General features: G+C 51.6%; 3 protein-coding genes across 6 annotated transcripts; all 3 read left to right on the forward strand.

The window, feature by feature from the left end:
- The first annotated feature begins 28,333 nt into the window (after window positions 1–28,333).
- CBX6 (chromobox 6) lies at window positions 28,334–39,642 on the forward strand. 2 transcript variants are annotated; one of them, XM_070371557.1, is made up of 5 exons: window positions 28,334–28,473; window positions 29,607–29,650; window positions 29,810–29,875; window positions 30,019–30,085; window positions 34,443–39,642. In XM_070371557.1, exons 1-5 carry the CDS (start codon window positions 28,450–28,452, stop codon window positions 35,439–35,441), a joined length of 1,200 nt encoding a protein of 399 aa, XP_070227658.1. In that variant the 5' UTR covers window positions 28,334–28,449; the 3' UTR covers window positions 35,442–39,642. The 2 variants fall into 2 exon arrangements, with proteins under 2 accessions (XP_070227658.1, XP_070227657.1); XM_070371556.1 differs by lacking the exon at window positions 28,334–28,473 and adding an exon at window positions 29,250–29,427.
- On the forward strand, window positions 35,968–79,552 carry NPTXR (neuronal pentraxin receptor). The gene is made up of 14 exons (XM_070370154.1): window positions 35,968–36,062; window positions 36,159–36,320; window positions 37,925–38,036; window positions 40,152–40,240; window positions 40,371–40,467; window positions 40,705–40,777; window positions 42,082–42,167; window positions 42,909–42,972; window positions 56,194–56,292; window positions 57,458–58,569; window positions 70,752–70,977; window positions 71,890–72,137; window positions 74,793–74,972; window positions 75,330–79,552. Exons 1-14 carry the CDS (start codon window positions 35,968–35,970, stop codon window positions 75,552–75,554), a joined length of 2,868 nt encoding a protein of 955 aa, XP_070226255.1. The 3' UTR covers window positions 75,555–79,552.
- A 9,481-nt stretch (window positions 79,553–89,033) lies between these two features.
- DNAL4 (dynein axonemal light chain 4) lies at window positions 89,034–101,217 on the forward strand. Of its 3 annotated transcripts, none has more exons than XM_070371559.1 (5): window positions 89,034–89,155; window positions 96,609–96,816; window positions 98,377–98,460; window positions 99,753–99,851; window positions 101,074–101,217. In XM_070371559.1, the coding sequence occupies exons 2-5, from the start codon at window positions 96,748–96,750 to the stop codon at window positions 101,200–101,202; spliced, it is 381 nt and encodes a 126-aa protein (XP_070227660.1). In that variant the 5' UTR covers window positions 89,034–89,155; window positions 96,609–96,747; the 3' UTR covers window positions 101,203–101,217. The 3 variants fall into 3 exon arrangements, with proteins under 3 accessions (XP_070227660.1, XP_070227659.1, XP_070227661.1); XM_070371558.1 differs by lacking the exon at window positions 101,074–101,217 and adding an exon at window positions 99,962–100,844; XM_070371560.1 differs by lacking the exon at window positions 101,074–101,217 and having other exon boundaries at window positions 99,753–100,844.
- Window positions 101,218–125,020: the final 23,803 nt, after the last annotated feature.

Genomic DNA, 125,020 nt, shown 5'->3' on the forward strand with positions numbered 1-125,020 from the left:
CCCTACTCTGGATGTAAGCTCCTGACCCCAAACTCTTATTGGCAATAGTTGCCATCCCAAACCAGCTCTCTAACCTTTTAACATGATCTCCAGACATTAAACAAGATCCTTGGACTTCCCTTGCGGCTCACTGGTAAAGAATCTGCCTGTCAATGCAGGAGACACGAGTTCGACCCCTGATCCGGGAAGATCCCACATGCTGGAGAGCAACTAAGCCTGTGTGCCACGACTACTGAGCCTGTGTTCCACAGCCCAGGAGCTGCAACTACTGAAGTCCATTCATCTAGAGCCTGTGCTCTGTAGCGAGAGAAGACACTGCAATGAGAAGCCTGCTCATCACAACTAAAAAGTAGCCCCCACTCACAGAAACTAGAGACATGCCTGCACAACGATGAAGACCCAGCACAGCCAAAAATAAATAAATAAACCAATAAAAATAAAAGCCAGGAACCTTGGATTCCTTGACAAAAAATAAAACACGATCCTTTTACAGACTACAAGCCCATTTTTTTCCCTCGTGGAATTTTCTCTCTCTCTCCTTGCATAAGAAGGAAGTAGCAGTGATGATGAGGAAAACATGGTTTTTGGGGTAAGTAAGACCTGGATTTGAGCCCTTGACCCACACGGGAGCAATGGGATTCCATTCAGGAGGCTTGCCTCTATGAGCCTAATTCTTGACCAGGAAATTTGTGATGAGACTTTCATGAGGATTAAACTAAAGAACCTAATATCAAATGGCTGAAACAGTTGAGTCTCAAATGTTAGACCTTTTGCCCTCCTTTGGGGAAGGGATGAAAGCAAAACCTATTCTAAGTATCTACTCCACACTCTTTCTCTTCCACCCAAAAGCTGATCAATCCCACCAACACTTATTGAACATCTGCCATATACATTGACAAGGTAATAAGAGAATCCAGCATGAACTCTGAACTCCAGGAAATCACATCTCCATATCTCCATCCTCACCTATAAATTTACCATCAGTGGGAAATCGTGGTGTCTACTTCCCAACCTCCCAGAGGTCTTGGTGACCATAAAACTTTGTAAATGACACTCAAAAGAAATAGTCCCAGTTTCTTCTCTCCAGGAATGTCTCAGCAGCAGGATTCTCCAAAGGACTCAGTCTGTTTTTCTCCCTTCTCTCTACCTCTTACATCCTTGCTCACTCGATTCCCAGCCCCTTGGAGGAGCTGAACATGAGTGATCACCGCCCCAGTGGAAAGTGGAATAACAGTGCAAGAAAGACCAGTAGCTGTGGTTCAGGACCATGAACAGCGCCAGATGGACTCCTCCTGGTCCAGACAGGTGAGTCCTCCTAGCCCGGGGCCTCCCTGCATACAAGAACCATTCTGCTGACAGAATGGCTGCCTCGCATAGGTTTGGCTCCTGATGCTCCAGTGTTCTTACCTGGAGAATCCCAGGGACGGGGGAGCCTGGTAGGCTGCCGTCCGTGGAGTCACACAGAGTCGGACACAACTGAAGTGACTTAGCAGCAGCAACTGGAGTCACTGGATCTACAGCAGTGCTCATGTTGTGAATTAGGATGACAGCCCTCCTCTTGAGGCTGGAAGATGGCTCTGAAAACCAAAAATACTGGGAACACTTTCCATTTGGACCTATGCATGGAGAAAGGGGAGCTCCAATTGTCAGCTTTGAGAGTAAGCAGATGTAAAGGGGTGGGGCATCTGTGGATTTGCCTAAGAGCTGTTCATAAGCCAAGTCACAGTGCTTTTCTGCTTTAAGCCTCCTGTTCAAGTTAGTCAATGACTTTCAGGTACAAGAGTTCATGGAGGAGTGTCCCAGCAAGGACCAAGCCCAAAAGAGGTCTGAACCTTTTCTGCTGGTCTTGTCTGTTGCACATGGAAGGTGATCTTTCCCTCCTGGAGACTCCACTTTTAGAGCAATGCCTCTCATAGCAAAACTCCTTGACCAGTGTTGCTTCCTCCTCCTACCCCTCACTGAAGGCCTTGGAGAACATGAAGTCTGTTTACTTCGTCTACTGTCTGTTTACTCTCTCACTGTCCTCCTTTCCTTGTATCTCAAGCCTCAGGTCTCACCTGCCTGTCTTTGCTTACAAAATCTGCTTCACCACCCTGGATGCTAGACTCTCATCCCTGAGGCTAGCAATGTGGAATCACCTTTGATTCTTCCTCTCCCTCCTCCTCTGTTATATCTGCTAGTGAAAACTTTTATCCTTTCTTTAGAAGTCTCTAAATCAACCATTCATCCAAAAGCTTTGTATGAAGGTTTTTAATTATTTTCCAGATTGCCAGTTGAAACTGAGGAGATGACCACACACATTCAGCCTATTCACCCTTGGAGATCCTTCCAAGATGATGGTAAAGAATAAAAAGGGATTAAACCCCAAATTAAGAAGAGAATAAAAGGGTAGTCCTAGAAAAGAAAATAATCTGAAAGACTGAAAATAGATGGAGAAGAAAAAACTGATGATGTTTGGGTATGCATGGAGAGAAACTCAACCTGTGAATGAAATTTGCCCCCAAGGACTGCTCACAAAATGGAGGGCAGGGCCCAGGTTCACTGTTTGAAATCTTGGATCTTGGGTGGATTGTTCCCTGCTTGTGAAAAGAAGATCTAGAGGAAAGGACGGAGGGAGATAGAAACTTTCTGGCCAGGGGCTGTGCTAACCTCCCACTGTTCTGTAATGGGACCAGTCATCACCCAATATCATAGCAGAAAGGTAACCACTTGAGCTACTGCTGTGAAGTGAGATCAAGGTTGGGGCCTCAAGGATCTAGCAACTGAAAGATGCTGACAGGGAGGATGATTAAGAGAAAAGGAGGGGAAGAAAAGAGAAACAAAAACAAACGTTTCAAAAGAAGTCTGCAAACCAAAATCCCCAAAGCCTAGAAAGAAAACTAAAGCTAAAAAAGAAAGTCAACAAAATCAACACATGAGGTCACCATGTGGAAGGTGATCTTTCCTTCCTCGAGACTCCACTTTTAGAGAGATGCCTCTCAGAGCAAAACTCCTTGACCGATGTTGCTAAGCTTTGGTGATGTTGGTCCTTATAAACTCCTTAACCGATTAAGTAACCTCACAGAGCAATGTGACAGTGGCTTTAAAGAAGTACATGGAGAAGATTCAAAGACCTAGATGCCTGCTCTGACTCGAGGTTGGGAGACACTGCCGAGAAGCTTCCTCTGGGGTTTCTGGGAGGTGATGTTACTGACAGAAGCCATCCTTGAACTGGCATGCACAGGGTACGACTTCTCTGCCGTTCATCACTTGCCAGTTCTTGCCTTTGAGAATATTCCAAAAGGTTCTCAAGGAAGGTAACTGAGGCACCCCTGCAACCAGAGGAAGGAAGATCAAGTTGAACAATTAGAACTCTGGTCTAGTGGGGTAGGCTGAATGATGTGCCTCTGAAACATGTCCATGTTGTAATCTCAGAACCTATGAACATGTTACCTAATATAGAAAAAGGGACTTTGCAAACATTATAAAGCTGAGGATTTTAAGATGGGAGAGTACCCTGGATTATCTAGTGGGCCCAATAAAATAACAAGCCTCCTTATAAGTGGGAGGTAAGAGGTCAGAGTCAGAAAAAGATGTGGCAACATCACCAGAGGTTAGAATGGTGTGCTTTGAAGATGGAAGAAGTGGCTGTGAGCCAAGGGTGGCTGCTGAGAAACTGGAAAAAAGCAAAGAAGTAGATCCTACCCTTACAGTCTCCAGAAGGAGCCAGCCTTGCTGACACCTTGATTTTGGCCCAGTTAGACTGATTTTGACTTCTGACCTCCAGAATTAACAACAGTAAGATAATAAATTCATGTTATTGTAATCCACTGAACTTGTAGCCATTTATTACCATAACAATAGGGAACTAATATACCTGATGAAATAGAATCCAAGTGGATTTCATTTTTTTCAATTACACACACACAAAATTTCTCAGGGCATAAAACATAGTTTTCAACTAAAAAAAAATCAGCAGGTAAATTGAAGATTATTCATATCCAGTTAGCAACCCTGAAGATGACATGCAGGAAATATCTCAAGAATATGGAGAAAGATAATCCCCCACAAAATGTAATTTATGAGGGAAGGAAGACTTGGTGAACAAAACCAATGGATGTAATGGACAAATAATAGCTGTTCCAGACGGAGATAAATGCTAACAGATGGGGGAGACGTCATAATCAAATACTAGAAGAAAATTTTTCCTGAACTGGGGAAAATACGCCCACCAACTGATTTAAAGGCTCACTGAATTCTATCTGGGTTGATGAGAAAGTCACACAGGAGGGCACATCTTAGTAAAATGCATGATCTTAGAAGACAAAAAGAAAATCTTCTAGGCTATCAGGCAGAAAGAACAACTTGAAAGGATGGAGTTCTAGCTTATGGGACACAGTTTATTCTTTGGGTTAGAAATCGATATTCTCTCTCATCACCAGAATATATGAGCCCAGGAATTAAGAGATAGAAATAAGAGAAGGTCCTCTCACTATTGGCGCTTCTCAGGTGATGCTAGTGGTAAAGAATCCACCTGCCAATGAAGGAGACGTAAGAGACATGGGCTCCATCCTTGGGTTGGGGAGATCCCCTGGAGGAGAGCGGGGCAACCCACTCCAGTATTCTTGCCTGGAGAATCCCATGGACAGAGGATCCAGGCAGGCTATGGTCCATGGGATCGACTATGGACTGACTATAGCAACTTGGCATGCACCCACACCTCTCACTATTACACTTAATAACCTGCTTACAGAACTTTTTCTTCCCATTCCCACGACTCTGAGTACTGTGGATTTGGGGTTGCTACCAGCCATTTTGGGTCTCCCTGCCACTAAGCCAAGAAAGGGATTACTGCCTGGGATGACTGATATTGATTATGAAGAGAAACTGATTTGCTGCTACACAGTGGAGGCAGGGAGAGCAATATCTGAAACCTAGAGGATGTTGAAGCTGAAACTCCAGTCCTTTGGCCACCTGATGTGAAGAACTGACTCATTGGAAAAGACCCTGATGCTGGGAAAGATTGAAGGCAGGAGAAGAAGGGGTCAACAGAGGATGAGATGGTTGGATGGCATCACCAACTCAATGGACATGAGTTTGAGTAGGCTCCGGGAGTTGGTGATGGATAGGAAGCCTGGCATGCTGCAGTCCATGGGATCGCAAAGAGTCAGACACGACTGAGCTACTGAACTGAACTGAGAGGATGTTCTGGGATTCCCCTGAGTATTGGGTTGGCCAAAAAGTTCATTTGCGTTTTTGACACTACCATGCAAGAAAACCTGAACGAAATTTTTGGCCATCTCAATTCTTCATGTCAAATCATAAAACTTAATGGAAAACTATAACAATCAAAAAGTCAGGACCACTAAGAATTCAGAGACTTTGGGAATGAAGACTTATGTCACCTCATCAGTTTCACCCTAGCCAGTTGAAAGCAAAGGATATGCAGAATGAGGAGTAGAAGAAGAAATGATAAATGTCAACTACAGCCTCATGGCCTGTTATAGAAACAAAGACTGTGTCAACTGTGATTATTTTCTTCCTTGATTGCTTTATGGGATGTGTGTTTGTGTTTCTTCTCTTTCCCCCTTTCCTATTATTATTTTATATAAGTTTCATTGGGAGTTAACTTTCCAATTTTGTATTTAGGTAGCAGAATATTCAGGTGTGACTGTGACCGGATTTAGGAGTTATTAACATTGCCCAGAGAGGGATACATGCCTGTTAGTACTTTGCATCTTCTCATTTGGGGGAGAAACTGGGAATGTCTTTATTTGCGTGAAGGATTGTGGCATCAAGTTAAATGGAAACCGAGAGTTGTTTCCTTGTTGTGTGAAAGTCAAAATACATATATAATGGTGACTATGAATGCTGAAAAGCCTGTGAGGTGGACTTGCCGCTTCTGAATCTATTGCCTCTCAGCTCGAAAGTGAAAGTCACTCAGTCGTGTCCAACTCTTTGTGACCCCATGGACTATACAGTCCGTGGAATTTTCCAGGCTAGAATACTGGAGTGGGTAGCCTTTCTCTTCTCCAGGGGATCTTCTGGACCCAGGAATTGAACCGGGGTCTCCTGCATTGCAGGTGGATTCTTTACCAACTGAGCTACCAGGAAGCCCAGATGCCCTTCTATATTCTGAGTCGTGATGCTGTAGCTGCCAGTCGAAACCTCTTTTCGGCTTGGCCAGTTGGTGCCATGTTAGATTGCCAGTAGGAGACGCTAGAGGAAAAATAGGAATCCAAGGGCGGAAGCTGTGTCTGCCTGTTTTCCATCTACTTCCTATTTGACTCCCTTGAGAATCACCTAGCAATTCACCCTGCAACAGCAACTGATTCCAGTTTGAAGTCTTTCCAACACTTGCAGAACCAGCCTGATCACACCCCACACGCACACCCCAGAGACACTAGCCAGCTTATGCCCCTCCTCACAAGTTGGGTTTCCAAACTCGTGGGGTGCCTCCTCCAAGCTGACCGACACCTGGATCAGTCTGACCTTACCCCTTCCATTAGAGGTCTGAGTTTCATCTTTATGGACCCCCCTCCTCAAAGTCACTAAATTTTAATAAATCCAACACTGTCCCTTTGCTTCCCCAATCATAGGAGTGATAAATGCATTCTAAAGTTGCTAGCAGCAAATCTTAGAGTTATCTTTTTACCCTTTCAGTTACCCAATTAATGCCTTTGTACCTAGTCAACAATTCTTTCCATTAAATTCTCTCTGCTCAAATAACCAGTTTGGTTTTTTTTTTTATTTCCTAAGTAGATCCTGAATGTCATATGATTCACTCAATATATTCAATGGCTATAGGACTATTCATGTTTTCTACATCCTCTTGAGTCAATATTGTAAGTTATATTTTTCTAGGTACTTGTCCATTATAAAATTTCAAATATATTGGTATAAGTTTATAATATCCCACTATTATTTTATGTATATCTGCAATGTATGAAGTTATGTCCTCCTTATTTCATTCTGGATGTTATTATATTATTCATACCTTACTGCTTTCTCTTGATCAATCTTAGCAGAAGGTTACCAAGTTCATTAGTATTTTTAAAATATACTCTCTTTGCTGATCTGCTCTACTATATATTTTCTCTTTCATCAGTTTCTATCCTTTATTATTTTTCTTCTTTCCCTGTTTTGGGGATTTGTTTTGCTACATTAAAAAAAAATACTTCTTGATATGGATGTGTAAATGATAAATTTTTAGTCTTTCTTATTTTCTATTGTGGGCTTCCCGGGTCCCCTTCATGGATCACAGCCTTGTTGTAGTGAAGGGGCTTGTGGGGGGCTCAGTGGTAAAAGAATCCTCTTGCTAAATAAAGCAGGAGACACAGGGAAGATACCCTAGAGTAGGAAATGGCAACCCACTTCAGTGTTCTTGCCTGGAGAATCCCACAGACAGAGGAACCTGGCGGGCTATGGCCATAAGGTTGTAAACAGTTGGACACAACTGAGCACACACACACACCTATTTTCTATTGTATGAAATCAAGGCTTTAAATTACCTTCTAAATACTATTTTAATTGAATGCCACAATTTTTAATATGTAAAATTTTCATATTATCTTTCAGTTTAACATTATACTTCATCTTTGACTAAAGGATTATATAAATCCTTTATATGAGGATTTATAAGATGTGAGCATCTTAACTTCCAGCTACATTAATAATCTATTATTTTTTTATTGATTTATAACTGGTCCACTATAATCATAGGAAGTGATCTGTATAATTTTAATCTTTGATGTTTGTTGAGCCCTGCTTTATAGCATAACATATGGTTAATTTTCACTAATGTTCCAAACCAATGAAAAATAGACACATTGGGCTTTATCTAAATTTAAAACTTTTGTATTTCAAAGGACACTATCAAGAAAGTGAAAAGACAACCCACAGAACAGGAGAAAATATTTGCAAATCATATATCTGAAGCTATTATCTCTCAGCTCTGAAACCGCCGTTCTATACTCTGCTTTGTCCAGTATCAAAAATATGTAGAGTTCTTACAACTCAACAACAGAAAGACAAACAAGATGATTTTTTAAATAACCAAAGGAGTTGAAAAGACATTTTCCCAAATGGTCAATAAGCACTTGAAAAGATGCACAACATCATTAGTCACCATTGCTGTTGTTTAGTCGCTAAGTCATGTCTGACTATTTTGTGACCCCCCTGGACTGTAGTCTACCAGGTTCCTCTGTTCATGGGATTTCCCAAGCAAGAATATTGGTGTGGGTTGCCATTTCCTTCTCCAAGGGATCATCCCGACCCAGGGATTGAATCCACGTCTCCTGCATTCGTAGGCGGATTCTTTCCCTGGATCCACAAAATCAAATCACAATAAGATATTATTTCACACCCACTGAGATGTCTATAATCCAAGACAGACAATAGCAAGTGTCAGGGAGCATACAGAGAAATTGAAATTCTTGTATATTTTTGGTGGGTATGTAAAATGGTTCAGGGATTGTGGAAGATGGCTTTGCAGTTAGTTCCTCAAAAACTTAAATATAGAATTACCACATGACCCAGCAATTCTACTCCAAGGCATATACCCCAAAGAATTGAAAATAGGTATTCAAACAAATACATGTTTGACAAATGTAGTCAAACAAATATGAACTCATGTTCATAGTAGCACTATTCACAATAGCCAAAAGATGGAAATAACTCAAATATCCATAGATAAACAAATTGTAGTATATGCATACAATGGAATATTATTAATATTCTGTCATAAAATGGAATAAAATATCGATACATGCTACAACATGGATGAATCTAAAAACATTATCCTAAGAGAAACAAGCCAAACATAAAAAGTCACATGTTGTGTGATTACATTTATGTAAAATATTCAGAATGGGTAAATCCATGAAAGCAGAAAGCAGATTGATGGTTGCCAGGGGTTGGGGAGAGAGAATGGAGATAAATGGAGAATGGATACGGGGTTTTCTTTTGAGGTGATGAAAATTTTTTGGAACTAGATAGGGGTAGAGGCTGGGCTTCCCAGGTCCCACTCAAGGTAAAGAATCCTCCTGCCCATGCAGGAGACATAAGAGACTTGGGTATGATCTTGGGGGTTGAGACGATCCCCTGGAGGAGGGCATAGCAACTCACTCCAGTATTCTCACCTAGAGAATCCCATGGACAGAGGAGACTGGTGGGCTATAGTCCATAAGGTCATAGAGTCTGACACGGCTGAAGCAACTTAGCATGCAGACAGAGGTGGGGATTGAACAACACTTAGTGAATGTACTCAATGCAACTGAATTGTTCATTTTCAATGATTAACTTAAAATAACTCAATTAAAAAAAGGACAGAAGACCTGAATAGACACTTTTTCAAGATACCTTTTTACTCATACACTGCTGCATTGTCAATTATATCTCAATAAACTGGAAGAAAAAAGATGCAAGTGAGAAAAAATAGATGATGACTTTTATGTATGCAAATTTCACAGCAATAAAAAAGGCAAGGATTAGTCAGGTTTGATATCAAAGCAAAATCCAAGTTGGAAAGTAAACAAATGAAAAATATATACTGGGAAAATACCCAAAGAAAGCAGGTGTATGTATTTTAACATTCAGAGAGGAAAAGAGACTTCAGGGCAAAATAGCTAATGACAAAGTGAGTCACTTTATCTTTGATGCAAGTGACACCATTTTCATCAGGAAGACAGAAAAATTCTAACCTTCATTTCCAACATAGCTTCAAAGTACATAAACAAAAAAAATCACAAATAGAAATTGACAAATCACTGTCAGAGTGAATCATTTTTACACAGTTTTCTCCATCAATCATGAATTAATTCACTCAACAAATACTTTTTTGAGTTACTCCTATGTGCCAGGCACAATTCTTAGCAACTCCTAATACAGAAGAGAGTGATCAAGTCCTCTGTAAATAACAGCAGTTTTGGTCCTTGTATTCCAATTTTATGATTTTTATTCATTTTTTTCTGGCTCTACTGTATTTTAATGCCAAATAAAAATGGTGGAAGCAGGCATCTTTGCCTTGTTCCTGATCTTAACATTTTATCATTTACTAACATGTTAATTGCCAATCTGATCACATGGACCACAGCCTTGTGTAACTCAGTGAAACTAAGCTATGCCATGTGGGGCCACCCAAGACGGACGGGTCACGGTGGAGAGAGGTCTGACAGAATGTGGTCCACTGGAGAAGGAAATGGCAAACCACTTCAGTATTCTTGCCTTGAGAACCCCATGAACAGTATGAAAAGGCAAAATGATAGGATACTGAAAGGGGAACTCCCCGGGTTGGTAGGTGCCCAATATGCTACTGGAGATCAGTGGAGAAATAACTCCAGAAAGAATAAAGGGATGGAGCCAAAGCAAAAACAATACCCAGTTGTTGATGTGACTGGTGAAAGAAGCAAGATCTGATGCTATAAAGAGCAATATTGCATAGGAACCTGGAATGTCAGGTCCATGAATCAAGGCAAATTGGAAGTAGTCAAACAGGAGATGGCAAGAGTGAACGTCAACATTCTAGGAATCAGCGAACTAAAATGGACTGGAATGGGTGAATTTAACTCAGATGACCATTATATCTACTATGTGGGCAAGAATCCCTTAGAAGAAATAGAATAGCCATCATGGTCAACAAAAGAGTCCTAAATGCAGTACTTGGATTCAATCTCAAAAACAACAGAATGATCTCTGTTCGTTTCCAAGGCAAACCATTCAATATCACAGTAATCCAAGCCTATGCCCCAACCAGTAACACTGAAGAAGCTGAAGTTGAATGGTTCTATGAAGACCTACAAGACCTTTTAGAACTAACACCCAAAAAAGATGTTCTTTTCACTATAGAGGACTGGAATGCAAAAGTAGGAAGTCAAGAAACACCTGGAGTAACAGGCAAATTTGGCCTTGGAATACGGAATGAAGCAGGGCAAAGGCTAATAGAATTTTGTCAAGAGAACACACTGGTCATAGCAAACACCCTCTTCCAACAACACAAGAGCAAACTCTACACATGGACATCACCAGATGGTCAACACCAAAATCAGATTGATTATATTCTTTGCAGCCAAAGATGGAGAAGCTCTATGCAGTCAGCAAAAATAAGACCAGGAGCTGACTGTGGCTCAGATCATGAACTCCTTATTGACAAATTCAGACTTAAATTGAAGAAAGTGGGGAAAACCACTAGACCATTCAGGTATGACCTAAATCAAATCCCTTATGATTATACAGTGGAAGTGAGAAATAGATTTAAGGGTCTAGATCTGATAGACAGAGTGCCTGATGGACTATGGATGGAGGTTCGTGACATTGTACAGGAGACAGGGATCAAGACCATCCTCATGGACAAGAAATGCAAAAAAGCAAAATGGCTGTCTGAGGAGGCCTTACAAATAGCTGTGAAAAGAAGAGAAGAGAAAAGCAAAGGAGAAAAGGAAAGATATAAGCATCTGAATGCAGAGTTCCAAAGAATAGCAAGGAGAGATAAGAAAGCCTTCCTCAGAGATCAATGCAAAGAAATAGAGGAAAACAACAGAATGGGAAAGACTAGAGATCTCTTCAAGAAAATTAGAGATACCAAGGGAACATTTCATGCAAAGATGGGCTCGATAAAGGACAGAAATGGTATGGACCTAACAGAAGCAGAAGGTATTAAGAAGAGGTGGCAAGAATACACAGAAGAACTGTACAAAAAAGATCTTCATGACCCAGATAATCACGATGGTGTGACCACTGACCTAGAGCCAGACATCCTGGAATGTGAAGTCAAGTGGGCCTTAGGAAGCATCACTATGAACAAAGCTAGTGGAGGTGATGGAATTCCAGTTGAGCTATTCCAAATCCTGAAAGATGATGCTGTGAAAGTGCTGCACTCAATATGCCAGCAAATTTGGAAAACTCAGCAGTGGCCACAGGACTGGAAAAGGTCAGTTTTCATTCCAATCCCAAAGAAAGGCCATGCCAATGAATGCTCAAACTATCACACAATTGCACTCATCTCACACTCTAGTAAAGTAATGCTCAAAATTCTCCAAGCCAGGCTTCAGCAATACATGAACTGTGAACTTCCTGATGTTCAAGCTGGTTTTAGAAAAGACAGAAGAACCAGAGATCAAATTGCCAACATCCGCTGGATCATGGAAAAAGCAAGAGAGTTCCAGAAAAACATCTATTTCTGCTTTATTGACTATGCCAAAGTCTTTGACTGTGTGGATCACAATAAACTGTGCAAAATTCTGAAAGAGATGGGTATACCAGACCACCTGACCTGCCTCTTGAGGAACCTGTATGCAGGTCAGGAAGCAACAGTTAGAACTGGACATGGAACAACAGACGGTTCCAAATAGGAGAAGGAGTACGTCAAGGTTGTATATTGTCACCCTGCTTATTTAACTTCTATGCAGAGTACATCGTGAGAAATGCTGGACTGGAAGAAACAAAAGCTGGAATCAAGATTTCTGGGAGAAATATCAATAGCCTCAGATATGCAGATGATACCACCCTTATGGCAGAAAGTGAAGAGGAACTAAAAATCCTCTTGATGAAAGTGAAAGAGGAGAGTGAAAAGATTGGCTTTAAGCTCAACATTCAGAAAACGAAGATCATGGCGTCTGGTCCCATCACTTCATGGGAAATAGATGGGGAAACAGTGGAAATAGTGTCAGACTTCATTTTTCTGGGCTCCAAAATCACTGCAGATGGTGACTGCAGCCATGAAATTAAAAGACGCTTACTCCTTGGAAGGAAAGTTATGACCAACCTAGATAGCATATTCAAAAGCAGAGATATTACTTTGCCAACAAAAGTCTTTCTAGTCAAGCCTATGGTTTTTCCAGTGATCACATATGGATGTGAGAGTTGGACTGTAAAGAAAGCTGAGCGCTGAAGAATTGATGCTTTTGAACTGTGGTGTTGGAGAAGACTCTTGAGAGTCCCTTGGACTGCAAGGAGATCCAACCAGTCCATCATAAAGGAGATCAGTCCTGGGTGTTCATTGGAAGGACTGATGCTAAAGCTGAAATTCCAATACTTTGGCCACCTGATGCGAGGAGTTGACTCATTGGAAAAGACTCTGATGCTAGGAGGGATTGGGGTCAGGAGGAGAAGGGGACGACAGAGGATGAGATGGCTGGATGGCATCACCGACTCGATGGACATGAGTTTGAGTGAACTCCGGGAGTCGGTGATGGACAGAGAGGCCTGGTGTGCTGTGATTCATGGGGTCGCAAAGAGTCGGACACGACTGAGCGACTGAACTGAACTGAACATGTTTAATTACATTTTTTTTTAATCTTTGAAATAAGAGAATTTCTTTCTAGTCCTAGTTTGCTTGGAATTTTTAAAAAATCATAAATGGAAGTTGAATTTTATCAGACATCTTTCCTGCATTTGTGGAGATGCTCATGTGGTTTTTCTCCTTTTATCTATTAATGGGATGAATTATACTGCTTGATTTTCCAAAGCATTCCTGGCACAAACCCAGCTTGGTCATGATGCATTATCTTTTGTATGTATTGTTGGATTTGATTTGCTAATATTTTAAGAAAAAGATTGGCCTGTATTTCCTTTTCCAGCCATCTTTGGTTTGGATACCAAGATTCAGCCAACTTCTTAAGAAATGAGTTAGGGAGTATTGGGGATCTTTTTCTGTTCTCTGGAAGAGTTTGTGTTAGATTGAAATTTTTAAGTCTTTAAATATTTGGTGAAGTTCCTGAATTTTTAAGTTCAGTTCTGACACTCTTTTTTAAAGACGTATTTATTCATTCATGTGATTTGATTCTTTGGTTGTAGTGGGTCTCTGTTGCTGCACAGACTTTCTCTGGTTGTGCAGAGCGGGGCCTACACTTCGTTGCGGTGTGCAGGCTTCTCACGGCATTGGCTTCTCCTGTTGCAGATCACAGGCTCTGGGCGTCAGGACTTCAGAAGCTGGGGCACATGGGCTTTGTTGCTCCACAGCATGTAGGATCTTCTCAGACCAAAGATCAAACAGGTGTCCCTTGCATTGCAAGGAGGAGTCTTAACCACTGGACCATGAAGGAAGCTGTCTGATACTCTTTGATATAAAGATGTTTGGTCACCAATTCAATTTTTAAAATGGTTACAACATTGTTCACATTTGAAATTTCTCTGGAGCCAAAGTGTATTACTGGTAAAAAGTTTTGCACACTCAAAATTTTCAACATTTCATTTGATTTAAATTTTCCAAATTATTGGCCAAAAAAATGCTCTTGATAGTCTCTCGATATATTTAAATGCTTTCTCTGTCTGGGGCCATGTTTCCTTTCAATTCCTCTTGATGGTTTTCGGGTGCCACCTCTCCGTTTCCTATTTAGACTGGCCAGAGGCTTGCCTGTTTTCTTACTCTTTTCAAAGAACCAGAATTTGGTGTCATTAGTCACATGTACCTTATGGATGTTTTCTGTTTCATTATGTCTATTCTTATCTTTTACATTTCCTTCTTCGTAATTCCTTTGAGTTGATTCAGCTGTTCTCTTGCTAACTTTTGTGTTGAATGTTTGGCTTATTGATTTTCAGCCTTTTTATCTCACAGAGGCCTCCCACATGTTCTAATGTGTGGAATTTTCCTTATCATTCACTTCTAAGCATATTCAAAATTTTATTATTCCCTTTTTTTATCCATGAATTATTTAAAGAGTGGTTTTTTTATTTCTATATTTTTTGTTACTAACTTCATCCTGAATTATGTGGTGGTCAGAAAGTGTTATTTGTTCAATCCAACTTTTTGTCATTAACCAAACATTCCTTTTTGATGAGCTAAATGGTCAATTCGCATAAATGTTCCAGGTGTGCTTGAGAAGAATGTTACGTCAGCAGTTACTTGGTGAAATGTTCTAGAAATTGCCATGAAGTGACATTTGTAATTCCATAATTCTCATCTTCTCTATCCTCATCAATTTGGGGGATGGAAGGCTGCTTGTTCCATGCAAGTGAGGTGTGTCAGACACAGAGGGAGGGGGGCCAGTGAGAAGGGAAGACAAAAAGCCCAGCTGAATCCACATCACGACAAGGAGCCAATCCGACAAACCCAGAAGGAAGAACATTCTACAGGACAATAGCTTAGTCCCCTCGATTCATGTTAGGAAAATAAGAACTGTTCTTAATTTATAAAGATTTATGGATGTAAGCAGATTGGGCCCTGGGTCCTAATTTAGAAAACCAGCTATAAAGGATATTTGGGGGATAATTGATCTGGGCCTCTCTAAAGCTTGAGGCCCCCCCTTGCCCAGGACCAAGGGCATCCAAGTGTCCTGCCTTTCCAGATGGCCAGTGTATTGATCATGCCAGAGGAAGGTTGACATCATCATCAGCCTATTCCAATGATGATACAAGCTCCAGTTGCCATGATAACAAAATATGGTCCCTAGCACTGGGAGAGTGTCTGGAATATGATAGGAGCTTGAAAATACTGTTTTGAATGATTTACCAGTGGCCTTTAGAAACGGACTGTTCTTGCTGGGTAGGTTCTCTCTTAGGTCTCTTGATTGGGGCAATGGTTTCACAGGTTTATGCAAAACTCACTGACTGTATACTTTAAATATGTAAGTTTATTATAGATTAATAATATCTCAATAAAGCTGCTTTCATTTTTTAAAATATCTATTTTGGCTGCACTGGGTCCTAGTTGTGGCATATAAGATCTAGTTTCCTGACCAGGGATCAAACCCAGGTCCCCTGCATTGGGAATGCCAAGTCTTACCCTCTGGATCAACAAGGAAGCCCCAATAAAGCTGTTTTTAAAAAGAATAAATGAGTATTGTTTTAAACCACTGAGTTTGGGGATGCTTTATTTGATTGCAAAGGCTTACTGATACATCTCCATTGTTTTATGTTTTGCTAAAACATTTCCCATCTCATCAGAATGAGAAGCAAGGGCCATTTCCCAAAACGTAAAGTTCAGTTTATCAAGGCTAACAGAATAGATACGTCTGAATAGCAGACATCAAACCCATGGGGCGCGAGTGTGCCTAAGTGTGGCGTCGTGATGGGATTTTAGGCTCTGAATCCCGAATTACCTTTTAACTGCCCGTGTGCGTGCTCAGTTGTGTCCGACTCTTTGTGACCCCATGGACTGTAGCCCACCAGGCTCCTCTGTCCGTGGAATTTTCCAGGCAAGAATACTGGAGTGGGTTGCCATTTCCTACTCCAGGGGATCTTCCCAAGCCAGGGATCAAACCCCACGTCTTTTACATCTTCTGCCTTGACAGGCAAATTCTTTGCCACTGAGCCACCTGGGAAGCCCAACTGCCTGTATAACCCTGGACAAATGACCTAATCTCTCTGTGTCTCATTTTCTTTACCTGTAAAATGGGGAAGTTAACAGCACCTACTTCAAGAGTTGTTTGAATGGAATGAATTAATAGTGAAAAGCACGTGGAACTATTCCTGGAGCAGAGTTGGCCTTCCATAAACGTTAGCTACTAATCTCACCAAACTCGAAGGACTTTAGGCATTTTTATACATTTTAAGAGGCAGAATCATACAAAATCCAATCAGTGATGTAGAAACTCAGGTCAGAATTACAAATTTCTATGAACAGAGGGAAGAATTAGGTAATGGGATGATTCAAGCTCAAGGAAATGGACCAAGAGCTCTGAGATCACCCCACAAGGGAGATCTCGAGACATAAATACGTTTATAGATGCTTAAATGGCCTGGGAGGATCACAGGCGAGAATCTTGGCTAAACGTCTCAGATCTTTATGTGACTTTGAATGGTTGAGTAGGTATCCTCAGAAATTGCTTAAGTACTTTTTACCCTCAGGAAGAAAGTACATGACTTAAGTACAGAAATGTAAAAAGAACAAAAACTGAAATGTTAATATTTTCATTTGAAGGCAGTTTTGCTATTTTATATCCTTACACTGTTAAAGAGAACTTGGCTTATTAGAATGGATTGCCTTGTGATTCCAATTTAAAATATGTCTGGTAATTGATCTGCACTTGAGATTTTACTCTTTCATACACAGGACTAGATGGTTCATCAAACTTCAAAGTTGCCATAGTTTTAAGCTAAATGTGTTAAGTTTATAATAATTGCTTAATTACTTGAGAAGATTTATCAGCCTATTCTACTTAGGAAGTTAAGCAAACATGTATGCTGGATAATGCAATATGAAATGTTTAAAGGAGTTAAGTTTGTAAACGAGACCAAAATTAACAAAGCCTTCTTAAAAGTGAGAGCTAAACTTTGCTAGATCTCTAATTAAAATAATAAATTATTAATATGGAAGCCAAAATTAAGAGATTAAGGGTGAATTAGGGTTTTTCCTTTTGTGTATAACTTTAATTAATTGAATATTTATTTTTAAAAAGCTAAACAAACCCCTAAATAATCTTTTTGGCACACAAAAACTCCTTTTAAGGGCACCCAAAAACTAATATTAATGTGTATATGTGTGTATGGGTTTGAGTTGTTTGAGACAGTCTCATCACCTCTTGGAGTGTCCCTGGTGGCTCAGTGATAAAGAAGCCACCTGCCAATGCAGGAGACACATGTTCAGTCCTTGGGTCAGGAAGATCCCCTGGAGGAGGAAAGGGCAACCCATTCCAGTATTCTTGCCTGGAAAATCCTATGCAGAGAGGAGCCTGGTGGGTTACAGACCATGAGATCGCAAAGAGTTGGACATGACTGAGCACGCATGCACGCATGCATCACCTCTTACTTCTCTATCTTTGTGGGGCCAACAATAGGACCCATCCCAGCAGGCCCCTCAGCTGACCAACCGGCCCCCTTCAATTCACACAGAAACTGCGCACAGGTCCCGACTTTGCCTGCTGCAAACACCCATCACCTGTTATGGGTCCCCTAGGACCCAGAGCACAAAAGTGTTCCCAGCCCCCATGAGACTAAGGTTGTGGTTCATAGTGTCCCCCAGAGCGATGTCCCACCTCTGAGAGATGGTGGCATGCAGACCTAACCCAGGTGCCCCAGGCCTCCGGCTCCCTCCAGGGCTCAGAACAGGAAGAGCAGGTACAAATTCTCTTTCGCAAAGTCCTCATGGGCCACCCCCTCCAGGTGAAGGCCCGTGCCTGGCAGCAGGATTGCCCGGGTAGAAGAGCTGACCTCACAGATTGGGGTACGCACACAACGCTAGAATGCTCTCAGCCCTGGAGGACGCTGAAGAACTTGGCTGGTGACCAAGGTCAGGGCCAGCCTCCCCTAGCCGGGGATCTCCACCAGTACGACTGCTTCTAAACGACATAATCAGGCTAACACGTTCTTTTGTCCTCTGGCTGTGGTTTACCCGCTCACCTGAGAAATCATGCCCCTGGGAAATCCCTCCCAGCGATGGGTGGGAGGCCCAGGTGTGTCCTCAAGTGCTGGAAATCCCCTTTCCCTCCCACCTTATCTGAGCTGCAGAGCTGGGTACAGTAGCTTTCTCCGCCAGGCATGCAAGTTAGAGGCAGAGCTCAATGAATCCATCAGAGGAATTCTTTCTAATTTAACCCCAAGAAGTTTCTTTTAAAACAGGCCCCAGAACTGCTGTGTCACAGTAAGGTTTGGTCTTTTCTTTTAAAGATTGGTGTGTGTGTGGGGACAATTTTTAAAGTCTTAATTGAATCTGTTACAATATTGCATCTCTTTTAAGTTTTGGGTTTTTTGGCCATGAGACATGTGGGATCTTAGTCCCCCAACCAGGGATCGAACCCACATCCCCTGCGTGGGAAGGCAAAGTCTTAACCACTGGACTGCCAGAGAAGTCCCTGATTTTAGTTTTCATTAGCACCCACCCTGGAGACCCCAGGGCTTCCCTGGTGGCTCAGACCAAAGAATCTGCCTGCAATGCAGGGCTCGATCCCTGGGTTGGGGAGATCCCCTGGAGAAGGAAATGGCAACACATTCCAGTATTCTTGCCTGAAGAATCCCATGGACAGAGGGACCCAGTGAGCTACAGTCCATGGGGTCACAAAGAGTGGGACATGACTGAGCAACTAACACTTCCTTTTACTTTCGAGACCCCCGGGGAAGGAAGGAGGAGGAGAGGTAAAGGTGATGGAACACAGTGAGAAGTTCTCCTTCTCCGACCAGGTTAGTCGGCTCTAGGGTGACACTGGTCCCCACTGTGAGCAGGAATGGAGATGAAGCCAGGATGGTGGGGAGTGCAGGCGGCCAGCAGCAGCCAGCCTCTTCTGGGTCTCTCACTGGCCCACTGCGGTGGGGTGGGGTGGCTGGGTGTGGGAAGGGCAAGCAACTTGGCAGAACTCTCAGGGTGAAACCAACACAAAGAAGCACTCGCCTCTTGCCTCTCTTTCTCCCAGGTGCATCCTCCCAGCACCACCTGTCAGGTTGCCCTCACCCTTCCTTGCAGTGAAAAAGAACTTGGAGAAATTAACATCCCCTCCCAAACAACTGAAAAGTATTTGAAAAGAGAAAAAAAAGTTTCCCAGCAAAACAGGAAGAGCAGGAAGAGGGCAAGTTTGCACAGAGAGGAAAGGGAACTGCTGGGAACTTTGCATTTCTTCCCATCTGTTTTGCATTCACTAGAAGAAGGAAGGTTCACCAGGGCCAGGGGGCCCACAGGAGTGGGAATCGTCCAAGGATTCTGTCATGGCTCAGGAGTCAGCTTCACCCTATCGTAGCCTGGACCACCTCTCCCCTGTTCAGTCCTGCTGATCCTGCTGGGGACCACCAGCAATCAACAAGCCAGACAGTTGTTGAAGAGAGAAACAAATCCTTTTACTTTGGGATGTCTTTGCAGAGAAGCTTAACTAACCAGCAGACCAAGGGAATAGCCTTCTCACCCTTGCTCATCTCTCTATTAGAGGGTGCCCAAGCTTGGAGAGTCTTAACACAGCTCTCCCTTTTTAACCACAGCCTACTGCCTCCCTGGGCTTCCCTGGTGGCTCAGATGGTAAAGAATCTGCCTGCAATACAGGAGACCCGGGTTTGATCCCTAGGTCGGGAAGATGACCTGGAGAAGGCAATAGCACCCCACTCCAATATTCGTGCCTGGAGAATCCCATGGACAGAGGAGCCTAACAGGCTACAGTCCATGGGATTGCAGAGTTGGACATGACTGAGCGACTCACACAAGCTCTGCCTTCCTGGACTTACATCCAGGAGGCTGGACTGGGGTTGATTGGAGAAGCAGTCACTGCTCAGTGCTCAGAACCTCTCCAACCACCTGAGGCTTTGCCGCTACATCAGCCTCGATCTCACTGTGCCATGACCCATCTCCTCTCGCCATGAGCTCTCTCCTGGAGTTTCGTTACAGATATGAAAACAATGCCCAAGCTCTCCTTTGTGGCCTGTAAGACTCTGCACATGGGGCCTGTGCCTTCCTGGAAGACCTCAGTCTCCACTTCAGGCTCACAGATTTCCTTCGGTCCCTCAGATACACCAAGCATGTCCCTGCCTCGGGGCCTTTGCACCTGCTGTTCCTTCTGCTTGAAAAACTCTTCTCCCAGGTCTATGCAGCTGCCTCCTTTTCCTTGTGCAGGGCTCATCTCAGATCCAGCCCCTCAAAAGGCCTGCCCTAACCGCCCTAGCTGAGCACCCCACACAGCTCCCCTGTTCTCCCTACCACACGATCTTAGTCTTACATTGTTGTTCTTGTTGTTCAGTCACTCAATCATGTCTGACTTTGCAACCCCATGGACTGCAGTACACCAGGCTTCCCTGTCCTTCACTATCTCCTGGAGCTTGCTCAAACTCATGTCCATTGAGTCAGTGATGCCATCCAACCATCTCATCCTCTGTCATCTTCTTCTCCTCCTGCCTTCAATATTTCCCAGCATCAGGGTCTTTTCAAATGAGTTGGCTCTTTGCATTAGGTGGCCAAAGTATTGGAGCTGCAGCTTCAGCATCAGTCCTTCCGATGAATATTTAGGGTTGATTTCCTGTAGGATTGACTGACTTGATATCCTTGCTGTCCAATGGACTCTCAAAAATCTTCTCCAGCACCAGTTTGAAAGCATCAATTCTTTGATGCTCAACCTTCTTTATGGTCCAGCTCTCACATCTGTACATGAGTACTGGAAAAACTACAGCTTTGACTATACAGACCTTTGTCAGCAAAGTGATCTCTGCTTTTTAATATGCTGTCTAGATTTGTCATAGCTTTTCTCCCAAGGAGCAAGCATCTTTTAATTTCATGGCTGCAGTCACCATCTGCAGTGATTTTGGAGCCCAAGAAAATAAAGTGTGTCACTGTTTCCATTGTTTCCCCATCTATTTGCCATGAAGTGGTGGGACTGGATGCCATGATCTTAGTTTTTTGAATGTTGAATTTTAAAACAACTTTTTCACTCTCCTCTTTCACCTTCATCAAGAGGCTCTTTAATTCCTCTTCTGCTTTTGGCCATTAAGATGGTGTCATCTGCATATCTGAGGTTATTAATGTTTCTCCCGGCAGTCTGGATTCCAGCTTGGGCTTCAGTCAGCCTGGCGCTTCACAGGCCTGAAAATCATGCCCTTGTCTTGTGTGTTCCACCTCTGCAGCTGCCTTCATAAAAATCTTCCGGAGGGCAGGGATCTATCTGTCTTTTCTCTGTCGCACCTCCAGCACCTAGAATAGTGCTGGGTACATGGGTGGCACTCAGTAATGTGAGTTGGTTGGCTGCCCAGTGTCAGGGAAGGGAGGGGGGTGTGCAGTTTGGCCCTCGGGGAGGTCATGCTTTATAGGAAGTGATAGCAAGTAACCAAACAGAACTCTTCTGTGCTCTGAGAACTCTGCAGGCACTCACATGGGGCCAAGGACGTCTAGCCAGTTCTACCTGGGGGAACAGAGACAGTTTCATACAGGAGGATAAATCAGGATTGTGTTTTGAAAGATATGTAGGTGCTTCCCAGATGAACTGAAGATACGAAAGTGTGAAAAAGCAGGGACCATTCAGAAGACAGCAGGTGGTTTGATGAGATCAAAGGAGGGGGTTGTGCAGGGTGGGGGCAGGGAAGTGAAAACCCTCGGGAGGGGCCCCTTTGCCATGAGAAAGAGTTCTTGCTGACTTCTAGAGACAGCGATGAGCCACTGAGAGGGGGTTCTCCCTGTTGATATTTTAGCTTCTTCCAGTGTTGAAAAGTCTTAAAAGGAGGAACGACTGGGTCAGAGCTGCTTTTCCAAAAGATCCTTCTGCCAAAATTGGCGTTCCCCGTATCCCTTGCCCAATTATGACTCTATTCAGGCATATTTCCAAAAGTCTCTACTGCTCTCCTTCTAAAAATAGTTAGCCTTTCTCTGGGGGCACATAATTTCACAGCACAATATTTCAGAAGGCAATGTACGTGTTTCCATTCTTTGAGACTCATATTGACACCTGACTGCAGATCTTCAGCTTCTTTGTCCGTAGTTTTGTTAAGTCAACTTACATCACATGATGGATCTCACTTGGTACCGGGAAGAGATGCGGGGCATCTGATGAATGTAGAACTTAACGTGTTGTTCATCTCAGCTTCAGCATCTCCCTTGTTTGGATAGAGACCCAGTATTCTCAACAGTGAAATAGAATAATGGTATCCACCTCATAGGATTATTTTGAGGAGTAAATTAGTTAATATCATATGTACAGCACTTGGAAGAGTCCTTGAAACATGACAAATGCTATACAAAGTGTTTGGTGTCCACTGACCAATACAATTTTAGTTTCTAGAACTGAGTTTCAGTGGAAGAAAGGGTTGTAAGTATACACATTGTGTGTGTGTGTGTGTATCTTTCTCTAGTTATGAGCCAGACTGGAGCATCAGTCAGTCAGTTCAGTTCAGTTGCTCAGTCATGTCCGACTCTTTGCGACCCCATGAATCGCAGCACGCCAGGCCTCCCTGTCCATCACCAACTCTCGGGGTTCACCCAGACTCACGTCCATCGAGTCGGTGATGCCATCCAGCCATCTCATCCTCTGTCGTCCCCTTTTCCTCCTGCCCCCAATCCCTCCCAGCATCAGAGTCTTTTCCAATGAGTCAACTCTTCGCATGAGATGGCCAAAGTACTGGAGTTTAGGCTTTAGCATTATTCCTTCCAAAGAAATCCCAGGGCTGATCTCCTTCAGAATGGACTGGTTGGATCTCCTTGCAGTCCAAGGGACTCTCAAGAGTCTTCTCCAACAACACAGTTCAAAAGCATCAATTCTTTGGTGCTCAGCTTTCTTCACAGTCCAACTCTCACACCCATACATGACCACTGGAAAAACCATAGCCTTGACTAGACGAACCTTTGTTGGCAAAGTAATGTCTCTGCTTTTGAATATGCTATCTAGGTTGGTCATAACTTTCCTTCCAAGGAGTAAGCGACTTTTAATTTCATGGCTGCAGTCACCATCTGCAGTGATTTTGGAGCCCAAAAAAATGCCCCATGAACAGTATGAAAAGGCAAAATGATAGGATACTGAAAGAGGAATTCCCCAGGTCGGTAGGTGCCCAAATTGCTACTGGAGATCAGTGGAGAAATAACTCCAGAAACAATGAAGGGATGGAGCCACAACAAAAACAATACCCAGTTGTGGATGTGACTGGTGATAGAAGCAAGGTCTGATGCTGTAAAGAGCAATATTGCATAGGAACCTGGAATGTTAGGTCCATGAATCAAGGCAAATTGGAAGTAGTCAAACAGGAGATGGCAAGAGTGAACGTCGACATTCTGGGAATCAGCGAACTAAAATGGACTGGGATGGGTGAATTTAACTCAGATGACCATTATAACTACTACTATGGGCAGGAATCCCTTAGAAGAAATGGAGTGGCCATCATGGTCAACAGAAGAGTCTGAAATGCAGTACCTGGATGCAATCTCAAAAATGACAGAATGATCTCTGTTCATTTCCAAGGCAAACCATTCAATATCACAGTAATCCAAGTCTATGCCCCAACCAGTAACGCAGAAGAAGCTGAAGTTGAACGGTTCTATGAAGACCTACAAGACCTTTTAGAAATAACACCCAAAAAAAGAAGTCCTTTTCATTATAGGGGACTGGAATGCAAAAGTAGGAAGTCAAGAAACACCTGGGGTAACAGGCAAATTTGGCCTTGGAATGTGGAATGAAGCAGGGCAAAGGCTGATAGAGTTTTGCCAAGAGAACACACTGGTCATAGCAAACACCCTCTTCCAACAACACAAGAGAAGACTCTACACCAGAGTCTTGGACATCACTGGATGGTCAACACCGAAATCAGACTGGAGCATATACATATATAAATCTCCAGTGTCACACACATATTGTGTGCCCCACAGAGTTCCAGGTGCCATATTTGTGTTATCTCATTATCCTTATAATAAAACTACAGGATGTGCTTACTTATCAGCGTGTGTTCTCAGTCGCTCAGTGGTGTCCAACTCTTTGTGACCCCATGGACTGTAGCCCACCAGGCTCCTCTGTCCATGGGATTTTCTAGGCAAGAATACTGGAGTGGGTTGCTGTTTCTTCCTCCAGAGGATCTTTCTGGCCCAGGGATCAAACCCATGTCTCCTGTGTCTCCTGCATTGTAGGTGGCTTCTTTGCCACTGAGCCACCTGGGAAGCCCTACAAGATAGGCATGAAGAAAACTGAAGCTCAGAGAAGTTGAAAACTAAAAGTTGGCACAAATCACATCTGTTTACACCTTCATCCCTCCATGCACCTCAGTTCCTGGAGGGTAGAAATCCCACCTCTTCCATCTTTGAGTTCCCTGAGTCCAACATGGCGAGGGAAGGGGACACCCAGAGAGTGTTTGCTGGGTCTGAATTCACACATATGTTATAGGGTCAAACTTACTCTCAAAAATCCCTTCAATGGCCCACTCATGTGTCCAAAAAATATTTATTGAACACCTTATATGAAGAGTACATCATGAGACACACTGGGCTAGAGGAAGCACAAGCTGGAATCAAGATTGCCAGGAGAAATATCAATAACCTCAGATATGCAGATGACACCACCCTTATGGCAGAAAGTGAAGAAGAACTAAAGAGCCTCTTGATGAAAGTGAAAGAAGAGAGTGAAAAAGTTGGCGTAAAGCTCAACATTCAGAAAACTAAGATCATGGCATCCAGTCCCATCACTTGATGGCAAATAGATGGGGAAACAGTGGAAACAGTGTCAAACTTTATTTTTCTGGGCTCCAAAATCACTGCAGATGGTGATTGCAGCCATGAAATTAAAAGACGCTTACTCCTTGGAAGGAAAGTTACGACCAACCTAGATGGCATATTAAAAAGCAGAGACATCACTTTGTCAACAAAGGTTCGTCTAGTCAAGGCTATGGTTTTTCCAGTGGTCATGTATGGGTGTGAGAGTTGGACTGTGAAGAAAGCTGAGCGCCGAAGAATTGATGCTTTTGAACTGTGTTGTTGGAGAAGACTCTTGAGAGTCCCTTGGACAGCAAGGAGATCCAACCAGCCCATCCTAAAGGAGATCAGCCCTGGGTGTTCATTGGAAGGACTGATGTTGAAGCTGAAACTCCTATACTTTGGCCACCTGATGTGAAGAGCTGACTCATTTGAAAAGACCCTGATGCTGGGAAAGATTGAGGGCAGGAGGAGAAGGGGACGACAGAGGATGAGATGGTTGGATGGCATCACTGACTCAATGGACATGGGTTTGAGTGGACTCCGGGAGTTGGTGATGGACAGGGAGGCCTGGCGTGATGCGGTTCATGGGGTCGCAAAGAGTGGGACACGACTGAGCAACTCAACTGAACTGAACTGAGGTGTCAGACTGTGGAAGAGGTGGGAGGGACTTTCTCTCACAGAAGCTCCTCTCCACTGACCTGAGATGCCTTTCTCATTCTTCACTAGCAGGCAACGCGTCTGCATCTTTCAGGTCCCACGTTAAATGTCCCCACCTCTGAGACTTCCCAGCCTCCCTTCCTCTAGGCAATGGGATGCTCCCTTATCTAGCAGGATGTTTCATTTTATAGGTCAGCCTGCCTGGGCTATGGGACACCCAAATAGCTGGTACACATTATCATTCACTTGTCTGCATTAGATTCAGTATGCCACGTAAAGAAGTCTACTCTTACCGATGTAGAAGGGCACCACGGTATTCACTGTTGTTGTTCAGTAACTCAGTCGTGTCTGACTCTGTGCAACCCCATGCATGAACTGCAGCACGCCAGGCTCCCCTGTCCTTCACTATCTCCCAGAGTTTGCTCAAACTCATGCCCATTGAGTCCATGATGCCATCCAATCATCTCATCCTCTGTCATTCCCTTCTCCTCCTGCCCTCAATCTTTCCCAGCATCGGGGTCTTTTCCAATGAGTCAGCTCTTTGCATCAGGTGGCCAAAAGTATTGGAGCTTCAGTTCCAGCCTTTCAATAAATATTCAGGGTTGATTACCTTTAGGATTGACTGGTTTGATCTCCTTGCAGTCCAAGGGACTCTCAAGAGTCTTATCCAACACCACAGTTCAAAAGCATCAATTCTTCAGCGCTCAGCCTTCTTTACGGTCCAACTCTCACATCCGTACGTGACCACTGGCAGAACCACAGCTTTGATTCTATGAACCTCTGTTGGCAAAGTGATAACAGTACCCATGGAGGACGCAAATAAAACCAAAAGGTGGAGGAATGGCAAATTCCCTTTCTTTTTGAGCTGGGACATCGATCTTCTCCTGCCCTCAGACATTAGAGTTCCTAATTCTCAGACCCTCAGACGTGGGGACTTATCCCAGAAGCCCCCTGGTTCTCGGGCCTTTCACTACTGGCTTTCCTGTTTCTCCAGTTTGCAGACAGCAGACTTCTTGAGTTTCCATAATCATAAAGCCAATTCCTATAAGAAATCTCCTCTTACATATCTCTGAGTGAGTGTGAAGTCTCTTAGTCGTGTCTGACTCTTTGCGACCCCATGTAGGCAGGCGCTTTACTTTCTGAGCCACCAGGGAAGTCTTCTTATGTATCTCTATATACATGCTATTGGTTCTGTTTCTCTGGTGAGCCTTGGCTAATATATCTAGACCCCCAGGGCATCTTAAACATACCTTTTGTAGTAAGTTGAATAAGGCCCCACCCACCAAATAGGTCCCCAGAACCTATGAACATGATACTTTATATACTTTACATAATATGTAACTCTATGGTGAAAAGTACTCAGCAGATACAATTAAGGTAAGATATGTCAAGATGGGAAGATTGTCTTCAATTATTTGGGGGGCCCAATGTCATCACAAAGGTCCTTATTAGAAGGAGGTGGTCAGTCAGTCAAGGGAAGGCAAAAGTAAATATTAGAGTGAGCCAAGGAATGCCAGCAGCTTCTAGAAGCTGGAAGAAGCAAGGAATGGATTGTCTCCCTAGAGCCCAAAGACACAGATCTGGGCCTTCTGACCTCCAGAACTGTAAGATGAAACATTTGTGTTATTTCAAACCACTGGCCTGTAATGTTACATCACTGCTGTAATGTTACAGCAGCCATAAGAAATGAATGCATCTTTATCCCACCATGGGTAGCGGATGCCTTTCTCACCTCAGAGCTCCTCAGGCCTGGGCAACTTTGTTTTTGACAGTTGAACACAAAGCCTGAAAAAGGACTCACCGGAGCTGCTGAAAGAACCAACAAATGGGTTAATGCTTACCGGCTTCATCCAGCTGTCTGTGTTCTGCAGCCTGAGAACACACACACATTCATATCCACGTAGCTCACCTGTCCAACCACCTCCACCACCCCCAGGAGGGCAATTCTTTACTCACACAGAAGCCCACTTTGAGCTGGACAGCAAATAGCTATTTCTCAAGAGCATGTGGACTTTAAGAGGGGAGGGGGATCTCACCCAAGGTAATAATTGGACAAATTAGCAGGCTGGTAGGGATGAGGAACAGAAATTTTGACGTGGTTGACTTGAAACCACAAGAATTGGGGTTGCACCACAGGACATGTAAAAATCTTCTTTTCCAACAAATAAATAATGAAAGCAAGAGACAGCCCTGATCGGAACCACATCCCCAGCCCTCTCCACCTCCGTCTGGGTCCCACCACAGACAAACGATTGGGAAATTGTACTCAATGACGTCAAAAAAGGTCCATTTTATATCATTAAGGGAGAAAAGTGGATTCCAGCTAGTGTGAACAATGCGATCCCATTCTGTGAAAAGAAAGTATTTAAATACACATCTATACTACATATATATAACGTACAAGGGAGCATAGGTACGTGTGTTTATTAGGCATGGGACAGAGGCTAGAAGAAGATCCGTGAAGAGGTTAACGGTTGGATGGAGATTATAGACAGTTGCTTTTTTTTGTCTTACTTAAAAAATTGCAAAGAACAGGGCTGTTGGTGTTCTTTTAAAAAAAATAAAGTTTAAATAATTCAAAATAAAAGATATGGCGCTGTTTGTGTGGCAGGGCCGCTTTGTGCCCCTTCCAGGACAGCCGAAGTCTCCCTTTCCCTCCCCAAATAGGAAGCTGGGCTGTGGTCTCCCCGTTAGCAATGGCGGAACCATTAGAGGAACTGTAGGCGGCAGAAGGATGACGCGGCCAGGGGGCCTGGGAATCAGAAAACAGACAGACCTGACCGCGAAGGCGGCTTTTGCCGAGTGACCCAAGGATGACCCGCTTCGGGCCCAATCTGGTATGTAGGAAGCCTGTAGTCACCCCGCGGCCTCTTCTCCCTAGACCGCCCCCCCACCCCCAACCACCGCCACATCTTGCTCGCTGCGTCTTCACCCGACCTCCCTCCCGGTGAAGGCAGGTGCCCGCCCAAGACCCCGGCCGAAAACAAATCCAAGGGATCACCCCGACCTTCCTCGGCCCCATTCACCGCCTCACCCCACCCTTTCCTGCGGTGGCGTTTTTGTTTTAATTCATCTGAACTGGTTACAAAACCACACTCCCACGAATACATAAATAATGGATAAGGGGAGGGGGGGGGAGAGCAGTGTTTTAAAGAAATTCCCGCAGGGCCTGGCAAGGCAACAGCAAATGCATTTCTGCTGTATCATATTTAACTGTTTGCAAACTTCTTCTGGGAGGCTGAGCAGCGGCTGTAGAAATTCCACCCCCCCTTCACCGCCCAGGGCCCAGGAGTGACTGTAAGGGAGGGTTAAGAGGGAGAGGTAGTCAGCGGTCGGGGGCCAGGAAGATGGAGGGGAGAATGAGAAAGTGTTTGTAGGATTGAAGCCGGGGTGTCCACAACCCGGCTTCCCGCAGGCCAAGCATCTCCTTCCCCAGCTTCGGGGCCGCGGCTCCCCGAGCCAGGCTAGGCCCCTTTAAGAGCCAGCGCGCGCCCTGGTCCCGCGTGCGCTCACTTTCCCTAGCAACCGCCCCGGGGGAGGAGGAGGTCCTGGCAACGGCGCACCAGCCCGGAGGGTCACGTGACGGCCCGCAGCTGGAACGCGAGCGCGCGCCCTGCCGCGCGCCCGCCCGCCGAGCCTGAGCGCTGCGGCGCGTGCGCGAGCGGTGCAGCACCGGCCGCGGGAGCAGGGAGTATTATGGGCTGTGGGTGCCGCTGAGCAAGATGGAGCTGTCTGCAGTGGGCGAGCGGGTCTTCGCGGCCGAATCTATCATCAAACGGCGGATCCGAAAGGTGAGCCGCCTCCCAGGGCGGGACGCCTCGCCCCGCAGCCGAGGCCCGAGTCCGTGGGCCAGCTAGGTGAAGCGGTCCCGCTAACCTGGGCTCTCTCGCCCACCCCCGCGCCGTCGCCTCCTCGCGTCCCCGCATCTTCCCCACCCCCACTCTCCTCTTTTTTTCCTTCTCTTTTTCAGGGACGCATCGAGTACCTGGTGAAATGGAAGGGGTGGGCCATCAAGTGAGTGTCACGGGATCCAGGAGCGAGGGGGGAAGGGAGGCAGCGGACATCGGGGCCTTTTTTTTTTTTTTACCTTGGGGGGTGCGCACATTTGGTCCCTCGCATGTGCCTCTGCCTCTCTGGTTTTGTTTTTTATTTTGTGCATGTGTAACTCGGCAGGTACAGCACTTGGGAGCCCGAAGAGAACATCCTGGACTCGCGGCTCATTGCAGCCTTCGAACAGAAGTGAGTTTGGGAAGCTGGCAGGGGCGGTGGGGCCGAGGCTCGGCTGGGGCGCCGCGCGGGGAAGCGGGAGGGCCGGGGAGGGCAGCGCGGAGTGGGGCCCGGGAAGGGGCTGGGTTTTAACCTCGGGTGTTTCTCGGCCGCAGGGAGCGGGAGCGTGAGCTGTATGGGCCCAAGAAGAGGGGACCCAAACCCAAAACTTTCCTCCTGAAGGTAACCTGGCCCAGCCCCAACAGCCCCCTCTCGGGCCCCTAGCCCGGGCGCAACACGGGGCCTGCAGGGGAGGGACAGATCCGCGGCCGCCCTTGCGGGCGGGCCTTTCAAGAGGGGGGCCCCAGCTGGGCAGGGGGTGGTTTTGAGCCCCCGACGAGCCCCTGGCAGGCGGCCCTGGCCAGTTCCAGCTTCTCTGCAATAGGGGCCTGGGAATGGGGACGAGGAGGGAGGATGATCCTTGCTCACAAAACCAGGGTCTGGGGAGGCCATCAGGAAGAGGGTGGATGAGGCAGGTGGGGGCCTCTGCACGTGAGAGCTCTGCTGTCCCCCAGCCTTGAGCTGGTGGGGCTCTACCTGGAATTCACGTCCAGAGCAGGAGAGAATGTGATCTCCCTCATGGTGCGGAACAGGGAGAGGCTTTTGGGGTGGGGGGCTGCCTCCCTGTCTCTAGCTTGCCTCTCAGGATTTATTCTGCATGCCTTCCCTTCCGACAGGAGGATCGAACTTAAATTTGACCTTAAGTCACTTCACTTTGAGTTTTATCACCCAGACTGGGCCACTGGTTTTCAGTTATCCCCACTTCTGGCTGTGTCTGGAGGTTCTAATGAGGATGGAGGGGGAGAGAGTAAAAGCATGGCACATTGGCCTTGGCAAGGGAGGGAGACCTAGCTCCAGAGGAAGCCATCTTAGAGGTTTTTGGTGTTTATTTATTTATTTTTTTTAATGAGAACAGAGTCTGGGAAAGGAAAGTCGAGATGACCCAAGGTGGCAGGCAAGGCTGCAGGCAGTCTCCGTGGGCAAGCACTGTCTCCCCCCTAGTGCTAAGGTTTTCTCAAGGCCCCATCCCACCCTGACAACCTATGACTTTGTGGCAGTTGGCATGAGCAGGGCAGACGGAACTCTGCAGAAAAAAAGGCTGTGCAGAATGGCAGGTCCTCAGAATCTCCGATCTGTCCGAAAGGCTCAAAGCCCAGTTGGTGAACTCTCCAGCCCCCCACTTCCCTCAAAAGGACTGTACATGTGTATAAAGTTTGCCTCGGACTTAAAGCAGAAGTGAAAGAAATAATGGTTTCCAGAATTACATCCTTCTGTGACCCTTGTCTCCAAATTACACACATCTTAGGAGATTCGTGGAGCAATCTTAACCCTTGATGTTTCTTTTCGGGAGGGATGGGGCAGAGCAGCAGGATGCCAGTGGGCTGTGTGACAGCCTCTCACAGTGCAGCTGGAGTGCCCTCTAGTGGGGAAGCGGGTAACGGCCATAAGCATTGATTCAGAATGCTTTTCTTTTTTAAATAGCTGTAGTTCTGGCTGTGGGCCTCATAGTGTTGAGCCCCGACATGGATTATCTCCTTTCGATTGCTCAAAACCCCCCTACGAAGTAGGGAATGGTATCCCTCTTTTGCAGATGAGAAAATCAAGGCCCAAGGAAGGGACGTGATTTTACCTGAGCTCCCATCACCCAGCTTCCTAGCTTTATCATGTCTCCTTTTCTTAACCCTGTTCCTCAGGGAGTACACATCAGGTCAAGGAGAAAAGATGGACACACACAGGAAACTATGAAGGCTGCAGAGCTGGTGGGGCAGGGGACAGAGAGGCAGATGAGAGGACCTTGATTTGGAGACGAGATGAAATAGATACTCAGCATGAGAGAGAGATTTGCAAGGGGTGATGGAGATCAGCTTGGTCTGAACCCAAGAGGCAGTGTCTAGTAAACAAATCACACTCAGGTAGCACTCACTTGCTGCAGGGAACTATTCTGAAGAGAACAAGAGCCCATGAGGTAGGTTGCATTATCTGCATTTTATACATAGAAAAACTTGAGACCAGAGAGGTTAAATAACTTGCTTGTGATCATGGAGAGGGAGTGGTAGAGTCCAGGGCTTTATCTTCCACGTTATCTAGATGTAGTACATGCCAAGCCCTGGGAGCTATGCCCATCACCCCGTCAGAGTGCAATAAATGCACTGGCTGTGGTTACCATTTTTAATTCACAGGCAGACCCAGGTCTCACTTTCAAAGAATTCTCATCCTGGGGAGGGGAGAGGAGGAGGAGCATAAACTAACCCCCTTTGAAAAAACATTTAGAAATTACAAAGTAAGAAATTTTTTTGTAGAAAGGTTGGAAGCCATACATTAGAAAAAGGTTACTCTCAAAAGCACCACCCCTTGGATAGACAAGTCTAGCATTTCTCGAGTGATTGCTGTGTGCCAGGCGTTTTGCTAAGCAGGTAACATATACTATCTCATGGTCCCAGGAGTCCCACAAGCAGCCAGGGTTTCATCCTGGATCTGACGTTTGCCTTGCCTACATGCTTCACCAGTCCCCAGGGACCATGCATCGCTGCTGGACTCCGGCAGAATCGTAATTACAGAGGTCCTGGAGCCCCAGCAGCGTTCAGAGGGAATAAAGTCTAACCCCCAGGGTATTGGAAAGAGTGGGGAATCCCCTAAGCTCCCTTGGGGATGAAGCTGCAAAAAGCCCTTACTGCCTTGCCAAGGAAGGCTGGCTTTCCCCTGCCTTTGTCTGGGACTTGCTCTGAGCTGGAGGAGCTGGCAGCCCTGGCACAGGGAGGTTGGGCCCACATATGCTGCCACCTACTGGCTGGAGGGATTGTTAACTAAGCCACCCCAGGAGACGAGACAACTTGGAGGACATGTGCCTCTTCCACGTTCTAAATGACATCCTCACTTATTCAGCATTTAAGTCCACAAATAACTTCCTTCTGGGGCTTGTGGTCAGATACACTCTAGTCTTGTCTACCAGGCTACCTCCGGGGTTCTGATTAAGCGTCCAGCACCGTGGGGATGGGTGGTGGAGAGACCCCTAACCACAGATCACACTCTTGGGGACTCCAGAGACTGACCCGTGGGAATGTGCCCTTCCTCTCAGCCACCCCAGCTCTCTTGGCTGGAGACAGTCACTGCCTAACAATCTCCCCCACCAGGAGCAAGGGTATCTGTACAGAACCCAGACTGGTCACCCATCTCTACCCTCTGTCCAGCCATGGCTTTCCGTTCCCTGGGCCCTCTCTGCCTCCACCATTGGTCTTAGCAGTACCCCTTCAGCAGGCCACCTGGGCCTCCACAGACGCTTGGGGCATAGCTCAGGAAAGTCAAGGGTGTTTTTTGTTTGTTTTCCTACTGATGCTTCATCCTCCAAGATAGGGACCTAATCTGTGCTCCTCTGGAACCTGTACTTCCTTGCGTTGAATCACCCTGTACCCTAATTGCCTGTTACCTGTCTTTTCCTTGGATTGCTGCCCCCAGGACGTAGAAGCTGTGTGTGGTCGCAGCGGTAGCCCCAAGCAGCTGGCAGGTGACTCATTAGCACTTTCTTAGTGAGGGAAGGACTGGCCCCCGGAGGATGGCTTACCTAACCTTGTGAGTCTCTTACCCTGGACCTGGGGTCTCTGAGGGCCCTGCCACACACATCCTGCACCTTCCCTGAGGTAGCAGGTGAGCTGCTGCAGAGTCCTGGGGCTTTACACACTTCACACCTGGGACTGTGTGCAGCTGGGCTTAGGAGCCTGGTGCAGTAAATATCACTTGTTCCCCACAGACTTCTGCCCAGCCGTCCTGCCCCCAGGCCATCTTGGCACAGACTGTGGCAAGGTCCATCCCACCTCTTAGCCCATCCCCACCAAACTGATGCCAAGGAGGTTTTAGGTGCTGGCTTTGAAATCCGTTGGCACCAGTTTGCTCAGACCCAGGCCTTGAGCCAGACCCTGGGCAGACAGATGAATCAGACCCAGGAGGGGAAGTGCCAGGGGCTGGGAGTGAAGAGGAGGGCCCAAAGGTCTGCCCCCAGAGTTGAGGAGGTGAGACTGAGCTGGAGGTGCAGCTTGTTCAGAGGCAGAGAAAGGGCTCAGGGCATCTACAGATAGGTCCATTGGGCTGGGGTGTGGGGTGGAGCAGGGAGAGATCACCCTCTGCGTTTGGTCACCAAGAATTAGTCCATGGAGGAGTGCCAGGCTGGGCTGGGATCTTCCCAGGGCAGAAGTGGTCCGGGGCTTCTTTGCATGCAACATCCTGGCAGTTCCACTTCTGTGTGTCAGCAAGGACAGCCAGTGACTAGTTTGTCCCTGTGGCCCACAGCCGAGCTGGGAAAGTCAAGCCTTGCAAGTTGGGCCTGGATGAGGGTCTGCCTTGCTCCCCAGCCTTCTGCACTTTGCATCACCTGTCTGAACCTGTTTCTTTTTATCACTCAGGCAGGGGTAGGAGCACAGGCTGATTTTCTTAAGTGCCCTCAGGATGGTTTCTTGACCCCAGTACTCGTGGGTGGCCGAGGCAGGGGATGTCCAGAGGTCAGCGGGCAGCCCGAGCCCTCAGCCACCTGCCGCCCTCTGTCTCACAGGCGCGGGCCCAGGCCGAGGCCCTCCGCATCAGCGACGTGCATTTCTCCGTCAAGCCGAGCGCCAGCGCCTCCTCGCCCAAGCTGCATTCCAGCGCTGCGGTGCACCGGCTCAAGAAGGACATCCGCCGCTGCCATCGCATGTCCCGCCGCCCCCTGCCCCGCCCAGACCCCCAGGGGGGCAGCCCCGGCCTTCGCCCGCCCATCTCCCCTTTCTCCGAGACGGTGCGCATCATCAATCGCAAGGTCAAGCCGCGGGAGCCCAAGCGGAACCGCATTATCCTGAACCTGAAGGTGATCGACAAGGGCCCAGGCGCAGGCGGCGCCGGGCAGGGGGCTGGGGCTCTTGCCCGCCCCAAAGTCCCGTCCCGGAACCGCGTCATCGGCAAGAGCAAGAAGTTCAGCGAGAGCATCCTGCGCACGCAGGTCCGCCACATGAAGTTCGGCACGTTCGCGCTGTACAACAAGCCCCCGCCCGGCCCTCTGCAGCCCCCGCCTGCCGGCAAGACCGACATCACCGCCTCCCCCGGCCAGGGGCTGCTCCTGGCGCCCCCCAGTGCCCCCTACGACGCGCGCAGCTCCAGCTCCTCCGACTGCCCCTCGCCCGTCCCGCACTCCTCCGAGCCGGAGGACGCGCCCCCCAAGCTACTCCCGGAGACCACGAGCCCGTCGGCCCCCGACTGGCGGGAGCCCGAGGTGCTTGACCTGTCTCTCCCGCCTGAGGCGGCGGCCACCAACAAGCGGGCGCCTCCCGAGGTCCCTGCAGCTGCCAGCCAGGCCCTTCCCACCGCCCCTGAGCCGGCCGGCGCCGCCTCCGAGCCCGAGGCGGGGGACTGGCGCCCTGAGATGTCACCCTGCTCCAACGTGGTCGTCACTGACGTCACCAGCAACCTACTCACGGTCACTATCAAGGAGTTCTGCAACCCAGAGGATTTCGAGAAGGTGGCTGCTGGAGTAGCAGGCGCCGCAGCGGGGGGTGGCAGCAGCGGGGCGAGCAAGTAAGGGGGGCTCCACCAAGGAGGGGGGGCTGGGGGGCGCCCTCCTGCCCAAAGTCATACTCTTGCTCCCGCCCCCCACACTCCCCGCCCTCAGACAACCCCGCCTGTGCTTTGCTTGTTTCAAAAGGCTCGGTGTTGACCCCGGGATGGGGCTGGGTAGTTGGAGACCCCCTGAAGCCCAGTGGGAGGGGCAGGCCTGAAACGGGGTGGGGCTGGGGTGGGGGCGAGGGCACCGGGAAGTCCTCCCTCTTACCTCTTGGCACCTTCCTTGCCCACGCACAGTGGGGCCTGCCGGGTGGCTCCTGGGGAGTTTCAGAACCTGGGGTTCAGCTGCCCTCCCCACATCCCGCCCTGTCTCTCCCCAGCTTGCTTCCAGCTCTGGCGCACAGCATCTGATTTCTCGGTGCTAACCCCCGGCAGCTGCGGGGATCCTTCGGGGACCCCCATCCCAGCATGGGCACCGTCCCTTTCCTTCCTCCAGATAACCCGGGAAGGAGGGGCAGGGATGGGGAAGCCAGGACAGAGTGGAGATGAAGGCGGCCGTGGCCCCTCTCCTCCCCTTCTCCCCACCCGTGCGAGGGCGGCAGGAGCTGGGCCCACGTTTGGACCGCCCAGGCGGGCCCCCGTGGGCCCCGCCCACCCATCTCTTTCCTAATTTCTGTCTTGAAGGTGGGAGGGGCTGGCACGAACCTCGCCTGCCATGGCCTCCGGGCGTCTAAAGGTCCCTCAGTTTCAACCAAAGGTGCTACAAGAACCTGCAGCGCGGACTTCCGGCTGCGCATGCGCCTGCCGTCTCAGGCGCGTCCGCGTGTATCCGTATCTGCGTGGGGCCCCGGACCTTCCCTGGCCATCAGCCGGGCCTGGGACCTGATCCAGGTCCAAGGTGTTTGCTGCGGAGGCCTAGCTTCCCGGCGCGCGTGTGCAGGGGCGGGGCGCCCGACCCCTGCCTTTCTCCTTTGGGGTGGTCGGACCTAGCATGATGGGGACTGAGGCCGAGGGGAGACAGGCCCCCGTCCCAAGCTGCTGCTTCCTCTTGGCTGTTTGCGGGGAGTTGGAAGCCTGGACACCGTTCTTAGGGTCTCCGGCTTCTCCCCTCCCTGCCCCCTCTCTCTTGCTTGTGATCGCCCAGGCTCTGTCACCACCCAGCCTTCTCCAAGCAGCAGGAGGCCTCCACTGCTCTAGGCAGCTTCGTTTGCTGCTGCAGCCTGGAAACGAGTTGTCCACGCCAGTGGCAGAGACCAAAACCCCGGTTTTAGGCCGGGTGTTGGGAGGACAGACTGGCCAAAGCTGGGGATAGACGAGGGGGCCCGGTGTCCTTCAGGATAGCGGGCATGTGCAGGACCCGGGGTCTGGGGCACAGGGAATGCAACCCCGCTGGCCAGCCCTGGGGCACTGCCTGGGCGGTTTGCAACGAGTGGGAGTCCTTACTGGTGGCTCGAGGTGGCTTCCTGGTGTGTCAGCTTAGAACCAGTGATGTTAGAAGGAGGACGCAGAAAGGGAATTCCGGGTGGTTAACAAACGCCTTGGCCCTAAGCATGGGGAGGACTCTGTCTTCCGACTCTCCCTGCCAGATTGTGGCAGGGTCCTCTGACCCTCCCCGAAACATTGATAGAACGAGGGTGGTCACAGGGTTTGGGTGTCTGGAGCTCCTGACCCCTCCCCATCCTGCCCTTCTGTTGGCTCCGTGGCCGTCCAAGTGCCAATTGGCTTCGCCCCAAATAAGGGCTGGTATTTCTCCTCTGTCCTTAGAGGGGATTCCCCCCCCCCCCACACACACACACACCGACCCCCACCCCAGGTGCGTGTCCACCTGGGTGCCAGTTACAGGTGTTTCCAGAGACCATAGAAATGTGTTTTCCTGAGAGTCCTTGTCATTCGTGACCTTTTTTGTAAAGAAGTTGTGTTTTCAGAGGTGATTTTATGACAGGAAAGTGAAAGAATTAGTTTTGCAAAAAACAGAAAAAAAAAGAAAAAAAAAGGGGGGGGAAGAAATAGAAAAAAATATTGTGGGATTCCTATGGGGTTGGGGAGGGTGGGGAGAAAGATATTTAAAGAAAAACTAGTAACGCAGCGATTGCACAGCTGAGGCGGCAATGTTAGGAACGTGGACAGAGGCCTAGGCCCAGTTGGGAGGGCGCCCCCACCCCGGCGACAGCCCCTCTCCTTGGCCCTAGACAAGTTAAGCCCTCCCTCCTGTGCTCTGCCCAGGTTCCACTCTTGTCCCAGCTCAGACGGAAGGATGACCCCTGTTCCCAAAGGAACTTGCCAGAAGCTTCAGGGGCCAGGCAGGTAGAGCTGAGATTGGGGGAGGTAGGGGTCAGCAGGGGTTCCACTGTTGCCGGGACCCAGCGTTGGTGACTCTCCAGGAAGGCTGGTGAGTGGGTACAGTTGGGTTCCTTGCCCCCCTGGGAGAGCCTTCGGTGGTGATCATGGTGGGTTGGGGGTAACCCTAGGGAGAGGGTGTGTCCGCCCCGTCTCTTTCCACAGGCAAGTCGCTGCCCTGGACCCCCAGCTGTGCAGCCCTGCCCCAGCAGAGGCACGCATGCGCATGGCTGTCTCCCAGGCTGGCAGCTCCCCTGGGGGCCCAAGTGGGCACCAGGTCAAGAGCAAGCGGAGCCCTCCTTACCTCTCTCCCAGGGTGGCTCTGAGCCAGGCCCAGTAGCCCCCACCACACTTGCACAGACCAGCCTCCCATGGGCCCTCCCTCCCCTGCTGCTGCTTTTCCGTTTGCCTAATTACCAAGCAGAAGTTGCAGTTTGGTTGGCTTTATTTTTTGTATGTGAAAGACCCCTCAAGACCCGGTCTTCTTCCTTGTTCAATATTGGTTGGGGTCATCTCCCCTTAATGCCACCCTCTCCTCGCCCCCATGACATAGGAAACAGATGAGGTCTGGTGTCTGGTTTGAGGGGGGAACTTGGAACCCGTCCCTGTCTCATTCCCCTCCCAGATACTCAGTTTGCCCGTCTGTGAAATGTGTGTATTGGGCAGCATGGCCTTTTCCTAAAGCATGGCCTTTTCACCTGTTGGTGTCCAGGCAGCTGCTGAGGATTAGGTGGTGGTGGAGGTTGCTGGCACTGGGGCCTCTACTCCCACAGCTGCTTTTCATTCTCACCCTGCAAGGGGGTCAGGATCAAAATGGGCTCCAGCAGAGCCCAGTGAGGCAGGCAGAGTGGGAAGGGTCACCCCACTTCCAAGGCCAGGAAACTGGGCCTCTGAGAGGCAAAGCTGCTTCATTGGAATGAAGAGCCCAGCTGCTCTGGCCTTTCGGGGACAACCTTTGAAAGGTGGAGTCCAGGGCCCTGGAGCTACCACAAAGCCAGGGGCTTTCCCTGAGCCAGGCAGTCTTGGGTGAGAGGTCAGCCCAAAGGAGGAAGCTGTTGGCTCGGGGAACTGGGCCACCACCAGCCTTTCTAGTCTCCGGGTGGACCCAAGTGGACACACTGCCTTTTGTGTCTTTAGGGGTTTTGTTGGTGGTTGTTAGTTTTGTGTTTTGGGAGGTTTTTTTCTTTTCTGGTTTTTTTTTTTTTTTTTTTTTTGCACTTGGCCCATGCCGGACAGTGGGACCCGCCTGGTCAGTTCCACTTTCAGGCTCCCATGCACTAGCCCAAGGCAGCCTCTTGGGGGCTTGTATGGTTTAAGGAATCACTTTTGAAAAAAAAAAAAAAAAGGAAAGTGTTTAAAGGTTTTTTTTTTTTTTTTTTTTTTTCTGTCTGCATCTCCTCTCAGATTGAGAAAGCCCAGAATTAGGGGCTACCACTCCAGGAGAGAGGGAGGGTGTCCCCATCCTGGCCCTGTCTTACTGATAGTTGCCAAGACACCAAGATGGGGACAGGCTGGGTGGAGACCTAGGTACCCATTTCCCAGGCCTGTGGGGTCACCCCATCCTGCCTTGAAGGAGTCAGCACCCCACTCCAGCAGTGGGTGAGTGCCTGTTGTATGCAGAGCTTCAGTTAGGCAAAGAGGGGCTGGTGGTCTAATTGAGGGACCCCTTGCAAGAGGCCACAGTACAAGGAACCAAGGGTTCTGGGGCCTCCCCTTGCTATTGGGTGGAGTAGAGATGGAGACTTCTTGTTGGTTTTAATTTAAAAACGCAAAAGCCTAAAGAAATGTATCTTATAATTTTTTTTTAATTTTTGAAAAGCTCATTTAATGAATTGTGCACGAATGAATTCTATATATATAAAATATACATATATAGCTCTATATTTGGGGAGGGGTGCTATCTCTTTTTTCTCTCATTTTAAAAATGAAGTGTTGTTGCCTTTGTCTGTGGTTCAACCATCCAGCTCCCAGCTGGCTAAACTTTGCCTCCAGTGGTTCAAGACAGGAAACTAGTGGGGGGAGCGGGAGACCGGAGACGCGGGGCGGGGGTGCCACCCCAGCACGGGGCTGGGCCTCCGGGCCACCTGCTCCTCTGCCAGAGGTCACGGGTGGAGAAATGCCTTGTGTGGGCTGTGGGTTTCGGTTCTGTTGTTCGGGAATTGGTTGTTTCTGGGCCGGGGGAGGGGGGTCTGTGCTACTCTCGTCTTGTATGTTTTGTTCTGCTGCTCTTCAATATCGTATCAATGCCAGGAAGGGGGCGCGGAAAGCCTCTTTGGCCCCCCCCCAAATAAATTGTCACATTCCGAAGCTAAGCTCTAGCCCCTGGTCTGTCTTGTTTCTTCTGGCTGGGACTGTGATCTAGAAAGCTCAGGCCGTGCCTCCCCCATTGCAGCGAGGAGAGGGGGTCCTGGCCCTCAGCAGTGGTGGGCCAGTGCTCCAGCCCATTTCCAAGCTCTCCCTCTCCTACCCCGCCTCCACCTTGTAAGTAAGCTAAACTTGAAGGGAGTGCCCCCTACACAGGTAAAGCGACGTGTGTGCCACATCTTGGAACCTGGAGACTACCTGGTCGGCGGGCACGTGGGGGGGTGGTGAGGGTCCCACCATTGCCCAGTCCCCAGGTCCTCACAGCACCTGCAGAGAGGGCACCCCCCGGGGGCTGGATCCCTAGCCAGCGGGTCACCACAGAGCCTGGGAGGGAGCAGGCTAGGGTAGGGGGCACTGAGCTAGACCCTTGCCAGCGGTGGTGGTGGTTCAGTCAAGTTGTACCCGAGTCTGTGACCCCATGGACTGCAGCACGCCAGGCTTCCCTGTCCTTCACCATCTCCCAGAGCTTGCCCAGACTCGTGTAATTCCTTTGCCAGTAAAAACCAGTGTTAACAAGAAGCTGCTTCAGTTCAGAGAAACCTGTTTGCTGGGTGTTTGTGCGCCTTCTCTAATGAGAATAGTGGACTGAGGAGCGTGTCGGACGCCGCGAAAGCATCAACCCCCTGCAGACGCTGGAGCCCTCACGGGTCTGCTGTGAGCAGCACCTCTGTCCATCTGTAGCCACTCATTTGTCAGGCCTGAAACAGGTGTTGCCTTCCAGCCCTCCCCTTCCCCACCGCCCCCACCCCCTTGTTGTGTAAGCCCCAAGGCTGGCCTCTCCAAGGTGTCCCCACCCTGCGCCCCCACCCCACCTGTCCTGACCCCAGCTCCTCTGACAAAACCTCCATGATCTGCTGTGCCCTCCCGGCACCTCACCTCAGGGGGCTGGCAGCCCTGCTGAGAATCTTCAGGAAGCCCACTGCCCTCGGGATCATGTCCCAAGTGTCCCCCACCCCCCCGGCCACACACACACACACACACACACACACACACACATGTTCACACACACACACACACACTGTACCCAGGGAGAGTGCCCTGCCTGAGCCCCCATCCCTGTTCTGGCCTGAGGTCTTGGCCCTCCCGTCCCTCAAGGCGGGCGAGGTCTTCATCCCCAGCCTCACCCCCTAGGATCCATGCCTGACACCTTTTCTACTAAGTGTCACCAAGCTCGGGCCTCCTCCCTTGTTAGCACCGTCAGCGAGGCTTGAGAGTGGCTGAGCGGTCGACGTGGGGCCCCAGTGCCACTCGTCCAGCTGGCCGAGGTCCAACAGGAGTGTGTTTCTGTCTGAGAATGGTCTAGAAACAGAAGTTGGGCAGGGGGGTGGGAAGGTGGGGGGCGGGGGGAGATGGGACCCCGGGTCGAGTCGGGGCTCCGAGACCCGCTCCCACTTTGTCATCTCGCCCAGTTCAGGGTTCCATCCTCCAAAAACCCCCATTTGGTACTTAAACAGCAATAACCTGAGTAGTCAGCACACCGGCTGCCTGTCAGGCCTCTGTGAGCTCTCTGCCTTCCCCTCTCACGCCCTGCCCACCCTCCCCAGTGCCCAGGGTGATGAGCCAGTGTCACAGAGGAGGGCCAAGGATAGAAGAAATTCCTTGGCCCCCTCAGTGGCACAGCAGAGGGGGGCTTCCCCACCCCCACCCTTTTCTCTCTGGGGTTGAGACCATGTGGGCTGCCCTTGTGAGGGGCAAGCATCTCGTTGCAAGCATCATGTTCAGGGCTTAGCATCTCGATTGCCCCTTGTCACAAGTCCTGGGGGCCTTCTCTCAGCAGCCCAGTCCATCTATTAGCTGTGGATAAATGAGTGTGACCTCGGCAGCTTCTTAAGGAGGATGGGAGGGTTTGTGCCAAAGCTTGGGCAAGACCACACAGCTGGGCTCAGGGAGCCCAGCGTGCCCCGCTTGAGGTGAATCAGCACCCTGGCATCCTGCCGAGCTGGTGCCTCGTCCACCAGGCGAGCGGCCCCCTCCCCTCACCCCACCCTATTCCTGGGCGTCACCGGGAGTGAAGGTCAGCCGTGGGGTGCAGCTTAGGAGCCAGGTAAGGCGGAGGGGTTGAGATGCAGTGAGAATGACAACTTTGCAGATTTATTGTCATCCCATAGAAGCTGAAAGTGTGCTGCTATTTCTGTCCTTGTTACGCTGTCACTGAGGTGAAGGGGGTCAGAGTGGCAGCATCTAAATGCCGAGCACCCCCGAGGCTGGAGCCCAAGCCTGTCTGCACCCTCTTTGTTCAGGCTGCTATCCTCTGAGGGCTCACGCTTCAAAAGGTCTCTGCTGGGAGAGGCCAAGCAGGGACAGCTCGCCCGTAGGGCGGAACCCAGAAGGGAGCAGAAGTGAGCGGGGGTCCTGGCCTCTGGGCATTCATGCGCTCTGAGCCTTTGAGAGTCAGAGGAGGGACAGAGGCCAGGACTTGAAATCACTGCGTGAGCTCTAATGAGGCCTGGACGTGGCCCAGGCAGTGGGAGGGGGGTGACAGGAAGTGGGCACAGAGATTTGGAATATTGAGGATTTGGTGATTGGGTTTGAGTGTGGACTGCCCTGGTGGCTCAGACAGTAAAGGTCTGCCTACTATGTGGGAGACCCGGGTTCGACCCCTGGATTGGGAAGATCCCCTGGAGAAGGAAATGGCAACCCACTCCAGTGCTCTTGTCTGGAAAATTCCATGGACGGAGGAGCCTGGTAGGCAACAGTCCATGCGGTCACAAAGAGTTGGACACGACTTCACTTTCAAGTGCTGTGAGAGGGACCCTCTGAAATACCTCCTTGGTATCTGGTGCAGGTAAAGGAGTGGGTGTTGTCATCATGGGCTGGGGGGCCGGCGAAGGAGTCAGCCTGGGAGGGAGGTGAGTGTAGTTTGGGACACCTTGGATGGATATCAGGCAGAGGAGCCAGGAGGAATTTTCATGCAGAGGTTTGAGACGTGGAGTGAGTTCCTTCTCAGGCTTTCCCCGTAGCTCCAGCAGGTTAAAAATCCGCCTGCAATGCAGGAGATGTGGGTTCAATTTGTGATGCAGGTTGGGAAAGCTCTCCTGGAGGAGGAAATGACAATTCACTCCAGTATTCTTGCCTGGGAATTCTCTTGGACAGAAGAGCAGTGGACTATAGTCCATAATGTCAAAAAGAGCTGGACACAACTTAGGGACTGAGCACGCACACCTACCTCCCAGGTGCTGCTGGAGAAATCGGTCCCTTTGCTGAAGAGCCTTTGCCCCCAGGTGGCCCTCAGCTCTGAGATGACTGGTCACCAGACATTCTGGAAGGACCACTGGGGACTTAGGTGCTTAGCTGCTGAAGCCATTGGGATATACAGCCCCTGCCTGCCACCCCTACCCTCCCAACTTTATGCCTTTCATCTGAGTGAGGTTATAAAGTAGGTGGCTGGGGGATGATGAACCCCATCAGATAGGCGAGGAGGTGGAGCAAGGGACTTCCCAGGGTCACTCAGAAGCAGAAGAATGGGAGCTGGATCTTGGGTATGATGGATGGAACCTTTAAGAGCCAACTGCTGCGCAGTACTGGAGACACCAAAGAAACTAGAACATTCTTTTAAATACCCAACTGAGCTTCCAAGAGAGTAAAGAAATCCCCAGGGACTAAAAACAAACAAAGAGGAAGCCAAAATCGGGGTGACGAGCGGTTGCCAATCCTTCGGGGGGGTCTGTGGTGGCTTGGGGACAAGGGTGGAGAGGTTGTTGACCTTTGCTGATCTTGGTAACTGAGGAGCTTGGATTTTACATCTATGTTGGGATGGGAGACAAGGCCTTGGGTCCCTGCCGAGAGAGTTTTGGAACTAAGACACCTGAGTAAAGCTGGATCCATATCCTCAGTGAAAGAGCAAACGGAAAAGAAATAATCCTTTTGCAAAAAAGCAGAAGAAGTTGTCAAAGAAGTTGGCTCATTTTGGGCTCTGTTGGAAAAATAGAAATCGAGTCTCTCTCGAGAAATTCTAACTCTAGGCGTTCCCTCACACAAAATGTGAGGTTTGAATTTGCATTGCCCACACGGTCCCAGAACTCCTAAGTCTGGAAATTAATATAAAAAGCAAACACGGGGTGGTTTACACCCACAGAGCAGGTGGCAACAGCAAAGGCAAGCCTCTCTGGAGAGACATTCCCACAGCAAAGGCCACGTGGGCTACTCACAGATAAAGCCTTGCTAACACGAGCTCTCAATTCCAAATTACAAAACATACAAAGAGGCAAGCCACAAACCGCAGAACAACAAACAGCACATATAGAATCCTGCATCTGATGTGTTATTTTCAAGCACACACCGAAGGTTTCCAAAAAAGATCGTGAATACAGGATGTAGTAGGACATGAAGCCAGTCCCAATAAATTTCAAGAAATTGGTGTCACAGATCACATTTAATTTAAAAATCAATAGCAAAAACTTAACTGTTAATTAAAGACAAAACCTCATGTATTTAGACAGAAGCCCAGATCTCTCATTCCTGTGCATTTTTGTCCCTTCCCAAACTTCTGAAGTCTCTTTGGAACAGTGAGATTCCAGGATGGATGTGAAAGTGTTGGTCAGATGGCAGGCACACAGGAGGGTCACAGCCAGTCTGAGTTGAAGCTGGATATGGGAACAGGTCCCCCTCTGATCTCTAGACAGGATGTGATCATTAGAGCCAAAGACCAAAGTCCTCTCTGTCTTTTCCAAAAAATGGGCTCAGTGGGTGACAAAGACACGAGCCTGCATTTAAAAGACAGCCATCAGCCTTTATGAGCCAGAGGGTCTGGGAAACATTCTTGCAGAGCCAGGGTGGGCTGCTAGGAATGGGACAGAGCAGGTGGTGGGGGTTCTTAGCCCCGCTGCCAACAAGCCCCATGCTCTTTTGGGATGGATTTGGAGGTCCCAGGGGTTCTCTGTGAAGGCTTGGATACTCCCATCTGTGAGCAACAAAATAGGACACACTTTGGAAGAGGCACACGTGGCCTCTGTCCCCGACGGGGACTCATTACAGTGATCATCATCTCACTGGCTCCCCGGGCCATCCGTGCGAGTGCTCACAGCTCAGTTTCCACGCAGTGGTGTCCTAATGGAGGCTTGCTGTTCTCACCATCCCTGGCTCCCTCCCGTGCTCATCTGCCTGCCTGCCTTTGACAACTCAGGCACTGTAAAGAGACCCTTGTCCAGGTTCAGGTGGCCAGGTCACTCCCTTCTCAAGGTCTCCATGCTCCTCAGCAGTAAAAGAGGCCAGGACTCCTTGCTTGGCACGGTTCCTTGGGAGGACTGAATGGAGTGAGTGTGAAAAGCATTTGCTCAAGCACCACATGGCTAAGAAGGGACGCAGATCTTCCTGACCTGTCTGGCCAGGATTGACCACTCCTCTGACTTCCCATCCTGGCGTTCCAGCCTCCCGCTTGCCAATTCTTGATGCCTTCCTCCCGGGGAACAGCTTGTCAGTGGTGGAAGAGCAGTGGAGGGGTCTGAGCTCTGCCAGCTGTGTGATCTCAGGCTGGTCGCTCATGCTCTCTGAGCCCCTGTAACCTCTTCTGTAAAGTGGAGGGGAGCGCTTCCTCTCATTATCTTTTCCAACTCAGAATGACTCTAAGGGTAACTAACGAGTACGGAGTGGACCTTTGGAGGACTGACTCATTAAATCCTCAGCTTCCAGAGAGCACAGTGAGAACAACACACAGATGAGGGAGGAACTGAGGACTCAGAAAGGCAAAGTAACTTGCTCAAAAATTCCTACGTGGTAGAGCTGGGGTGTGAACCCATGCAGTCATACTTACCCACCAGGCTAGCATCCTCCCTGTGTAGCCTGGTGAGGGCTCAGTCACTGGGCCTGGACTGCCTGTCTGAGTGGGACCCTGGGCACATTGCTATCTCTTCTGTGCCTCTATCTCCCCATCTATAAAATGGGGGGTGAGAGTAATCCTCCCTTCCTCCTGGGACTGCAGGGAACTCTGCTGAGGACTCCAGGGGCCAGGCTCTGAGCTGCACACTCGGGTTTCAGTCCAGTCTGAACCCTCCCACAGTGCAGCCAAGGCAGCTGGAGAGAGAGGTTGAGTCACTTGCTCCAAATGGTACAAACTTGCGAAGCTGGACTTCAATCCCAAAGCCCCAGCTTCAAAGTCTGTGCTATTAACTACCCTGCTCTACCTCCTATGAGGCCCTCAGACTCCAGGTTCAAAACCAAATTCCAGACTGCAAATTGGCAGCCCCCCCACGGTCTGCCTGACTCACCACCCTCCTTGATGGGGGCCTGAACCCTGCATCTCTTCTTTGACTCATCCCTTCCCAGCTAGTCCTCAGCATCATGACTAATTGACCCCTGAATGGAAAAAACCATTCTGATCCCTCCCTTCCTCCTCAACTCTGCTGCCCAGCTCAGTCCAGACCCCAAAGGTGAGGATGATGGATACCAAGAACGCCCATTCTAGAGTGTAGACTTGCAACGGAGCTAGACAAAAATGCTCTTGGTCCCTCAGCTCGCCCAGGCTATGGGGCTACCAAGCCACGTGGAGGTGGGGTTTAGAGACAGCTGGGAAAGGGAGTTGTCTTTAGAGACAGTTGACATCACTCACCAACTTAAGCCAGGTGAGGGGGCTTCAGAGAGTGGGAGAGCACAGTGGCAGGTGTCCACCGGGTTTTGGGAGGTGGGTGACTGGGGAAAGGTGAGAGGCTGGCTGAGTCCCCTGTTTCTGCGAGGCAGGAAGAGACTGAACTGCTTTGGGGATGGTCTTTACCCCCAGCACTTGGGGGCCAGGATGCAAGCATATCTCCTGGGGTCCATGCCTGGAACTTTGCAGAAGGTGGCTGGTTTGAGGTCACTGGATTAGGATCTAACCCCAAGAGGATTGGGGGTGGGGAGAAAAAGGAAGGGATGGATACATGATCTTATCAAAAGACTTCATGTTGGGTGGGTGGACCTCGATGATAGGCGCTGAAGAGGGGTTGTGCAAGCCAAGGAATGCTGTGCCCAGGTGGGAACTGCAGGTGGGACATTCCTAGTGATGGAGGGACCCATGAAGAACCCACAAAAGTGCCCCTAATAGAAAAAGCACCAGCTTTCAGGTGATCATCTGACCCACCTGAAAACACTGATCTCCTGAGAACATCTGAACCAGACAAGCCAGACTTACCTTGTTACCTCTCTCTCCTCCCTGCCCCAATCTCCCACCCTGGAGAAACCAGAGGCAACTAGTAGGGGAAAGGGCAAGGGGAGAGCAGACCAAATTGGGGTCTTAGAGCAGAATCCCACCGTGCCTCCTTCCGCATTATATAGGTCTTTGAGTTTAAGGCAGACTTGAGCTGGGGGAGAGGAGAAGCTTTGGCTAGAGCTTAGAGCTTTGCCATTAGACCCAACTGTTTCAACATCTAAAAGTAGGATAAAGCCCCGAAGCGACTGAACAAGCTATGAAATATGCCCAAGACCTCATCCAGAGGTAGGGAAGTTTGGGTCAACAGAACAGGTTAACAGGGCAGCCACTGAGAGTAAAATTCTTTCTGCTGCTTCCCTCGAAGCACAACTCATTCTGTGTGTCCCGTCACTGCCTCAGCCTCCTGCTGCTGCTGCTGCTGCTAAGTCGCTTCAGTCGTGTCCGACTCTGTGGGACCCCACAGATGGCAGCCCACTAGGCTCCGCCGTCCCTGGGATTCTCCAGGCAAGAACACTGGAGTGGGTTGCCATTTCCTTCTCCAATGCATGAAAGTGAAAGTGAAGTCGCTCAGTAAGTGTCCGACTCTTCGTGACCCCATGGACTACAGCCTACCAGGCTCCTCCGTCCATGGCATTTTTCCAGGCAAGAGTACTGGAGTGGGTTGCCATTGCCTTCTCCCCTCAGCCTCCTAACAGGCCCTTTTACTTTCTTCTCCTGTTCCTACCCTGGGCTTCCCAGATGGCTCAGCGGTAGAGAACATGCCTGCCAATGCAGGAGATGTGGGTTCAATCCCTGGATTGGAAAGATCCCCTGGAGAAGGAAATGGCCACCCACTCCAGTATTCTTGCCTGGGAAATTCCATGGACAGAGGTGCCTGGTGGACTACAGTCCATGGGGTGGCAAAAGAGTCAGACATAACTTCCCGTTTAAACAATACGATACAATACAATCGTACCATACCCTGACCCCATCCCAGTCTACCAGGGCTTCCCTGCTCAGCCAGGGAGACAGTCCATCCTAGTGATCATGAGGTTGGATGTCTGAGTTAGGACCCTAGCTCCTTGACTTGCAGCTGTGTGATCTGAAATAAGTTGCCTAATCTCTCTGTGCTCAGTATCACTGCTGCAACAGGGGGATCGTGATAGCCACACGCCTGTTCCACCGAGGCCTTGTGAGGCTCTTAATGATTACTTACAAAGGCCTTAGGAACATTGTAAGAAGGATCCCAGTGTTAGAGATCAACACTGTTCTCAAATGCTTCCTCCTTGCTGTGCAATCTTGGCAAAGTCCCTTTTCTCCCTGTTTCTCAGTTTCTGAAAAATAAACCGTGTGTGGGTACAATTTTTTTGTGGCTGCAGCTAGTGCTGGTGGCTGACAAACTTCAGTGAGGAGAGAGATCCAAGCCTGGACCCACCCCACGATGGGCCGAGAAGAGAGCTAGCAGGCTCTGCAGGCAGGAGCATGGGAGGGTCGAGCAGGCAGGACTGCCCACTCTACCCTGGTCTCATGCCTTCTGCCTTCTTCTAGCCTCTGGGAGAGTCTCCCCAACCTGCCCCCTCTTCCCATAGGGATCACCTTGGGTACCCTGGGCTAGATCAGGAAACAGATGGCATTTGAGGGGTAGCTGCCAGGTACCCTTGGCTCCTCGCTGGATACAAGTGAAGAGCCATCCAGGTGAGGTCCCAGGTACACACCCCCTTGGTCTTGAGCCCCATCACACACCTCTGTCTGGCCCTGCAGTGTTCACCTGCCCTCCTTCAGCAGCTGGCCTTTTGTCTTTCACCATGTCTGTAGGCAGCACAGGACTGCTCCTACCCATTTTACAGACTAAGGAAAGAATGTTCCCTAAAACTCAGCTTTCCTGCCTCCATGTGCTATAGCTACAGAGTCAGGGATCATCAGAAAAGTGCCCTTTGGGGACTGCGCTGGCAGTCCAGTGGTTAAGATTCCACACTTCCAATGCAGGGGGCGAGGGTTTGATCCCTGGTCGGGGAAACTAAGATCCCACCCACATGCCATGCGGTGCCGCCAAAAAAAAAGGAAAATAGCCTTTTCTAGAGGAGCTGGAGTCACAGCCACCAGCCCTGAGGTTCCATCGTGCTTGGATGGAAATACACCCTGAACACAGGCAGGGAGCCAGTGACCCAGATACGAAGCAGACGTGGTACCAGACCTCAAGAAGTTCTTGAGCTGGGGAATGCAAGTTACAGGCGAATGCAGTGAAAACTGGTGCTGGGGCCGCTGGTGAGGGCAGGAGGGGCGCTGCGGATCTAGGTGGGCTCCTGGGCTCTGCCTGGGAACTGCCTGGAGAAGAGGGTAGAAGGGGATGGGACTAAGCCAAGGGCGGAAGGAAGCTCCCAGGACATACTGCTTCCTCACTGGGTGGGGCTGATTGGCCCAGTGGAACAGGCGACATGGTTCAACTCCCAGATGGACACCCACTGACTAGGGGACCCTGGGGAAATGAACGAATCCCTCTGATTTCAACTTTCTTATTGTTAAATGGGGACGGTTACAGTATGGAGCTCCTAGGTTGCCACCGGTCAGGGTTAGGCAGAGTAAAAAGTTCAGGGGAGGAGGAACCGGGGGCTGTTGGGATGCTGATGAAACAGTGAGAGCCCCGGCCCTTACGTCCTCAGAGAGAGGACGCAGCCTTATTAGGCAGCCGCTCCTTCTGGTCCTTCTTGGCTGGACCTGGACTCAAGCTTACACGCTCCAGCCAACTCCCAGGCCCCCCACAAGGAGGACACCCGTTTCCTCCTTGATTCTCAGCTCCTCCCAAGCTGAGAACAGATGTCCTCGCTTCCTGCTTGAGCCTGAGAGGTGAGTTGGCTCCTTTTCCCGCTTCCAAGGAAGTAAACACCCTGGATGGAAATCTCTGGGCTTCCCCAGAGAGGAAAGCTCCCTCTTCCCTGGCTGCTGCCCCTCCTCTCTGGTCTGGCTCCTCATCCCAACATCTGATGCTCAGACCTAAGCTTTTCGGGCCCTACCTGAGCCCTGCTTCCCCCTAGAAGGCCCCAGATTGGGGTGTGTTGATGGAACACATACACGAACCTCAGTCTGAAGGATTCCCCAACGCTGCTCAGAAAGAGGGTGAGAGGGGAACGAAGAAAGGACAGAGCAACTATGGAGGAAGGCAGTGTAGGCTCCTGGGGAGTCAAGGAAAAGAAGTAGAAAGGGAAATTAACATTTACTGAGCATCTAATATACACTAGGAATAAATAAGGAAGAGGGTAGCATGTATTGGAGGGGCTTCCCAGGTGGCTCAGTGGTAAAGAATCCACCTGCCAAGGCAGGAGATGTGGGTTCGATCTTTGATTTGGGGAGATCCCCTGGAGAAGGAAATGGCAACCTACTCCAGTATTCTTGCCTGGGAAATCCTGTGGACAGAGGAGCCTGGTAGGCTACAATCCATGGAGTTGCAAAGAGTCAGACACGACTGAGCATGCATGCAGCAGGTATCAGGCATCTACTGAGTGCCAGGCATACTGAGTGCCCTGGGAATACAAAGCAGCATGGTAAGAACTGATCCCTACCTCCGAGTTTGTGGGAGGTTTCACATGCAACATTTCATCTGGTCTTCTCATTCTCATTATAATCCTATGAGGTAGGTACCACAGCCCCATTTTATAGATGAGGAGACCGAGGCAGCTCTGGTCCAGGGACAGCCCATCCGTGGGTGGAGACCAGCCCCTTGGGATGGGGATGTCTGCAATGGATGCAGGCAGCTCTCTTTGACCCCAGTCCCCACCTCTCCACCCTCTGGGGAAAGGAAGTTCTTTGGTTCACGAGCACAGCCCCGGTGATGTCTCCAGTCACTGGGAGTTTGAGTATCCACAGGGGCTGGCCCTGGAGACCCAGAGATGAGGACGACACAGCTGGTTCCTGCCTTCGAGGAGTTCACAGTCTTCTGATAAACAGGTAAAGGGGGAGAGGCTGTAGAGGAGGGAAACCCGGGGGCTGAGGAAGGCAGGAAGAAAGAGAGTCGTGTGTTATTCAGTGTCCATTAGGTACCAGCACTGAGGGAGTGTAGTTTAGGGACAGTTCGGTTGACCAGCCAGCCGGATCTGCCCAGGACTGAGAGGCTTCCTGGGACACAGGACCTGCCGTGCTGAAACTGGGTGAATCAGGTCACCTTAAGCCCTAATTTCAAAGTCTGGTTCTGCCACAGGCCTGTAACAGAAACTAGTTGCCTGACTAGCGCCCACTCCCCTGTTCTTTTAGAAATGACTTTCTTATAGTCTGAAGTTCTCCCTGCACAATCCTGCCTCCTCCCTCCCCGCCTGCAGATATGTTGTGCATGGACTTTACTAGGCTGGGGGAGGAAAAAATATTCTCCAGCCCTTCCTCGCCGCCGTTTGCTCAGCAAGAGGTACTAACAGAAGGCAGAGGGAATTTAGACTGGGTGGCAGAGATAAGAGGCCGTGAATTCCTCTTGGGGCCCTGAGACCAGCTGTGATGGGGACTGTGGTTCATCATACCAACCCCTACTTCTCAACGTACCCTCAGGAAGAGGGGCCCAGGGGACCTCAGAGGGGCTGCTCCCGGGTTGTGTATGGAGAAGTGAATGTTCATGGAGCAAGGGGTGGGATGTGGCAGCCTTGGAGGGCGCCTGTAGGTGCAGCTTTTGCTGGTTGGGTGGTTAGAGCAGTTTTCAGTTCGCAGTATACTGAGCAGAAGGTATAGATGTTTCCCATATCCCCTCCCACCCCTACGTATGCAGAGCCTCCCCCATTATCCACATCCTACACCAGAGTGGGACATTTTGTATGACTGATGAGCTGATTTTTATGACTGATTCTACATCATTACACCCAGTGTCCATAGTCTACATTAGGGTTCCCTCTTGGTGGTGTACATTCTGTGGGTTTTGATAAATGATACCATCACAGTATCATAGAGAGTAGTTTCACTGCCCTAAAAATCCTCTGTGCTCCTCCTATTCATCCTCCCCTCCCCCGTAACCCCTGGAAGCCCTGATCTTTTCACCATCTCCATAGTTTTGCCTCTTCATATGCTGGAGTCATACAGTATGCCGCTTGTCAGACTGACTTCTTTCACTTAGTAATATGCATTTAGGGTACCTCCTTGTTTTCTCATGATTTGACAGCTCCTGTCTTTTTATTGCTGAATAATATTCCATCATCTGGATATATCTGTTTAGTTATTCATTCACTTATCGAAGGGCATCTTGGGTGCTTCCAAGTCTTGGCAATCATAAAGAGAGCTGCTGTAAACGTCCCCATGCAGGTTTCTGTGTGGACATCACCCTAGCTTTTGAGCCAAAGCCACCCTCTTCTGGGGAAGTACTCAATTAATGACTGGGCATGAAAAAGTTATTGGGGAATGGGCATTTCTGCCAAATGCCAAACTTCCCTGATGGACACTGTTGGCCACAGAGTGCATGCGTGCTCAGTCATGTCCGACTCTGCGACCCCATGGACTGTAGCCTGCCAGGGTCCTCTGTCCATTGGATTCTCCAGGCAAGAATGCGGGAGTGAGTTGCCATTTCATCCTCCAGGGGATCTTCCCAACCCAGGGATGGAACCATTGTCTCCTTCACTGGCAGGTGGATTCTTTTACCGTTGAGCCACTGGGGAAGCCCATTGGATCCAGAATACCCTGTTAAGATGGCCAAGGGTTTGTCAGATCTGCATGGAGGTCTGAGGTTCAACCTGCCCAATTCTTCTTTCTCCTCTTTATCTTTCACAGGACTTAATCTCCTATCAACCACTTGCATATCTAATGCTATCTTAGTGTCTGCTTCCTGAAGGACCCAACTAAGAGACTCTACCTCTAAAATCAATCCATGATCCATCCAATTTTCTCCATTATCATGACCTCCAAACCACTCAGTCCTCTCACCTAGATGGTTGCATGGCCCCTACCTGGTCTCCATGTTTCCTCTCCTATCCCTTAATGACCCAGCCCCCATACAACTGCCATTGATCTTTTACAAACACAAACCACATGATGTTACTTCCTTGTTTAAAGCTGACCAATGGAGCTTAACATCAAACCCATTCCCTCCCCTTGGCCTGTAAAGGCCCAAATGACCTTGCCCTGCCTTCCCCTCCAGTTTCCTCTCTCTCCAAGTGTTCACTGTGCTCCAGCCCCACTGGCCTTCTTTCTGTTCCTGGAATCTATCAAACTCATTTCTGCCTCAGGGCCTTTGCAATAGCTGTTCCCTCTGTCTGGAACACTCAGTCCTTCCCCAAGTTTCTCCATGGCTGGTTTCTCAGGTCATTCAACTCTCAGCTAAATGCAGGCCTTTTCTGATAACCTTATAAGCAATCCCCATCTCCCAACACCCCTCCCACACTCCCCACACACCTCCTATAACTTTCTATCATGTTACTTTAAAAATTTCCTTATAGTTCTCAGTACTATTGCTTATTTAATTATTCAGTTATTTACTGCTTGCCTCCCCACTAGAATATAAAACTGTAATTGTGTCCTGTTTCCAGCTCTCCCTGGTGCCTGGCACTATGCCTGGACCAAGTTCAGTTCAGTTCAGTCTCTCAGGAGTGTTCAACTCTTTGCGACCCCATGGACTGCAGCACACCAGGCTTCCCTGTTCATCACCAACTCCCAGAGCTTGCTTAAATTCATGTCCATTGAGTCGGTGATGCCATCCAACCATCTTATCCTCTGTTGTCCCCTTCTCCTCCTGTCTTCAATCTTTCCCAGTACCAAGGTCTTTTCAAATGAGTCAGTTCTTTGTATCAGGTGGCCAAAGTACTGGAATTTCGACTTCAGCATCAGTCCTTCCAATAAAGATTCAGGACTGATTTCCTTTAACATTGACTGGTTGGATCTCCTTGCAGACCAAGGTACTCTCAAGAGTCTTCTCCAACACCACAGTTCAAAAGCATCATAAGGGTGGTGTCATATCTGAGGTTATTGATATTTCTCCCGGCAATCTCAATTCCAGCTTGAGCTTCATCAAGCCTGCATTTTGCATGATGTACTTTGCATATAAGTTAAAAAAGCAAGGTGACAGTATACAGCCTTGACGTACTCCTTCCCCAGTATGGAACTCCTTCCCTATATTCCCCAATATGTCCAGTTCTAACTGTTGCTTCTTGACCTGAATACAGATTTCTCAGGAGGCAGGTAAGGTGGCCTGGTATTTTCATCTTTTGAAGAATTTTCCAGTTTGTTGTGATCCACACAGTCAAAGGCTTTGGAGTAGTCAATAAAGCAGAAGTAGATGTTTTCCTGGAACTCCCTCTTCTTTTTTAGATGATCCAGCAGATGTTGGCAATTTGATCTCTGGTTCTTCTGCCCTTTCTAAATCCAGCTTGAACATCTGGAAGTTCTCAGTTCATGAACTGTTGGAGCCTCACTTGGAGAATTTTGAGCATTACTTTGCTAGTGTGTGGGATGAGTGTAATGTGCGATAGTTTGAACATTCTTTGGCATTGCCTTTCCTTGGGATTGGAATGAAAACTGACCTTTTCCAGTCCTGTGGCCACTGCTGAGTTTTCCAAATTTGCTGGCATATTGAGTGCAGTACTTTAACGGCATCCAAAGTCAGGGTCAAAACATATATTTTGAATGAATGACTATATTTGTTCATTTAGGGCAGAATTCCCTTTCCCTAAGGATGGAATGAAAGTGAAGGAATTTAAAAAAAAAGGAAAGTGAAGGAATAAAGAACCTCAGAGATGTGAGCTTCAGAAGGAAAATGTGAAGACTGTTGTAGTCTTATGAAAGTTCCCCTGTGAATCCTATTCTGGCCATCTCTTGAGGAATTCTGTGCTGGGATCAGGAGGGCCTCTCGCCAGAGCTCCAGAGAGATGGGTTTCAAGTCCTCTCTGTCCTAACTTCTCCCCTCTGCCTCCAGCAGCAGCCAGTGCTATCTGTGGGGGGAACTAGTACTGCAAACATTCACCCAGAGGCTGCCCGGGGTGTGGCCTCCTGCTGGATGCTGAGGATAGAGATGAATCAAGGAAGAAGGCGGGGTGGCATTCCAGGCAGGGGACAGCATGAGCAAAGGGAGAGACGGGAGACAGTCTGGTGTGTGGGGAAAGTTAGGCACAGTTTAATGCTGCTCCAAGAGTGAAGATGGGAAATGAGGCTGGGAGGGTGAGCCCTGCCAAGTCTTGTAAACCAAGAAAAGCTAACATCATAAGGCCCAACATTTATTAAAGCTTTCCATGTGCTAGTACTCTTCTCCCATTTTACAGATTGTGGAACTAAGGCACAGAAAGGGTGGTGTCAGGCGCTGTCAAAGACCTGCTACTTTACCCTCTTTGCAAACTAGGTCACACCACTGGTAACAGGTAGAGGCAGGTTTGAACTAGGCCTTCTGGCTTCAGAATCCCTGCCTTAACCACTAGGTACTAGCGCCTTAAGGAATTTGGACTTTCTTCCATAAAGGGATGGGGATGCGTGCATGCTCAGCCCCTTCAGTTGTGTCCAACTCTTTACGACCCCATAGACTACAGCCCTCCAGGCTCCCCTGTCCTTGGGGTTCTCCAGGTAAAAATACTGGAGAGGGTTGCCATTTCCTTCCTTCTCCAGGGGACCTTCTCGACCCAGGGTTCTACCCTGCATTTCCTGCATTGCAGGCAGATTCTTTTACTGCTGAGCCACCAGGGAAGCCCCAAAGCGATGGCAACGGGGAGTCACTAATAGGTTTGTAAGCAGGAGAGTGACATGTTCATATCATAGGTTTAAAAAGTCATTCTAGGGGATAAACAGATCACTTTGAGCAAAATTCAACTCCAGCCTCTGGACCCATATATCCAACTATTCCATCGCTCACGGAGCAGCTCACATAAAGGGGGCACCATTTGGTGCCCAAGCCACAGAGGCCTGCTGCTCTGGGCAGTAGGCCCCTCTCTTGGCCTTCTCTGCCCTTCCGAGATAGAATGTCAGTGCTTCTGTCTTCATAGAACACACGTAGATGTACCAGGAGTCCCAACGCCTCTCGTGTCTGCAGGACTTCAGGCCGCCTACTGCCTGTCTGCCTTCACCTTCAGAGAGCCTGGCCCACCTCTCTGTCGGGGAGATGCTTCCTCCAAGCTGTGCTGCTTGGCAGGTTTCCAGGTCACTGCTCCAATGAGTATTAACTCACATCCATGCACATACAGCTCTGGGGGTTCATCGTGTACAGAGCTGGCATTTGATTTGCTCCTACTTTACAAGTTAGGTAACCCTCGACTCCCAGAGATCAGGTAAGCAGGGCAGACATGATCCTGAGGCTGGGGTTGGGGTGAAGTGTGTGGAACATGTGCCCAGGGACCCCTGGGCAGGATCTCAGCAGCCACACAGGGCCTCCCTGGGCTGTTGATCCTGAGAAATGTTCTGGTCTCTCCCCACCACTTTGCTGAGACCACACTGCATCCCTGGTGGTCCAGAGCCCCACCATGGGCCTTCCCTTCAAGTCAAGAATGCAGGCTTGGCAGGGAGACAGGCCTGGGTGTGGCCTTGGCTCAGGACTGAACTGGGTGTGGCCTTGGCCAGTCCTCCAGTGAACCACAGCCCCTCTCCTCTACCCCAGCCTTCTGAACACTCTCCAAGTCCTGGAAACCCACGGCCAGGAAATGCTTCATGGAAAATTGGAGATGGAGCTGGATTCTGAATGATGGTAGAATTTTTTAAAACATTTTTCATTGAGAGTTAATTTGCAACAAAATGTGTATATACATTTTCAACAGGAGACAGTAAAAGTTTCCTGCATCACCCTGGCACTACAGCCCGCTCCCATGCCTGCTTGTTTGTTCCAGTGCCCAGTCCACCTGCCCACTGGGCTTTTGCCATGCCAGTGTAGACTGCAGTGGGAGAGGGGTCTTCTCAGTGACCCTTGATGTTCTGTGCTCCTAAGATTCAGAGATGCTACCTTCTGAGATCACAGGGAAAAAAAAAAATTTTTTTTTTTGTATGGGGAGAAGGGGAGTCACCTCTGCTTTTTCAAGGGGTTGGGGTGGGAAAGGACGGTTGGGTGGCCATAGTATAACTAGAGGTTGGGTCAAAATCTCCAGTCCCCTCCCCTCTAACACTAGCCTCTTTCCTAGCTCTCCCTAGGCCCACCCCAGCTCCATTGCATAGTCTGGGTCCACTCAGATGCATCTGAGCTCAAATGCTGCTCCAGCGCATACTAGCCTCGTGACCTTGGACAGCGACCTGACCTCTGTGGGTCTCATTTGTACTGGGAACGTGTCCACGGTGAGGCTTAATTGTGATCAAGCCCCTGGCTCTCTCAGCACAGAGCCCGGCGTGGAGAAAAGCTCCCCACAAGCTAGCAGACGGCCTGGTGGGCTCGGAGAGGGGGCCAGAGAGTCGTGGTGGGGTGGGGCAGGGGTCGCCCAGGAGTCCCGCCGCCCGGCCACCAGGTCGCCGCCCTCTGCGAGGCGACGGCTGCGGGCTGAGGCTCCCGGCGCCGCCCCCGGCCCTCGCCGCATCCCGGGCGGCGCCCCCACTCGGCGCCCGGCACGGAACGGGTGCGGGGCTGGGCCAGGGCCGGCCCGGGGGAGCCGGCGGGGCGGGGCCGCCGCGCCCCGCTCCCCCTCCCCGCCGCCCGCCGCTTTCTCCTCCTCGCGCTGCCGGGGCTCAGAACGGCGGCAGCAGCGGCCGCGGCCACAGCTCCGGCTCCGGCTCCGGCTCCTCCTGCGCCCGGGCCCCGCTCGGCCCTGCGCGCCCGGGCCCCGCGCCCCGACCCTGCCGCCGCGCCTGCCGGGGGCCCTCGGGCGCCCCCGCCGCCCGCCTCACGCTGAAGTTCCTGGCCGTGCTGCTGGCCGCGGGCATGCTGGCGTTCCTCGGTGCCGTCATCTGCATCATCGCCAGCGTGCCCCTGGCGGCCAGCCCCGCGCGGGCGCTGCCCGGCGGCGCCGACAACGCCTCGGCCGCCGCCGCGTCCCCGGGCCCGCAGCGCAGCCTGAGCGCGCTGCACGGCGCGGGCGGCTCGGCCGGGCCCCCGGCTCTGCCTGGGGCGCCGGCGGCCAGCGCGCACCCGCTGCCGCCAGTACCCCTCTTCAGCCGCTTCCTGTGCACGCCGCTGGCGGCCGCCTGCCCGTCGGGGGCCGAGCCAGGGGACGCGGCGCCGGGCGAGCGCGAGGAGCTGCTGCTGCTGCAGAGCACGGCGGAGCAGCTGCGCCAGACGGCGCTGCAGCAGGAGGCGCGCATCCGCGCCGACCAGGACACCATCCGCGAGCTCACCGGCAAGCTGGGCCGCTGCGAGAGCGGCCTGCCGCGCGGTCTCCAGGAAGCCGGGCCCCGCCGCGACACCATGGCCGACGGGCCCTGGGACTCGCCCGCGCTCATCCTCGAGCTAGAGGATGCGGTGCGCGCCCTCCGGGACCGCATCGACCGCATAGAGGTGAGCGCCGCGCCGCGCGCCGTCGGGAACCCGGCCGGGGGTGGGAGGGACCGCCCTCGGGAGTCGAGGCCATCCCCGGTCCCGCGGCCACCGCCGGCTCAGGGACCCTGGGGGCGCGGGGCCGCTGTCGAGTCTCTGAATCTTGGGTTTCCGTCTGTGCAAAGGGGATGGTTGGACCTTCCTCCCAGGGGAGAAGGGAGGAGTCAGGTAGGACCGGAAACTCACACTGCGGCTCAGGGAGCACGCGGGAAAAGCTCGCTCCCGATCCTTTTTCCTCCAGGCGCCTCTGTAAGCCTCAGTTTCTGAGTCTGTAAAATGGGTATAACGGTGCCCACTTGTAGTGTGGATTGATTAAAATGTAGATACGTGAAAATGCTCGGCACGTACCAGGACCTCTTTAAATGTCCGTTTCATTTCCTTCTTTCGGACATCCCCAAAGCAGCACCAGCCACACACTCAGCCCCCTGTGGTCAGGAGATAGGAGGGCTGTCTGAGGGACTCGGGGTCGTCCTCTCCTGCAGATTCGCAGGGAACAGTGTCTCATAAACCAAACCCGGACGCGCCTCACCTTCTGCACCCCTAAGGCCCCCAGCTGGGCTCGGACCGTGGACATGGACAGCAGAAGCTCAGATGGCTCTAGCCCTGCCAAGATGCCTGAAAGCCGGCCACTCTGGGCTGGGGGCTGAGTGGAGAGTAGGTCCCATCTGGGTTTCTCCCCCTCCAGTCACCTTTTTCAGATGTTCCTGTCTCAGGCTTGGAGTCAGACATGAGGGACCCAATAGGGGCAGTCCACCCTTGGCTGTCCTGTGATCCTGGACCAGCCATTTCTCCTTTGAAGCTGCCAGACCCCTGCCTCCCTCTGAGAACCTATTTGGAGCCACCTGGAGGGGGAGCTGGACAAATTAGTCAGGACAGACATCCAGGAGACCCTGACCACTCCCAGCATCCATGACTTCCAGACTGCAGGGAAGGGGTTTCACAGCAGAATAGGATCCTTGGAAGGAGCGGGCAGAATGAGGCCCAAGCACTGGCTGCCCCCTTTATTACCTCCCCCTAAACCGAGTGCAGCTGGTGAAGGGGGGAGAGTGGCTGGAAGAAAGGAAAGGCAGGGACTCTTCCCTCTCCATGGCTCTCGCAGTTAAATCCCCGGCGGAGCAGCACAGGAGATGCTGGTGTGGAAGCCTGGCCTTACTCATGGCCCAGTGGCCCTCCAGAAAGTCTGTGTGGTGTCTGCACCCACCCCGCAGGGTGTCAGAGCACAGCCAGGCAGCTATCACAGCCATCTCCAAACCTGGAGTTCAGAGACCTCCTCACAGAGAAGACCTCCTCTAACAGACTTCTCACAGAGGTCTCAATTTGAGTGACTGCTGTTTTTATCATTAAGTTCTAATATTACTAATTTTTTTAAATAGCCAAAATTTAAAATGAGAACAAATCCTCCATTTAGGAAATAGAGTTTATTAATGTAAAAATAAAAAAATTTGGTCGTCGATCAATTTCCTCTTGCCTGCCCTAGCCCCTGCCCCCACACCCAGATGGCTCCCGTGGTTCCTCCCACGTCTGGGGCTGGCAGGGCTGGGCTTGCCCTGGACCTGTTCCCCCAGCATCTGTGCATTTGGCAGGGTGGGCTCCCCTCCAGTTAGCCCGCTGAGGTTGAGGGGATCCTAGTGGCTGGGGTTCAGCACCAGGTCAGCCTCCTGGGTGGAAGAAGTCCTGCTTCCCTGTACGCATGCCTGCTTTCTGAGTGCAGGGGACATGGAGGGGGTGCCTGCCCACCAGGACTGTCTTCTGAGCCTGACAGCAGCCAGAGCCGGTCTCTTTGGGGTGTTTGACAGTGGCTGGGACTTGGAGCCCAACGGACTCGGGATCAGACTACTGGTCTCAATTCATGCACCTTTCAGCCACTGACTAGCTTCCCTCTTCCCTTCTCATCCAGAAACCTCAAAAGGATGCCCTTCAGGGTCTACTTTATCACCACTAGTGTCTCTCCCACCTTGATTTGCCGGAAATACTATGGTATTGAGTTGGTAAATTGAGCAGGAACATTTCAGTCCTTCTCTTGCTGGTCCCCTCTCTGACATCTGACCTCATAGATCATTCCCTCCTACAAATCTCCATGCCCTGGGCTTCTAGGTACCTCTCAGCTGCCCCTCCTGTCTCCCTGCTTCTCTGTCCCCTCTTGGGTCCTCCTCCTTTAACATGTGCACCCCTCCAGACCCTCCTCTTGCTCTCCCTAGCAGAACTCAACCACACCCTGAAGCTTCCAACACCATTCCACTAAAGTGCCCCCAAACCAACTTTGTCCCCAGCCCAGGTTTCTCTCCAAGCTTCAGATCAAGAGATCCAATTGCTTCTTGAGCACCTCCCCGTGGGCATCCCACCAGCCCCCTCCCTTCATCATGTCCCAACCTGAACTCAGGTCCTCTGCCAACTTGCTTCTCAGGTGTACCCTGAGAAGCCATGCTTGGCTCCTTTCTCTCCCTCCTCCTCCCCGTCAGCCTCATTTTTCTATGGATGTTTGCAGCAGCCCCCTTGCTGGTCTCCCACCTGATCAGGCACACCCCTCCATCCATCCTCCTCCAGGCCACCCCAGGGATCTTCCTTAAGCCCACCATTGGGCTCTCCTGTGATAGCAGACTCCTGCCTGCTCCCAGCCTGCCATTTCATTTCCAACGTGTCTCCCAGTTCCTCCTTCTTCTGCCTAGATTACCCCCAGCTCATCTATACTCATCATTTAAGTCTGCTCTGAGGACACCTCCTCCCAGGGGTCCTCCCTGATTACACTCTGTCCCTTTCCTGTCCCCACCTCTGCTCCTCCCACCTCTCTGCATCACCCCCTTCCCCACCCCACTGGACTGACTGCTAAAAAGGAGGAAAGGTCTCTCTGGCCCACCCTCTGCCTGCAGACCTCAAGTTGGAGTCACATTTGAGGGCTTAGGAGAAATCGTTTGTCTTGTGTTTTTCTTTGTTGTTGTCGTTAATTGAAAAAATGTCAAAAGATTTGAGGGGGAAATTACATTTAGTTCCACCATTTTATTCATTTTTGAAGCCCTCCCCCTTTTGGTCCTTTATCAGAATGTGGACATTGTTTCCGAGTTGCTGGGGTTGCTGGTAATTACCATTTTAATGATGACTGTAAGATCCTGGATCCAGCTCAGCTTCCTGCATGCATCAATCCTTCGGCTGTCTCCTGTTGCTGGAGATGTAGGTTGTTTCTAATTATTTTTTCTTCTGGATGCTCATTGCAGGATCGATTTCATGTAGATAGTTGTTTTTTGTTTTTTTCTTTTTAAGTCAATTGAGTTATTTCTTTAGGCTGAATTCCCAGGAGTGGTGTTACTGGGTCAGATGATATTGACTTTTATGGCTGTGGCCAAAAACCACTTTCCAAAAGGGCCATTTATGTGGCAACCAGCCATGTATGTATGTTGCAGTGTTATGTTTTTGCACTAATTTATGTGTAAAACGGAATTTCTAAATTGATTTAAGTAGCAATTCTTTGACATAAACCACATTCTTAACCCTATGTGGCAAGCTAGTGGCCTCTCCTCATCTTGGGGTGGAAGTGATGAAAAGGAGCACCCTGATGATAGTCACAGAGGTTCCTGGACTATTATAACAGTTAGAGCTCACATTTACTGAGAGCTTACCGTGTGTCAGGTGCTGAGCATTATCTCATTTAATCCTGAGAAAATTTCCATGAGGGAGGTACGATTCTATCCGCCTTTAACAAATGAAGAAACCAAGGTTCAGAGAGGTTAAGAAACTGGCACAAGGGGACACAGCATTGGAGCCTGGATTTGCCTCTGTCAGTGTCTGGCTCCAGAGTCCTTGTTCTTCATCATTAACTCTAGGTCCATCTGAGGGATCAGGCCTCAACTTCCTCCAAGAGAGTGAGGAAGACGGGGGAGGAAGTGCCTCTTGTGTAGTAGCCTGGACCATTTCTGAATCAGAGCATCTGGAGCAAGAGTGATGAGGACCAGTCCTCAAAGGTTTGTCCTAATGGCTGGCAAGATAATCTGGAGGCCAGAAGCGATAAATAACAACAAGTAACATGTATTAGGCACTTAGTGCATATTAGCTTATTCAGTCTTCAGCCCTATGAAGCAGCCTGTACATATTCCCATCTTACAGATAAAGAAATGGAGGCTCATAGACTCTGGAGAAACCAGAGTGAGCTAAATCACCACCTGCCCTCCCTACCCCCAGCTTCTGTTTCCCCTCCGTAAAATGATACAGTGAGTAGATGCTCCCTAACCACCTTGCAGCTCTAAATATTCTCTGAAATGGGAAGACCGTATGGCATAAAGTTGAGTTCTTCTTGCTTGTGACTTTAATCACTTTCTCTCTCTGGGCCTCAGTCTTCTCATCTGTAAAATGGGTAGAAGGAGGGGCTGGGTGTGGTTCAAGCCCTTTGGGCTCCAAATTCTGAATTCTTGGGCAGATGTTTCCTGATTAGGAATTGTCATCTGTGCCCTGGAGGCCTCTCCTCCCTGGCAGGACTCCCCCTGAGAAAGGAGACCCCTCCTGCCTGTTCCAAGCCTGGCAGGAGCCACTTGGGCAGAAGACAGGAGGGGCTTACGTGTGACCCTTTTTTTTAAGGTGTATCTTACATTCAAGATATTTAAGAACTCACATATCATACTTTAAAAAGACACAAAATTTTTTAATGTATTTATTTTAACTGGAGGATAATTACTTTACCATATTCTCTTGGTCTCTGGCATACATCAACATGTATCAGCCATAAGTATACATATGTCGCCTCCATCTTGAACTTCCCTCCCACCTTCCCCCCCACCCCACCCCTCTAGGTTGTCACAGAGCACCAGTTTGAGCTCCCTGAGTCACACAGTAAATCCCCACTGGCTATCCATTTTACACATGGTAGTATATATATTTCCATGCTACTCTCTCAGTTCATCCCACCCTCTCCTTCCCCCACCGTGTCCACAAGTCAGTTCTCTCTGTCTGTGAAAAAGACGCAGATCTTAAATGTACAGCTGCATGAAAATCTATGTATGGGCACACCGATGAAGCACCATCCAAATAAGAATCAGGACATTGCCAGCACCCTAGAAGGCTCCTTTGTGACCCCAAAGTCCAGGCTTCCCCAGAGGTAGCACGATTCCAGTTTTCATCGCTGTAGATCAGTCTTCTCTGTGTGTGAACTTCCCTCAGGTCGACTCAGACAAGCTGCAGCCCTTCATGTCCGGTGTCCTCGCTGCACGTTGACCTTCAGTCATGGTGTATGTGTGTCAGTGGTTTACTTTTCACTGCTGTGTAGTGTGTCAGCGTGTGGAAACACCTTACTTACCCATTCTCTGATGGAAGGACGTTTGGGTTGTTTCTGGCTTGGGATTATTACAAATCAAGCTCCTGTGAATGTCCTTGTGATATCCCTGGTTGGCTAAAAGTCCTCATTTCTCCTGGATGTATCCCCAGGAGTGGGATGCTTGGGTTCCAGGAGAGGCATATATTTAGCTCTAGGAGGCTCTGCCAAACGCTTTTCCAAAGTGGCATCTAAGCGTTCGCACGCCCACCTGGTGTGAAACTTGTCAACCTTGCTGTGGTCATTTTAAAGACACTCCCCATTCTGGTGGGTGTGTAGTGGACTCATCGTGGTTTCAATTTGTATTTCTCTGGTGACTCATGATGTTGAGCACCTTTTCTTATGTTTATTGGCCATTTTGTGAAGTCCTTGCCTGTGGGAGGTGGACCGAGGTCAGGGGCTGGTGCACCCCACCCCCCGAGTGACAAGGCCATTGGGTTTCCCCAGGACAGTCAGACACTTGATCCCCACAGAACTTGAGACAGGGATTGAGGCAGCCAACCCGAAGTGGAAGCTCTTAGGTGCCCCCGCCCACCCCACATTTGATTCCAGGGGAAGCTGAGGCTCAGAGAGGCTGAGTGACTTGCCCAAGGCCACACAGCATGTTGAATGCTGAGCCAAGATGACAGCTAGGATTTTCCATGAAAATGGGCTGAGAGTGGGGTCCTCAGTCTCTGCTGCAGATTTTGGCCCAGGGCCCAGAAGGTATGTGGGCAGGCAGGGCCAGGAAGGGATTTTGTGGCAGCTTGATGGGGAGTATGTGAAGGGAGAGGAAAGGGGCCTGGGGTTGGCGTGTCTAGTCGCTTGCTCTGAGGCCTCAGAGGAGGCTGTATGGACAGACCCTCACAGAACTGCTCCCCCTTCTCCCGACCTCCCCTCCTGCATGCCGACTGCCATGACTTGCACCCTCAGTGTACAGAGGTCCATTTATCTGTTTTCCATTCCAACTGCAAAGTGGCAGTGGGGACCAGGACAAAGATTGGTCTGGCCCCTGCCACCTGCTCTCCTGCCCCTCCCCTGCCAGGGTGAGATGGAGACAGAGAAGCCTGCCAGGCGGGCTCCTGGGGAGGAAGTGGGGAGCAGGACGCCCCCTCTGAAAGACCTTCCCTCGACTCACCTCACCCTCTCTGCCAGCCTGTTCTGAGAGCCTTACAATTTAGTCCCACAAGAACCAGGGGATTGTTACTCTCCCCATTTCACAGATGAGGAAACCAAGGCTCATAGAGGTTAAGAACCTTGGCCAGGTCACTCAGCTGGGATTTCAGTCCTAAGCAGTCTGGCTCCCTGGCCCACATCCCACTCAGTTACTACTCACTATGCTCTTCTTGGTGGCTTAGATGGTAAAGAATCTGCCTGCAATGTGGGAGACTCGGGTTCGATCCCTAGGCTGGGAAGATCCCTTGCAGAAGGAAGTGGCAACCCATTCCAGTATTCTTGCCTGGAAAATTCCATGGACGGAGGAGCCCAGCCAGCCTAGGTCCATGTGATCGCAGAGAGTCGGACATGACTGAACGACTGACACTTTTTTCACTTTCATGCTCTCCTGCCTCTCAATAATAGGAAGTAATAATAATGGTTATGACTCTCTATCAGCCATTTTTATATACCAGGCTTTACATATTTTGTCATTTTTGTCATTACATATATCCTAAGATGTAGATATTAGTATTCCCATTTTACAGTTGAGGAAACTGAGGATCAGAGGAGTTGAACAGCTTGCCCAGGGCCACAGATCCAGTCAGTGGGGAGGCTTGTCTGACCTGAGAGTCATGCTGGTGCCTGTGCATCGTGTTGCCACAGCACATGGGTACAGATGAATGAATGAATGAACAGAGTGAGGACTTGCAGTCCCTCCAGAGATACCCTCGTTCCCTCTCCCTCTGGAGCATCTTGGCTGAGGCGTCAGGAAGCTGCCATCTGGTGAGGGTGAGGAGGCACTGGCCAGAGGAGGTGGAATGGGGGCGGGAAGAGTGTTCTTGGCAGAAGGAACAGCATGTGCGGAGGCCCAGGGGTGAGAGGGAGTTAGGGACAGCTGGGCTTTTCAGTTGAAGTGAAGGGTAGCCTCTAGGGGTGTGTAGTAAGGGCTGAGAGTAGAGGGGCAGGGTATCGAGGGTGGGAGAGGAGGACTACCGAAGGGTGTAAGCAGCGTGGTTGGATTTGCATTGAGCTGCCTGCCTTTTTGGCTGCTGTGTGGAGAAAGGCCAGAGTAGGAGCCTGGGGACGGTGGCCTGGACTGGGGTTGTGGGGGAGGATGAAGGAGCCGAGTGAGGCTGTGGTTAAGATTCTACCCTCAAAACTCTGCTTTTGGATCTCCCCCCCCGCCATTTTTTAAAAGAAAATTACTGGGGACTTCTCTGGCAGTCCAGTGGTTGAGACTCTGCCTTCCAAGGCAGGGGGTGTGGGTTCAATCCCTGGTCGGGGAATTAAGGTACAACCACACCATACACAGCACAGCCAAAACAACTTTTTAAAACAAGACATGCACTAAAGTGTAAAGACGACCATCCAAGTCCCCACTGACGCTCAAGACCCAGGACAGTTGCAACTGGCTGATGCCCCTGAGGGCCTCTCCTGTCCCAGCCCCAAGAGAGGGTCACCGCTGTCCTGAATTTGTATTTATCACTCCATGCATTTCTTTATGCTTTTATAAATACATGAGCTGGCTTTGAATCTTTGTACCTTTGTATGAATGATATCCAACTGTTCTTCTGTAACTTGCTTTTTTCCCTCAATATAATGATTAAACAAAAACATCAATGGTTGAAGGTGGAGGAGGATGGGCTCCTTTAAGAGATGTTTAAGGAGTGTTAGTAAGAATCATAATAATAGCTGACACATACCTGTCATTTGCCAACTCTAAGGGCATTATATCTGTTAACATTTCTCACTGCAGTGCTATGAGCTATTATTTTTGTACCCTTTTTGCTGATGAGGAAACTGAGGCAGGGAGGCTTTCCACAACAAGGTCACTGGGCTGATGGAGCCTGGGTGTGAGCTGGGGCAGACTCACACAGGACTTAGGGGATGAGCCCGTATGGGAGATAGGTGGCCTGACCCACACCACAGCCACCAAGCCTGCTCTCTGCCCTCCTGTACCTGGAGCTGGGCCCTGTGCTCTCTGCGCGGAGGGGAACTGTGCAGAGGGTGGAGCCTTGACCATGAAAACCGGCACCTTCCCGCTGCCCCTCATAGGAAAGGAGTAGACCCCACCTGGGAACAAGGTGGCAGGGTCTTCCCCACGCCCTCCCAGCACCAGAGCTCCCCCACTTAGGCAGGTCCCTCTATCCAAGCCCCTCTACAAAGCTGCCCCACACCAGGATCTGGCACCACCTGCCAGATCGTCCCAGCCTTCTCACGGCCACTGAAACCTCTTCTGCTGGTCCTCGAGGCAGGCAGGACAGCTGGCAATGTGCCCATTTGGCAGACCGACAAACTGAGACCCAGACTTTCAGGCAGGACCGAAGAAGGAGAAGGGGCTCTGGAGTCAGAAGGGACTGAACTGAGGTCCTGGCTCTGTGACTTGGCAGTGTGTGCCCTCAGGCAGATGACTTCACCTCTCTGAGCCTCTGCTCTCTCCTCTGAAAAGCAGCCCTCCTTAATTCCCCAGATAGTTGAGAGGGCTTGTGGAATGTTTGCACAGTACTTCCGGAGTGCAGGACTTGGCACGCGGCGCGCGGCAGTGAGGACAGCTGCCTCCGTTAGCATCTTGTTACCAAGTGCTAATGAGCCCAGCACGTTAGCTGAGTTGGACCGGAACCCTGGGCTCTGGCTCCAGGCCCCACGTACTTCCACCAAACCCCACCCCGGACTCCCAGCACGACAAGTGTGGGTTCCGAGCCCCCATCAGGACCCGCGTGGGGTGATGGCGTTGTCTCCCCACCATCTTGGGCTGGGGGCCCACTTGGCATCAGGCCCAGAGCCCACGCGTCACAGCCTGTGCCCGCAACAGATGGGTAAGTTGGGGGAGTCATGTTCTTCTGATGCAGACATCAGGGTGGGGAGGGGGCCACATGGGATCCGGTGAGCCCACCTCCTCCCTGGCCTTCCTGCCGGTGGCAGAGCTGGCGGCTCTGACAAAAGAACAGCTTGTGTGCCCACCTCCCTCGGCCTGTGCCGTGTCTCCTCGCAACGGCATCTGTGTAAATAGCACTTGACGTCCTGTTCCTTCCTGGCAAGTCTTTCTCCCTCTGAAGGAGGAGGACGCTTTGCGGGAGAGAGAGAAGGCTTTGGCTCCAGAGGGGTCAGCTTTGCTCAGCCCCTCAGAAGGACGTCTCAGTTTCCCCATCTGTGAAATGGGGACACTAAGAGTACCAACCAAAATGAGTTGGCTGTGAGGATTCATGAAAAATTACCTGTAAAGTACCGAGGGGAGACCTCCTTCAGAGGTGTGCCCCTCATGCCCAAGGAGGCCCAGTGGATGTAGGGACAGTGAGGCTAGAAGGGGGCCCATTCCAGGAGACCCGGCCCCGGCCCTTCCAGTGCTGATGTAGATGGCACTTCATGAGCTAATTGCCTCAGCCTAAGGTTTCCCGGAAGTCCCACTGCCTCAGATACAGTGGGTGGCTGGCCCTGTCACTCCATGAGCTGTCTGTGGTCAAGGAAAGATTCTGGAGGTAGCAAGCTCCCCGTCAGCTGATGTATTCAAGCCTCACAGTTTGCATTGTTTTTTCTTCTTTGGCCACACCACACAGTGTGCAGGCTCTTCATCCCCTGACCAGGGGTCGAACCCAGGGCCCCTGAAGTGGAAGCATGGGGTCTTAAACCACTGGACTGCCAGGGAAGTCCCATGCATCCTGCTTTTACAGTCCACAAGGATCTGTTACTTCCACTGTTTCCTCCTTACATCTGTCTTGCGGATGGGCAGAGTGGGGCCGGTTGTCCCTATTTTATAGAAGGGGAAACTGAGGCTTTGTGTTTAGTCAGCACCAGAGTCAGGATTCATGGGCACCTGGGGAGTTCCAAGGAGCCCTCCAGAGGGTGGACAGTGAAGATTCGTGTAATAGAGCGGGCCATGTGTACTGAGCAGTTCATCCATCCGTGCCCCGCCCCCCTCACCTGGGCTCCCCACCTGGTGGGCCAAGCAGGCGTCTGCATAGGTGGATGGCTGTGCCCTCCGACGTGGGACACTGCAGGGCATACAGGTGGCCACGCCGAGTCAAGCTGGAGCTCCCACTATGCGCCGTCTTTTAATCCTGACCACAGGCCTGCAAGTCCAACATTCCAAGTCCCCACTTTACAGAGGAGGAAAAATGACCCCAGAGAGATTAACCCACCTGCCCTCCGTCTCAGGGTGGAGTGGCGGAACCAAGTGCGTGGTCCCGTCACTGTCTGTGGTGGCAGCTCCCTCCTCTCTGGTGCTGAGTGTGGCAGTGACGCTTTGCCTGCACTGCCCTCCCCACCCCCAGCACTTTGAAGCAGGGGACACATTTATCCTCTCATCACAGGGCTAGGGAAAAAAAAGAGCTCAGAGAGGTTAAGGGACTTACCCAGTGTCACACAGCAAATGACTGACAAGGTCAGAGCTGGGCCAGTGAATCTGACCGGGGTCTCTTGTGCTTGCCCCTGAGCTGTGGGGCCGTCCCTGTAGGCACAGGGTGCTCAGGGAATGCTTGGTTGTGCTCCTGGTTTTCTGTTTGGCCCACAGTAGGGGCTCAGGGAATATCTGCCCGGTGAAGGAATCATGAGAATTCAGTGAGCTCAGGTCTGGGGCTAAGCCTGTGGTCGGGGCCCAGGGCAGGTGAACTGGGAGCCAGCAGGGCCCCTGGACAGTGAGGAAGCATCGGGCTGTCAGTAGGGAGCATGGAGGAGGGGAGAGCAGACAAAGCTTGTCTAATTTGGCTCCTAGAAGCTCAATGAATTATTCATTTCCTACTCGTCTTCCCATGACGTGTCTACCAGAGACTGTCCCTTCCCAGCATCAGGACTTGTGGCCTCAGCTGCCTTCCTCCACCCCAGAAGGGGTTTCCTCCAGCAGGGGAGGGGAAAGGAAAGACACCCTGGCTTCTGTCCCAATTCTCCTTCCCACGGGGGTCTTAAGGTGGGCCAAAGGAGGACCCTAAGACACTTTGTCCTCATCCTGGGTGGGATGGGGGTGTCTTAGACCACCCTCGAACACCCTGCTCTAGACAGCAGAGTAAACAGCCTCTGCTCACAGGCATTTACCACCTAATCATCCCCACAACCCTTCTAAATAGTCACAGTTGTGCCACATTGCCTGAGAGGAAGCAAGGGTTCAGAGAGATGGAGGCATTTGCCTCAGGCTGCACAGCAGGTTGGTTCTCGAGCTGGATTTGAGCCCTGGGCTGCCTGCCTCTGGAGTCTGTGACCTTAACCACCCATCACAGCAGCACTGGAGCCCTATTCCAGAAGCCCCCTGGTTTGTGCCCCTGGGTCTGCCCAGCACCCACACAGAGTCTTGAACCATCTTGGAGAAGTTTGGCATGTGAGTAAGTGAGGATCAGGATAGCCCACCTCTTCAAGGACCCATCAAGGTGCTGCCTTCCAGTGATGAAGTGCTCGGCAGTGGCTTTCAACCCCAATTGCATGTCGGACCCTCTGGGGGACTTTTGCAGCTCTCCACTGCTGAGCCCCATAGGCTGAGATGTCCCGAGGACAGGAGCCAGCCTGCTGTCCACTCCCGTCACACACCAGCACTGGAGACAGCCTGCTGCTGCACACCCAGTGCACATTCACTGCCTCAAAGCAGGCATTGCCATCCCATTCTACGTATGGGGAAGCTGAGGCTCAACAGGGGTCACTCAAGCAGGGCTAGTGGACATCTCTGGGACTTTGTCTCTTTCCATCCTCCCTCTGACTGACTTCGAATGTCCCTTTCTCTGTCCGTGAGCAGCAGGAGCTTCCAGCCCGAGTGAACTTCTCAGCTGCCCCAGCCCCCGCGCCCGTGGTGCCCACTGCCCTGCACTCCAAGATGGACGAGCTGGAGGGGCAGTTGCTGGCCAAGGTGCTGGCGCTGGAGAAGGAACGCATGGCCCTTGGTCACAGCAGCCAGCAGCAGCAGCAGGAGGTAGAGAAGGAGCTGGACGCCCTGCAGGACCGTGTAGCCGAACTGGAGCATGGTGGGTCCTGGGCCCCACAGAGGGCATGGTGGGCGAGGGTATCCTTGGTCCTCGGATGGTCCTCAGGGTGGCAGATTCACTCAGAAAACGTTTCCCAGAGGTTAAAGCTAGATAGGTTGGTGGGAAGAGTCTGAGGGAGAATGATTGGGATGTTTTGTCAGCATTACCAGTTAGCATTTTCCGGCTCATTTTCACCCACTGTATTCTGGGGGTGGGCTAAGTACTTGATACGCCAGCTGGTTTAACCTTCACAGACCATACAGGGGTGGCTCTGTTTATTATCCCCTAATAATAAATAAGGCTATAAATAAATAAATAAATTTTATAATATTTATTTTATTATAATTATTAAATTATTATATTTATAAATGAGTATAAGCAAATATTTATAAATAAATAAGGAAAATAAGGCTCAGAGAGGTCAAGTGACTTGCCCAAGGTCACACAGCGAGTAAGTGGTGAAGCTAGACCTTAAATCAGGTCTGACTCTAAAGCCCCTGCACTTAACCACCCCCCACAGGAGTACCTTTGCCATCAAAATGTTGTCATTTTATAACACCTGGGCCTGGCAGCACAAGGGTCATAAAATCATGGCATGTGGACATTGTACAGGTGTGAGCGTGAGGAACCCTGGCTCCGCGGTCCTCTGCTGTCACCGGCTTGCTCCGTGACCTTCAAAGTTCACTTCCTCTCACCAGGCCTCATTTTCCTCATCTGCAAAATAGGAATTTAGGACTTGTGAACTCTCAGGGAGCTTTCATCTTTTAAACTTGGTGAGGACCACCCTTGAGGCTTATAGACAAGTTGAGGTTACCAGGGGGCTAGTAGCCCTTATTCTGGAGTGTGCCCTGCCCACCTCCCCAGTCCGTGTCCACTGACCCCCACCATGTTCGCCTTGCTCACCCCGCTCAGGGTCCTCAGCCTACAGTCCCCCAGATGCCTTCAAGATCAGCATTCCCATCTGCAACAACTACATGTACGCCCGCGTGCGGAAGGCGCTGCCGGAGCTCTACGCCTTCACCGTCTGCATGTGGCTGCGCTCCAGGTCTGGCGGCACTGGCCAGGGCACCCCCTTCTCCTACTCGGTGCCTGGACAGGCCAACGAGATTGTGCTGCTGGAGGCGGGCCACGACCCCATGGAGCTGCTGATCAATGACAAGGTGAGTGAGGGCTGGGCAGAGCCGGAGGGATGGGGGTGAGGCAGGGGGGACCCTTCCAGGAGCATTTGCACTGCGCTGGTCCCAGACGGGCAGGGCCTTTCCATTCTCCTGCTCAGCAGAATCAGCACACATGAAACGCCTCCAAGGTGGATGAACCCATTCCAGGCTGGGTTCTGGGAATTCAAGATAAGCCAGACCTGGGGCTGATAGGATGAGAGCTCCTGTCTAAGAGAGGCTGTCAGTGGTGGTGTGCCATTTACAGAGGAGCGTGTGAGGATCGTGGAGATTAAGAGACTTCCCCAGCAACCCGGCTGTGGGAGCAGGACTGGAAGTGCTTCCTACAGCAGGGCATCTCAAGGGCCCCCAGGGCCCTGCTCATTCTCCTGAACAAAGAGAGAAGCAAATGAGGTCCCAGGACCTCTCTGGGGAGGGAGGTGGAAGGAAGGGCAGAAGAGCTGCTGGATTCCTTGTCCCCCTCCCCCTGGCAGTCAGCCCCATGCCCCTCCCCTCACGTGGCGAGGAGGCTGGTGCCATGGTCAAGCTCTGGCCTGAATGCTGGATTTGAATCCTAGTTCTGCCGCTGTCCCTCTGTGTGACCTTCGACTAGTCACTTACCCTCCCTGTGCCTCAGTTTCCTCATCTGTAAAGCAGGAATAACAATAACCTCAACTGTACATGGTTGTGGTGAGAATTAAATGGCTTAAATACATGTAAACGGCTTTGAGCAGAACCTGGAGTTTAACAAACTTGGATAAACGTGCCCCATTTTTATCATTCAGAGTCCCGTGCTAGTACTTTACCCATATCATCATCCTTGACCCAACAGCCCCAGGAAGTAGACACCCTATTATCTCCATTTTGCAGATGGAAAAGCTGAGGTTCAGTGGAGGCAAATAACGCACCCTGGCCACAAAGCTGGTGAAGGGGTGATGATGTGATGTGGGGGTCTTGGGCTCCACTGTTCTGCCCTTGGGTCACCAATCTTCCCTATGCCCAGGCTCCCACCCTGTCACCACTCTCCCAGGAGTGGACAGGGCAGGACAAGCTGGGGAGACAGGGGGAGTGATGTAGCAGGGGCATGGTGATTAAGGGGGAAGCAAGGTGAGCATCTTATCATGCCATTCCCCACAGATATCTTCCCCAGCCTGACATGTTGCTTTGGGTCTTGATGGCATGCTGGTCTTTTGAGATGCCCTTGGAAATGCAGAGAACATATATTGCACCCACTTGTGACCAGCCCACAGGCACACAGAGCTGCTGGGAGTGGCTGACAGCAGAACCCTGCTCAGCAGGAGGTGCCTTTCATGGTGTCCTGGAGGAGGAGGAAAGAGATAGGCCCAGGGGACAATGAATTTCCCTTGTGGCCCAGTACACACTTACCCTCTAAGTCCATCAGAGAGTAGCTGGATGACATCTAGATCGTGCTACCCAGTTCACCTTCATAACCCCCCTGATGCCATCCTTGGCTCTGCCCATGGTAGTAGTCACTTCTAGTATAATAGAAGGAATTCAGCACCCTGGACAGGGCACAAGGCAGCCCAATTTCCTGACATTCTGGTGCCTTTTGATTACCCTCCTCACAAACTACTCACAGTTCTCATTTTATTCCAGCCTCTAATCCCTTGCCGCTGCTGTGCAAACCGACCCCTCCCCCAACCTTGGTTTGCCTTACAGTGGAATTTCCAGAGTTCATTATACTTCCAGATGTGTTTAGATTTCACATCTTCTGTTCCCACACTCCTCTCTGCCTCTGGGCCTTCACGGCTTCTGTGTCTCCCACATGGCCCCTGTGTTACTCTGGCTTGTGATATTGTCCCTGAAGTCCTCCCCTCCTGTGCAGACTCAGCTCATTTTAGGACCGGATCCATATCCCCCGGTGTCCAGAACAAGGCCTGGCATCAAGTAGGCCTCAGAGAACATTGTAATAAATTGTGATCTCAGAGAACCTAGGAGATGAAAGAGCCCTTTGGGAGCCCCAAATCCACAAGCAGCAAGTACCTTTCATCTCACAGGCCAACTCCAATCAATCAGCAGTGCCTTCCAAAAGCACTGCGATGAGAAAGATTCCGAGGGTGAGTCTAGGCTCATGATTGATTAGCCATGTCTGCCTTGGGTGGAGTAGGAGGCAGAGGTGGCTGCATATTTGCCATCCTTTGCCCAAGCCCCTGACTTTATGGATGAGGAGACTGAGGCACAGGGAGGAAAGACCAACCTCCCCAGGGTCCCACAGGGCGTTGTGGTTGACAATGCTCGGCCTCCAAGTACAAGGCTTGTTCCATCATTCCCAGCACTTCTTGAGCCCAGCTGTGTGCTGGGCACTATGTGAGATATTCAGGGAAGGGAGGCTTGTGAGATACAACTCCCACCCAGCGTGACCTTACAGGCCTGTCAGAGAGTGAATAAACTACCTAGAAACAACCAAAACCCAACACTGAGTAGTCCCTTGTGATCTGAGTGAAGTGCCTGATGATATTGCTACATTGTGGGGAAAGAGGAAAGAGTGGCTGGAAAGACACTGGGCAGGGAGGACAGGCAGGGTCAGATCTTGGGTCAGACCCTGGAAGGAGGGTCACTGGTCTCCCCATCCCCCATCCCACTGCTTCAGCCTTGGGGCTTGTGGCAGCTCTGACCCGGGGCTGGGGGACCTGTTTCCAGGTGGCCCAGTTGCCCCTGAGCCTGAAGGACAATGGCTGGCACCACATCTGCATCGCCTGGACTACAAGGGATGGCCTGTGGTCTGCCTACCAGGATGGAGAGCTGCGGGGCTCTGGTGAGAACCTGGCTGCCTGGCACCCCATCAAGCCTCATGGGATCCTTATCCTGGGCCAGGAGCAGGTAAGGGTCAGGGTGGGATGCAACTAGATATCCCACCCACTCCAGGCGCCTCAGGAGGAGGGGTAGGCGGAGGGTCCCTGAGAGCACAGAAGTGAGCACTCAGTCTGACCCAGCCATTCTGCAGATGGGCAGACTGAGCGAGACCGGCCCAAGGGGCAGGGCCAGAACCTTGGGGCGGGACTAGGACCTTGGGGCGGGGCTAGAACCTTGGGGCGGGACCAGGACCTTGGGGCGGGGCTAGAACCTAGAGGGGGCGGGGCTTCAGCAAGGAAGGAGTTTTGACTCACTGAGCACCTGCGTATCTTTTCTCTCCCTCACTCCATGTCTTTCTTGTTTCTTTCTGCTCTTTTGGTCCAGGATACCCTAGGCGGCCGGTTTGATGCCACCCAGGCCTTCGTGGGTGACATTGCCCAGTTTAACCTCTGGGACCACGCCCTGACACCAGCCCAGGTCCTGGGCATTGCCAACTGTACGGGGCCACTGCTGGGCAACATCCTCCCATGGGAGGACAAGCTAGTGGAGGCCTTTGGGGGTGCAACGAAGGCCGCCTTTGATGTCTGTAAAGGCAGGGCCAAGGCATGAGGGGCCACCTCGTCCAGGGACCCCTCCCTTGCCTGCAAATTCGGGGACCTTCCGGGCGGGAGCACATTCCCTCCTTAGCCTACCCACACATGCACTGGTCTCCTTCTTTGCCCCACTCCTGGCCATGCCTCCCGTTTCCCCCACCTGTACCCACACCTCCAGAACGCCCTGCCCTTGATGGCTGTCCCCTGATCCCACTTGAATGGGGACAAGCAGCTTGAGTCAAAAGGTCAAGCCTGGGCTGAGTCCAGGGCCTGGCAGGGGGTGCATCGCAGTACCCATGACTCTTGCCCCACTGCTGGCATTAGAGTGGAGCCGTATCTCACCCCATGTCCCCTTACCCATCAACCACAGCTGATTCCACTGATCTCACAGCACCATCCATGGGGCTGTGTACAGGCGAAGGGCCCACTGTCTCAGTGGCAGGGATGGTTATCTGTCCCCTTTCCTCCGTGAGGCAGGCGTGCCCCCCTTCCTCTTCAGGGCCATCTTGGGCTGTGAAGCTGTCCCCCAGCTGAGAGGGAATGACAAACCACACTGGAGACTCAGACTCACCCCCTTCCATCTTTCCACCAGCTGCCAGTCACGGGCAGGGGAATCTTGGTGAAGCTTCTCCCCCCCAACCCCTGCCCCCACCTGCACCCTTTCTTCCTCCTCTTTCCTTGTTTCTTTGTGTGCTGAATGGTTGCTTTGAATGTTGGTTCCCTGCCTGGCCCAGCCCCACCTCAATTTCCAGGACATTCCCTTCCCAGCTCCAGCCTGGAGGGTTGGGGACCAAGATCTCAGGAGGCCCATCATGGCTGCGTCCACTGGCATGGTCACCTTGCCCCTTCTGTGACCAGAACAGGGCATGGAGCACTTCAGCCTGGGCTGGGGACAGCGTGGGACAGAGGCATGTGCCCCAGGAGACCCAGGCTCTGGCAGAGCCACAGTACTGATCTGCTCTGCATGGCCCTGCAGCCTTTGGGGAAGGAAAGAAGCAGAGAGGGCAAGGAGAAGCACGGAGTGGCGTGCAGAGCTCTGGATGAGAAGAAGGAGCCCCTGGTTCCTGGTCTCTGCTGCCAGCCTGCTGTGTAGTCTGCTGTCAGTCCCTACTCTCCCCTGGCTGGCGATCCTCATTTGTGAGCTTTGGTCATTTCTGAGAGGTCTCCAGATCAAAAGTAGGATGGTCTGTGATTCCAGGTGGATAGGGTGGGACAAGCCTGAGAACCTACCTAGATGTCAAGGTGCATAGCAGGGGCAGGCCCTGGGACTGGGCAGCAGATGGGATCTGGCTAGGCATGGGTCAGGGTCAGCAGCTGGCTCCAGAGAGTCAAGGGCAAGGGGAAGGGTCAAGGCAGACCAAACTCATACACAGATTAAGGTCAGCTCTTCTGGATCACCCCCAGCCTGGCACCCTTGCCCATCTGAGTGTTTCAAAGGGCTGGTGGCTAACCTGGGCCCTACCCTTGAGTCCCCACCGGCTCCCCCAAGACAATGGAAGAATATCAGAGCTGAGAAAAGCCACCCCAGTCTGACCTCTTGTTGCTCATATGAGGAGGAGCTCAGAGAGGGCAAGTGACTTGCACAGGATCACACAGCTCAATGGAGCTGAGCCAGGACTAGAAGCCAGTGCTCTTTCCCCCACACCATACTTCTTGCCTGTGAGAGTCTTTTGAGTCCAGCCTAAACCTAACAGGATGGACATTTGAGGGGTCAGAATGCTTTCCAACATTCCAACAATGCTTTCCAACACTGGACCACTTTCCTGTATGAAACATACAGACATCCCACCCCCGATCCCTGGAAGGTAGGGTGGGAGAAGTGTGATCTCCTGGCACTCTGGCAGGAATGGAGCTGAGAACACTGGGGTCCCTCCCCAGTTACCTACCAGGTGTCTGGACAGATGTTGGCTACTTAAGTCAGATGGGCACTGGTGGCGTTTTGTTCCTTTAGTTCCCTGTCTCTGCTCCCCACATCCACTTAGCCTGAGGCACGATGCCCGAGCTACAGACTGTGGGGCGCAGGGCCATGGAGGCTTTTCCAAGACTTGTTGCTTCCAGCCCCCAGATCCTCGTTTCCATTTCAAGAGCGCAAATAGACCATTCACCACTTCCAGCCCAACTCCCCCTAGAAGGAGGGATGGCGCGCTTTAGCGAGAACGTGCGGAGATCTAGTTGCCCTGGTAACAGCCAATGACATCAGCCCCGCTGCTGGGTCAAGCATCTCATGATGACATACGCTGTTGCTGGGGTGACGGTGAAATTTGGAATTTAGATTTCAGAAACACTGGGCTTTATTGGGTTTATGGTATTGTCTTTGAGGGAGCAGCTTTTGTGGAGGCCTTGAGGGGAAAGAAAGAATCTTAGGAAGGAGGTGACAGAACTTGTTTGGTCACTCGAGCCCACCCAGAAACATTATCCCAAGTCCTTTATGCTTTGTCATGGTGATCATGAGACTTCTGACCTGTGCTGAATCACCCTGGTCAGCCCTCCAGAGGGAACAGGAACAAAACCAGAGATGTTGCCATGTAGGCTCTGAGTCTGGGCCATCGGTGAGTGGCCTGGGTACCTATTTACATTCCAGAATGATGAATGTCCCAAGTCCCCACTCCTCCGTCTACTGATTATCCTTCTTTGCTGAATGCCTGTTGTTTGGACTCCAGCTTTGACCTTCAGCTACTTCCAGGCACAGCCAAAAAGATGGGGAGGAGAGAGGTGCTCAGCTGCATCCTCGAGCTACTCCCAGCTGAAAATGAGTCTGGACCCATGTCTGTTACACCCTTGTAACCTTGCCATGCTGGGCACCTCACAGGGATCAACTCATTCACCCTCACAACAGTTCTAAGTAGGACTGTTCTTAGTCCCATTGTACAAGTAGAGAAATGGAGGCCCAGAGAGGTTAAGTAACCTGCCCATGTCAATCAACCCACAAGTGATGGAACCCAGCATTCAAAGCCAGTGACATCCAGGGCCCACCCTTCAGCCTGAGGGGACAGGCGCTACCATTGCCTGTGGAGTGGGGTTTGGCTATCTACTGCTCCTGAGCCTGTTCACCCTGACCCAGAGGAACACAGAGGTGAGGGATGGACTGGCCCCTGGGCCAGAGTCCCCTTGAGTGAGTCCAAGGGAGGGTTCTTAGCCCCTTCAGGGAGCACGTCCCTGTGAGGGGTGCTCACAGCCCAGCCCTTCTCTCACTGGCTGGAGTTTCCAGGACAGCTGAAGGGAGAGGAAGCTGGGTGTCTCCCAAGAGTCCCAGGCTGCAAAGGGGAGAGAGCTGACCCTTCTCAAACCCCTGCTTTGGGCCCAGCCGTGCGCCAGGTGCTTCACAGCTCTTATCTGCCAGACTTTCCCACCTTGTGGCACATGGCGCCCCTAACCAACATCCCAAGAGGCCGATCACCTTGCCACATCTGTGCAAGACCTGGGACCACAGGCGTGGACAGGAAGGGCTCTGAAGCCCTCTTTTTACAGATGAAGATGCCAGGGCCCAGGGAGGATGAGCAGTCTTTGGGGTTACCCAGCCGGAATACTGGGAGACCTGAACCCAGCATTCTGACTCTGCATTCAGTGCTCGCTCCATGATGCAGCGGTCCTAGCCCCCCCCTCAAATGGGTCCCCTCTTCACTGTGTTTCCCAGCATCCTTGCTCTGAGCAAACCGGGGAAGGGACACAACCCACCCCCAAAAGATGGAATCATTCTCTTAACCGTCTTTGTCCCAACTGCCTGCCACTCCAAACCCGTCCCCCTGGCCCCTGACCCTGCTGGGTGGGGAAGAGGCTCACGTGGGCCCAGGCTGAGCAGTGAATGAGCATGTCAAGCTGTCAGACTCTGTGAAATTAGTGCATCCTACTGGCAACCCGCCTCCCTGATCCCGCCTGATTTTGTACATAAAGTGACATGAGATGCAACATGTGTGTGTATGTGTGTGCGCGCGTGTGTGTGTGTATGCTATGTCATGGTTTTTGTTACTTTTTGTTTTTGTAAATTTGAATGTCCAAAATAAACGTGATGTTTACTCTGAGGCTCTTCTTGCAAAGGTGGGGCTACCCTGGGGGTATTGGGCAGGAATGAAGTGGCTACTACTTGGAGCAGGGCAGTAGGTAAAGACAGAGGGGGTGCCACCCCACTATGCCAAAGCCTCACCCAACTCCACCTGTGCCCCCCTAACCTGACAGGCTCTGCCAGGTACCAGGGACAGACACACCCCTGTTTCCAGGATTTCTGCAGGAAGGATGTAAAGAACACGCGTCCCACATGGAGAGTGTCCCAGTTCTGATAACTGGGCTTTGGCCTCATTCCTAACACCTCATCCCCACCTCGTGCCCCAGTTACGGGATCCCAGTTCCTGACTTGTTCCCTGAGACCCAATCTGCCTGAATTACTTGCCTGGGTCCCCAGAGCATCCCTTGGGGTCCTGGGGAGATGGGGTGGTGGAGTGGGAGGAGCCCTGTTGTATTTCAACGGTCTACCTGGACCCCTGTGACTCGCGTCAGAGACTAGACTGACTCTCAGCGTCAGGGTCTGCTACCCCCGCCCACCCCTCCAGGGCTCAACCCATCCCTGAGAGGTCTTGACTTGGTCCCCAGCTCTCCCCGTGCAGACCACCTCAGGGGCACAGCCTCCACCCTCCTGCCCCATCAATATTGTCACTGCTCCTAGTTAGACCTTGTCCTCAGATGATCCCTGGGAAATGCCAGGGGGCCAGTCTGGGGTTACAGGAAGTCACACCAGCAGAACAGCCTTCTCAGGCTTTTCCAAAGTTTCCCAAACTTCCAACAAGAGGAATTCACCCCCATGAAGCAAAGGGTATAGCTGGAAGCAGCACTTCAAACAGGAAAACCATGTTTGAAGTGCACTGAGTAATCTGAAAATCTCCTGCGCTTTCTGCATTCTACTCCAGAACAAATCCAGATTTGTTTTAAAACATTGCTTTTCATTACTTAGCACTGAGCAAAATGAAGCTGCAGGCAGATTTGCTTTGTTTATCCTCTCTTCCACCGGTTTACCTACAACACCCTCTTTCCCTCTGTCCCACTCAACTGGCACCATCCAACCGTGGTTAAATCCCGCTGTCCACCTGCTTCCTGCCAGCACCTGCACATCTGAACACTGATGGGGAAAAGCACAGGGCTCTGATGTGTGCTGACTCTCATTTTACATTCATGGTCAGAGGTCTCCAAGGGGCGTTTCTTCCTTTCCAGCTAGTAAATTCTCTCTGGAGGAAGATAGCATCATCCAAACTCACATATTTTTGCCACATGAGGTTTGGCAGTACATAAGAAATGATCAGACATATCTGGAGACAAACTGAATGACTGAAAATCAAGAGTGAAAAAAACTTTTAAGGGCTAATAGCCCTACACGTGATAGAGTTGCACGGAAGTAAACAAATACACTATATTCAAGACAGGCACATATGAACACATCCACACACATCCACATGAGGACAAGGAAAGCTGTGGAAACTGGAATAATAGTGTATCGATGTATCTTGGCAATACTGTACTATAGCTTTGCAAGATGTTACCACTGATGGTAACTAAAAAGGGAACATAGGCTCTCTCTATCATTTCTTACAATTTAATGTGAATCTATAATTGTCTCAAAATTAAAAGTCTAATTTTAAATAAATCTCTATAGGAGATTCTTATAGTGGAGTTATGAGACCCACGCTTCGAAAATAATCATGGTTAATATATCTAAGAATTCAGATGGCAAATAGAATTTCGAAAGAGAATTGTAAACTAAAAAATAAATGAAAATTCCAGAACTGAAAGATACATTAACTGAACTTATGAGCTTAATAAATAGGTGTAACAGCAGATCAAACACAGCTGAAGAAGGAATTGTGCACTCCATCAGCGATCTCAAAAGAAATCATCCTTAATGAAGACGGAGGGGAAAGAAGAGAAAGTACGGGGCGGGGGAAAGCACAAGATTCATATGGAAAGTAATGAAAAGCTCTAATATGAGGAGCTCCAGAAAGGGAGGGAGCAAATAGGGCAGAAATCAAATCTGAATAGACAATGTTTCCAAGGTACACACTTTCCATGCCTAGTGCAGGAACATTCCACACGATGGGGCAGCTAAGCCTTTGCACCACAATTACTCAAGGCCGTGCGCCCTAGAGCCCGTGATCCCAACGAGAGAAGCCGCAGCAACGATAAACCTGCGCAGCAGCTGGAGAGGGCCTCCCACTCACTGAAACTAGAGAAAGCCCGCACGCAGCAACGAAGACCCAGCAAGCCAAAATAAATAAAGAGAATCTCGGGGAACGTCAAGGATGGGAAACACAAAGAAAACCGTAACTGGGACTTTGATAGTGAAACAGCTGTAAATCAAAGACAAATTCTTAACAGATCCCAGAGAAAAAAGATACATGATCTTCCAAGGAGCAAGGACCAGAGCAACAGCTAACTTCTCAAGAGAAGGGATGGAAAAAGGAAGACAATAAAATGCTGAAAGGAAGTAATTGCCACCCTAGAATTCCACATTCACTGAAGACCCTTCAAAAATGAAGATGATATTGGGGATTCCCTGGCAGTCACTGGTTAGGACTCCACACTGTCACTGCTGGGGCTTGGGTTCAATCAGTGGTCGAGGAACTAAGATCCCACAAGGAAGATGACAAAAAGATGTTTTCAGACAAAAAAAAAAAACCACAGAATATTTATCACCAAGGCTTTTTGTTATCAACAGTTTCTCTTAAAGGACAGACTGCTTTAGGGAGAAGGGGAAAATGGAAAGGAAAAGGAAATATGGAAATTCCAATGAAGAACAAAGGAGAGGGGGGATATGTGGATAAATCTAAGTTAATATTGATAGGGAAAAAATTATGTCTCGTGAGCTTTAAAATTCATGGCAGCAACAGAATTAAAAAGTGGGTAAATGCAACTAAAATATCCTAATGTCTGCATGGTCCTGGAAATAGTTAAAGTATTAATTTTATGTTTGATTTTAACAAGCATAGTATCAATATTGAATTCTCCTAGGGTAATCAGTAAAAGGATTGTAAAAAAAAAAATGTAACTAACAAGTTAACTATAGGAGAATAAAATAGAATAATAAAAATCCAAAGAAGGCCAGAAAAGGAAAAAAAGAAAAAGGAACACAGAAAGGGAGGGATTAGTAGAAAATAGTGAAGTTATTGATTTAAACCTAAATTGAACATCAGTGGTTAATTAAATGTGAAAAGATAAATATTCCAATGAAAATATTAATATTGTCAAATTGGACTTTAAGTCTATAGAAAGGTTGAAATTAAAAGGATAGAAAAATATGTACCATGCAAACACTAATTCAAAGAAATTTTGTCTATGGACTTTCCTGGCGGTCCAGTGGTTAAGACTCTGGGCTTCAATGCAGGTTGTTTGGGTTCCAGCCCTTGTCAGGGGACTTCAGTCCCACATGCCACAGAGCTCAGCCGAAAAACAAATAAATAAACAAAGTACGTTGATGTAGCTATACTCAAAGTAGACTTAAAGCCAAGAAGCACTGCTAGAGATAGAAGGCCCATTTCATGATGGTAAAGAGTCAGTCTCTTAGGAAGAGATAATTATAAATTTGCATGTGTGTGTCAACACAGCTTTATAGTTATATAAAGTAAAAATTGATAGAAACAAAAGGAAAGGTTGACAAATCCATAGTTGTAGTGAGATATTTTAACATACCTATCTAAATGATTTATAGGGCTAGCAGAAAAAAAATTTCAGTATAAGTATGAAGCCCAAGCTGGAATCAAGATTGCCAGGAAAAATATCAATAACCTCAGATAGGCAGATGACACCACCATTACAGCAGAAAGCAAAGAAGAACTAAAGAGCTTCTTGATGAAAGTGAAAGAGGAGAGTGAAAAAGTTGGCTTAAAACTCAACATTAAAAAAACTAAGATCATGGCATCCGGTCCCATCACTTCATGGCAAATAGATGGGTAAACAATGGAAACAGTGACAGACTTTATTATCTTGGGCTCCAAAATCACTGCAGATAGTGACTGCAGTCATGAAATTAAAAGACGCTTGCTCCTTGGAAGAAAAACTATGACTAACCTAGACAGCATATTAAAAAGCAGAGACATTACTTTGCCAACAAAGGTCTGTCTAGTTAAAGCTATGGTTTTTCCAATAGTCATGTATGGATGTGAGTTCAGTTCAGTTCAGTCGCTCAATCATGTCCGACTTTTGCGACCCCATGAACCGCAGCACGCCAGGCCTCCCTGTCCATTACCAACTCCCAGAGTCCACCTAAACCCACGTCCATCGAGTCGGTGATACCATCCAACCGTCTCATCCTCTGTCGTCCCCTTCTCCTCCTGCCCTCAGTCTTTCCCAGCATCAGGGTCTTTTCAAATGAGTCAGCTCTTCACATCAAGTGGCCAAAGTATTGGAGTTTCAGCTTCAACATCAGTCCTTCCAATGGAACACAAAGAAAGCTGAGTGCTGAAGAATTGGTGTTTTTGAACTGTGGTGTTGGAGAAGACTCCTGAGAGTCCCTTGGACAGCAAGGAGAGCAAACCAGTCCATCCTAAAGGAGATCAGTCCTGATGTTGAAGCTGTAGCTCTAATACTTTGGCCACCTGATGCGAAGAACTGACTCATTTGAAAAGACCCTGATGCTGGGAAAGGAGGAGAAGGGGACGACGGAGGATGAGATGGCTGGATGGCATCACTGACTTGATGGACATGAGTCTGAGTAAGCTCCAAGAGTTGGTGATGGACAGGGAAGCCTGGCATGCTGCAGTCCATGGGGTCGCAAAGAGTCGGACACAATTGAGAGACTGAACTGAACTGATAGAACATCTGAACAAAATGGTAAACAGACTTGGCCTAACAGAGCAACTACAGAATAGACATTCTTTCCAATTATGTGTGAAAATTTTACCCATACTGACTATAGGGAGTAAAATAATGCCTCTCCCCCAAAGATGTCCACATCGTGATCCCCAGGACCTGTGACTATGTTCTCATGTGGCAGAGGGAAACAAGTTTGTGGATAGAATTAATGTTGCTAATCAGATGACCGTGAGATAAAGAGATTAATGAGGATTATCTGGTTGGGCGCAAGGTAATCATTGGGGTCCTCAGAAATAAAGAGGCTGAAGAGTCCGTGTCAGAAGAAGACAGGAAGTCTCTAGAAACCGGAAAAGGGAAAGAAATAGCCTTCTGCAGAGACTCAGAAAGGAACACAACTCTGGGGACACCTGATTTTAGCCTACTGAGACCCATTTCAGACTTCTGACTCCAGAACTGTAAGAATAACAAATGTATGTCATCTTAAATCACGATTTTTCCATTATCTATGACTTGCAGCCAATGCAATTGCTGATTCCAGGGTGTCCATCATTAACCATCCTAAACAGCAGGGGCAGTGCATGAAAGGGTACAGCCAGAACATAGGCTGGATCTCGGGGATCAATGTGAGCTGAGTCTGAAGAAGCAGGGTAGGATCCTATCTACCTCATTTATTTATGAAACATTTACTAAGCACCTACTCTCTGCTAGGTCCTGAGTGAAACACAGCAATGTGGAGATGAACAAGACAAAGTCCTTGCTCTCAGGAAGCTCACGGGGAAGGACGGGAAACTAAAGTCAAGTAGAAAACAGTGGAGAAGAGCAGTGACAGGCACGTGCCCTGGATGCGAAGGGAGTACAGAGGACTTTTCTGGTTGCAAGTGATAGAATCCCAACGTGTGCAAGAGAAGACCAAAAATGTATGGGCTACTAGAGTCAAAAGGAGGGATGGCTAGAGGCAGAATGTGGGCAGAGAGGATGCAGGGAGGTGAGCAACGGCATGGAGTGTGTGGAGAGCCATGAGAGCTGGGGTGGCTTGGGCATAAAGCACAGAGGAGACGGAGGTGCCCACAGGCCACACTATGGTGGGGGCCAGCCTCAAATGCCAGGCCATGCGTCTGGATGTCATTTGGTAGGCAATGGGCAACTGTGGAGGGAGGGAAGCAGTTGTTAAAGAGAGGAAGGGAGGGACTTCCCTGGTGGTCCAGTGGCTAAGACTGAGTTCCCAATGCAGGGGACCTGGGTTTAAGCCCTGGTCGGGGAACTAGATTCCACATGCTGCACCTAAGACCTGGTGCAGCCAAAATAAATAAATACTTTAAAAAAGAGAGAGAGAAATGCAAAATGGTGAAATTTGGGTGTTAGAAGTATCACGCTGACTGTGGTATGGAGGGTGGATCAGAGAAGGGCAAGACTGCAGCCAGGCATTCCTTTTAGGAGGTTATTGCAATAATACAGGTGGGATGGTGGTTCTGCGTCTATGAGGAGTGCCATCAGAAGGGGATGTAAGCAGAACACAGGAGTCAGAATCAGAAGGCTCGTGATTGATTTCAGGTGGGTGACGGTCGTGGGAAAGGAGAAGGACCAGATTCCCTGATTTATTTTTTATTCTATTATTTTTTAATATTTATTTATTTTTGGCCATGTCAGGTCTTAGTTGCAGCTCAGGGGCTCCAGAACATGTGAGTTCAGTAATTGTGGCGGGCAGGCTTGGTTGCCTCATGAGGCAAGTGGGATCTTAGTTCCCCCATCAGAGATTGAACCCATGTCCCCTGCACTGGTAGGCAGACAATTCTTGACAACTGGACCACCAGGGAAGTCTCAAATTCCCTGATTTCTGATGGAGGCAACTGGGAGTGGGGTTAATGCCATTGATCAAGATGGGGATGCAGGAGAGGAGTTTGGAGGAAGATGATGGATTCAGATTACACTGAGTATAGAGGGTTTGTGGGACATTCTGGTGGAGACAGTCAAGGGGCAGCTGGATATTTAGGCCTATAACTCCAAGGAGAAGCCTAATCTGGAGAAACACAGGAGCCATCAAAATCTACAGGGACATTGACAATAGAATCATTGTCAGTTCGGTGGCTCTGCAGCCTACTTTGAAGATGAGTTTAGTCAACAGTTTTATCCCAGCAGAGTGGATGGGTCCTGTAAGAAACAAACTACAAGGGTCTATTGTATTCTGCTCTTCAGGAGGTCACTGGTAACCATGGAAGAAAGAATTTTGGTGGCATTGTGGGAGTGTAAGCCAGATTGCAGTGGGCTGCAGAATGAATGGGAGGTGAGAAAGAGAAGACAGAAAACGTGGACCCCTTTGGGGAGAAGTTTGGATGAGAGGCGGAAGCAAGAGCTTCATCCCCCTCAAAGGCCACCTTCCATCTCCTGGAGGAACTTGGCAAAGAGGATTGGGAAAATCTGGAGGCTGAATCAGATGTTCCATGGACCCCAGATCACACCAGGGAGGCAAGCTGGGAGTCGCCAAAGGCCTAGGGAACCTTAAACTTACAAGTCTCAAAACTAAACCTGCTGTACCTGCCTTTATCTACCTATTCCAAATCCAGTCTGCCATCTTCTCCATCCAAGTAATCGTCCATAACTCAAATCTGCCCATGTTTCCGCCCCACCTACAACCCCCCAGCAGCTACTTTCCCCACTCTCACCTCACCTCCCTGAACTGGCATTCAAAACCCTACTTTCCAGAGTTCCCTGGCAGTGCAGTGGTTAGGACTCAGTACTTTTGCTGCTGTGGTCTGAGTTCAATCCCTGGTCGAGGAACAAAGATCTCACAAGCCGTGCAGAACAGCCAAAAACAAACAAACAAAAAACTCTACTTCCCTCTGCATCTTCACCTCCACAGTCTTCACTACCCCCTCTTCCTCTACCCAGGCCTCCTGGAGCCACAGAAGTTCCCAGTGAACTCTGCTCTCCCACCTTCATTAGCCTACTAGTCATCTTAGACTCAGTCTACTCAAACACTACCTCCTTTGAGTTAGCTACTCCCTCCTTGGAGAGAACCAGGACCTTGCCCACACCTCGATCAGAACTCAGGTAGAATGAATTACTCTGTGTCTATTTGTTGACATGGCTTTCCCCACACTGGACCATGCTTGCTATGGGACCAAGGTCCCCATTATTCCTTATTCCTTATCCCCTCATTCCTCTCTGAATCATCAGCACCTGGCAAGGGCTGAGTTCCCAGCAAGTGCCAAAGAATGTGAAGTGGAGATCCACCCAGAGTACCCATCATGAGAGGGTAAATGTTTAAAATATGAAGTACTTCACTGACCCTTTGATCCACCAGTCAAAACCTTGAATCTGCAGGGTTATCTCCCTTCCCCCCTTTCCTTTCTCCCTAATTGTACTAATACATTCAGATTAATTTCTCCTAAGGGAAAGAAAAGGCAGGCTCTGGAAAACTATATCTTTAAGTCATATGCTACAGTGTCTCCTACGGACCAGGTTGAGGCAGCTCTATGAGGGTGTGCCGCAGTGCAAGAGCCCTGGGTTCCTTCTCTAGGAACCTAACCTTGATTTTTTTTTCCTTTTACAAACTATTTAACCTCTCTGAACCTTAGTTCAGATGGATGTGGTTACGAATACTATTACCTAAAAGAACTGTGGAGAGAATCAGGTGCAATACTCATGCAAAAGCCCTACATGATGTTACTTTATATTAGGCTTTTGTTCAGTTCAGTTCAGTCGCTCAGTCGTGTCCAACTCTTTGAAACCCCATGGACTGCAACACACCAGGCTTCCTTGTCCATCACCAACTCCTGGAGCTTACTCAAACTCATGTCCACCAAGTCAGTGATGCCATCCAACCGTCTCATCCTCTGTCACACCCTTCTCCTCCTGCCTTCAATCTTTCCCAGCATCAGGGTCTTTTCAAATGAGTCCTTTGTATCAGCTGGCCAAAGTATTGGAGTTTCAGCTTCAGCATCAGTCCTTCCAATGAATATCCAGGACTGATTTCCTTTAGGATGAACTGGGTGGATCTCCTTGCAGTCCAAGGGACTCTCAAGAGTCTTCTCCAACACCACAGTTCAAAAGCATCAATTCTTCCACGCTCAGCTTTCTTTATAGTCCAACTCTCACATTCACACATGACTACTGGAAAAAACATAGTGTTGACTAGACGGACCTTTGTTGGCAAAGTAATGTCTCTGCTTTTTGATATGCTGTCTAGGTTGGTCATAGCTTTTCTTATAAGGAGCAAGTGTCTTTTAATTTCATGGTTGCAGTCACCATCTACAGTGATTTTGGAGCCCAAGAAAATAAAGTCTGTCACTGTTTCTATTGTTTCCACATCTATTTGCCATGAAGTGATGGGACCAGATGCCATGATCTTAGTTTTCTGAATGTTGAGTTTTAAGCCAACTTTTTCACTCTCCTCTTTCACTTTCATCAAGAGGCTCTTTAGTTCTTCGCTTTCTGCCGTAAGTGTGGCCTATTAGTGTCAGGACACCAACAAGTTGCATTTGCTGTTTCAAATGACTAAAAGACACTCTCCAGATAATACCGCTCTTCCAAATTTCTCTAAAATGAGAACTTCTGTTTATGCCCAACTCCTCAGGCCCATTTAAGACAACTATAAGTGAAGCCCCGCCTCCTCAATCTGTAAGCCACGCCTCTTTTCGTACATTTTACGTTGTAGGGCCCTTCAGTGGTGATTGACATCTTGGTTCACCAATAATAAGTAAAAGTCCCGTAACGTCCGGTGAGGGGCAGGACTTCCTCGCTGTTGCTAAGACACTCTTGTTTCGCTCCTTGACAACCCTGGCGGGGGTGCGCTCGCTGAGGCCTTAGCTCCGGCCCCCTCGGGAGCAGGTGAGGCCACGGGGTGCGGCGGGCAACCGGGCGGGGAGGGCCGGCCCGAAGCGGGACCGGGAGGCATTGCGGGGCGGGCGGGGCCTCGCCCACCGCAGAGGCCCCACCTCAACCTCCTGCCTGTTGGTCCCCAGTTCTAGATCCTCCCAACCCCCATCCTCCCCACGCCCCCACCCCCCGGCGCCGCCACCACACTTCGGGGACCTGCGAGCTCTGTCGAGACAGTTTCGCTGTCGCTACTCTGCAGGCCCTTCTGAGATCCCCTCCAGCTTCACGTTCCCCCGTCCTCTCTAACCCGACTCCCCCTGCACCTTGATCCCCCATCATTCGCAGAGTAACCCCCTCCTCCCATGGGTGGGCGGGTGGTCGCCATCGCCTCCTCTCAGACCGCTTGAGTTGGACACTTGACGACTGTCTGAGAGTCGAGGCTGGTCATTTCCCTCTTTGGGCCTCAGTTTCCCTATTTGTAAATGAGAAGTTAGGTTGAATGATCCCTAAAGTCTCTTTGACTCTGACGTTCCAGGATGTGATTCTTTGACCCAACTGTAGACTTCCCCGAGGACGTGATCTTCATGGGAAGTTTGGAGTATAGTGAAAAGGACTTTGTTGTTGTTCAGTCGCTCAGTCGTGTCCTCCGACTCTTTGCGACCCCATGGACTGCAGCACACCAGGCTTCCCTTCCTTCACCATCTCCTGGAGAAAAGGACTTGGCAAACCTAATTTGGATTCCCAGCTACAGGACCCTAGCAAGTTCTCTAATCTCCCTGGAGTCCAGCCTGAGTATATACAGAATTAGGATACTATAGCATATCTCCTCGGGGGATTCTGAGAATAATATGAACTTCCTTCCTTTGTCTCATATTTCCACGCATTTCCCTCCCTCTGAGAATCACCCTGTTTCTCCGTTTCACCCTCCAATTCACATCTCCAGCTCAGATACTTCTCCTGGGCTTCCATCGTTAGTGAGACTTTGGGGGTGGGGGTTGAAATAGAGATTGCTTTATTGATGTAGTGATTGGACTTGATGGCTCCCCTCCTCCCCCTGGTAATATCCATGATTCTGTGATCCCCTTCTCCTGAGGAGATACCTCCATTTGCATATCTCACCAACAAATTAAACTCAGTAATTCAAACATCAAAGTGTCCCGCATTCTCTGTCTGTCCATCTGTTCTACCTGAATTCTCCTGTCTCTCTCAGTTAGATCACCATCCTCCTGGGGCATCATCTGCCCCTCTGCCGTGCTTATCCCACTTAGGCAGTGTCACATCTTTGTTTCTGCCTTTGCAAGGATCTCATAGTCTCTCCATGTCTGAAGCCATCATCCTGGTTCAAGTTTTTAATGCCTGTCACTCAGGCCATCTCTATAGCTTCCTAACTGGTGTTCCTACCCCCAGTCTCTCCTCCTGTTAACCCAGTCCACCAGAGTAATTGTCAAAACACAGCCATGTCACCAGCCCCCAGGAGACCTCCAAAGGACTTCTCCTTCTCCACTAAAAATATGCATATTTCTTAAGCCTGGGTCTCAGGGCTCTTCTCCACATCCACAACCCTATCCCAGCCTCTTTCCCAGCATGCCTCCTCTCTTCTCATTTGCCAGGTTCTGTCCTCTGGCCAAATTGGACTGTTGGACTTTCCCATAAAACCCTTTGAGCTTTCTGCTTCGACATCACTGTGTTTGCTCATCACTCTGCCTGGACTGTCTTCCTCGCCTCGCGCACCAGTCAGGATTCCCACTCACCGTTTAAGGTCTGACTCAAATGTTGCCCCTGCCACCACACACTCACTGTCCTCTCCCCTGTCCTCCAGAATTCTCCTCTTCCTTCTAGTTCCGTGTCTGTCTGGTGGCACTTCCTGTTCTCTGCCATGAACCATAGTTAGTTCCTTGGGTATGTGTGTTGTTCCCTCATATTAGATTGTATGCTCCTTGAAAGCGGAGACTCTCTCTTGCTTATAGCAGAGCAGTTGAGAAAGCTTAGTCCTAAAGTCATATATGCCGAGTGCATCCTGGCTCATCCATTTATCAGCTGGGTGGGAAGTCGCTTTGCTTTGCTCAGCCTGAATGATCGTCAGGGAAGTAGGGATAATAGTGCTTGTCTGATGGAGTTCTTAGGGGGAGTAAATGAGATCCTCTACATAAAACACCCATCCTGTTGCCTTGCTCAAGGTCGGTGCTCAATAGATGGTATTGAAGGGATTTGATAGGGCCCCCCTTCCCAGGGGGCAAATGAAATACAGTTTAATTAGAGTTTAGATATTTGTTGGGCTTCTGCCACGTGCCAGACACTGGACGCTGCTCTGGGGGCATCTACAGAAGAGCAGAGCAAGTCCTTCATCCCCGGGAGATTGTCTGGACTCACGACACACTGCTGAGTCGTGACTGGCTATGAGACGTCACCAGTGATTAGTGATTATGAATGATTTTTTTAAAAAGTAACTCAGTGCTAACTTCAGTTTATTTTTGTGATAACATCATTCTTAGTCACTTATGTTCAAATCTGTTCCCTTGAGTGGGAGAAGGGGGAGTAGGTGTGAAAGAGGGGGTGGGGAGGAGGCGGGTAAGAGACTTAGTAACCCACTGTCTGTAGTAAGCAGCTGTCCCCTTGTGATGGCTGTGATAGGTAATGCTTTGTATCTTGACTAAAGTGTGCGGATGGCATCCAAACTTGGCCATGTCCATGAGGGAGAACCATATGAGTCAGTATGGTTTATTACATCATCTTATACATAAAGAAAATGTCTTGATCTCTATCTCTCCATCTTTCTTTCCCTCCCTCCCCCTGGTTTAAGGCACATCAGAAGTTTTCACCAGACATCAGTGAAATGAAAAAATATAAGGGGGATGTGAAACAAACCAAAACCCTTTGTGTACATGAAAGGTAATTGTCTTCTCGAGGACTGTTCTTTATCCTGCAATCATCACTTTCTTACTCTTGAAACTTTCTTTTACAGTAGATGATGCATTTCAAACTGATGGTGAAACCTAGATGGTCCGTGTTGTTTCCGGACCTCCCTGATATCTTAGGTGAAAGCCTTCAAGTCCTCTCCTTTCTCCTCACCTTACGAGCCTCACCTTTTGTTTGCCAGAAGGCAGAGGGCGGACTTGTCAGGGGAGGGCGGGAGGATGTCCGAGGTGCCGAGGGTGTGTGTGGCCTCACTACAGCTGGAACCAGCAGGCCTGTGTGGGCAGGAGTCTGGACTGCTGGCTGCCAAGGATGGACACTGTTTGTGTTACTGTCTTGCCTCCTACTTGCTCGGGACAGGAGAGAAAGCACAGAAGGTAGAGAAGAGTAGATAAGGATTCAGATCCTGGCTGTGTCCCTCCAGGCCAGCCCCCAGACCTCTCTGAGGTGCCTTGTCTGAGAACTGTGAGTGGGTGCTGCCCCCACAGGTTGTTCTGGGATGAAATGAGGCAGCAGGTGTGAAAGCAATGTATCACTCACTGCACCAGAGCTCCTCCAGCCCAACTGTGTTTGCAGAATTCACTTGTGACTCCTTCCTGCCTCAGTACTAACGGCACAGAGCGGGAGCTCGATGAGTGTTGGTTTGTTTGCCTGAGCGTTTCGCTGTTTAGTTGGCTGGGATTCAAAGGACACTTCCTCCCGCGCCAGTAACAAAAGCTGACATTGACTGTGAAGTAGAGTCTGTTTTTAGACCCAGTTTCCAGATGAGAAAAATGAGGCCTGGAGAGGTTAAACACTTATCTGAGACAGTCCGAGGTGTGAAGCCAGACCTTCTTGTGGAGCCTGTACTCACAACCATAAAGCTATGCTCCACACATGTCCTCCCATCTCTCCGATGCTGGAAAGAGGTCAAGGCGGCAAGCTGTGGTCTGCGAACCAAGCTTATTCCAGGTGCTGAGTGGCTGGACGGGGTGGTGAGGGGCCTTTGTTTCCCAGAATTCATTCATTTTTCCTTCCTCCTTCCTACATCCCCTAACCCACTTAAGGATTCTTCCCAAACATTTCAGAAGCAAAAGAATAAACAGTGACTGAGGTCAGTGTCCACAAAAGAACAAAGGACACAGGCTTTGACAAGATGATGAGATGAGGAGCCCAGCTCATTGCCGAGGAGAAGCCTCACGTCAGACATGGGCGAGGCTGTGTAAGGCTCCATAAGGGCCCTTGGGTGAGAAGGAGAATAAAGGGCAGAGCGGGAGCAAGGCTGACGCTGGCTCTGTGCGCCCAGACGGACCCCGGGGAGAGTCGAGCTCTGCTACCCAGCAGATTCGCGTGCCCTGGCCGGGAGCACACTTAAATTATTAAAGGGCTCTCTTTTAGACCTGACGCAACTGCTTTCTGGCCTGGACCTGTCAGGCACACACTCGTTTGCATGGAAGATTGATAAGGTTATTAAAACTTGAGTTGTGCTATTTTGGGTAACATTCAGCAGGGTTTTAAAATCGGAGCTGAATGACTATAGCTGTACTATAATGGTACAGTGTCATAAAAAATTCTACCTTTGTACATTTGGAGACACCTTGTCTGTAACTGTTCCTTTTCATTCTGAGTCTCATCCCTTTTGGATCCCCAGAAGTGTGTGTAGAGGTTAGGAAAAGCCACTTGCAGTCATGATCTTTAATAAATGTGGCCGAAAGATGTGGATGAAGTCTCAGCTGATAACGTGGCGGTGGTTAGAGCAGCGCAGTGCTGGGTGCAGAGGGCCCTCCGGTTTCCAAACGCTCGTGTGCATATGTACTTGGTGCTCACGACAGCTCCCTGAGAAGGACAAGGTGGGATCGTCCCATTTCGCAGAGGAGGACACCAAGGCTCAGGAGGTTAAATTACTTGCCTCAGGCTGCAAAGCAGGGAAGAGGGCAGAACTGCTTTCGGTTTTAGAGCTGGTACTCTAGCCTCAATGCCCCACCTCATAGTCTTGTATCTTCTCTATCAGGTGATATCCCACCCACCCCACCCCCCCAAAAAAAACAACTGTCCCAGTGGCTTTCCCACTTTGTTCCTGAAGAATGGGCTTTGATAACACCTCTGAAGTGTGGTTTCATCCAGGATTCCACATGCTGAAGCAGAGTCCGAGCAGTGGTCACGGACCCTGAGGTCCCCGAGGGCAGACGTGTGCACGGTTGCCTCTGAGCTCCCCTCCACGCTGGCTCTTGTTAGCCCAGAGGCCGAATTGAATCGGATTGAAATATTCGGGTGGAAGGGGCCTAAAGCAGCTGCTTCAGCACCATAAGTTGTTCCCACTTGAAAGTCTCAGGAGACAGCAAAGCTTACAAAGGATGTAATCCTTTTACATCAGTGTAGCCCCCACCTTCTGTCACCCCTTGATGATGTGGGGGAGGAGGCAACGAAGTGGCCTTTACCAAATACCGCAAGGAGGACGGGGGATGGGGCCTTAATCGGAACGAGAAAGGACAAGTTGATTCACTGCCTTTTGTGAAATAAAGAAACTTGAGCAGAAAGGACAATGAGATCGTACTTGGTCATTTGCCAGCTTATATGTAGAGACAAACAGACACAGCTAATATCTGGGTGGTACAAATGCCCAGGATGGTGAGATAAGAAGCCGTCTGTCTGCTGGGAAACCAGAGCATACCCGGGCAATGGGGGGGAGGACCCCCCCCTCTGCCGGGCAGAGGGTGATGCCAGGCTTCCAGCTTCGCTCGAGGGAGCCAACCACATGGAGTAGCACTGAGGATTTCTGCAGCACCAGAGAGAGGGATAAACTTGAAAGCACCGCCCAGAAAAAATGTGCCCAGAAAGCTCAAGGCTTGACCAAACAAGGATCAAGTTAGCGCTGGACAGGGAGACACCGAAAGGGACGCTTTAACATTCCTCTCACTGCTGGGATTGTGGGAGCCGGGCTAGTGGTCATGCCTCGGGGCGAGGTGTGTGGGCGCCCACCTCGTGTGCTTGCTGTGTGCAGGCCCTGTAATGTGAGGACGGTGTTAGGATCACCTGTGTCGGAGACCATCCCAGGTCAGCTGCAGCTCTGCCGCTCAGTAGCTGAGTGACCTCCAGGGTGGTGATGCCTCCCTTACATGCAGGACCTAACTCATGGGGTGGTTGGTGGCGCAGGGCCAAGTAAGTGCACGTGGAGTACTTGCAACAGTGTCTGGCCCGCAGGAAACCCAACCGATGTCACCCGTCATTACCTACCCGTTACTACGCTGGGCATCTTCAGGGTTCAGGGGCTGTGCAATGAAAATTAAATTTATTTGGAAATGTGAGCGATGCTGGAATATGATAACATTATTTGGCTGTATTTGCATACCAACTCAGTCCTATCCAACTCTTTTCAACCCCATGGACTATAGCCCGCCAGGCTCCTCTTGTCTGTGGGACTCTCCAGGTAAGAACACTGGAGTGGGTTGCCATTTCCTCCTCCAGGGGATCATCTCAAGTCAGGGATCAAACCTGCGGCTTCTGCATTGCCGGGACATTCTCTACTACTGAGCCATCAGGGACACCCATTTGTCCAGTAAGGATAGTTAAAAGGGGCTTAATGATGTGGTGGTTCGTTTTCATTTATATTAGTTGTACTTCTGAGATTAAAAGTTCTTTGAGTTATAGGATAAACTGACTTGTAGGATAGAGAGAAACACTGAGTTTCAAGCACTGCTTCCAGTCATTTAGGATCCAGGCCCATCTTTTAAGGAAAAGCCCTATCTGTTTTTCCGTAAGATTTGGAAAGAAAAAAGAAATCTACGCATGTGTATTAGGCTTTATAACTTTTCCATCATATCCTTATGTGAATCTCTGGGGAGCCAGAGGGAGGGAAAAACAGTTTGCTGGGTGTTTGCTGAGTGCCTACTACGTGCCTGGCCTACGCCATCTCATTTGATTCTCGTAACAGCCCCACGAGGTAGATGTAACCACCTTCATGTTACTGATGAGAAATCTGAGGCCCTAAACCACATAACTAGTGAGCGGAAGGACCAGTAACTAAGGCCTGAGCCTCCCAACTCCTGGGCCAGCCGGATAGGACAGGGTGGCCGGAGGGAGTGGACGAGAAGAGGCAGGCTGCCTGGCACGCCAAGGAGGGCGCAGAGCGTCACTGGTCACATTTCTCCTCTAGAGCCAGGACCTGCAGAAGGAGGCACTTGCTTGCCCATAAGCCCAGAACTGTTGAACACGACCTGACATTTCACTTCCTGACCACATCTGCCGGGAAGCAAGGATGATGTACATAGTAGCCTAGCAGAGAATCCAAGTTCGTTAATTGCAGGCTGAAGGCTCCACCCTCAGCCTGGCCGGCAGTCAGTATTTGTCTTGATAATGACAGTGTGGGCTTGCAGCGTCGTACCAGCGTGTTCTTAACTGGGTCCCAGCATCTCGTGTTGACTCATCCTCCCGTCTCCAGACTTGCTGGCCATTTGGAAAGGGATGTGGAGGAGTTGAGACGGGGAGGTGTCAGATTGTTACTGAGACATTTCTAATTTGTGATGTATAGTTTTTAAGCCAACTCGTTTCTCCTGGTTTTTCCTGTTTTCTACAGCACCCCTTGGGGAAAGACATTTTCTGCTTCCACCAAGCTGGCAGGGCCTGCTTCCTGAATCTCCTGGGTGTGTCTTAATTACCAGTCCCAGCACCTCCTGAAAGCATCCCTCTCTCCTCCTGGTCACAGTGGAAATATCATGGGAGAAACAGAAGGGAAGAAAGATGAGGCTGATTATAAACGACTGCAGACCTTCCCTCTGGTCAGGGTAAGGCCCGGGGGAGGGAGGCAGTGGCCAGCAGGGCCCAAGCGCCTTAGAGAGAGAGGTGAGGGGGAGCTTATCCCCGCAGGATAGCATTGGGAGGAGATTATGACGGGCTCTGCTGGCCAGTCTAGAGACCGAGGGGGCGCCCACAGTGATTCATTCATTCATTCATCCATTCATTCATTCAACAATTACTTAGGCCACCTACTACATACCGGGCGCTGTTCTGGGAGTGAACAGAGTGAACGGGAGTGAACAAGACAGAAGCCTGGCCCACGTGGAAAAAAGGTTTAAAGAACATAATTTCAGGTCACAAGTGCCCTGAAGAAAAATAAAGCAGAAGGAAGGAGCTGGAGAGTAAATATTGGCTTCTGGAACGAGTTCTCTGATCAGAGACCTAAATAAAGTTAGGGAGCACGCCTTGTGAGAGTCTGGAGAACATTCTCTAGGCAGGGGAAGCAGCAGGCATGGAAAGCCTGAGCAAGCTCAGCATCTGGGAGGCGCAGGAAGGCGGCCAGTGTGGCTGGAATGAGTGCCAAGTGAGGGGGCACAGGACGTGAGTGTCAGTGTGACAGCCAGGCCAGCCTCCCAGGCCTGGGGGCTACAGTGAGAAATGGGGATCCCATCCTGACTTCAAAGGGAAACAGTCAAGAGCCTTCAGCAGAGGAGTAGGAGTCTGGTGATCTGTTTAATGTTTCTGAAAGAGCCCTCCAGCTGTTGGATGGAGAGTGGATTTTAGGGAACCCGAGTGGAAGCGGGGAGACCAACCAGGATGCTACTGCAGAGACCCAGGGAGAGAGAGGGTGGCCAGGTCCAGGTCATGGAACAGAGATGGCAAGACACGGTAGGGCTCTAGACAGAAGCTGAAGGGAGAGCAATGGAATTCAGCAGCGCACTGGATGCTGGGTATGAGGGAAAGCAGGCCACGGGGAACTGCCAGGGCTGGTTTTGTCCTGAGTGTGGGAGAGAGAACAGTGTCAGTTACCAAGAGGGGGAAGACAGAGGACTAGGTTTGTGGGGGAACATCAAGCGTTATCTTTCAGACCTCTGAGGCTGGCAAGTAGGCAGCTGGACATAGGAATCCAGAGCCCCAAAAAGAAGTCAAAGTAAGGATGAACATGTGGGAGCCCTGCCTGCATAGAAGATGTCTGCATCCACAGAGCAGGGCGGGATCCCTGCAGAGCAGGAGCTGGAGAAGAGGCGAGGGTGGAGACGGAGCCCAGGGGAAGAAGGCACCCAGAGAGGGCCGGGCAGAAAAGCAGGGGGCCCCCAGAGCGGCCGCACCATCTCTTCAGGACCTGAGCGAGTCAGCTGTGCTCTGAGGCTGCTGGTAAAGCATCTCCGTGGCCAGCGTGCTCCTGCCTGGCCAGCCACCTTCCCCTGTGTGTCGCTGGTTGCACAGGGACCCTGGGTGTAAGAGCCCACTAGGCCTCGCTCGGTTCCGTCAGCAGATGGGTCATCTCTCTGGGCTCTGCCCGTGCCTTAAGCTTGGGACGAGAGGCCAGCCCAGAAGACGGGTCACAGGCTAAGGCTGTCTCTGTTTGTCTCCCGCCCTGTCTCCAGCACTCGGACATGCCAGAGGAGATGCGAGTGGAGACCATGGAGCTGTGTGTCACGGCCTGTGAGAAATTCTCCAACAACAACGAGGTATTGCCATCAGTGCAGCCCCTCGTGTCTTGGGTGACCCCTGCGGCCCCAGTCCCCGCAGCCAGCTACACAGAGTGCCACTGGGGCCAGGCTAACCCTTCCTGGGAAGCTTTCAGAGCGTGGGGAAGGCCGGTGAGAGCAGAGGCTGGCGCTGTCTCGGGCACTGACCCAGTGCTAGAGGGAGAAGAGCCAGGGCACTTTCTCTGACGCCCCTGTCCACATGCACCGTCTCAGGTGGGCTGCAAAATAGGATACTTACCCCTTGGCTCCATCCCAGTGGAGAACAGAGGCCCGCCCGGGCATTCATTCATGTATCCATTCATCCATTCAGCAAAGATGTTAAACACCATCCCTGTGCCAGGTACTGCCTTAGGTGCTGGCGACACCAGGTAGGCATGGACACAGGCAAAGTCATTCATCAGTCTGCTGGTGAACAAGAAGGAAGCCAGCGTGGTGGCAGCCTGTGGGGGAGGCAGACCCTGGCCACTGCACCCGGCTTCAGGCCAGGCAGGCCCAAGCTCAGATCTCAGTCTCCAGCCCCTTCCTATGTCTTTAGCCTTGGACAGGCCAGTTCTCATCGCGGGGCCCCAGTTTCCCGGTCTGTGCCAGGGGGCGAGGATGCTGCCTCCTCGCTGGGTGGTCCTAAGGACAGACGTCCTGAAATGGTATGGGTGAGGCGCCTGGCATGGCGGCGGGACAGCAAGTGCCGGAGCCTGGGGCTTCACCCCGCGAAGGCCGGGCCTCTGCCCCTCCCGAGACCTCTTGAAAGAGCGAGCTCGGGAAGGACGGCGGGTGCCGCTGCCGCAGCTGACAGAGGCAAGGCCGGCTTCTCTCCCAGAGCCCACCAGATGCGCCAGGGAAGGCCGCTGTGCTCCCTGAAGGTAACCCTGAGCCCTCGCTGTGACGATGGCGATGGCTCCATCCACGGCGATTGCTCCATCCGCGACGATCGCTCCATCCTCAGCATGTGCTCAGGGGTGCTGGCTCATTGAGGGCTGAGAGCAGCCTCCGAGCTCCAGCCGGTGCCCCGTCTCAGGCCCGATGCCCCACCCTGCTGCCTCACCGGTGCTGAGGTAGAAAGTCCGATTCGCCGTAGCTGTGTAGCCGCCCCTGGTAGGAGGGGCCGGAAACCCTGTCTGAAGGTTCCGAGAGCCCAACAGCAGTCGCGAGTCTACAAGGCCTCTCTCTTGCCGAGACTTCTGCTTTCCCCGCGAGGGCACTGACTCACGCCCACTCTCACCCCCAAGCTGCCCCCCACCCGCCCGCCCCCGACGAGCCTGCTCTCGTTGCAGAGTGCTGCCAAGATGATCAAAGAGACCATGGACAAGAAGTTCGGCTCCTCCTGGCATGTGGTGATCGGCGAAGGCTTCGGCTTTGAGATCACACACGAGGTGAAGAACCTCCTCTACCTGTACTTCGGGGGGACCCTGGCTGTGTGTGTCTGGAAGTGCTCCTGACACACCGTCCCCCCGCCCTTCCCCGCCCCACCCCACCCCCGCAGGCCTTTCCCCCAAAAGCTGTCCCCCTGGGAGCGGGGAGCAGCCACGGGCAGGTCCTGACTTCCCAGAGGAAAGCTGGGGTCTTTTCTCCGTTGTCCTGTGTACCGTGTCCTGAGCCGCGCCCCGCGTGTGCATCCGCAGCCATCTCACGCTGAGTCCCCGGGTGTGAGGGGGCAGCAGGGGAGGGCTGGGGGGGTGGGGTGTGTGTGACAGGGTCAAAGGAGGGGCGGGGGGTGGCATTTTTTTCTCACAGGGACCTGCTAAGCCCCCACGCCTTCCCACACCCAGCACTGTGGGCAGGCGTCCGCCCGATTCTCGTCTTGACGGGGCCTGTGTGCAGATGGCCTCGAGGGAGCCTCTCCTCTTAGGGGGTCACTAAGGGCCCTCTCCTCGTCTTCTGGAGAAGCGGTGACCCCACCCCCAGAAGCCCCTTTTCCCGCCTGGCCCCGGCTGAACATGCCACCGCGTCTTGTCCGGCCGGCTCCACAACCCCCTGGCTTTGGCATGAGGACCAAGCAGCCTGCCCCCCGCCCCGTCCCCGGCCCTCCCCCCACCTTGCCTCCACGTGTGCAGTTGGTAACCAGGGGCTGAGGGTGCGGGAACCGCGCCTGCGCGGTTTCTGGAAGTGTCACTGACCTCCGGTGAGACGCCTGGGCCAGGAGCGCCCTCGCCGCGAGGCCTGTTTCAGCAGGGAAACCTGGCCTGCCACTTACTTCTCATCAGGGACCGCATGCCGATTTGTACTTCTTATCTCTGCTGGGTTTTCTATATTCTTTTTGAGTGTGGGAAGAAGGGTTTTAGTAGAAGGGTGAATCCTATTTTACACAGCGGTCTTATTTATATATAAATGTCTTGGTTTTTACAATTAAAGTAACCAAAAACTGACCTTGATCTTATAGTCTCTTGTGGGGGGAACTGGAGCCAGGCTCAGTATTGTCAGGCTGCGCGGGAGTCCCAGGAACCTGGTGAGGCTGCTGGTGTCTCAGCGCCCAGGCCCTGCGCCTCCCTGTTCCGTCACGGTGCAGGCCCTGGGGACACTGACTTGGGCACCCTGGTTGCCAGATTGAGCCACCGTAAAGACGCTTTCAGTCTCACATCATGTTGTTCTGTTCAGAGATGTTTCTTCAAGCATTCCCCCCATGAATGGGGACACCGAGACGGAGAAGCCACAGACCCTGCCCTCAGTGAGTTCGCGGTCTATGGAGGAGGAGCACAGGAACCCAGTTGTTCCAACTGGACATGAAAAGTGATGAAATAAAAGAAGGGTCTTCCCTGCCAGTCCAGCGGTTAAGAATCCATGTGCCAGTGCAGGGGACACGGGTTCAATCCCTGGCCTAGGAAGATCCCACATCCCCTTGAGCAACTGAGCCTGGGCACTGCAGCTACTGAGCCTGGTCCGCAAGGAGAGAAGCCACCTCCACAAGTGGAGAGCAGCCTCCAATCATTGCAACTAGAGAATGCCCGAGCACAGCAAGGAAGAGCTGAAGCAACTAAAAATAAATTAATTCTTTAAAAAAGAGAGCAGAGGGCATGGTGGGGGTGGATGGAAGGCCTCCACATCCAGCCTAGGGAGTGTCAGGGAGCCCCTGGCAGGGTGGGCCCTGAAAGCCAGCTCTCAAAGGAGAGAGGGATTTCCCCTAGGGAGGAGGTACTCCGGGCCAAGTGATGCTGGGAGGAGATGCGTGGCGTGAGGGGCCGCCCTGCAGACCCGAGAAGCCCCCTTCCCCCCAATCTGAGTCTTACCCCTAGAAATGCTGGGTCTGGGCAGACCTGGGCCAGCCTGTCCTGCTCCCCAGCCTACCTTCCCTTCCTGAGGTGGCTCACCAGGACATCCAGGCCTGGCAGCCCTGGGCCCTGGCCCGGTCACAGCCTCCTAAGGCTTCGAGTCCATTTGTCATGGGATCTGTCGACAACTCTGCTGTACGGCATCCCATCCCTCCTCAGTTCTACTCAGAGACTCAGGCAGCTGAGCAGGGAGGGGAGCGCGGCGGACTGCTGGTGAATTTCACAAGTGTTCGCTGAGTTGCTGCTGGTGTGGGGTCCTGAGAAAAAGGAGGAGGTCAGGGTCACTGCCCCAAAGCTGGTTACCTAGACCTAACTGTGGTCATCTAGACCTAACTGGTCATCTGACCCTCTGGGACTTGTGGGTTGGGGGTTCGGTGGGGAGGGCAACTCCTTGACCTTGGACCTGCGCTGACCTGAGCCCTGGGCCACACCAGGTGCTGCAGGGGGCGGTTGGCGAAGCGTGCAGATGGGAATACAAGGAGGTGGGCGCTGAGGCCTGGAATAGCTACAGTTTATTAACTGCTGCCTTGGCAGCTGTTCTCGCCTCTAATCTGCCACACGTAGGTGCCGCAAAGTAAGCCAGGCTCAGCGTGAATCCCAAGTGGTAGGGTGGCAGCCAGGGAGTGTGGGCTCTGAGGTCCACAGACCTGACTCAGGCCCAGCCCTGCTCTTCCTAACCTCGCTAGCCTCAGTGGCTTTGCCTATAAAAATGGGGATAAAACGCACCAGCTCCTGAGGTTGCTAAGAGCCTCAGGTCTGCCCCTGGAGCAGACGGCATGCCCCCCGCCATACACACTGTGCTTGGGGGTGCTGCCGTCTCCCCACCTTGGAGATGGGAACCTGCCTGACACTCAGCTGCTGCAAGACAGGGCGGAAAGTCAGCACGACGCTGCTGACCTCAGTGGCTCTCCTTCTCTCTCCCCGCTGGAACCCATGCCAGCCGTGGTCACCCTAACCATCCTCCCAGGCCCCTCCCTGCTCATGGCCAGAGATTCAACAAGCAGTTGCTGACGGGGACTGAAAAGGAGAGGGTCGTGACCATTGAGCGGTAGGCATGCTGGAACACCCCAGCCTTCGCGGCAGGCAGCTGGCAGTCCACTGAGGAAGGCAGACCCAGAAATGGAAAAGCAGGACGCACTTATAAGTCATCTGCCAGAGGGTGAGGGAGGGTGGGGTTCAGAGGAATGTGGGGTTCAGGGAAAGAGGCACTGTCACTGCCCCCAGGGCGCTGGGGAAGGTGTCACAGAGGAGGTGGCATTGAACTAGGCTGTGGCTTTCCCAGGGGAGGGATGAGATGGGGAGGGGAGAGATACTTGGAGAGGGCAGCCTCAGGTGAGGGGGGCCAGCATGTGCAGAACAGCAGTGCCCGAGGAAGCCACAGAGATGGATGTTGAGAGTGGTGGAGGATGTGCGAGTGGAGTTCCCGAGAGGGCAGAAGGAGGAAGAGGTTGAGGACAAGGAGACTCCAGCTGCTCAGTGTCCCCCACTTGGCAGGCACTTGGGCTTGCTTCCTTATGACGTGATGTTTTGTATCCTCAACAGAACTCCAGCGTGGTCATCACTGTCCCCATTTACAGATGAGGCTGGGTGGATGAGAGATCTTGCCTGGGTCCAGCTAGGAAGTGGCTCCAGCTGGGACCTAGACCCCCCGCCTGCCAGCCTCACCAGTCCTGCTCATCGGGGCACCAGCTGCGTTTGCAGGCCCGTCGCCTAGACACCTCAGTCCCTTCTGCTGGCTCAGCATAGGGGAAGTCGGCAGCCTTTTTTGCACACATGTTGGGGGGCCAAGTCATAGGCCCCCCAACCCTCGGGGCCTTGGCCCTCTGCCTGGGAGAGCAGAGAACCGAACACTGCTCCCCTCCACCAGGACCTGCACAGACACTAGAAGCACAGGCCTCCCCAGGATTGGGGGTGGGAGCGGGGCAAGGGCACCAAGGCTGTCAGTGTGAGAAGATGAAGGGCAGGGGCTGGGTAGCAGGGCCCCATGGCAACCAAGACGGTGGGCACGCTGCCAAGGGGGCGAGAGGGCTGCCCTTGAAGCTGGCGGTGGGCCCGTGGAGAAATCTTCTGGTGAATATTTAATGCTCTCTCGGAAGTGATGCGGAGAAGCTCCAGGGTCCCGCTTAACCTACTTCTGCTTCTCCCGAGAACAGAGCCTTTGGGGCAGGCAGGTGGTGTCCCCTGGGGTGGTGGGGGTCCCTGGCCAGTGTCTCACCCGCCCCAGCTGGACTGACGGAGATGTGAAGCAGGGCTTGTTGGTTCCTTGAGAAGAAGGAGCAGGGAACACCGATACTGTCCTTCAGACCCTCCCCCGAGTCTGGGAGGGGAATTGTTCCATTTTAGCCGCAAGCCCCCACCCTGTTCTAGTTTCCTTTTGTTCTCCTCATCCCGTATTTAAAGTAACCGCCTCCCACCGCCAGCTGCTGCCTTCAGTCCTTAGGAAGGCGGGGCGGGGGCGGGGTAGAAAGGGAGCAAGCTTAGGCGGTGGAGGATCTGAATTAGTACTCGTAATGTTTCCGAACTATTGGGGGTCCCAAGTGTGCCGGGCGCTGCCCTAAGCATTTTCCAAACTGTTTCGCTTAGTTGGTACATCCACCCTGTGAAGAGATACTGTCGTGTGCGTGCCAAGGTGCTCCTCCCGTGTCGAGCTCTTTGCAGCCCTATGGACTGTAACCCGCCAGGCTCCTCTGTCCATGGAATTATCTGGGCAAGAATACCGGAGTGGGTTGCCAATTCCTCCTCCAGGGGATCTTCCCGACCCAGGGATCAAACCCGTGTCCCTCATGTCTCCTGCATGGGCAAGCAGGTTCTTTACCACTAGCACCGCCTGGGAAGCGTTTTCCAAACGGTCTCATGTAGTTCGTACATCCATCCTGTGAGAAGACACCATCAGCCCCCGCTTTTACAGATGAAGCATCGAGGCCCAGAGAGGTTAAGCTCCAGGTCACACAGCCAGGATTCACTGCAGGCCCACAGGGCACTAGAGCCCAGCTCTCCAGAGGTCTGCCCGCCACGGGACAGCCACTCAGCTTCTCGGATCTGTTTTCTCACCTGCAAAATAGGGCTCCCGGCTCCTGCCCTGCCTCGTCTCCTTGGTCACTTCTCCTAGGGCACCAAGGAGATAGTGGTCATGAAGGTGGAAATGCCTGAAGGTGGGAAGTGCTGGTCAGGAATTGGGGTCAGGGCCAGTGTGGGAGCCCCCGCGACCCCTGGGAGATGTGGGAATCTGGAAGCTTGGGCTCAGCAGGCCAGGTAGGTAGTTGCCTCCAAGGCCCTGTTGGCATCTGGGCTCTGCAGGGTCACGGCATGAGACACAGGGTGACCACACACACGTCCAGTGACTGAGGATCCCAAACAGCCGGGACCAGACGCTGTCTTTCCATCCTGAGCTGGGAAGGACTGTCCTGACAGCAGATACTTGTGAGGACTCTGCTGTTGCCAGGCACTCTCCAAGCTGTGTCTGTCCTTCGAGCCTCAGAATGGCCCAGTGAAGTGAGCCAGGCAGATTCTATAAGGGTCTCTGCCCCAACAGTGAGGAAATGGCCTCATAGAGAACTTGGGATGTGTTGGGATGGGGGCCGGCCTGGGGCAGAGGTTTCTCCTCTACACACCAGTAGCCTCAGAGACGTGGGGAGGGTGCTGCCAACCCCTCTAGGACCGCCCCCCACTGCAGTCCCTGGACACTCCAGGTCACTTTGTGTCCCCACTGTGCCTCATCATCATATCTACACCGGCTACGTTTTATTGACTTTGTGGAGATATGTCTTCTCTCTCTAGCATAGGACCTGCTATGTATCAGAGGTGCATTGTGACTAGTGAGCAGGTGAGTAAGGCTGGTTAGAGGGGTGAATAGATGGATGGATGGATGAGGGATGGTTGGATGGATGGATGAGGGATGGTTGGATGGATGGATGGATTATGGATGGATGGATGAAAGATGGATGGATGGATGGATGGATGAGGGATGGTTGGATGGATGGATGGATTATGGATGAAAGATGGATGAACAATGGATGGATGGATGGATGGATAAATGGGTGATAAATTAGAAAATTCTCCAGGAAGCTCAGAGCAACAGGGCACACGAGCCAAACACACCAGTGATGGCTGCACCAGGGGCATCCCTTTATTTCTGATGCCCTCAGCCAAATCTCCAGGCCCCTCAAAGGAGACCTCAAGTTTATTTGGGACTCAGAAAGTCACCCCTCTTTAGCTGATTAATAAGAAAATACAAAGACTCAGAAGCAGCGCGAGTTGATCCCTAAGGCTGGAAGAGCTTGCTAAGGAGCACCAAGAACATTGGGGATGCCATCAGACCTGAGTTCCAACACCAGCTCCACTGCTTGCTGGCCGTGTGGCCTTGAGTGAGTCCCTTCTCCTGAGCCTCATTCTCTTCAGGCGTGAAAAGGAGTGAAGTCCTTGCCCTTCTAGCCCAGAGGTCACAGGGAGGATTAAGCGAATGAGCAGCCCCAGGAAAGGGGTCAGGGCTGAGCTCCTGCTATTAAAGCCTCTGCCAGAGCATCGTCACTGGCTAGCGAGCCATCAGCCAGGACCCTGTGCCCCAGGCTGGCCTTTTGCCTGCTGGCCTGATGCTCTTTCCAGCCATCACTCAGCAAGTATTTAATAAGCTCTGGAGATGCCAGGCCCTGTGCAGAGGAAATAGGCCCCCACCCTGGTCCCTGCCTGTGGGAGCACAGTCTAGGGGAGGTGAGCTCTAAAGGGGCTCCTGGAGAACACTGTGCGGGCCAAGCACAGGGAAGCCGGTGGGCTGTTCAGGAGTGTTCTAGGCAGAGCCCCCGCCAAAGCCCCCAGTTGCCCTGGGCAGGCACAGAACCTCCCCCTTAAACACTGTGTGATCTAGAGCTCTTTTGAGAGCCACAGGGCCTTGCATTATGAAACCTCTTACAGGGCTGAGCACAAGGCTGTGTACACAACCCGTGCTCAATAAATGTTTATCAAGTGAGTGTCCTCATCCTCGTCTACAAAACCTTTCAGCACATTCTTTGTGCTGCTTGCGCTGGGGCCCAGGGACACAGGACAGCGGGGCAAGTCTGCCCGCCCCTCCCCGGGGGAGCTTGCATTAGGCAGACACGGGGGCCAGTGGGACAGCTCCATGTCCACTGTGTGACCATGGCGGGTGGGTGTGCCCAGGAGGGGTGCTGAGACCAGAGGAGGGACACGACGGAAGTGGACGTGGAGTTCAACACAAGGGGAAGGAATTGAGGCTGAAGTCAGGGTGTGGACGCATTTTTCAGAAAACAAGGCCATTGGGTGGAGCGGGGGGTGGGGGAGATGAGCCAAGAAATGGCTCCAGAGAGGCGGGCAGGGCCAGGCCTCTGTGGGCCTCCTTCATGGCAGGAAGGATGGAGGTGGGGGCAGTGAAGGAGGCGACAGCGTCCACGTGGCAGGGGCAGGCTGGGGTCTCAGGGCGAGGCCGGCACCAGGATGGAGGGAGGGTGCTGAATCCGGGGAGGCGACAGTGTGCGGTGGCCCGCTGAGTGCTGGGAGCACAGGGCTGGGTGGAGGGCCTCAAGGCTGCACGCGGAGTGGCTGCTCAGCCCTTCCTTGGCCTAGCTGGTCCTCACACTTTGCCCCACCCCCGGCTCAGAGCCCCTGTGGAGCTGGGAGGGGCAACGCCACCTTGATGATGGACCCACATCTTGGGAGGTTTGCCAAGGGCCAGGAGTAGGGCGCGGTAAGCATTCCGTTCCCGAGGAATCCAGAGCCCAAACCTGCCTTCCCCTTGGTCCCTTGGCCCCTTGACCTGCGGCCCCTTCTCTTGTCAGTGCCCCTAAGCCCAGCCCGCCCCACCCGGCCAGGGCTCCCTCCCTTGGCCACCTCCATGGCATCCCCAGGGCCTTGGGCACCCTCTGGACTCCATCTCTGGACAGCCCTCCAGGAGATGCCCTCCCTCCATGGCTGGGTCCAGGAGGTGCCACTTCTGACGATCCTCACAGTATTAGCATCCCCTTAGAGAATGCCTCGGAGAAGGCGATGGCACCCCACTCTAGTACTCTTGCCTGGAAAATCCCATGGACGGAGGAGCCCAGTAGGCTGCAGTCCATGGGGTCGCTCAGAGTTGGACAAGACTGAACGACTTCACTTTCACTTTTCACCTTCATGCATTGGAGAAGGAAATGGCAACCCACTCCAGTATTCTTGCCTGGAGAATCCCAGGGACAGGGGAGCCTGGTGGGCTGCCGTCTATGGGGTCGCAAAGAGTCGGACACGACTGAAGCGACTTAGCAGCAGCAGCAGCAGAGAATGCCTGTGCGGTCCAGCTTCCTGGCCTTGCAGCTGTTTGAATAGCGGCCACAGTGCCCCCTCCAGCTCCTGGGACTCCTTTCGATGGCCGTGCTGCTACTCTTGGCTTCCCCCTCCTCTTGGGCCCCTTTAGGTGGCCTTGTCACAGCCAGGGAAGCCCATGCCTGACCCCCACCCCCAAAGCTTGGCCAGCAGCCATGGGGGCTTCAGGAGCCATAGGATTTCAAGGGTGGCAAGGGATCCTTGGAGAAAGGGGTGCTGCCCAACACAGCCTGGGGCCACAACCTGGCAGCCGGGCCAGGGCAAACGGGGCAAGTCCTCTGCCCACTTCATGCACACAGTCACGTCAACGCTGGCGCAGAAGGACAAGCTCTTCTGTGTCACACCTAGGAGATGCCCACTCCATGCACACAGCCACGTCAATGCTGGCGCAGAAGGACAAGCTCTTCTGTGTCACACCTAGGAGAAGTTCACTGACCAAAAAGTGAGAGTGTCGAACTCGAGTTCAGGGACTCAAGAGTGGGGCTCAGCCTCCCTGGACCCCTCTGTCCTCTCTCTCCACATCCCTCTTGCTGGATGATGTACCTGCTGCTGGGCCAGTCCCTGCATTCAGGCGGCTCCACCCCCTGGGCCTTGGCCAACAACCCCACTCACATGGTAAGTATGGAACTTCCAAGGGATGGGGGTGCCAGGGAGAGGCTTCACTGCCCAAACTGGCCAGGAGGTCCTCTCAGAGGAGGTGATATTTGAACTAGGCCCAGAAGGGATTTCTGCAGGCCCCAGGGAGATGAGGAGGGGTCAGAGCACCGCAGCTGAAGTTGCTGAAGGTGGGAGTGGGCAGAGCTGAGGACGGGGCTGGGGGGGGGTGTCCACCTGCCATCAGACCAGCTGTGGGGAGCCAGGGAAGGCGTCTGGCAGGATCCTGATGCCAGGCAGCCAGGAGAAAAGCCTCCTCTCCCAGCTTGGAGGGCTGAAGGGAGACAGCCAGACAAAACCAGTCACCTGCCCTGCAAGTCAGTGTGAGCTGGGCTGTGAGCTGTGTCGTGGGTGCAGGTGACCACAGCCTCCTAACCCAGCTCCCCACCCACATCTTGCTAACCCAGACCAACCTAGACAGCATATTAATAAGCAGAGACATTACTTTGCCAACAAAAGTCCGTCTAGTCAAAGCTATGGTTTTTCCAGTAGTCATGTATGGATGTGAGAGTTGGACTATAAACAAAGCTGAGTGCCGAAGAATTGATGCTTTTGAACTGTGGTGTTGGAGAAGACTCTTGAGAGTCCCTTGGACTTCAAGGAGATCCAACCAGTCCATCCTAAAGGAAATCAGTCCTGAATGTTTATTGGAAGGATTGATGCTGAAGCTGAAACTCCAATACTTTGGCTACCAGATGCGTTGGAAAAGACTCTGATGCTGGGAAAGATTGAAGACAGGAGGAGAAGGGGACGACAGAGGATGAGATGGTTGGATGGCATCACCGACTCAATGAGCATGAGTTTGAGCAAGCTCTGGGAGTTGGTGTTGGACAGGGAAGCCTGGTGTCCATGGAAGTTGCAGTCCATGGGGTCGCAAAGAGTTGGACACGACTGAGCTACTGAACTGACCTAGAAGGGCCACGTGCTCCCCAGTTTAACCCCCGCCTGATAGATTCCCCAATGGCCCAGGACAAACCCAGCTCCTCACCTGGCCTGCAGCATGGCCTGGCCTCTCTGCCTCTCAGGAGGACCCACTGGGTGCCCAGGGCCAGGCCTGCCCCTCAGGCATGGGGTTCCAGGGTCAGTGAGGGCCAAGCCAGAGCCCCTGGGGCACCCGCCTCACTTGGTGATGTTTCCACATCAATGGAGACAAGTTGTACCCACAGCATGACTGGTTGAGCCCTCCCTGCAGGAGGAGATGGCTACCAAGAAGGCGGTGGCCTTGGGTAAGCCAAGTGCACCCCGTGGCCCCATCACCATCCTCCCCGCCCACCAGCCCTGCCCTTCCTGACCCCCATCTCCACCTTGCAGTCCAGAAGTCTGGGGGAACCCAGACAAAGCGGCCCCAACAACAGGAGGCCCTCTTCAAAACCATGTGATGAGGACCTCGGAGGGGTCCTCTGGGGGTGGCCGAGGACTAGCCGTGTGTCCCCGGGACCAGCCACCCCTCTCTGGGCCCATTTCCTCCTCTGTGCCCCAAGAGTCCCTTTCACAGTGTCCCTCAGCTGACCCTCCAGATGGTCTTTCTCCAACCCTGCTCCGAACGCATCCTGCTTTCTGCAAGGTGAGTTCCTTTCTCCACCGCTAGGGGTCCTCTGGGAGGCTGGATTCACGGCGGCTGACGGTGCGGGGCGACCTCTCGTGGCCACATGTGCGCATAACAAGGCTCCCTGGAGACTGCCCGCTGGACCGCAGGACTGCGCTGGGGGGACCCGCCCGGCTCTGTCCACACCCCGCCCTCCTCCCAGGCCTGGGGAGGAGGGGGACTACAGCCACTCCTCAGGTTCATCAAGCCCAAGTGGGAAAAATCATGAATCCTTCGGACCTGACTTCCTTTGGCTCTTCACTCACAAACATTTATTGAGCACCTACTGTATGCCTTGCCAGTGTGGGTACGGAGGCAGCCACCTAAGAGCAGGTGGGTCCCCACCGTCACTGAAGTTATGATGCAGCCAGGCCCCAGCGCCTCCACTTCACACTCTGAACCCCACACTCCTCCTGTAACTCAGCTCCACAGTCCCCATCTTGCAAGACTTCCCCTCTACCCCCACCGTCCAGGGAAAGGGTCCCGTTAATGGAATCTGATTGGGGAACTTTTCAAAACAATGAAGATCCTCTCGGAGACTGAGGGAGCACTCTAAAATTTGCCTTTCAGGACTCCTTGGAATTTTCTGTTCAGTGGGTTCGCTTTAAGCAAGGCGATACTGAGCCCCTCCCCACTCCAGTGGCCAAGCCAGGCCAGAGCATGTGGGCCTTGGTGCTGTCACCCCAGGCCCTGGAGGAAAACACAGGCTGGGCCAGCCCCCCTCAGCCACCAGGAAGCCCTCCCAGAAAGCAAGAAGGCAGACCCTCGCACTTCATTCTGTGGCTGGGTTGTCACCTCTGGCACAGAGCCCCGCACCCCAAGACTACAGTCACCCTGGAGAGGGACTCTTACCATGCTCCGCATTTCACCCTAAAAAAGAAAAAAACAAAACAAAAAACCCAGCCACTCACACATCTGTGATTTACCTGGTGAGGACGCTGAAGCACAGAGAGGTTTAGTACCCTGCCCAGAGTCACACAGCCACAGGAACTGTGCAGAGAGCAGAATCCAGAGAAGACTGCAAGTTCAGTGCTCTTCAGAGACCCCAGGCCTGTTTTCCTGGACCATCTGGCTCAACTTCAGATTGACCTGCCTTGCCTGCCTGTGGACCAGTTTGGGAAGGAAGCCAGGGAGCCAGTGAGTTAAGGGCGAGGCTCCATGTCAGTCCTCATTTCATCCTCACCGTGGTTCCTCAAGACAGATGGTGCCATTCCACTTTTTATTTTCTTTTTTAAATTTAATTAATTAATTTTATTTTTGGCTGTGCTAGGTCTTCCTGGCTGTGCACGGGCTGTCTCTGGTTGAAGTGAGTGGAGGCTTCTCTTGTTGCAGAGCCCCAGCTCTCAAGCTCAGTAGTTGTGGAGCACAGTCTTAGTTGTCCAGTGGCAAGTGGGATCTTCCCGGACCAGGGATCGAACCCGTGTCCTCTGCATTGCAAGTCGGACTCTTAACCACTGGGCCACGAGGGAAGCCCCACTATTCCACTTTTGACAAAATGCAGAAACCAAGGCCCAGGGACGCAAGGCCACTCCCACAGTCACACAGCTCTCTCACAGGGGCCGGACTTGGTCCCTGACACTGTGGGCAGGAAGCCGGGACATCCCCTCCACCAGGACAGGGAGGTCTCTGGCCTCCAGTAAGGAGTCCGACCTCTGGGCTCAGGGGTGGAGGGCCAAGTAAGGAGCAGTCAGGGGGCCTTTCCATCTAATGTCAAGCTGGCCCAAGAACAGGAGACCCCTGCCAGGTTCCGACTTTGAGCAACATAATTCAGAACTCACAGCCTTTCTCTTTGCACCTCCACTGGGCAGCTTCCCGGTAGCCCTAGGCCCCTTGAGAGCAGAGACAGGTCTTCCGGTCTCCTCCAGCTTCTCCCAGCCCTGGGGTTCCCTGCCCCACCTCCCCCTCCGGGGGCAGATTCTTCCCCTGACATTTGGCCCAATCCTGGGGGCCACTTGGGGGTGAGAGAGGGCATCACTGTGTGTCAGACACTCTGGGCTCCCCCCCCACCAGATGCTCCCCTTGGACAAGCCCCGCAATTTCTCCAAGCCCAGCTTCCTGTAAAGGTGACGATCACCCTACGTCCCACCTGTCAAAGATTTTAGTGAACTGCTAGGTGGTAAGAAGTGCCAGAGGCCTGACTGAAAGTGAAAGAAAGTGTTAGTCGCTCAGTCGTGTCCAACTCTTTGTGATCCCGTGGGCTGTAGTCCACCAGGCTCCTCTGTCCATGGGATTCTCCAGGCAAGAATACTGGAGTGGGTTGTCATGCCCTTCTCCAGGGGAGCTTCCCAACCCAGGGACAGAACCCAGGTCTCCTGCACTGCATGCAGATTCTTTACCAGCTGAGCCGCCAGGGGAGCCTGACCAACAGGCACTAAGTATAGGCAGTTTCCTCCCCTTCCCTTTATTCTGGGGCCGAATCCTGCATTTCAGGAGGGTCCTCTCGGTCATGAACTGAAAGGTGAACAATGTCAAGGAGATCTGAGATGTCACTGCTGATAAGAGAGCCCTGCAAAACCTTCCTCATGTCCCCCGATGACGGGGCCCACTTCTCCAGAGTCCCAGGCCCGGGGAGGCACTGAATTGAGAGCCCTCCTCACGCTGAGACACCCGCTGAGGCCTTCCCCGCCCCCAGATTGTCTGCCCACATGGGCCACACCCTAGTGATTCTCCCTGGGCACCCTGCGTCCAGCGCAGACCCCAAGGCGGTCCTCTGGACTCCACCCACTCAGTCTATACACTGCTGGCCAGCCCCAGAGATGGAGCTCATACATTGGCCTGTGTCTGGCAGGGAGACAGTGCTAATGACCAAGGCAACAGGATTTATGGGTACAGTGAAGGGACGCATAGACCACCCTGGGGTCCAGGGAGACTTCCTGGAGCAGACGCTATTGTCACTAGGATTTGAAAGATTTGTGAGTGTTTGCGTGTGTGTGTGTCAGTGTGTGCGTGTGAGTTAGTGGAGAGACGAAAGGTGAGATGGACTGCCAGGAGGAGGTCACAGCACCAACAGAGGGGTGGAGCCTGGGAACAGCCTGACAGGTGAGGAAAGCGCTGCCGAGGCTGTTATTAGAATTTTTAAAATATTAATTTGGCTGCGCCAGGTCTTAGTTGCGACAAGTGGGATCCCGTTTCCCGACCAGGGATGAAACCCGGGCTCCCTGCATCGGGAGTGTGGCATCTTAGCCACTGGACCACCAGGGAAGTCCCTGTTAATGGAATTTGGGGAAAGAAAGGAACAGACTGGGGACCGAGGTTCGGGGAAGTGGAGTGCCTGACCGAGCATCTCCGACCGGTGGATCAGCCTGGCTCCCAGGCCCACGCTCTCTCTCCTACCCCGGGCCGGCTACAAGAGGGCACGGTTGTCAGAATCTAGGCACAGGTGTTGCTGGGATCTGGGGAAAGTGGCAGAGATCACATCAACCAAAGCAGAGTCAGAGCCCAAGAGAGTCACCTCTTCCTGGCAGAAAGGGGCAGGGGTCCTTCTGTCCCCTCATCCCACCCCCAGCTTGGGGTGGAGGCCAGGGCCTTGCCTGGGCTGAGCCTGGGGGAGCCTGGTGAGGGACAGGAGCCCCAGACGTGGCCCATACGGCACTGCCTGCAGCCTCCCACCTCCCGCAGCAAACAACTGCGTATACGCCTCCTACTGCTGTAGGGAGCCCACGCTGTGTGATGGCCCCACACGTTGGAGGGCCCTGAAGTCCCCTTTCTGCCCAAAGCCACCCTGGCCAAATGCCACAGCTGGTACAGCCCACAGATGCTCCCACAGCAAGAGCAAGAAGGCCAAGTGAGTCAGGGCAAACCTGTCCTCTAGAACGGCTCCGGTCAAGGCCATGGGCCTTCTTCTCATTGCCTAGCACCGTTCCCCAGGTTCTCCTCTGAGGTCTAAGGCAGTCACTGGTCAAAGGGAAAGAGAAATGTGCTTTAGGAATCAGAAGGCCCTGGCTTTGTTAGGCACTGGCTGTGTGACTTTGGATAAATCACATCTCTGAGCCTCAGTTTTCTTATCTGTAAAATGGAGACAACAGTGGGGATGGTTGTTATTCATTCTACAGATATTTACTGAACACTGACTATGTGCCTGATGTTCGATTAGGGACCGAGGGTATGGCAGTGAACAAAATGGGTCTAATCCCTGCCCTCAGAGTGCTTTCAAGTGGAGAAGTACTAGCAATAAATAACAACCGCAGCTAAGTAAAATGTAGGGTGTGTTCAGCGGTGACCTAGTGGGAAGATGAAGCAGGGAAGAGGGACTGGAGGGAGGAGGTGGTGGCACAGTTCTCAATGGGGTGGTTTGAGAAGAACAGGGCCTCACTGGGAGGATGGAGACTGAGCCAAGTGGCCATGGCAGGAACGGGCTCCAGGCAGGGGAGCCGCAAAGCCAAAGTTGAGGTGGGGTTGAGAGTCACATGGGTGCAGCCGCTGGCGTGGTCCAGGCACTGGCTCTTCTCCCCACCAGGAATCAGGCCCCTGGAGGACAGGCATCGTGGTCCGGCTTACCAGGACCCGCAGGCCTGGCACGTGTCAGATGAATTAATCAGTGGTCACATTGTTTACTAGAGAAAACCGAGGCCCAGAGCAGAATAGCGTCTGAGCCAAGCTCCTTCCCAAGCTAAGGGCACAAGTGGGATTAGGGCCCCGTCTGCCAACAGCCCCCAGGCCCTTCTCAGGACACCCTGTGCTGTCTCAGCCACTGCCCTCCTCCCTTAACCCAGCCTGGCCTGGCTATTCCCCATCACTGGGTCAGCGTGGGCTGCCCAGCGCTGCTGAGCCAAGCTGCACCCCATTTCCGGGCCTCTCAGGCGGGAGGGGAACCTGGACTGCTGTGCCAGGTCCAAGGGCCTCCCACCTGCTCCCTGGCCATCCTGGACTTCCTCCCGAGCGAGATGCGGGCTCTGGGAAGTCGGCCAGGCCAGTTGTCCATTTCGTTTGCTTGGTTTGTTTTCTGGCAGCAGAATTCTTTTTGCAAACTACTTTGCCCAGGGAACCCCGTGTGGTGAACAGACAGCACAGAATGGCTCTGGCTTCCAGAAGCCCCCTGAGCCCCCTCAGATCTGAGGCAACACTGGGTGAGCTGCTGTCTTGGCCACCTGCTCATCCCCCCCTCCATGGGCCAGTGGGCCTCAGAGGTCTGAGCTCTGAGCAGCTGGTCTGTCTGGCTGCTTGGGCCCGCTCCGACCAGGCCTGTCCTCTGGAGCTGGGTGGGCCCTGCGGTCTGCAGCCTCCCCACGCCTGGGGTCCCAGCGGCCTCCCTGCGGCCCCCTCTGGCTCCCCTCACCCGGGTTTAGGTGGCCCTCCCGACCTGAGCATTTCTAGGGTGACAGAACTGTAAGTCATATACATACACACACACAGTCACATATATATTCATATATGTATGACTTATAGCTGCCGTCATATATATATATACACACAGTCATATATATCTATATTGGAGAAGGCAATGGCACCCCACTCCAGTCCTCTTGCCTGGAAAATCCCATGGACGGAGGAGCCTGGTGGGCTGCAATCCATGGGGTGGCGAAGAGTCGGACACAACTGAGTAACTTCACTTTCACTTTTCACTTTCATGCACTGGAGAAGGAAATGGCAACCCAGTCCAGCGTTCTTGCCTGGAGAATCCCAGGGACGGGGGAGCTGGGTGGGCTGCCGTCTATGGGGTCGCACAGAGTCAGACACGACTGAAGTGACTTAGCAGCAGCAGTCATATATATATGTATGTCATATATACGACTTATAGCTGCAGTCATATATGTATACACACCATCATATGTATATATGTCATGTATATGTGACTTATAGCTGCTGTCATATATATATATACACACACACACACACAGTCAGTATCTGATATATATATATGTGTGTGTGTGTGTGTGTGTGTGTGTATAGGGGCTCCCAGGCACTCCTTGGAGTGTGTGTGTACGTGTGTGGGTCTTAGTGTGTCTCTGTGTATCTGTGTGCCTGATGTGTGTGCCTCTGTGTGTCTCCGGTGTTAGCTGCATCAGGTCTTAGTTCAGCATGTGAAACCTTTGGTTGTGGCATGTGGGATCTAGTTCCCTGACCGGGGATTGAACTGGGGACCCCTGCATTGGGAGCACAGAGTCTTAGCCACCAGAAGCCCAGGGAGGTCCCCGCTCTAAGTCTTTAATGGGCAGCCCCCTCACTGTTACCCCAGTGGCCCCGCAGACCCTCCTACCTTTACCTGGGAACGCCCCCAGGGGGAGCCCTTCTAGATTCTCTCTCCCCTTCCTGCCTTACCCCCTCCCGAGGGAACCTGCACCACTACTGTTCCGAGAGATGCCGGAATATCGGCAATGACAACTTCCTGCTACACCTGGACAACAATTGGAGGTTAGGCCAGGACCAGCAGGGGCTCCCTGGGAGTGTGTGTGTGTGTGTTAGTATGTCTCTGTGTATTTGTGTCCCTGATGTGCATGTGCCTGTGTGTGCCTCCTGGGTTGTCTGTATGTGTTTTTGTGTATTTGTGTTTCTGTGTGTGTGTTAGTGTGTGTTTGGAAGCGACCACAAATTTCCCTCTATGCTTCTGAGTGCTAAGAGAGCAAGGGAGGGCTGCCCCAGGGAGGGGGTGATGCTACCCAAGCTCTGAAGACATCCATGAACCACCATAGGTGAGGGTCAGACACGAACACTGCGTTTCAGGCCCAGGGAGACCCAGAGGATATCCTCTTTATCCTGAAATGTGTAACACAGATTCATTCATTTAGTCATAATATTTCCAACAATTTTTGGAAGAAATTCATTTGAGATAAAGATCATTTCATGTAACCCTTACCGCAACCCCATGAAGCACCACTGTCCCCAGAGAGGCAGCTTCGAGGGTTCTGCAGCCCCTGCTCCTGGCCGCTGCCACTAACAGCTGCTCCTGGTTCATCATGGGTTCATCATGACCTTGCCCCCACACCCCCACCCCCCAACCCCATCTGAGGCTGTGGCTGAGTGGGCTGCATTGACAGTCCCCTCCTGGTTCCCTCCTGGGCCTGAAGCTCATTTAGAGACCCTCATGGCCCTTGGTGACCTGACCTCCCTCCTCATGGTTGGGACAACTGTGATGACCCCAGGATGGGCCCTGGAGCCCCAAGGACTAAGGGGATGGAGCATGTCTAACAGCCAAAGCTGGGGTTGATTCTCTCTCCTTCTCGAGCTCTTTCCCTGCTGCCCAGGGTGTGTTTTTTTTTTTTTTGGCTGCACCATGCAGCATGCAAGATGTTAGTTCCCCGACCAACCACGGGGACTGAACTCGCACCTCCTGCAGTGAAAGTGCAGAGTCTTAACCCCTGAACCACCAGGGAAGTCCTCAGCCAGGCATCTTTGCCAGCCACTTCAGACCATGGTAGGAGGGGGCAGCCAGAGCCCCTGCCCGCTGAGGAGTGTTGTTATCAAGACACGAATCAAGTCAGGTGTCCCGCCAACTGTCACAAGCCTGACCCTCAGGCTCACCACGCTTCACAGCCTGGCAGGTCCCCTCAAAAGCTATGTGCAAATAACCAGTCTCATTGATAATGCACGCAAGAGGCTTGTTAGTGACAAAACATTTGAGAAGAGGAGGGACCCTCCTTCACCTCCCCTGGTCAAGCCAAGAAGCTCTTGAGAAAGGAATAACCACCCCCTGACTTCTTAGGGGTCCTCGATTCAGCCAGCACAAGGCCGGGCAGTGCCCACAGCACCGGGTCACGAATGTACAGCAGAGGGCAGGGGGACCTTGGAGGAGGTCACCTGCGTCCTCCTCCAGATGGGACCGCAGATGGGCCCGCCGGGTGAAATGGGGAGATCAGCTTACAAAGCAGGAGCAGTGGGAGCAAAGGCATGGAGGCCAAATACCCACAGAGTATTTGAGAAAGGATCAGTGAGCTGGGGGCCCCCAGGACACCCCAGATCCCATGATTGGCTAGGAAGACTCACAGGGCGTGGCCCAGGGTCATACTCATGGCTATTTCACAAAAGGATATGGAGCTTAACCAGCAAAGGGAGGGACTTCCCAGGTGGTCCAGTGGTTAAGACTCTGCGCTGCCAGTGCAGGGGGCGCAGGTTTGATCCCTAGTCTGGGAACTAAGATCTCATATGTCACATGGCAAAAAAAAAATCAGCAAAGGGAAAGGGCACAAGGGCCATACTGGAGGAAACCAAGCTCAGGCCTCACAAGAGTCCCTCCCAGTGCAGTCACCCATGCTTAACGTCTTCAGCAACGAGCTATGACCACACACGTGAAGAGTCGTCAACTGGGGAAGCTTGTTAGAGACCCAAGGCTCAAGGTTTTCACTGGGGGCTGGTCATGGAGGTACCCTCTGCCTGGCATGTACCCAAATCCAGACTCCCAGAAGGAAAGCAGGGGTTCAGCATAAACCACGCTGGCTTCACCAGCAGTTTACCCCCAGTGGCCTCTCTCGTCAAGGAGTGATGGGAACTTCCTGAAATCCACGTGTCCAGTTGCCAGCCCAGGTCCAGCCTTGCAAGCAGGCCTTTGTCTCAGGCCTGCTGTGCTCCTTCTTTTCTGTATGGTTAGAATGGAGGTGGGGAGGGAGACAGCGGCTGGGTGGGGGGCAGTGGAGGCCACGTCACAGAGGGCCTTTGAGGCCGGGCTGGACTTGATAGTGGGGGTGATGGAGCCACTGACAGGTGATAAGCTGGAAGCAGGTCACAAGGCAACAGCCTGAGCTTAGGGAAGATCCTTCTGGAAGTTTTGTGGAGGCTGGGGTAGGAGTGGGTTGTAGGGGGGCGGGGGCAGAAGGTGGTTCAGGTTCCAAGGAATCTGCCCTGGGAGAGAGACTGGCCGTTAGGGGTGGGACACAGGGTTGGCAGGGACCCAGCTCTGGAGCATCTGGGCTGGGAGCTGGGGACAGGCCGGAAGAGGAAGGCTGAGAAATTGCCTGAATTACAGATAACCTCAGCCTCCTTGGGTCCTAGGGCGAAGCTGTTGAGGATTAAACACAGGAGGATGGAGTAACAGAGAAGCAGGGGGCCGGACATGAGTGCTTGGAGCGCTTCAGACAGAGAACAGAACAGGGGGGCTTCTCTGGTGGTCCGGTGCTTCAGACTCCATACTCCCAACGCAAGATTTCCAGGGTTCGATCCCTGGTCGGGGAACTAGATCCCACATGCTGCAAGTAAGAGTTTGCATACCCCAACTAAAGATCCCACATGCCACAACTACGGAGCCCGAGCTCAACACCAAAGACCCCAAGTGCTGCAGCTAAGACCCGCGGTGGCCAAAAAATTTAAAATAAATAAATAAATATCCCGACTGAGCCGCAGGCACTGTGCTGGGTGTGGAGGCAGATAACTCACTCTCCCACACGTCCTGGGGGCTGGGAAGGTTCTGGCAGGGTGATCAGAGCAAAGATGGGGTAGCCGTGGCCAGTGGGAGGGATGAGGCCTGGGTGGGCTCTGGAAAGGACCCCAGAGGCAGTTCGTTCAACCCCTGGGTGGGCAGACTGAGGCTTGCCCGAGGTCACTTCACTCCCAAGTGGTAGCCCACGTCTACCATCCGTGTTTTGCACACACACAGGCATGCACATAGGCACACACACACCCCAGCTGCTAAAGGCAAGTCCGGTCTTGGAACAGTGGGGTGGAGGGGCAGACCCAGGCCATCCCCTGTTGATCCTGTCCTCCCCTCCCGCCTCATTCTTCAGGATCAAGAAGACAATCTTCTTGAGCCCACGGCTCCTGACCACCAGCTCCTACCACCCGAGGGATGGCACCTGAGAGCCTGTGAGCATCTGGAGGCCCTGGGCTGGCGGGTGCAGCCATGCTGGTATGATGCCCAGGGGAATGGGTTGGGGGCCCTCAAAGGTGTTGGTGGAGGAGCTTGCCAGACAGTAGGCCTGAGCCTGGCAGGTGACCACGTTTAATCTCTCAGCCCTGTCTCGCTCCACCTCTGTGGTACCAAAGCGGGTCACCCAAGATTCCTCATACACAGAGGGCTTTGGCTCTCAGAAAGCAGAGCCTTCAGGAAACGGGCGGTGTGGAAGGTGGTGGGCACAGGAGGAGGATTGAATGAACTGGGGCCCCCAGATTGAAACGCCCTCAGCCGTGACCCAGGCCCACCTGTCCTGCACCCTCTCTGGGACCGCACTGAGCGCCGTGTGATGGAGCATTCCTCCCCAGGCGGGCTGCATTGCTGATGACCGGGTGTGGGGTGACGAGGCCCCTCTGAGGTCGGTCCTGTGTGGGAGAGGCAGGCCGACCACACCGACAATAACACGGAGGCAAAGCCTGGCTGCCTCGTGAGTCCTCGTGCAGCCCCTTGTCCCCAGGCCTTGGAGAGTGGGGAAGGGTGGCAAAGACATTCCCTTAGCGCAGGTGGGAAAGCTAAGGCTGGGGAGCGGAGGAGGGGGCTGGGCAAGTGATGGGGTTTGGCTGGGGTTGTGCTTAGGACATCTCAGGTTAGCCCAGGGGACAAGAGTGAAGGATCCAGGGACCGTGCAGTGGGCTAATCGATCCTGCGATGTCCCCACCAGCTGGGTGCTCTCCCTGCTGTCCCCTCTGTCCCCTGGCTACTCCTCCTGCCCTTCCGGTCACTGTCTCTGCAGCCTCTCTGACTTCCCAAATTTGGGTGAGGAGTCACAGGCAGACGCTGACACACAGCAGGTACGATGTCAGGGCCTGCCGCACTTACAGGGCCACGGAAACGCTTTGATTCTTTTGATCAATTAGAAGAGGGGACTAAAATTTTAGGAGAAAAAAAAAAAAAAAGAAGTGGGAGAAATGGATATAACCCAGCCTGGATTCTATCCTTTTTTTTTTTTTTTCTGGAAGAAGGTACCCATGAAAGTCATACTGAGGCCCTGGTCATGGGGGGCCCTTAGAGGCCCGTTTGCCTCCCAGGGCCTCACTGTGGGGATGCTCACTCAATTGCCTCCTCCAGCAAGGATCACGTCTTACTGTCAGAGCAGGCTCACAGTAGGCACTGGGTGAATAAAGACAAGCTTGTAAACAGAAAAGTGGTTTACATTGACTGAACTCTTGCCCTGTGCCAGACACTGTGCTCAGCTCCTGTGAGGCAGACACATTACTATCGTGCCCATTTTACAGATGAGCACGTGGAGGCTGAGAAAGGCAGCATGACTGGCCAGAGCTGTTCACCAGGAAAGCCTGAGTGTCGAGCCTGCACCACGGCCCCAGCCACATCCCCACGGGAGGTGGAGCAGCTGGTGGATGTGTCGTTTCCAGGAGGGACAACCTCACATAGACATCAGGCAAGCCCCTGATGTCAGCCTGTGAGTCCTGACCCATGGGCCAGTGCTCTTGAAGGCCCCAGTGCCGCCCTGACCTTCCTCCAGACCGCACAGCCCATAACCAGATGCTGTTCCAGGGGAACCGGGGGGCGATAAATGATGACTGCAGCTCACAGTCACTGAAGGCCAGGCACCAGCCCATCCAATCTTCATGGCATCCCTGAGGGCCATAGGGGACTCTTATTCCCATTCTAGAATCCAGCCTGAGAAGTACGCAGACAGAGGGAGGTGGGATCCATTGCTTCTGCCTTGGGAACTTGGAGGCAGAGAAGCAAGCCTTCATGAGACTAGAGACCCGTGAGCCCCTCCGTGAAAGATTAGAATTTCATCGGGCATTCCAGGCCCAGGCACAGCCTGAGCAAAGGTGTGGGAGTGCGAGGGGCCCCAGGGTGAGGTTGTGGAGGGCTCCGCTTGGACTGCAAGCCAGGCCACAGGAGGTTTCCAGCTGCTGCCTTCGGAGGCCATGCAGGGGAGTGGGCTGTTTGAAGATTGGGGAGGTGCGGTCAGGCAGGTACTTGGTGCACTTTATTGGGCATTCATGAGGAGTGGGGCACTATAGTAGGCGTGGGGGAACAGCAATGACTCACTAGACCTGCCTGGGAGAGTCCCTCTTGGTGGGGGACCCACAGTCTGTCCCTGGCGCCCCGCTGGTTCCAATAACCTGGATCCATCATCTTTCCCTCCTCGGACTGGACTTGTCCTTCCATAAAACAGGCTTAACTGCACCTGCCACCTGGTGACGGAGCTCTTTGAGCTCCTTGGATAAAAGATCCTGTAAATACAGAACCCGGTCGTCAGACTGGGTGGAGTGGAGTAGGGAGCCCACATCAGATCCTCAGGAGACAGAGAAACAGCCCCTGGGGGTGCTGAGGGGGCACCAAGATCCTCTGAGGTTACCATCTCTTGATGGTTGTCAAACGTGTTCCTACAGTCAGCAAGCCTGACATTAAAGTCCCCTGCCCAGCCCCCGCCCCTACTGAGGCTACTCTGCCTGTGATGCTTAAATGACAGACGCCACCACCTTGGCAGCTGATGGGTGTGATGGCCAGGAGGAAGGTATAGAGGAGCCTTGGCTGCAGGGAGGTGGCTGAAGTGTGTGAATCTGACACAAGCGTAGGAGCGCCGACCAGGACCCGTCCTGGCACAAGGGTCAGGAGTCCAGTGGGAGGCAGACAGGGAGAGGGCTCATCCAGCCATCACGTGGGGGTATAAGGGGGAAGCCAGGCTTCTGGAAGCACAGAAAAGCTACCTGATTTGACTTTGCAAGCAAGCAAGCTCAGTTGCGTCTGACTCTTTGTGACCCTATGGGCTGTAAGCCCAGCCCACCCCTCTGTCCATGGGATTCTCCAGGTGAGAATACTAGAGTAGGTTGCCATTTCTTCCTCCAGGGGATCTTCCTGACCCAGGGATCAAACCTGAGTCTCCTGCCTCTCCTGCATTGCAGGTGGATTCTTTACCGCTGAGCTACCAGGGAAGCCCAATTTGACTCTGAGTCCAGTATCAACCCTTCTCCCTTCATCTCCCAAAGACCATCATGGCAGAAGCCCTTTATGCTGAAGCAGCGCCTCTCCTCGCCCTGACCTCACACCTGAGGAAACAGGGGCCAGGGAACCTTGGTGATTTGTCCTGGGTCACACAGCCAGACATGACAGACAGGACAGTTATTTGCATTTTACAAACAAGAGGTGAAGTGGCTCACAGAGCAGACACAGAGCAGGCAAGCGGTGCACCCAGCCTAGACCCAGGGCTGTAGATCGAGCCTACCTGCTGCCTTTGGCCAGAGCCTAGTCCAATGAAGAGTTTCTCTGGTAGCTCCGATGGTAAGGAATCTGCCTGCAATGTAGGAGACCCGGGTTTGATCCTGGGTTGGGAAGATCCCCTGGAGAAGGGGATCCTCTGTCAGGCAGAGGCAGGGGTCGGGGCCCTTCTCACTGAGCTATTCCTCAGTCTCTCCAGCACAGAGCCAACTTCCTCATTCGCCCAGGACACAGGGCCCTTCAGGGGCCCACAGAAATGTTTTCATTTCTTTTAAAACCAGAAGAAAATTGAGTATAATAATAATGAATACTTACTAATGCATCAAGTCTAGATTACAGTCATCTTTCTACCCATGTGGTTGTAAAATATAACTTTTTTTTTTTTTAATGAAGGAAGGGGCCACTGAAGCAGAAGTGGCTGGCAATGGAGAAAGCCACCACGTGGCCGCATGGTAGCAGCCACATTTGTCAGCCACCAAGAACCTGTTCCAGCGGGGGCAAAGCCGGCCACTTCCACCCTGCCACTGTTTGTGAAATGATGATAGAGAAAGGAGGAATAAGAAGAGAGCCGTGAAAAAGAGAGAAGGGTGTTGGGAGAAGACTGGACAAATGAGTGGCAGCCAGACAGAGGGGAGTCTGGAAGGGCAGAGCATTGCTGAAGGAGAAGAGGGCAGAGAGGCAGGGGCAGCAGAAACGGGGAGACAGGGCTGTGTGTGACTGCCCAGTCTGAACAGATCCCATCAGAGAGGACGGTCAGGACCAAGGGAGGAGCCTGGCACAACCATGGGGGCCTTGAATGACAAGCCCAGGGGTTTTCCAGGGGCCCTTATTACGTTTCTGTTCCTGCCGTAGCAAACGACCACAAATTCGGTGACTTAAAGCAATAGAGATTTGCCCTCTCATAGTTGAGAAAACTGGAAGTCCAAAATCAAAATTACTGGACCACAGTGGCTAAGATTTCGTTCGTGCTCCCCAAGCAGGGGGCCTGGGTCCGATCTGTGGTCAGGGAAATATTAATAGATCGCATACGCTGCAACTAACAGTTTGCATGCTGCAACTAAAGATCCACGTGTCGCAGTGAAGGTCGAGACTCTGAGTGCCGCAACTAGGCCTGGCTCAGCCAAATAAATTAATTAATTAAAAAAAAAAATCACTGGACGAAAGTCATGATCAGTAGGGCCTTGTTCCCGTTGGAGGCTCGAGGAGCGATTCCGTCCCTGGCTTCTCCTGGCGTCTGGTGTCTGCCAGCATTCCTTGTCTTGTAGCCACACACTCCGATTTCTGCTTCCGTGGCCGCACCGCCCTCTCCTCTTCTCCTCTGCCTCTCTCTTCAAAGGACACTGGTGATTGCATTTAGGATTCACCTTGATAATCCAGGATAATCTCCCCATCTCAAAATCCTTCCATTTAATTGCATCTGCAAAGACTAACCATGTGCGGTAACATTCACAGGAGCTAAGGATTAGAACCTAATATCTTTGGGGCCCATGGTTCACCTACTACAGGCCTATAGAGTCAACATAGTTTAGTCAGGGCTGCCTCTAGCCAGCCTGTGGGCATGGCCCTCTCCTGTGGCCAGTGGACGGCACGTGGCCTCTCGCTTTATAAACCAGCATATCCTGGGAAGGGAGTCCTTCTGCCAGGATCCCTGGAGAGAAGTGAAGCAGGGTGTGCAATGGAGGTGGCAGGATATGGAAACTCCAGCACCTTGGGGAGGAC

Source organism: Bos mutus, chromosome 5, assembly GCF_027580195.1.
Source record: "Bos mutus isolate GX-2022 chromosome 5, NWIPB_WYAK_1.1, whole genome shotgun sequence".
Classification (NCBI taxonomy): domain Eukaryota; kingdom Metazoa; phylum Chordata; class Mammalia; order Artiodactyla; family Bovidae; genus Bos; species Bos mutus.

What these genes read in the sequence shown, in the direction of transcription:
- DNAL4 (XM_070371558.1), top strand. Translation starts at nt 96,748, where the DNA reads ATGGGAGAAACAGAAGGGAAGAAAGATGAGGCTGATTATAAACGACTG. An exon ending in AATTCTCCAACAACAACGAG is followed by an intron (nt 98,461 to 99,752) that starts GTATTGCCATCA and finishes CTCTCGTTGCAG; the next exon opens with AGTGCTGCCAAGATGATCAA. An exon ending in GCTTTGAGATCACACACGAG is followed by an intron (nt 99,852 to 99,961) that starts GTGAAGAACCTC and finishes CCACCCCCGCAG; the next exon opens with GCCTTTCCCCCAAAAGCTGT.
- CBX6 (XM_070371556.1), top strand. Translation starts at nt 29,359, where the DNA reads ATGGAGCTGTCTGCAGTGGGCGAGCGGGTCTTCGCGGCCGAATCTATC. An exon ending in TCAAACGGCGGATCCGAAAG is followed by an intron (nt 29,428 to 29,606) that starts GTGAGCCGCCTC and finishes TCTCTTTTTCAG; the next exon opens with GGACGCATCGAGTACCTGGT. An exon ending in ATTGCAGCCTTCGAACAGAA is followed by an intron (nt 29,876 to 30,018) that starts GTGAGTTTGGGA and finishes TCTCGGCCGCAG; the next exon opens with GGAGCGGGAGCGTGAGCTGT.
- NPTXR (XM_070370154.1), top strand. Translation starts at nt 35,968, where the DNA reads ATGAAGGCGGCCGTGGCCCCTCTCCTCCCCTTCTCCCCACCCGTGCGA. An exon ending in GACCGCCCAGGCGGGCCCCC is followed by an intron (nt 36,063 to 36,158) that starts GTGGGCCCCGCC and finishes GGGCGTCTAAAG; the next exon opens with GTCCCTCAGTTTCAACCAAA. An exon ending in CTGGGAGGGAGCAGGCTAGG is followed by an intron (nt 40,468 to 40,704) that starts GTAGGGGGCACT and finishes TAATGAGAATAG; the next exon opens with TGGACTGAGGAGCGTGTCGG.